This window comes from Bufo bufo, chromosome 5, assembly GCF_905171765.1.
Source record: "Bufo bufo chromosome 5, aBufBuf1.1, whole genome shotgun sequence".
NCBI classification, from domain to species: Eukaryota; Metazoa; Chordata; class Amphibia; order Anura; family Bufonidae; genus Bufo; species Bufo bufo.
In genome coordinates, this window is record NC_053393.1 from 85,798,187 (window position 1) to 85,942,365 (window position 144,179).

The 144,179-nt window shown below is 45.4% G+C and overlaps 1 protein-coding gene across 1 annotated transcript; it reads right to left on the minus strand.

The window, feature by feature from the left end:
- Positions 1 to 15,863: 15,863 nt before the first annotated feature.
- Positions 15,864 to 119,680, minus strand: DECR1 (2,4-dienoyl-CoA reductase 1). Its single transcript, XM_040432576.1, has 10 exons — positions 119,529 to 119,680; positions 81,106 to 81,311; positions 76,810 to 76,867; positions 66,155 to 66,241; positions 48,397 to 48,544; positions 34,800 to 34,899; positions 21,125 to 21,197; positions 20,422 to 20,568; positions 19,927 to 19,989; positions 15,864 to 16,306 (listed from the first exon to the last, which is right to left on the minus strand). Exons 1-10 carry the CDS (start codon positions 119,613 to 119,615, stop codon positions 16,247 to 16,249), a joined length of 1,029 nt encoding a protein of 342 aa, XP_040288510.1. The 5' UTR covers positions 119,616 to 119,680; the 3' UTR covers positions 15,864 to 16,246.
- Between the last annotated feature and the right edge of the window lie 24,499 nt (positions 119,681 to 144,179).

Below are 144,179 nucleotides of genomic sequence, written 5' to 3' on the forward strand. Positions count from 1 at the left end.
GAAGGGGGGGGATCTGTGGAGGACACTGAAGGGGGGATCTGTGGAGAACACTGAAGGGGAGGATCTGTGGAGGACACTGAAGGGGGGATCTGTGGAGGACACTGAAGGGGGGGGGGATCTGTGGAGGACACTGAAGGGGGGGATCTGTGGAGGACACTGAAGGGTGGTGTCGGGCACACTGCGCAAGCATGGCGGTGGAGGATCTGACTGAAGCCTAAAGACCAGACATCAAGGTAGACCTGCAGAAGAAGGTGACAGCGCAGTATGTGATGTATACTGTACATGTGTGTAATGTATGTAGTGCAGTGTGTGATCATCATTACACACATGTATACATCACATGCCCCCTCACAGTAATAATGCCAAGATATGTGCCCTTTTCACAGACTTAATGCTCACACATGCCCCCTCACAGTAGTTATGCCTAGATATGTGCCCCCTCACAGTAATAATGCCAAGATAGGTGCCCTCTTCACAGATGTAATGCTCACACACGTCCCCTCACAGTAGTTATGCCCAGATATGTGCCCCCTCACAGTAGTTATGCCCTGATATGTGCCCTCCTCACAGTAGTTATGCCCTGATATGTGCCCTCCTCACAGTAGTTATGCCCTGATGTGCCCTCCTCACAGTAGTTATGCCCAGATATGTGCCCCCTCACAGTAGTTATGCCAGATATGTGCCCTCTTCACAGTAGTAATGCTCGCACGTGCCCCCTCACAGTAGTTATGCCAGATATGTGCCCTCTTCACAGTAGTAATGCTCACACGTGCCCCCTCACAGCGTTTGCATTTCTTTCTGGCAAAGCTACCTGGTTCCGGCCCGCAAAATTTATACCAAGTCTAGTGCGGCCCTCAGACGAAAAATGGTTGGGCGCCACTGATCTAGACAATGCTATAACGTGACTGAGATGGGAGTGGCGTGATATAAGGACTACGAGTGGCTTGAAATGTGTTTAACATCTGCTTTGTCTGTTAGGCACTTGATAAACGGTCATTTCCATCCATTTACCTGGATAGCATGCTGTCTATTTCCATAACAAGGAAACTCCAACAGACAGACCCTTGTCGTGCTGGAGTGCTCCGAGCCGGACTTTCTGCTTTGCAGCTGCTGAATTCTATGTAAATGGAAATAACAGCCACATACATCACAGAGGACATATCTTATATGGCACAAATGCTGAGAGAAATATGGAGACACAGATCAAGTCGTTACATACGCAGCAGGTTTCAGCTGCATGATACAAGCTGACACCACCCTACAATGGCTGGAATCAAAGCTAACGCCGACCCTACTATACAGACCAGTAAAAGCCACAGTCAATAGCAATTGCGGTATCTAAGGCTACTTTCACACTTGCCGGATCTCAATACCGGAATTTTTTTCCCCGTTTGGTCCTCATGCATTCTGATTGGAAAGAGATCCGTTCAGGATGCAACAGGATGTCTTCCGTTCCGTCAGCATTCAGTTTTGTGACGGACACAAAACCGCTGCAAGTTGCAATTTTGTGTCCAGTCATAAAAACAAAAAGAAACGGATCAGTCACTGAAATGGTGACGGATCCGTTTTTTTAGGAGCCTAAAAAAAAATGATTTATCACCCATTGATTTTCAATGTACTCAGTGACAGATCAGTTTTCCGTTTCGATTTCACACAACCGCATCCTAATGGAACGGATGTGCAAAATCAAAACGGATCCATTTAATTCCCGTATTGAGGTCCTCTGCCGGATCTCAATACCGGAATTAACAATGCAAGTGTTAAAGTAGCCTAAGGAGTTTAATAGAGGGAGGGGTTATCTTCGTTACCCCATGGCTCCCCAGCGATACGATCACGGGCAGCCAATGAGTTGACATAGCAGCTGGTAGCTTAACAGAGGTCCCCATATCGGTCATCTGCAGTGCTATGATATTGATGATCTATCCTCGGGATAAGTCATCAATATCAGATCTTCGGGGGTCCAGCTCTCGGCACACCAGCTTATCTGCATGAAGGAGATGCGGTGCACGAGTGAGCATTGCGTCCTCTTCACTGTTTAACTGAATGCCATATACAGGGTGGGCCATTTATATGGATACACCTTAATAAAATGGGAATGGTTGGTGATATTAACTTCCTGTTTGTGGCACATTAGTATATGTGAGGGGGGAAACTTTTCAAGATGGGTGGTGACCATGGCGGCCATTTTGAAGTCGGCCATTTTGAATACAACTTTAGTTTTTTCAATAGGAAGAGGGTCATGTGACACATCAAACTTATTGGGAATTTCACAAGGAAAACAATGGTGTGCTTGGTTTTAACATAACTTTATTCTTTCATGAGTTATTTACAAGTTTCTGACCACTTATAAAATGTGTTCAATGTGCTGCCCATTGTGTTGGATTGTCAATGCAACCCTCTTCTCCCACTCTTCACACACTGATAGCAACACCTCAGGAGAAATGCTAGCACAGGCTTCCAGTATCCGTAGTTTCAGGTGCTGCACATCTCGTATCTTCACAGCATAGACAATTGCCTTCAGATGACCCCAAAGATAAAAGTCTAAGGGGGTCACTGGATATGCAAAATTGCTACATGATGATGTTTTTCCCTCTTTATGCACTGAAGCTGGCACGCTCCCAAGTTTTTCCAGCAAGATGGTGCACCACCACATTATGGGTGTCAGCTCCGAGCATTCCTAGATGAACAGTTTCCTGGAAAGTGGATTGGTTGTCCTGGGCCAGTTGAATGGCCCCCAAGGTCTCCCAATCTGACCCCCTTAGACTTTTATCTTTGGGGTCATCTGTGCAGCACCTGAAAGTTACAAGCATGCAGTGAAAAAGTGAAGAGGATACAGCACTCACACAAGCGCCTTCACTCCTTTAAACAGCCGATTGGTGGGGGTGTCGGACTCAGATCCCCGCCGTTCTATATTGAAGTAGCGGCAGATGGCCATGTGCAAAGACACATGCAAATACTAGAAACATAAAGAAAAGTAAACTGCATTACTGCTATACTTACTATATGGAAATTAAAAGCTTTCTGCGCACATTTTTGATCAAAATTGTGTTGGGCCCATCTACCAGCCACAAGGTGGCTACTAACAGATGGGAGCTACACTAACAGACTTGCCTCTCCTGGGCTTTTGGCCTACAAAAATTCAAGGCAATGTAGAATTCCTCTATATCACACTCTGAACCCCACCAGAACCCCTTTTTTCATATTGTTTGGAGGTGCTGGTATAACTTTTTTTTTTGCATTGTAAATTTGAGAGAATATCTGCCCCCTTTTTGGACCAAGCTTTTAAACAGAGTGTGATACAGCTGGATTCTACATTGCCTTGAAACTTTGTAAGACAAAACCCCAGGAGAGGCAAGTCTGATCGCGTTCGCACCATCTGCTGAAAGCTATCTTGTCATTGGTACACAATTTTGATAAAAAATGTGCGCAAAGAGCTTCTAATTTTTATATAGCAGTGATGCAGTTTACATTTATCCATGTCTCTAGTGTTTGCATGTGTCTACGATCTACTTTTCTGCTTCCTGTGAACAGCAATGGGTACAGAAAGGAGGTGTTTTTAGTGATTGATAGCATGGTGTGTATAAGTGCGTATACAGAGATAGCCGTGACTGATAACACCTCCCTTCTGTACCGATAGCTGTCCACAGGGAGTGGAAAAAGAAAACTGAACTTTTTCCAACAAAACTATATAATCAATCTGCTCAGCTCCTTCTGCTCTATAACGTGCTGCCTGCATTTTTGGTGACAGGTCTTCTTTAACCACCTCCGGACCGCTGTACGCACAGACGCGTCCTGGAGGTGGTTGATTCATTCCTCCTGGACGCGCCGGCGCGTCCTCTCGCGAGACGCAAGATTTCCTGTGAACGCGCGCACACAGGCGCGCGCGCTCACAGGAACGGAAGGTAAGAGAGTTGATCTCCAGCCTGCCAGCGGCGATCGTTCGCTGGCAGGCTGGAGATGTGTTTTTTTTAACCCCTAACAGGTATATTAGACGCTGTTTTGATAACAGCGTCTAATATACCTGCTACCTGGTCCTCTGGTGGTCCCCTTTGTTTGGATCGACCACCAGAGGACACAGGTAGCTCAGTAAAGTAGCACCAAGCACCACTACACTACACTACACCCCCCCCCCGTCACTTATTAACCCCTTATTAGCCCCTGATCACCCCATATAGACTCCCTGATCACCCCCCTGTCATTGATTACCCCCCTGTCATTGATTACCCCCCTGTAAAGCTCCATTCAGACGTCCGCATGATTTTTACGGATCCACTGATAGATGGATCGGATCCGCAAAACGCATCCGGACGTCTGAATGAAGCCTTACAGGGGCATGATCAATGACTGTGGTGATCACCCCATATAGACTCCCTGATCACCCCCCTGTAAAGCTCCATTCAGATGTCCGCATGATTTTTACGGATGCACTGATAGATGGATCGGATCCGCAAAACGCATCCGGACGTCTGAATGAAGCCTTACAGGGGCATGATCAATGACTGTGGTGATCACCCCATATAGACTCCCTGATCACCCCCCTGTCATTGATTACACCCCTGTCATTGATCACCCCCCTGTAAAGCTCCATTCAGATGTCCACATGATTTTTACGGATCCACTGATAGATGGATCGGATCCGCAAAACGCATCCGGACGTCTGAATGAAGCCTTACAGGGGCGTGATCAATGACTGTGGTGATCACCCCATATAGACTCCCTGATCACCCCCCTGTCATTGATTACCCCCCTGTCATTGATTACCCCCCTGTAAAGCTCCATTCAGACGTCCGCATGATTTTTACGGATCCACTGATAGATGGATCGGATCCGCAAAACGCATCCGGACGTCTGAATGAAGCCTTACAGGGGCATGATCAATGACTGTGGTGATCACCCCATATAGACTCCCTGATCACCCCCCCTGTCATTGATTACCCCCCTGTAAAGCTCCATTCAGATGTCCGCATGATTTTTACGGATGCACTGATAGATGGATCGGATCCGCAAAACGCATCCGGACGTCTGAATGAAGCCTTACACGGGCGTGATCAATGACTGTGGTTATCACCCCATATAGACTCCCTGATCACCCCCCTGTCATTGATCAACCCCCTGTCATTGATCACCCCCCCTGTCATTGATCACCCCCCCTGTCATTGATCACCCCCCCTGTCATTGATCACCCCCCCTGTCATTGATCACCCCTCTGTAAGGCTCCATTCAGACATTTTTTTGGCCCAAGTTAGCGGAATTATTTTTTTTTTTTCTTACAAAGTCTCATATTCCACTAACTTGTGTCAAAAAATAAAATCTCACATGAACTCACCATACCCCTCACGGAATCCAAATGCGTAAAAATTTTTAGACATTTATATTCCAGACTTCTTCTCACGCTTTAGGGCCCCTAGAATGCCAGGGCAGTATAAATACCCCACATGTGACCCCATTTCGGAAAGAAGACACCCCCAGGTATTCCGTGAGGGGCATATTGAGTCCATGAAAGATTGAAATTTTTGTCCCAAGTTAGCGGAACGGGAGACTTTGTGAGAAAAAAATTTAAAATATCAATTTCCGCTAACTTGTGCCAAAAAAAAAAAATTTCTATGAACTCGCCATGCCCCTCATTGAATACCTTGGGGTGTCTTCTTTCCAAAATGGGGTCACATGTGGGGTATTTATACTGCCCTGGCATTCTAGGGGCCCTAAAGCGTGAGAAGAAGTCTGGGATCCAAATGTCTAAAAATGCCCTCCTAAAAGGAATTTGGGCACCTTTGCGCATCTAGGCTGCAAAAAAGTGTCACACATCTGGTATCGCCGTACTCAGGAGAAGTTGGGGAATGTGTTTTGGGGTGTCATTTTACATATACCCATGCTGGGTGAGAGAAATATCTTGGCAAAAGACAACTTTTCCCATTTTTTTATACAAAGTTGGCATTTGACCAAGATATTTATCTCACCCAGCATGGGTATATGTAAAAAGACACCCCAAAACACATTCCTCAACTTCTCCTGAGTACGGAGATACCAGATGTGTGACACTTTTTTGCAGCCTAGGTGGGCAAAGGGGCCCACATTCCAAAGAGCACCTTTCGGATTTCACAGGTCATTTTTTACAGAATTTGATTTCAAACTCCTTACCACACATTTGGGTCCCTAGAATGCCAGGGCAGTATAACTACCCCACAAGTGACCCCATTTTGGAAAGAAGAGACCCCAAGGTATTCGCTGATGGGCATAGTGAGTTCATGGAAGTTTTTATTTTTTGTCACAAGTTAGTGGAATATGAGACTTTGTGAGAAAAAAAAAAAATAATAATAAATCATCATTTTCCACTAACTTGTGACAAAAAATAAAAAATTCTAGGAACTTGCCATGCCCCTCACGGAATACCTTGGGGTGTCTTCTTTCCAAAATGGGGTCACTTGTGGGGTAGTTATACTGCCCTGGCATTCTAGGGGCCCAAATGTGTGGTAAGGAGTTTGAAATCAAATTCTGTAAAAAATGACCTGTGAAATCCGAAAGGTGCTCTTTGGAATATGGGCCCCTTTGCCCACCTAGGCTGCAAAAAAGTGTCACACATCTGGTATCTCCGTACTCAGGAGAAGTTGGGGAATGTGTTTTGGGGTGTCATTTTACATATACCCATGCTGGGTGAGAGAAATATCTTGGCAAAAGACAACTTTTCCCATTTTCTTATACAAAGTTGGCATTTGACCAAGATATTTCTCTCACCCAGCATGGGTATATATAAAATGACACCCCAAAACACATTCCCCACCTTCTCCTGAGTACGGAGATACCAGATGTGTGACACTTTTTTGCAGCCTAGGTGGGCAAAGGGGCCCATATTCCAAAGAGCACCTTTCGGATTTCACAGGTCATTTTTTACAGAATTTGATTTCAAACTCCTTACCACACATTTGGGCCCCTAGAATGCCAGGGCAGTATAACCACCCCACAAGTGACCCCATTTTGGAAAGAAGAGACCCCAAGGTATTTCGTGATGGGCATAGTGAGTTCATAGAAGTTTTTATTTTTTGTCACAAGTTAGTGGAATATGAGACTTTGTAAGAAAAGAAAAAAAAAAAAAAAAATCATCATTTTCCACTAACTTGTGACAAAAAATAAAAAGTTCTATGAACTCACTATGCCCATCAGCGAATACCTTAGGGTGTGTACTTTCCGAAATGGGGTCATTTGTGGGGTGTTTCTACTGTCTGGCCATTGTAGAACCTCAGGAAACATGACAGGTGCTCAGAAAGTCAGAGCTGCTTCAAAAAGCGGAAATTCACATTTTTGTACCATAGTTTGTAAACGCTATAACTTTTATCCAAACCATTTTTTTTTTACCCAAACATTTTTTTTTTATCAAAGACATGTAGAACAATAAATTTAGAGCAAAATTTATATATGGATGTCGTTTTTTTTGCAAAATTTTACAACTGAAAGTGAAAAATGTCATTTTTTTGCAAAAAAAATCGTTAAATTTCGATTAATAACAAAAAAAGTAAAAATGTCATCAGCAATGAAATACCACCAAATGAAAGCTCTATTAGTGAGAATTAAAGGAGGTAAAATTCATTTGGGTGGTAAGTTGCATGACCGAGCAATAAACGGTGAAAGTAGTGTAGGTCAGAAGTGTAAAAAGTGGCCTGGTCTTTCAGGGTGTTTAAAGAGGACCTTTCACCGATTCTTACCCTATGAACTAAGTATACAGACATGTGGAGCGGCGCCCGGGGATCTCACTGCACTTACTATTATCCCCGGGCGCCGCTCCGTTCTCCTGCTATGCCCTCCGGTATCTCCGCTCACTAAGTTATAGTAGGCGGAGATACCAGTCCCTAAGTTATGGTAGGCGGAGTCTGCCCTAGCGCTGGCCAATGGCAGCGCAGAGCTCACAGCCTGGGAGGTTATTTTCTCCCAGGCTGTGAGCTCTGCAATGCGATTGGCCAGCGCTAGGGCAGACTCCGCCTACCATAACTTAGGGAACGGAGATACCGGAGGGCATAGCAGGAGAACGGAGCGGCGCCCGGGGATAATAGTAAGTGCAGTGAGATCCCCGGGCGCCGCTCTACATGTCTGTATACTTAGTTCATAGGGTAAGAATCGGTGAAAGGTCCTCTTTAAGCACTGGGGGCTGAGGTGGTTAAGAAACACCAAATAGATTGCCTGCAACGAGATCCATGACCGGCAACAATACACTGCATTACAGGAGTCAAGTTACTTTTTACATTCTGATTAAATCAATGGTTGACACAAGTGTTTTTTGTATGGAAACATATCTGGCCTACAGATGTTGTTAAGAAAATTCCCATTTCTGCAGTAGCACATCCCATGTTCTGTGATCTCAAGCTTGATCTGTATTTCCATGTAGCGATGATATAATACACACCATCTATATTCTACTTGTGTTTGTAAATCTTTGTCATCACCATTAGCAATTTCAAAGAAAGCTCACATGGGAAAATACATAATGAGAGAAGCTATTTCTTCTGTCTAAATAAAATGGGTATTCATTTTAAATTAATAAAGATATCGGTGTTTTTTTTTTTTTTTCATTTTTCATTTCCGGAGTTTAATTATCACCTCCACCAAAGTGAATATATATTTTGGAATGAGTGTTATAGATGTCTTCAAATCATAACTGATTGCATTATACATTGCATTTTTTTAAAATTAGTCTCAGACCAAGGTTTTATCCACATGGCCATATTACAGCTACCGTACACATAGTGTAAGAGAGATACTGGGTGCTAAAAGCAGAATCTGGTCCAGTCATGGGAAAGCAGGAAAACCTCTAAAAAAAATTATTTTTCTACATTCCCATGACAAGATCCTGATGTGGTGCCAAATTCTCCACTCTTGTAAAACACCTGTGTGAATAAAGCCTGAGGTTAGACTAACATCTAAGACATGGTCCTCACCCTCAAGGATTCTCACAGTTGGAGTCTAACCTGCCCAACAACTTGTACCTCTAGGGACAAGTAGCACCAGTAGTATCCAGCCACCACTTATTTGGTCCCTCATCACCCCCATAAATAACATGCCCAATCATCATCTTCACCTTTACCGCTCTGAAGGTCAGTAGTACAAGAATAATATTTCCTCTCAACGACACTTCTCCTATGACGCCATGTAGTTAGCATAGAACACTGTGTCACTATAACAGTTCAGCTTGACCATTTAGTTGCACCCCCAATGAAGCTTGTCTGTTGGGATCCACTTGGAAGCCCGCTACCCTGGGCATTTACCAATCATTCACTGACCCGCTACAGTCCCGATTGGCTGCCCTCATGTCCCTGTATCAGGACATCAGCCAGGGGCGAATTGGCCATAGACCTTACAGGGAAATTTCCCGGTGGGCCCCTCCTCGTGGCTGGCCAGTGGAAGTTTTTGGGGATATATTTTGTGCTGCTGGCAGTATTTTGGGATGGACAGTGGTATTTGGCGCTGTTGGGGTGGTATAATGTGCCACAATATGGTACTGCTTGGCCCTGCCTTCCATCAATTTGGACCCAACTACAAAACAGGGCCACTTTCAATATTTTTTACAGGGACAGTAAGTTTCCAGTCTGCCCCTGACATCAGCAAAAGCAGCAGGAAGTAGAGAACAGCAGAGTATGCCAGGTTTTATTTATTTTTAGCCTGGACAACCCCTTTAAGGCAAGACATTTCATTGTGAATAAATGTGAGAACCACTAAGATTAACCCTTACTATACAATATGTAGCATCGCCCTCAAGAGAACAGGCGAGTCTGATACTACGGACTGTCAGAACAGTAAAGTTGAAGGATTTAATTATATACAGAGGTGAACTGGACCTTCCTTATACTTACCTGCTCCAGTTTGTGGACTAAGGAAATAAGGTATGTTGTGTAAAAACTCTGACTGTAGCAAACGCAGCCAATTTAAAGGGCATCTGCAAATAAGCATCTAGAAGCAACTGGGGCGTTGCCATTACACCTAGAGGCTCTGCTCTCTCTGCAACTGCCGCAACCTCTGCACTTTGATTGACAGGGCCAGGCAGGTGTGATGACATTTTCACTGTCTGGCCTGGTCAATCAAAGTGGAGAGGGTGCGGCAGTTTGCAGAGAAAGCAGAGCCTCTAGGTGTAACGCCCCCATTGCTCCTAGATGGCTCGTTTGCATATAATAAAAGATTATTCTCAGTAATGTGGGCACATATGAACATGGGACCAACACAGATGCCTTCAGCTGCCAAGTGCACATGTAACAGGTCAGCCAGTGTCATAGGTACAAAACTGCTGACAGATGCCATTTAACAATTTGTTCATTATGAACAGAGGCCTAAATCATTAATCTTTAGCAACGTATTTAAAAAAAACTGGACCCTTCTCTACAGTATCAGGTAGCACAGGTGGCTGCACACTAATGTATATTATATAAACGCAAATAAATACCTACCTGTGAACATAAGGGCCCATGCACACAACTGTTGCCTGTTTTGCAGTCCGCAAATTGTGGATCCGCAAAACACTAATACTGGCCGTGCGCGTTCCATATAATAGAACAGTCCTATCCTTGTCCATAATGTGGACAATAATAGGACATGTTCTATTTTCTTGCGGTACGGCCATGCGGACATGGTTGCACACTGAGTCATTTCTGTTGTTTTGCAGCACCATTGAAGTGAATGGTTCCACATACGGGCTGCAAAAAAACGGTACAGACATGGAAAAAAAATACGTTCATTTACATAAGCCCTAAGGAAGACCAGGAAGCGATGTTAGGAATGGTTAAAGGTGAAGAAACCCTTTAAAGTCTTAACACACATGAATTTTACAAAGGCTCGTCAACAAGATGCCCATAAAATATTAACCTGGTGGGCGCTTGAAAAGTTTAGCATTTTTAACTCACTGTACTTTGTTTATGAACAAAACTGGACAGATGGAGAATAGACATCATAAATCAGTGGTCTCTTGTGGGTAACTGGTGAGGGGAACGCTTATGGAAGACGCTGCATAATGCTCATAGTAAGACCTCATGCACACGACGTTGCTTTTCTGGCCCTCCGTTCCGTTTTTTTTTGCGAATAGGATGGGGACCCATTCATTTCAATGGGTCAGCAAAAAAAATGCTGATAGTTCATCCGTTTGTGTTCCGAGTCCGTTGTCCGTGTTTCCCTTCAGCAAAAAAAAAATACTGCATGTCCTACTTTTTTCACATTTGTGGATAAGGATAGGCATTTATTACAAGGCATCTGTGGAAAAAAACTGATCCTCTAAAAAAAACGGATGCCGCATCCATTTTTTTTTGCGGACGCACAATTTGCGGACGCAAAAAACAACTGTTGTGTGTATGTAGTTTTTAGTCTGTAATATCAAGCTGCACTTCAGGCAGAAAACTCACGTGAAAGGTCAAGACTTTGTCCCTTTGGATGGGTAGTTGTACACATCATCAACGACCTCTGCTGCTTGTAGAACAGATGACCCTAGAAAGACATCCCTTAACTTCAAAAAACATTCATATATTCCACACCTTGTGGATCCAAAATGTTGCTTCTTCCAACTTTAAGTTAAAAGCTACTTTAATCAATTTACCATTATAGATCTAAGGTTGTTTAGACCTTAACGTGTGAACTGTGCTGACATCTGTAATAACTATCTGCCGGGTCTTAAATCTTTCTTTGTAACCCAAGACTTTGTTCTTAAGATTCTCTTCCTCGACAATACGTGGATAATCCCTACTGTCTTTCTTTGATTCTACAAAGACATACATTACCATGGCAACCGTCCTTTTTTGTATTTCCATTCTGTATCACCATTTACCAGTTACCTGTAGCTACAGCTCATCTGCTCAGTTACCTGGGTACATGACGGATCAGAGTCTTGTCTTCTAAATGAAAGCATAACAACGTCTACAGACCTGAGAATGTAGGAGCCGATTGGCTGCTTATATCTTCTTTTCACAAAGCAAAACTTTATATTTAGAGCATCTTACAGATAAATCAAAAGGGATGAAGTCTTCTTATGCACAATAGACCCAGTGTGGAATTCTCTGCTCATCCAGTCATTGTACTTCAGTTAACCCATTACAGTGAACGGCCAGGATACTGGGCCTAAATAAGACGCAAATGCTGCTGTGCTGTGATGCAAGCCCACTTTTCTAAATTTCTGGGAGATATCTATAAGATTTCTTAAGGCTATGTTCACATCTCCGTTTAGGAGATCCGGCTGTCGGCCATACAAACAATTGTTTGGTTTTGGTCCGGCGGAAAACCGGCACATATGCCGGAAATAGGCCAGATCACCGCCAGACCTCATTGCAGTCAGTGGGGATCTGGCGGTGAAGTAGAGGATCCAGCAGGCTGCTCTGTGCTGGAACAGCCTGCTGGATGTCCTAATGGAGATGTGAACGAGGCCTAAGGAAAGTCTGAGATCGACAAACGTATGTTCTACTATTGCTTCATTTTATGAGCATGTAAGAAATCTATAGCGGAAAATAACTACAGTAATTAGTAAACATCCTCATTTACTAAAGAAGTGTAATATACCACACTTTTCGGACAATACAAGGCAATCTTTACGAAGAAAAAATCTTGCCAGCCCCCCCTTCCTACGTACTTTTTCCTTAATGTGGGTCCAGTGCACATACAGGTATGAGGGATTTAGGCCCCTTTCACACAAGCGAGTTTTCCGCGCGGGTGCGATGCGTGAAGTGAACGCATAGCACCCGTGCTGAATCCTGACCCATTCATTTCAATAGGACTGTGTACATGGAGCGTTTTTTCACGCATCAGTTCTGAGTTGTGTAAGAATCGCAGCATGTTCTATATTCTGTGTTTTTTTCACGCAGCCCCATAAAAGTGAATGGGGTTCCAGTGAAAAACGCAAATCGCATCCGGATGTAACTTGTATGCAGTCCGGGTGCAATGCATTTTTCACTGATGATTGCTAGGAGATGTTGTTTGTAAAGCGTCCGTTTTTTTTTTCACGTGCATGAAAAATGCATCAAAACGGATTGCACCCGAGCGGAAAAAAATTAAAACACTGAACGCAGTCGCAGACAAAACTGACTGAGCTTGCTTGCAAATGGTGCGAGTTTCACTGAACGCATCCTGAGTCAATCCGTATTGTTCATGTGAAAGAGGGCTTATTAGGACATGCGTTTCATATGCCAGTGTTAGGGCTCATGCACACGACCGTATTTTCGGTCCACATCTAATCTGCATTTCAATGCAGCCCTGCAAAAAAAAAAAAACAAGTGCGTTTTGCGACATGCGCACAGCCAGGATTTGTGTTTTGCATACCGCAAAATGGTTACGGTCGTGTGCATGAGGCCTTAAATGCAATCTGTCACTACATAACGTTGCATAACGAAATGCTGGGGGTTTAGCAGCATCAGGTTCTTTTTAATCTGAAGTCTCTGAGATACGGTGTTCCAAATGTATTACAGGTGCAGGCCTCTCAATACATTTAGTGCATCTTCTAGCAGAAAAGCAAACCCTCATCAGTCTCTCGAGTCATGGGAGGCCCTGGTCCTTCACTAAGCCCCTAACACTTTCTGCAATTTTCTGCTCTTCGCACCACATTGAGCTCAACTGGAGCATGGTGGGGTGAGTAAACCACTGAATGCCATGTCTCAACCGCAGTAGGGGATGTGCCATTTTTACATTTTGATATGTTTCTAACATTTCCACTGGAAGAGTTCCGGAGAATATACTTTATCTACAGGTTATTAGTAAACCATTGAATACAAGGTATTAGGCTCCATTCACACAACCGTATTTTTGGCTCCGCATCCGTTCCGCAATTTTGCGGAACGGGTGCGGACCTATTCATTTCAATGGGGATCCAAAAGATGCGGACAGCACAAGTTCCGCGGCCCCACAAAAAAGATAGAGCATGTCCTATCCTTGGCCGCAATCGCGGACAAGAATAGGCATTTCTATCATAGGGCCGGCTACATTCACACGGCTGGTATCTGTGTTTTGCGGATCCGCAATTTGCGGACCGCAAAACACATACGGTCGTGTGAATGTAGCCTTAACCTAAGGTTTCGAGTTCAGTCATAGGGGCTCAATACCAGAAAAAAAACGCTTCAGTTTTGTCCTAATGCATTCTGAATGAAAAAATGGATGTCTTCCGTTCCTTTTACGGTATTTGGCCGGAGAAAGCATGCTGCTGTATTTTCTCCGGCTAAAATTCCGGAACACTTGCCGGAATCTGCATTAATTTCCATTGAAATGTATTAATGCCGATACCAAGTGTTCAGGAAATTGCCGCATTGACGGATCCGGTTTTCCAGACCTTTAAAAATGTGAACAAAATAAATACTGGATCCGTTTTTCCAGATGGCATCGGAGAGATGGATCCGGTATTTCAATGCATTTGTCAGCCGGATTCGCAAACAAATGATCTTCGTTTGCACACAGATTTCGGGATGCGGCAGGCACTTTCGGCAACGGAACTGTCTGCCGGAATCAAACAACGCTAGTGTGAAAGTAGCCTAACTACCACAACCCTAAACAACCTGGAGGATAGGCACTTGTCATTACACATCATAGACCACCAGGAAAGAAGGCATTAGCTTTCCTGCTCCATTACCCTAAACCTTTCATGCAAAAAACCCCTTAGTGACAAAAGGTTAGAGCTGATAAACCCTAAAGATCAGTGATAAAGGTTAACAAAATAATCTCACGCCGCTGTCCTAGGCTCTGCTCTAAATCTCTGTCAGCAGCTCCTTCTAATTTGACACAGCGCTAAACTTCCTGTCAATTAGGACCCATGATGGATAATTATTTCTTTTTAAATTACTCTGTGCCACCAACGTACTACGTACCTTACATCCAGTGACGACTCCTCTGATATGAATGTTCTCTTTCCTCATCTTCTCCATTTGGAGCAGATCACCATGATTACTTATTTCAGCCATATCTCTGCAGAATTTGCCACACAGATATCTTAGGTTCCATCCTCCTCCCCACGTTCTGAACACCCTGTCTTGACACCCCTAATACTGTACTGCAGAAACAGATAGTCCCCCTGAAAATACTAGTGCCAATACTAGTGCCTCCTTCAATAATTAATGACACACAGGACCCTCAAAAATAATTGCACCCAGCAAATAGTGCCCCTGACAGTAATAGTGCTGTTAACATAGTGTCCCCAAAAAATAATTGTGCTAAGCTGATACTGTGCCAGGGTGCCCCCCACAGTAAACGTGCTCCCTAAAGTCTCACCAATAGTAAATATTCTCCCCCAGAGTGTCCTTAGTAGTAATAGTGCCCTCCAATAATGTCCTCCAGTGTGCACATACAAGCAATTCGTTCCCCATAGCCCCCAGTAGTAATAAAGCTCACCATAATGCCCCTTGTAGTAATAATTCCCTTGCAAAATTACATTGCAAATTAAGCCTACGATCAAGTGGCATAAGCTTAGACAGTCCACAGAAGCACCAAATGTATCATTCAGTATTGGCTCTGGGATAAATCTGCCAAATGTTTAGATTGTGTAAGGTTACACTGTCAGTATTAGGGGCTGTTCTCATCTAGTACTTGCTTCATGTCCAACGCATACATTGGAATTTAACATTTACAGTAGTTTGACATACTCATGGACTATAATTGGGCAAATGCAGTCCGAAGGTGCATACTTTTCACCAAGTCTGTCCTTGTTTATGTTTCCATACCATTTTTTGAAGGCTACAATAGCATAACACGCCATTCTTCCAGCCAAAAAATGCATACGCAACATATACATTTTAGCATTGTAGTCTATGGGAGACGGATTGAACCGTTTGTTAATCTATATCCTTTAAAAAAAACTGCTCCACTGTATGGAGACACATCCTGTAATAGTACAAGTATGTAACATACTGTATGATATCAAAGCACGCACCGTCCATGGCTTTTCCATAGTATTTTATTACGTGTATTAAGGCACAAAGTGATGTAAACAGCAACAGGTATGACATCATCCATTACAATTCATTACAGATTCTCAATTTTTTTGCTGAATTGTTAAATACCAGTAAATCACAGTTCCCGTTAATAAAGTTTTTGATTTCTTGGGCTAAATTTCTGTTTTTCCAAGTAGAAGAAACAAAAAGATCTCATTACAAGGACAAAACGATGACTGAAAAGTGCTAGTTCTGATGTGGAAACGTATTCAGTGGAAGCTTAGTGGAGCTGATGTTCGATATAGTGTGACTGACTGAATGAAGGGCACTGAAAGGAGAATCCTCCATTATTCCTCCAATCTTCTTTTAAGTGAGAGGTGTCGGGATTAGGAGCCTTTTGTGCCCCGGATTAATTTTTCCATGAGATCCCACTGCTCGTTGGTTACCTATACAAGAAATATACAATGGTAAGTACAATTTGTAAGGTGTATACTGTAGCTTTCTCTCCAAAATGAGCCACTGACTGTCTGCTAGAGATCACTACACCGAGCTCCATTACAGAGCGCCAGCACAGCGATGGTAGTAAACCATCACATACAAGTATTCACTTACTGACAAGGAGGTGGTAAGCTCGGTTTGTGTATTTAAAGGCTGTTTACACCTTCTAAGGCAATTTTTTTCTCATGATTGCATGTTACTCATTTTTGGCTAAAATATTTTTTTTAATTGGCCTTTATTAAAAATATTGAGCCGTTCTGTCACAAAAGGTTTACAGTTTATTTTTTAGCTGTGTGACTGGTACTTTCACTTTGCGCCAGTCATCTAATAAACCTTATCGCTAAACTACTGAGAGGTCATAAACACTAATTTAAGTGGCATTCTTATCACTAAGATAAGAAATGATCAGTCAGTGGCTATCCCTACATTCTAGCTGCTGGAATATTGCAGGCCGTTCTTAGAATGGGTAGGGCATTTGCGCGTTCATAATTGGAATGTATGCATTTTGGCTTCTGGAGTATGGATCTGCCGCTGCTGCCCTCCTTTCTGTCACTGGGGTTTTATCTATCGCCTACACTTGCTGGACAGGGGTACTTATGCAGCGGACTTTCCGCTGATTACCTTGTTTTTGTTAATAAGGTCACCGCTGTAATCTACATGTCGCACATTCTATTTTATATCATACTATACCTATATGATATGTCATGCTTGCTGCTCATCTCAATTAATGTTATGGGGGATGTTGTTGTTACATTTCTCTCTATTGTGTACTTTTCTACTAGAAAATTGGGCGATGGTGCAATGTTTGTATTGTGTGCCCTGCTCATGTACATTGTATAACTCTTTACAATAAAAAATATCTGATAAAAAAAAAAAGATAAGAACTGATCCATGAGTGTTTATAATGTCAGAAAGCAGAGATAAGAAGTCCGTCAACTCCTGGTCTGACGGAAAACACAGGGTGCTACTAGAGCATGTCAGCTCTGCACAGAAAAATAGGACGCCATATTTTTAATAAAGGCCAATTTAAAAAAATATTTTTAGCTCAAAATGAGTACAATGCAATAATAAAATAAATTGCACCCAAAGGTGTACATGGCCTTTAAAGGGGTTGTCTCATAATCAACACTTGTAACCTATTAAGCAAACAACATGGAAACTCAGTTCTCATGGTCGGTGGGGGTCCCAGTGGGCAGACCCACAACAAATCAGACACTTATCCTCTGGACAGGTGATAAGTGGTAATTATGGGAAAAGCCCTTTACAGCATTTCAATCTATCTTTTTAGACACCACTTTTTAAAATTTGATAGAAGGGGCAATGGTTATCAGAAAATTAAAATGGCTCCTTCAGCAGCTTCTAAAACTGTGCCAGTCCAGGGCTGTACTGGAAGTGCACCACAGCCATATTTCAGGTTGGGAGTGGTGCTATGGTCCGTCACGCGAATGTGGCAGTGCTGTAATTCCAGCACAGTGCTAGGTTGGGAGTGGCACTAAAATTTATTGTGACCCCTTCGTTTTAAGTTGAGGTCACATTGGTGTTCGTAATTCTGCCTTTCTGTTCAGTTATAGGGCCATAAAAAAAAACAAGCTCTGACAGATCTGTCCATGACAGACATCACCGGAGCCCGGCATCTTGGTGTCTAACCAGGGACGGATTGGCCATAGACCTTACAGGGAAATTTCACAGTGGACGACTGGGCCCTCCTCACGACCGAACAGTGGAAGTTGTTGGGGGATGTATTTTGTGCTGCTGGCAGTATTTTGTGATGGACTGTGGTATTTGGCTCTGTTGCAGTGGTATAATGTGCCACAAAATGGTATTGCTGGCCCTGCCTTCCATCAATTTGGACCCAACTACAAAACGGGGCCACTTTTAGTATTTTTTCCAGGGCCACTTTAAGTTCCTAGTCCGCCCCTGTGTCCAACAGTTTTGAAGGAAAAAATAGTGCTACATGCTGGGCTACTTTTTCCAGCTAATATGATGAAATCTGTAACAGAGGCTCTAAGGCTGATGTGAACAGAGCCTTCGGCAAGAGTGTCGGTCCCAGTAGCAGTCTAACCCCCAGCAATCAAACATTGATATACTGTATATCTAATCAATATGCCACCAATGACTATGCTTTGAAACCCTTTAATCTGGTATTATGAACTATAAAAGTCCTTTAAAGGATTTGGCCCATCTTGCACATTGGGGCATATCGCTAGGATGTCCAATGTCTTATACAGATGTAGCAGGGTTAGCACTCAAGCTCTTAACTCATCGTGTTATCTTGATACAAAAGCCATTGAAAAGCAATTGAAGGTTTTGCTTAACGCATTTAGTTTAGATAAATCATGAGTGTTAACTCTACTACATCCGTAGTTGCAGGTTCCACACCTATCTTTAGAACGGAGTCTGCAAAATAAAGAAAACGCGCCCTTCATTCATTTCCATGGGAGTGCCGAGAATAGCTGAGTGGCTCGCTCAGCTATTTTCGAAAGTCCCATTAAAATGAATGGGAAGCACATCACACAAGCCTGGCCACCATTTCATTCACTTCTATGGGGCTGATGGAAATAGCCGAGCCAGTGCTTGGCTATTTTCAGAAGTTGTATAGAAATGAATGGAGGGCATTCACGCATGTGCGGTGCACCTCTGCTGCTAAGTTCCCATTGAGTAAACCACAAGCAGCAGAGTAGAGCTTCCCGAATCCACCATTTTGGCATGAGTAGCCAACAACCTGATTTGCTGTGTTCTCCCCACCATCACGTGGTCTGAGGTGAGGCCAGGTGCGATAATCCCTTGGGGATAAAGCAATCCTCAGGGTGTGAGAGGATTAGTTAGGCCCCAGGGAACACACCTGCAGAGGACCTGTGTGGTCCTAGCCAGGAGGACCACAAGGGCTGAGGAAGCCTGAGTTTGAGGAAAGTGAGAAGGAAGCCTGAGTTTGAGGAAATTGAGAAGGAAGCCTGGATAGGCTCTGTGTGGTTCCAGCCAGGAGGGCTGGAAGGCCAGAAGGCTGAGGAAACCTGAGTTTGGGGGGACCCAGCGACGACTGAAGAAGAGAGGTTTCGCACGGTCAGAGAGTCAGGAGGACTGCTGGACCATATCCCCCCAAGGTATTTCCCCTCTTCCACCAAGAGGACTGGTGGGTTGCACTGGTCACAGCTAGGAGGCTGTCTGACCGAAGCCGAATACCGCAGTGTGAACACTGATCTAGAGGTGAGTTCCTCTGGAGACCCCTGTATAGCGAGTGCCTAGCCCGGCAAGCGTTTATTGTTTTGTGTAGATGTAACACGTTGTAAGATAAAGCTGCGACTTCATGGTGCCAAGTGACGCCAAACCTGGAAGTGTAATGTGCTGTGTGACAAATAAAGCACTGTTTGAGCTTGAAAACCCCCCGCTTGATGAGAAGTCTGTCATTGCCGACCCCTGAGAGAGAGCGATCCCTTACATATGATATATCAGCAGTTTTTTTAAAAGCTCAGTGACTCTGTAAGCTGAAAGTAAACTTCAGTAAAGAGATATAGCATCTGCAAACATAACCAAATGGTTGTGTACAGCACAGATACGATTTATACTTTACCTTTCGTAAGCTGTTAAACTCCCCAGCCATTGAAACATATTCACCACCATCCATTCGTATGATCTAGAACAGAAAAACATATCAATCACTCTTCCAAGGCAAAATTAATATTCAGAGATACCTTGAAATTGTTTTAAGTGAATATAAGATCCTGTGTGAGATAAGGCGACTGAGTTCACTGCGAAAAACATCTTCTGTGTGAGAGCATGATTTCCCCATCCTGGACTCTGCTCTTGTAATGGGACCCCTCGGCATTATAATGATTTATAATGCTGTGTTTCTCTGCCCTACACTATCTGTAATGAACTGTACTGACATAATGCAATTAGTACAAAACATTAAGCGGAGGTCGGCCACGGACATACAGCATTATATATCATTATAATGCCATGAGATCCCATTATAAGAGCAGAGTCCAAGATGGGAAATCATGCTTCCACATAGAGCATGTTTTTGGAAGTGAACTCACTCAAACTGGCCAAAGTACACACTTACCGCTCCAGACACCCAGCTTGCATAGTCACTGCATAGATACACTGCAAGATTTGCTATTTCCTCTGGTGTGCCAAGGCGACCACATGGGATCCTCTTGATCATGTCACTTTCAAAGGCTCCTGTGGGGTCTAGACGGCTAAATGCACCCTTAGAAATGCAAAGAAGTGCTCATTAATGCAAAGTTATACTATTTAAAGAGTACCTCCAGTGATCCACTTAAAAGCTTCTTAGAATATGCACCTCAGAGAGTAAATTCAAGTTTAGAATCTAAAATGACAAAACAACGCTCTGAAATGTTTATTAGTGCCACCCACTGCAAAGTAGGAGGAGACATAACTTACTTCAGTCATTTACTTTCTCCCTGCTGGGGTCAGCTGTATGAGTAGACATGTTAATCACTATCAAACTATTTAAAGCATACCTCCAGCAATTTGCTTAAAAACTTCCTAGGGTACATATAGTGTGTAAATTCAAGTTTCTAATCTAAAATGAAAAAATAATGCTCTATACTGTTTATTAGCGCCACTTTATTGCAAAGTAGGAAGAGAAATGACTTACTTCAGTCACTTACTTCCACCCTGCTATGCTCAGCTCTAAGAATATACAGAGAGATTGAGGCAGATGGAGGTGAAATTCATATTTTTTCACAGGAGGTACGCGTTAACTATGCATTTATTTTCTGTATTAAAAAGAGTCAATGTACCTTTGTTCTTATGGGCCCAGGCTGTATAACATTAAACCTCATACCATATCGTCCCCATTCTGCTGCAAGAGATCTACAAAACAAATTATTACACAAAGGAACATTATTTTAGCAGCAAAATTAATTGTATGTTGGAAAAAGAAGCAATTACACAGGTACATGGTAATAAAGACAATGGCAGTATAATGTAGACAGATCAAACTTGGTATTGACAGTGATCTGTGGAAGCAGACATACATCCCGCATCTAGTCTTTAGTCTCCTGATGTGCAGCAGCAACAAATCTGTTCTATTCTTATTCATGTCACCTAGTCTGAAAAAATAACTCCTTAAGGCAAGTGTTACACCGCTACAGAGGTTCCCAGGGAAACAAAAAATTAAATAAAAAAATGTCACAATAGATAAATAAAATGTATAAATACCTTTAATTAGCAAACCATATTTTTTTATGATTTCATTTAATTTATTTCAGTCTAAAAATCATTTTTGCAATTGGCTTTTATACAAATTTCCAGCAGTTTTTGTGAGGGGTTGCATTTCAGTCTATTTGGAGAATGTCACTCTGTTTACTCTGAGTCTTCTCAGATAATGACTCACCTGTAGCTCTAATCTCTGATCTCCTGACCTCATAAGCACTCATTACAGCTAAACTGTTATCAAACTGATAAGAATATAGGAAGTACATATTGTAATGATGCCAGGAGATCAGAGATGAGAGCTATACATGAGCCCTCATCTGATGGGACACAGAGTAAACAGAAAGTCACAGTCTACAAATAGGCTGAAATGTCACCTCTGTATAACAAAAACTGCCGAAAATATGTTAACAAATACCCTCAAAACTTCAAAAATGATTTATAGCCCCAAATCAGTAGAATGCAATAATAAAAATAAAAAGGTGTTTATAGACTTTAAAATGTCCGCCCTCCTTTTTAACAGTCAGAAACCCGCACAAAGAAGTGGGACTGGTGCAAGAAATTTACCAACTTGTAATAAAATAGGAGTTTATTTGAAGCAGTTTAAAACGACATACAGCAAGTGATGATGTGTTTCGGACCTCAAATTGGACTACGACTAACAGTCCAGTTTGAGACCAGAAATGTGTCATCACCTGCTGTATGCTGTTTTAAGGCTACTACTGTTACACTTGCGGCAGAGTGATCCGGCAAGCAGTTCCGTCGCCAGAACTGCCTGCCAGATCCGTGAAAACGTATGCCAACTGATGGCATTTGTAAGACTGATCAGGATCCTGATCAGTCTTACAAATGCATTGAAATGCCAGATCCGTCTTTCCGGTATTGTCCGGAAAAACAGATCCGGCATTTTTTCGCGCACAGACGGGAAGGATGGATCAAGGCTTTGCGGTATTTTGAATCAGAACTGATCAGTTTTATCCCCATGCATTCTGAATGCAGAGTAATCCATTCAGGATGCATCAGGATGTCTTCAGTTCAGTCGTTTTGACTGATCAGGCAAAAGATAAAACCGTAGCATGCTACGGTTTTATCTATGGCGAAAAAAACTTAAGACTTGCCTGAATGCCGGATCCGGCAATTTTCCCCATAGGAACGTATTAGTGCCGGAATGCCGGATTCGTCCTTCCGGCCTGCGCATGCGCAGACCGGTAAAAATACAAGACGGATCCGTCTGTCTGTCTTGCAATGCATTTGTGAGACAGATCCGCATCTGGATCCATCTCACAAATGCTTTCAGTCACAACAAAATCGGCGGATCCGGCCGGCAGTTCCGACGACGGAACTGCCCGCCAGATAACACTGCCGCAAGTGTGAAAGTAGCCTTATCTCCGTCCTGAACAGTCAAAATGACTGAAATGAAGACATCCTGATGCATCCTGAACGGATTACTCTCCATTCAGAATGCATGGGGATAAAACTCATCAGTTCTTTTCCGGTATAGAGCCCCTAGGACGGAAATCAGTGCCGGAAAAGAAAAACGCTAGTTTGAAAGTACCCTAACTTGCTTCAAATAAACTCAGATTTTAATAACAAGTCATGGCGTGGGAAAACAATAATTGCTCTTACCGATAACTGTTTTTCTTGAAACCCATGTGACTAGGACCTCCCATCCAGGACAGGAAACCCGAAGAGATAAAATGGTTCACACCCCCACCACACCTCAGTGATTATAATAAACCGACCTCTGGAGGCGTGCCAACCACCAAGAAAGAAGAGTTGAAAACCCCCCCAGAAAACAACACACAAATGGAAAAGAGGAGAACCGATCCGGTAACTCCTCTAATTTCCCATGGGAAAGAAGCTCTATCAACTATAATTAATTATATATATATATATATATATATATATATATATATATATATATATTTATAATAAAGAATGACACCGCAGCACATTCGTTTGGTGAAGAAAGTGTGACCCTTTATTCACCTATGCGACGTTTCGGTCCGCTTACTGGGACCATTTTCAAGCAATGCTTGAAAATGGTCCCAGTAAGCGGACCGAAACGTCGCATAGGTGAATAAAGGGTCCCACTTTCTTCACCAAACGGATGTGCTGCGGTGTCATTCTTTATTCTATATCGTACACCTTGGTAAGGTGCTTTCACCGCTGGCACCCAAACATCCATTACTAGGAGTGCTGCCTTGAATTTTCATCTCTCTCTCTCTATATTTTATATATATATATATATATATATATATATATATATATATATAAAGAATACATTAGGGAGGGAATTTTTGGGGTGCTGTCATGGGTTTCAAGAAAAAAAAATTAACGGTAAGAGCAATTATTGTTTCCCCCTCACCCATGACGGCACCCATGCGAGACTAAACTATAAGACAAAGAAAATTTAGTGGGGACGGACGGACGGACAACTACAGCTTGTAGCACTTTCTTCCCAAAGGCCGCATCTGAATCAAGATGCAGTCTGTAATATCTAAAAAAAAGTATGGGGAGAGCTCCAAGTAGCGGCTCTTTAAATCTTGGCCAAAGAAGCATCTGCCCTCCCTAGGAGGCAGGCTAAGGGAAGAATTGGCAAGATAAATAGCATTCTTTACCCATCTAGCAACAACACTAGTGGAAACTTTGCAGCCACTACACTTTCACTGAAACTGGATAAGGAGATTTTCATCTATCCTCCAAGGTGACGTGGAATCTAGGTAAAACACTAGACACCTCCTGACAGCTAGGCAATGAAATTTTTATTCTAACATATTGCTAGATCTGGGCAAAAAGAGGGTGGTATCACATCCTGACTTCTGTGAAAATCTGAGACCACCTTGGGTTGGAAAGATGGAATTGGTCTAATATTCACTTTATCCTCCAAAATCCTGGTATAGTGAGGGAAGGCAGAAAAAGCTTGAATCGCAGATACCCGTCTAGCCGAGATTATTGATAGAAGGCCATTTTGAAAGAAAGCATATTGATAGAGATTTCGCTTAATGGTTCAAACGGCTTCTGAGATAGGGCCAAAAGAACAATATTCAAATCCCACGGAGGAGACAATGGTCTTAAGGAATGATGTAACCTGGAGGCTGCTGAAAAGAATCTTTTAATTCATGGATTATCAGCTAACCTATATTCAAAGAAATAACTTCAATCAGTGCCCCCGTTTGTCCGCGCCGGCCGGGAGCTCCTCCTACTGGTAAGTGACAGATCATTAAGCAATGCGCCGCACAGACCTGTCACTTACCAGTAGGAGGAGCTCCCGGCCGGTCACAGCGCAACAGGTAAGTATGATGCTTCTAATGTTGCTAAGTAACCATGGCAACCAGGACTGCAGTATCGTCCTGGTTGCCATGGTTACCGATCGGAGCCCCAGCGATTAAACTGGGACTCCGATCGGAACTTTCTGCTGCCACCAATGATCGGGAGGGGGGGGGGGGGGGGGGGGGGGGGGGGAGGCCGCACACTGGCCACCAATGATAATACAATAGAGGGAGGGAGTGGGGGCCGCACACTGGCCACCAATGATATTCAAACTGGGGAGGGAGGGGGTCTGCCCCCCGGCAGCCCCTGATCTCTTACAGGGGGCTATGATACGCACAATTAACTCCTTCAGGTGCGGCACCTGAGGGGTTAATTGTGCTGATCACAGCCCCCTGTAAGAGATCGGGTGCTGCCAGGCAGCAGGGGGCAGTCATGTACACAGTTCGTAGTATATTCTAACTTGAAGCGTCCCCATCACCATGGGAACGCCTCTGTGTTAGAATATACTGTCGGATCTTCTGAGTTTCACGATCTAACTCAAATCCGATGGTATATTTTAACATAGAGGCGTTCCCATGGTGATGGGGACGCTTCAAGTTAAAATATACCATCGGATTGGAGAAAACTCAGATCCTATGGTATATTAACTCCTGACTTTACATTGAAAGTCAATGGGGGACGGATCTGTTTGCAATTGCACCATATTGTGTCAACGTTAAACGGATCCGTCCACATTGACTTGCATTGTAAGTCAGGACGGATCCGTTTGGCTCCGCCTGGCCAGGCGGACACCAAAACGACTTTTTTTTCATGTCCGTGGATCCTCCAAAAATCAAGGAAGACCCACGGACGAAAAAACGGTCACGGATCACGGACCAACGGAACCCAGTTTTGCGGACCGTGAAAAAATACTGTCGTGTGCATGAGGCCTAAGATAAACGTCTGCTCTTTTATCTAAAGGATCTCCTAAACAGCCTAAGTCCTCAAACGAAAGAGCAGATTTTTGGGCTTTTTTAGCTACAGTGGCATCTACAGAAGGAGCTCTGTCTCTTCAAATGGATATTTTCTCTTAACAGAATTCGGTATAAAAAAAATTCTGTCAGGGTTTTTCCATTCTTTCTTAATCAGTGCTTCTATGTTCTTCTATGGTTCCGACATGTTTCGTGGAGGCTCCAGATCCTGCACAGCACTGTGTGCGTACCAAGGCTGGCTGTCCCCTTCTGCTGCCGACTCATTATGCGTGTCGGCCCCTTTTAACACCAGGCCCAAAAAACGCCTAATCCAGGTGAGCCCTCCCCCTTCCGGTCAGCGCTGCCGGAAACCGCCTCAATGCGCCGGAAGAAGCCGCCCCAGCGCGCATGCGCGGAGCGCATCGGGAGCACACTCAGCCATTTTGGATGTGGGACGCCGGCCACCGCACTACTGTGGACCGGGAGCCGCCTGAACACTGCCACAGCGGCTGCCCAATGAGGCTTGGGAGGAGGCAGGAAGCTCCCCCAGGAGACTTACGCCGCCAGGGATAGGTTCCGGTTGTAGACCCGGACCTTCTCCAGCCCCCCGAGGTAAGAACCAAAAAAATAAAAAAAGAGGGAACTCCTCAGGTACCTCCTATCCGGAGGACAGGAAACCTGAACTGAGGTGTGGTGGGGGTGTGAACCATTTCATCTCTTCAGGTTTCCTGTCCTGGATGGGAGGTCCTAGTCACATGGGTGCAGTCATGGGTGAGGGGAAAAAGTTATTGGACCATTTATGTACTTGTGCCCCTACAGCTTCCATGATGTACAATCCTAATCCAGGTGAGCTGGGACAGAAGCTCATTACACTTTCTACCAGGAGGGGTGCTTTCCCACAATTGGCCGTGGAGGAGAGGCATACCCGTAATACATCACTCCTGTTCAGGCTGACTGGATGTGAACCTTGCGTTCATTCAACTTAAAGAGGTTATCTCATCTCAGACAATGAGGACATATTGCTAGGATATGCCCCATTGTCTTATAGACGCGGGTCCCACCGCTGCAGCGCCCCGAAAGTGGTGGAGGGCGCACTGTGCATTTGCAGCTGTTATCCATTCATTTTAGCCAAGCCATCAAAAGCTGAGTGCTGGCTTGGCTATTTCTGTCAGGCCCATAGAAGTGAATGGAAGCAGTGGCCGGTCATGCGCAGTGCGCTCCCATTCACTTCCATGGGGAAAGCGCTTGGTGGTGGCCGGACCGGAGTCCTCCAGCCATCACTCTGCGGGGCTCCGTTCCCAATATAGGTGAGGGTCCTAGAGATATCCTAGAGCTATGCCCCCACTGTCTCAGATGAGACAACCCCTTTAACAGGATTTTGGAGGCACAGACCATGGCTGCAGCATCAGCAGCTGATTGTTAAACAAACTGAGGAGAAATTCTGTTCAACCACATTCACTATCTTAAGGTGTAGTGGGGCAGTACTGCAACGTTATCTAGTGCCATTACAGGTGGCCGTACAGCAATAGCTTAATCATTGGCAGAACATATCTACCCCAGCTGTTGTGTGTCAGATCCCTTCCCAGCTCTTCTTCACCACTGTCTGGAAGATAGCTTTTCCATTTTTGCTCACTTGATACTAGACATAGTCAGTTATCGAAATTTCTACTACTTTGTCACATTGGTAAGTTAAAAGGGTTATCATAAGCTAATTTAATTATGGTCTGAAAAGCGTTTAAAATAAGAATAAAAAAAAATAAAATAAAAAAGTAGAAATGTACCTAGATACCTCCGCTCTGTCCTAGAGTGTTCTCTTCTGGTCCACTGTGGACTGGAAGTATGACATCCCATCTGTGATTTGGGAGAAATACTGCAGCACTCGATTTCTTCAATACAATTCCTAATTTATTCACCAAGAATGCAGTGTTTCGAGTATTTTTCAAGTATTTTTTCAAGCCACTACTCATTGTAGTCGAAACGCTGCATTCTTGGTGAATAAATTAGGAATTGCATTGAAGACATCAAGTGCTGCAGTATTTCTCCCAAATCCTTGATTGACCCCCTGACGAAGGCACGCCGAAACGCGCGTTGGGGTAGCGCCACCCTGGGTCTCTCTGCACACGGTCCTTCCAGGTGAGCTTTGGTCTCCTATTGCCCCCCGCTGGCTGTGTGGTCATTTTTCGTCCACCTGCACTTTGCTTCCTATGCAACATACTTCCACCTTTATGCGTCTGCATTTGTTGCCAGTGGGGGTGCATGAGTTGACCTTGCTTTACCTGATATTGTATGGTTTCATCATCCATCTACTCATTTCATGGGTTGGGCACTGCACCCAATATTCTCTATTCCCATGCTATATATTATTATACACTATATATTTTTCCATCTTTATATCCGTGTGCTTTTCTTCCCAGGGTGGCGCTCTTTTTGCTCTCCGCTCTCATCACCTTGCTTCACGGCATCTTATGTACTAATCTTACTCCTTTTTTCTGTTATTTTTAACATGCTTCAATAAAATGTATATATTTTTGGTATTATGAGCTCTCTCTCCATTTGTTTCTGCCCTTGATTATCAGGGGCCTAAGACCTAACAGTGCTGGCACCGACACTTCATGGACTGTTCAATTTGGACCTAACGGTAGTGCTGCTTGATTTTGGATATCCCATCTGTGATCACATGCACTGCTGAAGCCACTCAATGACATGTCCCCTAATGGCACATGACCATAGAGGCTGATCGGTTATACACGGCTTGTGAATGGACGCAGCGGTGCATGTGGCCACAGACAGGACATCTCACTTCTGGTTTTAAGCACCGTTATTCAGCACCCTGCTGACCTGACAAAGAAGACCGATGGGGTAACAGTACAAATAGTGGTAGTGTTGTACAAAATGGTGGACTTTGAAGCTGGACAAATCTTGGTCTCCATGAAATCTGCTGTTGTGGGATATTCAGGGCACATCTCCCAACTTTCTGCATGGTCATAGATGTGCTCTTATACCTCACTGCATGAAAGATACATTTATATAGCATATCTATATGCTTCAATAGTTTCTCATTAATTTATACAGTAACACAGAAATCATCAGAATATAGACATGATTAGGGTCCAAATTACATGAACTTTATGAAAGTTGGGGGTCTAATACGCAAGTACAAAGCAGACATGTTCCGGAGCGATATACTGGAGTTGATATTTTAATTCAAACATATCGATCAGGTCAAAAAGAAAGCACATTAGGGATCAAAGTGAGACAGCAGGATGTGGACACCTCCCAGGAACACTTGTGAGGCGTTGTTCACATTAGATCATTATGTTTTGCTGACTTTGATCTGTGTATGGCCAGCTTTAGTGAATGTGCTAGCGCAGACTGCAGCGGCACCTTATGGCTTAAGCTAGTTTCACACTAACGTTAGTGAGATTCGGCATGCTGTGCGCAGCGGTTTTGGTCCAGCCGATCCTCTGCCGGTCCACATTATAGTTAACTAGCAGAAGGACCCGGCTTCACATGGGTATATTTTATTTAATGTTTATGTGTGTCGTTAAAAGATATCGACAGTATCCACTATAACAGTGACATCTACAGCACCCCGCCCCTTTAACAGTGACCTCCACAGCGGCCTGCCCCCTTAACAGTAACATCCACAACGCCCTCCCCTTTAACAGTGACCTCCACAGAGGCCGCCCCTTTATTAGTGACCTCCACAGTACCCTGTCTCGTTAACAGTGATTTCCACAATAACCCGTCCCCTTAACAGTGACCTCCACAGAGCTCCGTTCCCTTACAATGTGACCTCCACAACATCGCGCCCCCTTAACAGTAACCCCTACAGCACCCCATCCCTTAACACTGACCTCCATAGCGGACCGTCCCCTTAACTGTGACCTCCACCGTTCCCTGCCCCCATAACAGAAACCTCCACAGTGCCCGCCCATTTAACAGTGACCTCCACAGCATCCCGCCCCTTTTTTAGTGACCTCCACAGTACCCCATCTCCTTAACAGTAATTTCCATAACACCTCGTCCCCTTAACAGTGGCCTCTACAGCAATCTGCCCCTTAACACTGACCTCAATAGCGGACCGTCCCCTTAACTGTGACCTCCACAGCAGCCTGCCCCTAGGGTGGCTAGAGGTCCGGTTTTGGGCCGGACAGTCCGGCTTTCAGACTCCCTGTCCTTCGTCCGATGCAAGGCCTGGACGGACACAGGGATGTCCTTTTGAGCAGCTCACTCTCAGACAGCAGCACTGTGCTGTCTGAGCGTGAGCTGCAGGGAGAAAGTCACCGTCCCTCCCACCCCTGCAGCTGACAGAAGTTGATTTTTACCTTCATTTTTTCAATCCCCGTCAGCTGCGGAGTTGTAGAGGCGTGGCCTAACCGCATTGAGGGCTTAGCAGGACCTGGGGGCGGGGTTTTTAAGTCCACCTTTTAAGGGTGGTCTGAATGGCCACCCTACCTGCCCCTGAACTGTGACCTCCACAGCACTCCGCTCCCTTAACAGTGTCATTCACAGCGCCCTGCCCCTCTAAAGCTGACCTACAGCAGTGAAGAAAAATGGCTCGGTTGTTATAGAAACCTGGTTTAAAACTGTGTGTATGTGGAGACTAAGGGCCTGCGAGCTTCTATTGGCTGATAAGGGTCACGTAACTAGGCTTCTATTGGCTAATGCAGTTTTTGGGAATATCCCAGGAACTGTATGTGCTAGAGAGACGAGACCCGGTCTAAAACCTTCCCGGACACCTGATATACCTGTGTGCCAAATTTCATGATTGTAAATGCGACGGTGCGGATTCCCTTAGCGGACACACATACACCCATCTTTATATATTAGATGGGGCCGGACGGCAATCATGTAGTTTTCGGCAATGCTGGATCCAGAAAGAATTGTCAGGCTGTTCCCTGCCAGATCTCTCAAAAACGCTAGTGTGAAACTAACCTTGGAAATAATAGATTGGTGGTTGGCTCACACTCAGGTGATTATGGGCAGATGCTACTAACTCGCAACTTGGGTGCCCGGACCCAAAAAGATTTGTGAGTAATAGAAAAAGAAGGAGTGAGCACTCACACGATCTGGACCATAGGATATATTTAATAAATGATATGCAATAAATCAATCACATCAACACTCAAATACAATAAAATTTCATAAAATGGTGGTTGGTACCAACATAAAATAACACTGACGAATGATAGTTGTGCAATCCTTGCGTAATTAATATTTGAAAGTTAGCACTTGATACCGCGTAAGGAACCACTCTGATAGTGGTAAAACCGCAAACCGCGGTCGGCAGTTCTAATATCCCGGTGAGAAGTCCATATAATACCAGATTAGTATTCAAATGTCCTCGTGCATATAGATGTGTCCTTCAATATGACAGTCTCTCCACACTAGACAGGGCTATAGGTATATAGTTCAGGTTCCTACCTTATTCCAAATTGCTCCAAATTGTTCCACGCTGAGCCGTCTTACCACGAGGAGCGAGTGATGCCGGCTGCTTTGGCGTCTCACGTCGCAAATCTCGGGCCGCTGACGTCACGGTATCGCGGGATCACAGAGTTCGGCTGGTAGAAATAATAGATCGTTGGTAGCACCTGTAGTTATCTCCTGTATCCTAGAGTAGTATTTGTGTTATTCGTATTATTGGAATTCCTTATCGCATGGCCATGCAATGTCTTTCATCAGGATCCAGTGGGTTAGGTGGGCGCTTCTCTTCCAGTCACCAACTGGACTGGTGACTGGAAGAGAAGCGCCCACCTAACCCACTGGATCCTGATGAAAGACATTGCACTGGACTGGTGACTGGAAGAGAAGCGCCCACCTAACCCACTGGATCCTGATGAAAGACATTGCATGGCCATGCGATAAGGAATTCCAATAATACGAATAACACAAATACTACTCTAGGATACAGGAGATAACTACAGGTGCTACCAACGATCTATTATTTCTACCAGCCGAACTCTGTGATCCCGCGATACCGTGACGTCAGCAGCCCGAGATTTGCGACGTGAGACGCCGAAGCAGCCGGCATCACTCGCTCCTCGTGGTAAGACGGCTCAGCGTGGAACAATTTGGAGCAATTTGGAATAAGGTAGGAACCTGAACTATATACCTATAGCCCTGTCTAGTGTGGAGAGACTGTCATATTAAAGGACACATCTATATGCACGAGGACATTTGAATACTAATCTGGTATTATATGGACTTCTCACCGGGATATTAGAACTGCCGACCGCGGTTTCCTTACGCGGTATCAAGTGCTCTGAAACTAACCTTATAAGCATCATAGTGAGGGTTCCCCCAGCTTTAAGGAGCCTGCATGGAGCAGGTCTTCTTGAAGAGGACCCATCACCTCTCCTGCCATGTTTGTTTTGCTGAATACTTGCATTCCCATTAAAAAAAAAAACCAACCTGGAGCTCCTTTTCCTAGAGATCTGAGTTGTGCTATTTCTCGCTTATTCCTCCAGGAAAACTATGAATACATTGATAATTAGTGGTTTCTATTACTCTTGTCAATGGGTGCTTTGCTGGACTGTGTAAGGTCAAAACCTATTTATAACAGAAAAAAATATGGAGCCATTTTCTCTGTACAGAGCTGAGATGATCTAGTGCAGGGATGGCCAACCTGGGGCTCTCCAGCTGTTGCCAAACTACAACTCCCAGCATGCCTAGAGTGCCTACAACTATCAGTATACAGCAGGGCATGGTGGGAGTTGTAGTTTTACAACAGCTGGAGAGCCGCAGGTAGGCTATCCCTGCTCTAGTAGCAGGATCTGAATTTTATCTCTCTTCCGTCAGCGGGGAGCTTAAATAAGCGTTTATGACCTCTTCGTAATTTAGAGATAAGGGTTATTAGGGTGGGTTCACACTAGCATTAGGGATTGCTAACATGGTTATAACGGAATCCATAAGGCGGAAGGACAGATCCGTTCTAATAGAAGTCTATTGGAATCAAAATGGATCCGTCTGTGTCCCATTATGCAAGATGGAAAACAAAGTCCTGTCGACAGGACTTTGTTTCCGTCTTGCATAACAGGACCGAGACGGATCCGTTATGCTTTCTCGTAGACTTCTATTAGGACGGAGCAAAACGGAATGCCTTTTAAAGAGGACCTTTCACCTGGATATCATTAATCTAATTATTATCCTACCTTATAGTGCGGCCCCCACTGATGCCATGGCACTTTTTTTTTTTTGTAAAGAACCTCCCATTCGTCCGCTGTGGTCCCCGTATCTTTATGCTAATGAGGCGACTCTGTTATACTAGGCGTGGACTTGTAGTTCTCCTGGGCACGGTTATCTTCTCCCTGGCTGCGAGCGCATCCGATCAGAGCGCCCCGCTCTTAGCCAGGGAGAAGGAGCTCAAGTTCTCGCGAGAATTGCAGCTCCTTCTCCCGCAAAATCATGTTATAACAGAAAGCCATAACGGAATCCCTAACGCTAGTGTGAACCCACTCTTAGATGACTGCAGAAAGTGAAAGTAGGATTTAACCCTTTGTGACAGAATGGGTCAATATTTTAAATAAAGACCAAATGAAAAATTTATGTTTAGCCCAAAATGAGTAAAATTCCATCTTAAAAAATTGCCCCTGAAGGTGTATTTTGGCAGCTGTAGAATTTCACAGAAGTCAGATGTTAATCTATAAGAAACAAGGTTTCATTTTACAAATTCCACTCAACCAAATGTGGGAATTTATGATGCGACCTGTGCTTGTTTTCTAGTGTAGAAAACATGCTACTTTTTTCTAATTTATTCTGCCCTCTCTCACTTTTTAAAAACGTTGGTGGGGCTTAGCAGGAGGGGTGCAGTCTGTTGCGGCCCAGAAGATTTACTATGATTCACAACAGAAACCAATACATTTTGCTTATCTTCTAGACTAGGTCTGTGCACCAGAAAAGATGGCCGCTGTATTTTCTGCCAAAGGGAGTCTGTCAGCAGTTTTGACCATGCTAAACTGCTGACAGTGGCAGGCAGGGGCTTGAGAGAGCTGGACTTTTAACATCGGGGTAGTGTGAATATGAAGATTTATTTTGCCAGATTCAGCAAGTGCACCGGGGGAGAAGGAATGAGGGGGGGGGTCGAGCTTCTGTATTGAGCTGCTTCACGGCCAAAAGGAAAATTTTCACTGCTCTCCCTAGCACCTGTCTAGTGCTGTCAGTAGTTTAGCATAGTCAAAACTGCTGACAGATTCCCTTTAAGTGGCCTTCCCATCTTAATAAATTGAGCGCATTTTACTGCAGCACCCTTCTCATCAAACCAGTGTCCACAGACTATGTGGATTTTACAGCACTGCCTGTCCTGCACAACTTCTCACAGATTTTGAGGTCAAACTATGTCAGTCCAGACAATTGCACCATATTTGATACTATGTTTGGTCAGTAAATGACTGGCATATCACACTTGGAGTCAGACAGTAGTGTGGGCATTATGTATTTGAAGAGAGTCTGCCACCATCAATTCAAACATTTATGTTCATTTGTTGATATTCTCAACCTCTGTAAAATTTCTTTTAAATCAAATGCACTTCAGCTGAAAAGAGCCCAAGGGGCGGTCCTCCCATCTCTAATGGTGCCCAGCCAATGAATCGAGCCCTGCTCCTCCTCTTGGCGCAAGCCACTGGTTGAAATCTCATGCAGGCGGCTGGTGCTCACAGCGCTGCGTACCCTTGCTCACCTGATGATGCTGCTTCCTACAGAAGGGTGCCGACTGTGCAGGTGTGAACAGATCCAAGCTGTGCGCCAGCGCAAGATTTCAACCAGCGGCTCCAACATGTTGGGATTAGAAGGAGGCAGAGATAAGGTACCAAGGGGAGAAGTGGGGTTCAATTCAGATGAAAGTGCATGGGGACCGTTAGCAATGGAGATCACCCCTTTGACTCTTTTCAACTAATTTGCATAAGAATAATAAGACTTTTTCGAGGGCTCAGAATATCAACAACGGACCTAAAAGGTATATTTGGGATACTGTATATGTCAACTCCAGGGCACCAGGAATTGTTGAATTTGTATTGCGACTCCTTTAATGCATACTCACGTGCATAGAGCCTCCACTCCCGCCTTAGCAGAAGCGCTGGGAACAACAAATCCGGATCCACTCTCTGCATATATCGTTGTAATAGCCAGAAATGCCGCACCTGGAATTAGATAACACAACATATAATAAAGTGCAGTAAACAAAAAGGGGGAGTCACACAAGCCAAACTATACTGGAGCGTGGGCATTATCAGCAGTCAGGTCACAGTGGCCTAAACCTTCTGGAATTCTGATTACAGAGTCTCATCCATTATTAACGTCAGCAGGTGGTAAGTTTTCAAGAAAGAAAAACGTTCACATAAAAAACGTCCCACGACATGGATTTAATTTCCATTAAACAGATCTAGCTGCAACAAAAAAAGAAAACATACATTTTGACAGCAAATATGGAGCTCTGATGCTCCTTCCTATTGAAGAGATTGCTACAAGTTGACTTTTTCATGTTTTTGGAAAATGTTCCCATATGGGCATTTACCACTGGCGGCGAGTTTTCAGTGGTTCTTCCTCGGTTCTTATGTTTTACCACTTGAGCTAAAAATCAACCACTTACATTGAGTTGAACCACTCAAGGTGAACAGAGTCCATATAGTCCATAACCGTGCTGGATGCATAAATTTGGACTGCACCTGTAGTTCAATAGTTAAAATCAGTCCACTACAAAAAGTCACAGTGTAGCCAAGGCCTTATGAAGAGAACAAAAGCTGGCTCTCTGGTGCCACCTACTTGATGACTACCCTGTAAGTCAATATATGCACCTTTAAACAGGCTAATGGAACGATGACTTGGAATATAAGCCAGAACCAGAATCTTTTGCAAAAGAAGAAGACACCTTTCTCCAAGGCTGCTGTTTCGAAGTTTTTGCTACTCGTCAATGCAGAGGAGGGTGGTGTGTGGAGACCAAACCAGTGCCCTGTATGGGGAAAAACTTAATTTCCCCAGACTCAAGTCAAAGGCCTCTCACCCATATAAACCAGTACTCTGCCCTACACTGATGATGATGAAAAACCCAGAAACAGCTACCTGCATCTAATTCTTATGGAAAAAATTCTTATAGTCACTGTTCCAAGGCCTGTTTAAAGGACCAGATGTTGACTTACAGCATAGCCATCCATTAGGTGCTACTAGAGAGACAACTTTGTCCTCCTTATTTCCATGCATGCTGATCATCTTCAGGTTTCTATTGCTTCAGTGGTCAGGAAGAGATTATACAATATGGTGATAAGTACAAATTCTAAATTTAAGGGGTTGTTCTGCCATATATATATGTTGATGAATCATCAGGATAGGTCATCGATATCTGATTGGTGGGGGTTCGACACCCGTAAAGCCCACCGATCAGCTGTTTGAAGAGGAGGAGGCACTCCATGCAAGCATTGCTTCCTCTTCATTACACTGCCTGTCGTCTCGGAAGTGCAGTGTAATGGAGCGGGTACTTGTAATTGCAGTACGCCGCCGCTCCACAGGAGACAATGCGTAGGTAAAGACAAGGAAGCAGCACTAGTATGGAGCGTGGCCTCCTCTTCAAACAGCTGACCGGCAGGGTCACCCTCGGTGATCAGATATTGATGACCTATCCTGACGATAGGTCATCAATATATATGGCAGGACAACCCTGTACTTGGAGGCATAGTGCCACAAGAAAATTTGAACAAATAACGGTATGGACCAGTTTTTGTCCGTCTGAAACCCGGCACTCATGCTGGAAGCTGGATGGAACCCATTATAGTCAACAGCGTCTATGAACGGCAGGCTGTTTATGCAGATAAACCCAAGTGTGAAACCAGCCTTACTATAATTCAAGAATGAACTCATCGCCAAGGTATTAATGTGTTGAGATGTAATAAGGTAAGTTAAAATGATAATAGGTAGGGTTTTTATAAAACAGGATGATTGCATAATAATGGCAACCATGTAGAGGACCACGTGGCACATGAGATGGCACCACCAGAAATACCTGTCGTGTATAAGGCAATAGTCCAAGTACTGCTCTGGCTAGGTAAACAAGACTGGCACATTTGTATTCGGCATCCAAGGTATGGTTAAATTATTAATGGCTTAATAAAAGGAAAAGTTAGCAAAACAATTCTAATTAAACCATTCCCGCCTAAAGGATATCCATACAAAATTTAATACCGCTGTGAAAACAGGAAATCTGACTCAGCTAATCAAATTTTATAGTGGGGAATGATGCTTCAATCGGAGTACAATAAATTGAGTCATGAACTATGTACACATTTACAAGGCATGCCCGGGGACATCACAATGACTAAAATGAGTTTCAGATCGTATCCGCCAATATTTCACACACTGGACCAAACAGCTGATAAATCAAAATGTGGATGAGGGCACAAAAACCACAAGAAAGTTTCAGAGAGCGGACCTATTAACGCAGGCCAGGCTGGAACACTCATCTTCAACACAAACATTAATGAGTAATTAAACCCAAAAGCCATGTTCATTAGGCGCAGTTCTGATGGATCTAAAATGAGCAGTCAAGTCTTTTTTATATACTTCTCAGCATCTACTCTTGATTTTGAAACAAGTGCAAAATCTGCTCCAAAGGGTTTACGAGGACTTAAATATTTAATGTAGGCCATCAATATTAGATCGGTGGTGGTTTGACTTTCATCAACGCCAACGATCAGCAGGATGAAAGGTTCGATGCACTCATATTTCACTTGCATCGGGCTGAGCAGCAGTACTGTGCACAGCCATAACTGCAAGTATGGCACTGTGCCTGTGTAATCAATGGTCTCAGGATTTGGGCCTCCACCGATTCAATATTGATAGCCTATCCTAATGGTAGGCCAGTAATATTAAGGTCCTGGGAAACCTCCTCAAAGAGGTTGTCCAGGATTAGAAAAAACATGGCTGTTTGATTCCAAAAACAGCTCCACACCCATGGAGGAAAGCAGGCATCTTTTTCTAGTCTTGGACAACACTTTTAACCACTTGATGACAAAACAAATTTTGAGTTTTTACTCTTTGTCTTCCATTACCTATAAGTTTCTTTTTCCATCGATATAGCTGAATGAGGGCTTGTTTTTTAGTGGGATGAGTTGTATATTTTAGTTGAGCCATTAGAAGTACTGTAAAACGTATTATAAAATGGTTAAAAATAAATATTAGTCAGGTGGAATGAAAAAAACGCACATCTGCTACAGGCATTCATGGTGCCACGTAATTTTACTCTGCGGGTCAGTAAAATTACATCAATAATAAATGTATATATTTTCAGTATGAAAAATTCTGAACTTTTAGAAAAAAAATTTTTTGTGTGTAACCCTATTCTGAGTTTTTTTTTTTTTTTAAGGGTGAGCTGTAGTTTTTATTGTTACAATGTTGAGATACAAACAACTTTTTGATCATTTTTATTCAAATTCTTTGGGAATGTCAGGTGGAAAAGATGGCAATTCTAGGATATGGGATTTTTTCCCCTTAGAATGTTCATTTAGAAGATTTGCATACATTTGATTGCTTGTGCTATCCACTGCAATATAGCGATTTTGCTATCCACTGCAATATAGCGATTTTGCTATCCACTGCAATATAGCGATTTTGGAAAGTTTCAGCTTGGACAGTAAAGGCCCAAAACACTGCAGGAGCAAGCTTTTCGCACATCACATCCACAGTGTGTCATTTATTTCCGTGGATTTCACCATTTGTATAACAAGCAGATTTTGCCACAAATATGCAATAGAATTTTTTTCATCACACATCGATGTTCCCTAAAGGGGAATCTACACAAGTCAGATTTGCAAATTCGCAAATACAATCTGCAGCAGATTACAGTACCAGGTAAGTGGATGAGATTTTACAAATCTTATTCACATGCTATGGACAATTTCCGCACAGAAAAGGAGGCAAGCTGTGGATCTTCATGTTCATTTTGTTGCAGGAATACCATACACAGATTTACCAGATTTTCACCATAGATTTAACCACAACGTAGCAGCGGTGAAACATGTAAATTTTGCTTCAGAACTGCACCAGATTTGTAGACGTGCCATAGAAGGACAATGCCTTTTTGTTAGAAGGGTGCCCTTAAAAACAGCTGATCATAAGCTGTCCTGCTGAGACTGCCATTAATTACCTGTGATCTGTGGTGCCACCACATGGTAAATAAAGCAATACGTGTGCCCATTAAATTTAAGGGGTTGACCATGTACAGTTGCAAGAAAAAGTATGTGAACCCTTTGGAATGATATGGATTTCTGCACAAATTGGTCATAAAAAGTGATCTGATCTTCATCCAAGTCACAACAATAGACAATCACAGTCTGCTTAAACTAATAACACACAAAGAATTAAATGTTACCATGTTTTTATTGAACACACCATGTAAACATTCACAGTGCAGGTGGAAAAAGTAATAACTGGTTGAACCTCCTTTGGCAGCAATAACTTCAACCAAACGTTTCCTATAGTTGCAGATCAGACGTGCACAACGGTCAGGAGTAATTCTTGACCATTCCTCTTTACAGAACTGTTTCAGTTCAGTTATATTCTTGGGATGTCTGGTGTGAATCGCTTTCTTGAGGTCATGCCACAGCATCTCAATCGGGTTGAGGTCAGGACTCTGACTGGGCCACTCCAGAAGGCGTATTTTCTTCTGTTTAAGCCATTCTGTTGTTGATTTACTTCTATGCTTTGGGTCGCTGTCCTGTTGCAACACCCATCTTCTGTTGAGCTTCAGCTGGTGGACAGATGGCCTTAAGTTCTCCTGCAAAATGTCTTGATAAACTTGGGAATTCATTTTTCCTTCGATGATAGCAATCTGTCCAGGCCCTGACGCAGCAAAGCAGCCCTAAAGCATGATGCCCCCACCACCATACTTCACAGTTGGGATGAGGTTTTGATGTTGGTCTGCTGTGCCTCTTTTTCTCCACATATAGTGTTGTGCGTTTCTTCCAAACAACTCAACTTTGGTTTCATCTGTCCACAGAATATTTTGCCATTACTGCTGTGGAACATCCAGGTGCTCTTGTGCAAACTGTGAAGTGTGGCAATGTTTTTTTTGGACAGCAGTGGCTTCCTCTGTGGTATCCTCTCATGAAATCCATTCTTGTTTAGTGTTTTACGTATCATAGATTCGCTAACAGGGATATTAGCATATGCCAGAGACTTTTATAAGTCTTTAGCTGACACTCTAGGATTCTTCTTCACCTCATTGAGCAGTCTGTGCTGTGCTCTTGCAGTCATATTTACAGGACGGCCACTTCTAGGGAGAGTAGCAGCAGTGAAGAACTTTCTCCATTTACAGACAATTTGTCTTACCGTGGACTGATGAACAGCAAGGCTTTTGGAGATACTTTTATAACCCTTTCCAGCTTTATGCAAGTCATCAATTCTTAATCGTAGGTCTTCTGAGAGCTCTTTTGTGCGAGGCATCATTCACATCAGGCAATGCTTCTTGTGAAAAGCAAACCCAGAACTGGTGTGTGTTTTTTTATAGGGCAGGACATCTGTAACCAACACCTCCAATCTCATCTCATTGATTGGACTCCAGTTGGCTGACACCTCACTCCAATTAGCTCTTGGAGATGTCATTAGTCTAGGGGTTCACATACTTTTTCCACCTGCACTGTGAATATTTACATGGTGTATTCAATAAAAACATGGTAACATTTAATTATTTGTGTGTTATTAGTTTAAGCAGACTGTGATTGTCTATTGTTGTGACTTAAAATGTGATCTGATCTTCATCTATGACCAATTTGTGCAGAAATCCATATCATTCCAAAGGGTTCACATACTTTTTCTTGCAACTGTATATTACACCAGCAGAATGAGTCCTATAGAATGACAGACTTCCAAAAGGGTTTGTGAAAATACAGACAAACCTTTAGAAGTGCAGCTTTCTGTCCTGAATGGATTCTGAGTTAAAGGAGTTTTGTAGGAATTAAAGGGTTTTCCAACATATGAGCAGACAACCCTTGTGGTCAGAAAGTATATCCCATTCCCCCCAAAAAAATAAAAACACTCACCCACCCGCAGTACTGCCATTCCAGTGCTTCAGCAGGAAATGGCCAAGAAGGGGGCGGCAGCTCTTGAACAGAGGGACTGCGGATAGATGTTTTTTTTGTTCTTTAATTGGCACATCTTCTCGTCACTGGGGCTGAACAACCCCTTTAAAAAGCACCTGTCACCATGATCAACCCTCCTAAACCAGACATACTGCCTGGTAGGGTTTTAATCATGATGACTAAAACGAGCCCTTTTTCTGTGCAATCGGAATTACCGTTGCAGAAAAATTCTTAAAATTTATTTAAATGCAAATGAGGTGTTCAGAGTACTCAGGGGCTGGCCTAGGCCTGAAATGTGCAGTGATGATGTCATGTGGTCATTCCTGCTGAAATGTTTACTGTGCGTGCACAAGCTTTCAGGAGCATTGGAGCAGTGACGATGCCTGGCTCTGTCAATGTCAACAAGGAGAAGTAGAGGTAAAGTGGTGCTCCGGGAGGCTAGAACAGTCTCCTGGAGCCCCCAACACCTTATTTGCATATAACTACAAATAAAAAAAATAATTTCTCTATAATGGTAATGCCAATTGCAGAGAGAAAGGGCTCATTTCACTCACCATGATCAACCCTACCAGACAGTATGCCAGATTTACTAGAGTTGATCACGTGACAGAGGCCCTTTAAATAATGACCTATCCTCACCTCCCTGCCAATCAGCTATATGAAGAATCGCAGCACTACAGTACTGTACATTCATTTGAATGAGACAGACCTGCACACCGGCCATATAACCAATGGAGACATCACAGGTCAAGAAAGAGGTTGCATTGCTCCCTGGAACGCTACAGCCCCTTCCAACAGCTGTTTGGCAGGGGGACCAGAGGTTGGATATTGTTGGCATATCCCGAGGATAGATCATACGTGCTTAAAAACCCCTTTAACCACCTAACTGTTCTGCCCAAACTCAGCTCTAGCTGTGGGAACAGTACCTAACTGTTCTGCCCGAACTGACTCGGACAGAAGTGGAAGGGGGAGGGCTGCTTTAACTGCTGCTATCTCCTGAATGGTAGCAGCTAGAAGCATGAAACTTGTTTGAAAGCTGGCATTCCAGGCTTTCATACAAGACCAAAATGACAGCATTGGTCTAAGCTAAACAGGAGACATCACTGTTATAAATCAGGAATAATCGCGGATAAAACCTGCTTTTACTTTCAGCTGCATTCACTGTATCCAGATTTCTATCAGTGATATCTTCCCAAGTACAGAAAATATTGCTGTCAATCTGGCATTGTTTGAAAGCTTGGAATGCCCAATTTCAAACAACATATCTCTAGCTACCAAAGCAGAGATATGAGCAGCCCCCACCCCTTACCTGTCAGTCTGGGGGAGAATGAGGTAGCAGTTGCAGAGCTGACAGGATGCCGAAGGAAAGGAAAAATTGTAAAAAAAAATTAATAAATTATAGAAATGTGACATTATCACCATTGTAGTCACCCAGATAATAAAATTATGTTCTTTTTACCACACAATGAACACCGTAAATTAATTCCACAAAATAATGTAAAAACTGCTGTTTTTTCATCTTTCCCCTAAAATAAAATAAGTTATTTAATTCACTATATATACCCCAAAATGGTTCCTAAAAAACCCTACAACTAATCCCGCAAAAAAAAAAAAAAATTTTAAGAAAAAAAAATTAAAGAAGTTATGACTGCTAGAACACAAAGGGGATAAGGGGTTAATAATGCAATAGTTTTACTGCAGACACACATTAAAAATCTACCATAAAAAAGTGACATTTTTGGGAGGGTTTTTCCAGTTTTAACGTGACTAACTTATTATCTTTCAGTGTCCTGTCTGGGTTTTTTTGCGGACCGTATACGGAACCATTCATTTCAATGGGTCCGCAAAAAAATGGAAGGTACTCCGTATCTCCGTTCCACAAAAAAAATAGAAAATGTCCTATTATTGTCCACATTACGGACCAGGATAGGACTGTTCTATTAGGGGCCAGCTGCTCCGTTCCGCAAAATACAGAATGCAAACGGACGTCATCCGAGTAGAAGTATAATATAAAAAAAATTCCCTCACCACAATAAAGACAAAGAGCAACAAACCCTGCAGTAATGGAGGTTACGTACAGAATGTGGCTCCTCTCATCTCTCATTCAGAATATGAGATGTTCTCAGAAGATTACAACAAGATCCTCACACCTTAATCCGATTGTTCTTTTACAGGATTTGTCAAATTCTGGCAGCTCCTGCAAACTGCATCTGTCACCCACGACTCTAATCACTGAATCGTCCGCCGCTGTCTGCCATTTTCTCTATATATCTGAGTTTAACCACATTTGATTTGATCAGTTTCTATAACATAGATCTATCCTGATAAGCAGCGCTGGTACCCAGAACTATTTTAAAAGGGCAATTCATTAATCTTCAGTACAATTTTTTTTTTCCGTTAGTAAGGGTTTTATTATGGCCAATGTGCTGCAGAAAACATCTTATCAGATCAAAACGTTTCCTGCTGTAAAAGCTATGAGCCTTCGCTCGGTTATTGCATTGTCATCTGAAATAAATGATAGTTTTCATGGTTTAGCGACCCTGATACATTATGTTGTGGCAGATCTTTGCTGAAAAGCCAATTCCTGTGTGGGTGCATGTATCTGCGATGACCAGATTAGATTGCAAGACCATGGGAGCTGATGTGTGTGATTTTGATCTCGATACAGGGCAGCAGAATATAAAAGCAAAAGCACTCTGCAAACATCAAATGTATGGACTGTTAATCTGTAATCTCTTATATATATATATATGAATTTCTGTCTGTCTGTTCTTTATGCACGGCCAAACAGCTGGACCGATCTGAGCCAAATTTGGCACACAGGTGCATCAGGTGTCCGGGAAGGTTTTAAAGAGGACCTTGCATCTGTTTAGCCCTAGTCTAATTAGGGTCTTACCTTATAGGGCGGCCCCCACGGATGAGCTCCTCGCGGGCTATGAGCGGTGCGCTCTGATTGGATGCGCCCACAGCCAGGGAGAAGAGAACCGCTACAGTCTCCGCCTAGTATAACCAAGTCGGCTAATTAGAATATAAGGCACCGAAATCAACGGGGACAACAGCGGACGAAAGGGGAAGGGAGGTCTTTAAAAATTTTTTAAATAAGTGCGATGACATCAGTGGGGGCCGCCCTATAAGGTAAGACCCTAATTAGACTAGGGCTAAACAGACGAAAGATCCTCTTTAAACTGGGTCTCAGCTCTCTAGGAGGCACCGTTCCCGAGATATTCCCAAAAAACATATTAGCCAATAGGAGCTCGCAGCTTCACTCACATTCTAACTGCCATTCACACAGTCACATGACCCTTATTATCCAATAGAAACTTGCAGGTCTTGACATACATAGTTAAACCATGTTTCCATAACAACTCAGCCATTTTTCTCTGTTAGGAGGCAGGGTGCTGTGGAAGTCTTATATTAAGTGGGCGTGGCACAGTGGGAGAGACACTCAAAGGGGAGGGGCCGTGTGCACGTCAATGTTAAAGGGCATGGGCTGCTGTGCAGGGCACTGTGGAGGGGGTGGGGGCCCTGTGGAGGTTACTGTTAAGGGGTAGATCGCTGTGGAGGGTCTCTAAAGGATGCGGGCCACTGTAAAGGTCAGTGTTAAGTAAGGGGGAGAGGTGCTGTAGAGGTTACTGTTAAGGGGGTGGGCTCTGTGAAGGTCACTGTTAAAGGATAACCGTCATATTTTCTTTTTATTTGGTAGTTTATTAGAGCTGGGCATGTATACCTGAGTTAGTCTGTCAATGATTGTCAAAAGATCTGTAATTACCTTATAATAACAGCTTTCATTAATGTCCCCTGTCCCTTTCCACTGCTCCCTTACAAGACAGTTGCTATGGCTCATCTGTCTCCAACTAAGAAGACAGAGGGACGGTCCTTCACACTTCATGCCTGCATTAGGCTTCAGAGTGAGGAGGCGTGTCTCTCAGTAATCCAATCTGATTGGCTGGCAGGAAGCTGTTGGCTACAGCAAGTTTGTATGTGACCTGAGGGAATGCAGTTTTGGCCTCAGAGAACTAGCAGAGGAGCCATCTTGAGAAGATCCTCATAATGTAGGATTCAAAACAGCCGTAACTAAGGGGAAAACTCAAGGAAAACAGTGGTAAGTGAAGAAACTAAAGATTGTTTTATGCATAATGCTGCTGCAGCAGTAACATATGCAAGAAAAAAAATTTGGATGAAAATATGACAGTTATCCTTTAAGGGGATGGGCTCTGTGCAGGTCACTGTTAAGAGGGCGGGTTGCTGTGGAGGGTCAGTTTTAAGGGGACAAGACCTGTGGAGAACATTGTTATGGGGGAGGTCACAGTTAATGGGGTGGGGCACTGTGGAGGACACTGTTAAAGGGGTGGACTGCTGTGGCGGTCACCATTAAGGGGGAGGGGTGCTGTAGTGGTCACTGTTATAGTGGACATTGTGGATATCTTTTAACCTCACACACAAATATTATATGAAATAGTGGAAATAAACCCATGTGAAGCCGGGTCATCCTGCTCGTCTCACAAAATATATAAAAATGAATTTCTGTCTGTTGCCTGTCTGTCTGTTCTTTATGCACAGCCAAACGACTGGACAGATCTGCTCCAAATTTGGCACACAGGTACATCAGGTGTCCGGGAAGGTGTTAGACTGGGTCTCAGCTCTCTAGGATGCAATGTACCCGAGATATTCCCCAAGAAAATTATTAGCCAGTAATAGAATTCTCACATTATAACTGCCATTCAAACAGTCACATGACCCTTATTATCCAATAGAAACTCGCAGGTCCTTCAGTCTTGACATACACAGTTACACCAGATTTCCATAACAACTCACTGTTAGAGGTCACTGTTAAAAGGGCATGGTGCTATGGAGGTCACATATTGAGGGGACGGGGTGCTGTGGGGGTCTTATATTAAGGGGGCGTGGCACAGTTACTCTTTTTTGTAGCTTTTTGAATGCTGAATTTATTGGTCACATATCATAAGTGACGCGTTTCAGCACTGAGCGTGCCTTCATCAGACTATGCATACATAATAACAAAACATTCCTTTAAATAAAACCGCCAAAATACAAAGGAACTGACTTCATTTAAGAAAAAAAACAAAAAACTTCCCAAGTGAAACAATAGAAAACAATTGCATGGATACATACATAAAGAGATGCACGCAGAACTAATAGGTAGACAATATAAATCGGCTGGATAAAGTCCATGTATTCATAGTAATATTGTGTTTCAACCTTGCTAAAAGAGAAGCATATAGAGCAATGTTAGGCACTTGATTCATAGGAAACCACATACATCGTTTGCAACCTGTGGATCCAATAACGTAATTGTGCTATAGCATGTTTCTGCTGGTGAAAATGGTATGGTATGGGGAGTCTCACTACCTCGCCAGGGAGGTGACAGAAATAAAATGTTATTGAAAAGAGAGGCTTATTGGATCCACCGGTTGCAAACGAGGAAACCAAGAGGCCTCAACCGTCATTACGATGTATGTGGTTTCCCATGAATCAAGTGCCTAACATTGCTCTAAATGTTTCTCTTTTAGCGGAGTTGAAACACAATATTACTATGAATACATGGACTTTATCCAGCCGATTTATAATGTCTACAAACAAAAAATGTGGGTGATTGAGTCAGCACAACCCTGTATGTGGTGCACATCACTATGGCGAAATACATATACAAACGCAAAACACAAATGCAATAGCACTCTGCAACCAGCACTCTGCCCTGCCTCTATGCTGGATGAGGCATTGGTGTACATTTTGGCCAAAGCGTAATAAGCCACTCACCACGTCAAGGTTGCCTCATGAGTGGTCCCTAACACTAGTTCCTACCTGTTCATGGGCCATGACAGCCACACAAAGTCCAGGGAATGCAGGTGCAGCATGCACGCCAAGCACACTCTGCTTTTAACCCCGTCCGGTGCCATTACAGCTTTCATCGGATCCAGGGATGCAAGTACCAACATGCATGCTGAGCCCACTATATACTTCTCCTGGAGCCAAATGGCTACTGGTAGGTGCGATATAAGCAGACTCAGTTTTATACTGACTTTAAAACCAGCCTCCAGGACAGATTGACTGGTCAGGTGTGCATGACTGCATGGAGATCGCCACGCCTCCAATATCTACTACAAAGAAAAATGTGGGTGATTGAGTCAGCACAACCCTGTATATAGGTGCACATCACTATGGCGAAATACATATACAAACGCAAAATACAAATGTGATAGCACTCTGCAACCAGCACTAATGGCACCGGACGGGGTTAAAAGCAGAGTGTGCTTGGCGTGCATGCTGCCCCTGCATTCCCTGGACTTTGTGTGGCTGTCATGGCCCATAAACAGGTAGGAACTAGTGTTAGGGACCACTCCATAGAGGCGACCTTGACGTGGTGAGTGGCTTATTACGCTTTGGCCAAAATGTACACCAATGCCTCATCCAGCATAGAGGCAGGGCAGAATGCTGGATATAGAGTGCGATCACATTTGTATTTTGAATTTATATTGTCTACCTATTAGTTCTGCGTGCATCTCTTTATGTATGTATCCATGCAATTATTTTCTATTGTTTCACTTGGGGAAAGGGGTTTCTTCTATGACATCAATTCCTTTGTATTTTGGCAGTCTATTTAAAGGAATGTATCGTTAATATGTATGTATAGTCTGATGAAGGCACGCTCAGTGCCGAAACGTGTCACTTATGATATGTGACCAATAAATTCAGCATTGAAAAGCTACTACGGGTGAGTGCCGGTCCTTTTATATTGCTATCCTCATGATAGGTCATCAATATCAGATCGGCGAGGGTCCGACAGCTGGCACCCCCCCGATCAGTTATGAGGAGACGGTGCACGAAGTGTGCATGTGCCGCCTCCCGTCTCTCTTCCTGTTCACTGCTGCTTTGCCATAGACAGCAGCGGTGAGCAGGGAGAGACGGCATGTGAGCACTGCGTGCGCCGTCTCCTCATACAGCTGATCGGCGGGGGTGCTGGGTGTCGGACCCCCACCGATCTGTAATTGATGACCTATCCTAAGGATATTAATATTAAAAGCCTGGACAACCCCTTTAGGGGAGGGCTGCTGTGGAGGTCACTGTTAAGGGTATAGAATGCTGTGGAGGTCAATGTTAAGGGGGCAGGGCCCTGTGAAGGTCACTGTTAAGGGGTAGATCGCTGTGGAGGGTCACTGTAAATGGTACGAGCCACTGTGCAGATCAGTGCTAAGGGTGCGGGGTACTGTGGAGGTCAATGTTAAACGGGTGTTAAAACTTACTTATAAACCTCAAACACACCATTCAACATGCAAACAGCAGTACGTTTTATCTGTAATGCGCTCCATTATTTTTATACCTTATGAATTGCCATTATCCTCTACACAATCCTCTATGTCAATTAATTTCTGATGAGCAAAAAAAAAAATCCTAAACAAATTAATGAGTTCTTAAGAGAACAACGTAATGGGTGCAATATAACATCCGCAATGTAAAGCTAAGAGCAGATGAGAAAAATGTTGGGGCTGGAAGTGTCGAGATCTTTCACAGCAGGTAAAGGTCAAGTCAAATCAAGGTCGACATGTGGCTTACCTTTTCCTGCTTTAATTAGCTCTTTCCCGACCTCAAGCGTTACGTAAGCTGTGCCATTAAGAACGATGTCAGTGATGGTTCTCCAGGCATTGGGAGAAAGTCTTTCGGAAGGAGAGATAAAGTTCCCGGCTGCATTGTTAATTACAACCTGACAAGAGAGAACATAAAGAAGAACCTCAGCACAAATCAAACTTCAATAAGTTTATAAAAAAAATTAAATAAATGTATTAATTCTGCTCCAAGTAAATGAGAATTCATGGTGGTAACTGCTGTTATCAAAGTACCCACAGAAACACCACAAGGTACATTATAGGAGCAACTTCATGATCCACATGAAACATATCAGGACTCTATGTAAAGAACACAGCCCTTACCAGAGGGACTGTTACCCCCCCACCAGTAATAGTCCATGTGATGCCAAAAGACTATTATACGTCATGGCTCCCCTGTTCTCCTACTTCACCTTTCTACCATCACAACCTACCACATCTTCTCAACAAGACTAGGTTTCAGTATGAAATTGTACAATTTCCCCTCAAGGCCTGTTTTGATATTCTGCTCCTATCCATCCTCTGCACACTGATATTTTTCACATTTCTTTATTGTACTTTGGTATGTGCCACGGTCATTTACTGGTCCACGCATTCTTCTCAGAACCTTTATTTCAATGGTTACTAGTTTTCCTTCATCTATAGTCCATGCCTCACATCCATAAGACCGGCTGCTTCAGGAATGTCCATCTTTCAACCACATTTTATGTACATTATCGATGCAAAAAATACAGTGAATAAGTACTGATCCTGAGGCCTGTCTTAGGCCAAGCTCACACTTCATAACTGTTGCACACGATTGGTACGCAATTCAGAAGTGAAAATCAGAAACAACATATAGAACAAGGCAGAAAACCCATTTACATACTGGTGGAAAGCAATGCACATTTATATGCTGTGGATTTTCCAATCTCTATATATGGTGGATTTGTGGATTTACAGATGCGAATTCTGCCACAAAATGGAGTCAAAATCATGGTGGAAAATTTCCAACAAGTGTGACAGCCTTAAAGGGGTTGTCCCACGAAACATATTCCAGTTTTCTAACTAGAACTTGGATCTGAATACTTTTGTAATTGTATGTAATTAAAAATTGAGGGGGTCACTTATCAATCTGAAATATGCCTAAATTAGGTGTATTTGTATTTCAGGCGCAGATGGCGGCGCAGCAGTTCTGCGACTTCACCCCCCGCTCTCACCAGGTCTAAAATTTGGGGTGGGAAAGGGTTAGCAGGCCCATCTCATTCATCATTCTCTATGCCTGGTTTAGGCGTAGAAAATGTCTAAATAAAGACAGCTTGGAAGCGGTCTTACATTTAGTACTGGAGCTGGATGCGCCGAAGTTATGGAGACGCCAGCGCCTCTTCATACCTTCCGTGGATCCACCGCCAGCACAGGGCCTTTATTAAGACTGGCGTCTAAAACGCTTGTCTTAATAAATGTGCCCCTTAATGTAGCCACTGAGTTAATTAATTACCTCTATCTGTATAGCGCCACCTGCTGTTTGCTCTTTTTCTAATTTCTCTGTCCTGCTCACTGAGATGGAAGCACATGCTCAGTTCCATCCTTCAACAGCCACCAGCTGCACCAGAAAGGGCACAACCCTTGAGCGGACAGCTTGAAATAAATCTAGTAGAACAATTGGAGCAATGCATGTGGACATCTCTGGATCCATGTGAGGTACAGGGCTGGTTCTAGCTTTATAAGAAAGAGGTTGTCATGTACTATATGATGTCTGATTTCCATTTTGCACATTATTCATGGTATAACCTGTTTAAAGTCTAGATGTGGGCAAACAATTCCTCCAATAAATGTGCACGTTAGTTCTCCTCCATGTTCCCCCTGATGAGTGGTTCACTAGGTGGTTGGGCTACAAGGGCAGGTACGGGTTACAACATAAACCTGGGACATTTTCGGCTATGTAGAAAACCTTCACTTTTCCTTACACACCGTCTAAATGCAGAAGCAGACCGTGACAGCGGGAGCGCTGCCTGGCGAAGCCGCATCTTCTGGGTAAAGTGATTTATTCTCTTTACGATCGATATAAAGTAGTGTTCCCAGCTTACAGATATACACATCCAGAAACTAAGTTACGATCTAATATGCTATAATGAAATGTGCCTAGAATGAGTTTAAGGTCCCAGTGGGCTGGAGGGCTTTTTAATTCTAATGATCTTCGGAAAAGCCTGGGGGATCTCCGCTAGATTGGATGCCCAATATAGTTCACAGTGTGTTGTGACCCATTTACAAAACTTAATGAAATTTTATGAAGCCTTACCATGTCAAAACAATTAGAAGCGCTCATATACGTGCCACTGTAGTCCATGTACAGAACCACATCACAGTATGGATGCTTTCAGGTGGCTATATATGGGTACATGGCCGTAATGCAGTTCTGGTGGCCTGGAGTTGGATCACCCAACACCCCATTCCTAGTGGTCAGACCCCCATCAATCTAACAATGTGTTCTTACTGGAATACCCCTCTAAGTTCTGATACCGGAAAAAGGCAACAATGCCCAAAAGGCGTTACGTGATTTCAGTTAAAAATAGTTTAAAGGGCATCTGTCAGCAGATCTGTCCCTATGACACTGGCTGACCTGTTACATGTGCGCTTGGCAGCTGAAGACATCTGTGTTGGTCCCATCTTCATATGTGCCCGCATTGCTGAGTAAAAAAACGTTTTTATATATGCAAATGAGCCTCTAGGAGCAACGGGGGCGTTACCATTACACTTAGAGGCTCTGCTCTCTCTGTACTGCTGAGACCTCTCCACTTTGATTGACAGGGCCAGGCAGTGAGAATGTGATTACGCTTACCTGGCCTTGTCAGAGTGCAGAGGGTACTGCAGTTGCAGAGAGAGCAGAGCTTCTAGGTGTAATGTCAACGCCCCCGTTGCTCCTAGAGGCTGATTTGCATATATTAAAACATCATTATTCTTAGCAATGCAGGTACAAATGAACATGGGACCGAACACAGATGCCTTCAGCAGCCAGTTTCATAGGTACAAAACTGCTGACAGATGCCCTTTAAACATATGCATGTTGGACACAAGTTAATTCTGCATGAATTGCATTGCAAACTGCCCACAGATGGAGTACATGGCAGGAAATGCATTTATGACGTGCTGTTGGCACATTTTACTCTTACCTTGACACTTCTGAAAGTGTAGAGAGTAAGGTGTATGAGTTGGAGGAGTCATTAAATGCACAATTTTTGGCAGATAAGGAAAAGAAGTGGATCATTCCTAGTGAGTTGCACCAAATGTATTACCACATGTGCCATTCTAATAAGTTTGGCCCAATTTGTGACCCGTACATTTATCCAGCCTATAACACTATAAATAAATCTCCCACATGGTCTCAAAATGGGCAACCCTACTGGGGCTATGCACAACTGGCACACCATTATATGACCGCACTACCGTACTTTATTACAGGAATGGAAATATCCCACGCTAGAATCCACTGCCACGATGACACTTGAGTCCTTGAGAAGTTCTATTCAGCCTGAGGCCACATGCACACAACCGTTCCATTTTTTGCGGTCCGCAAATTGCGGATCCGCAAAACACAGAAGGCCCGTGTGCCTTCCACAATTTGCGGAACGGAACAGGCGGGCCATGGTAGAAATGCCTATTCTTGTCTGCAAAACGGAGAAGAATAGGACAGGTTATATATTTTTTTGAAGGCCACGGAACGGAGCAACGGATAGCACATGGAGTGCTGTCCGCATCTTTTGCGGGCCCATTGAAGTGAATGGCTCAGATGAGGACCAGAACAACGGTCGTGCCCGTGTATTGTGGGTCCGCTGTTTGCAGGCCGCAATATGGCCACGGCCGGGTGCATGAGCCCTAAGCATGTGTTTTGCTAATAAGTTTCTGGCTTCATACAGAATGTGTCGTAAAGCAGGTTTCACATAGTCGTCCGCAGCTACATCATCCACCGAACCCAAACCAGAGGGGAAAGAGGGAGCCCAATTCTGTAAACTAAAAAAAAAGTGAGTTAAAAGACTAGACCTGACCTTATCTAGGCCAGCGCATGACCAGAATATATGAATGGTACCTTCAGGTTCAATGTTAGTGAATAAAATGGGAATCCACACGGACCCCAATTTTATGTAGAATCAGCAGAGTTTTAGAAACCCGATGAAGCAAATACAGCTGCGAAAGCAATGATGACCCTTTAAAAAAAAATAAAAAATTTACCAGCTGGACAACAGGAAAGCTAAGTAACAGCCACTGTGGAAGCAATATTGGAGTCAATACCAGGGGCAGACTGGGAACTGAAAGGGTGCAATGTAAAAAATCGGAAGGTGGCCCCAAGTTGTAGACGAGTTCAAATTTACAGAAGGCGGGTAATACAAGCAGACATGACCAACACAATGGACAACAGAAGTAGGCGGAGGCCAGCAATGCCATAGAGCGGCACAAAATACTGCCCCAGCAGCACCAGATACCACATTGCAGCATAAAATACTGCCCCAGCAGAACCAAACACTACAGAGGACAACAAAATACAGTACTGCCCCAGAAGAATCAAATACCACAGTGCAGCATAAAATACTGCCCCAGCAAAACCAGATACCACAGTGCAGCATAAAATACTGCCCCAGCAGAACCAGATACCACATTGCAGCATAAAATACTGCCCGAGCAGAACCAAATACCACAGAGCAGCATAAAATACTGCCCCAGAAGAATCAAATACCACAGTGCAGCATACAATACTGCCCCAGCAGAACCAGATACCACAGTGCAGCATAAAATACTGCCCCAGCAGAACCAAATACCACAGTGCAGCATAAAATACTGCCCCAGCAGAACCAGATACCACAGTGCAGCATAAAATACTGCCCCAGCAGAACCAGATACCACAGTGCAGCATAACATACTGCCCCAGCAGAACCAAATACCACAGAGCAGCATAAAATACTGCCCCAGAAGAATCAAATAACACAGTGCAGCATACAATACTGCCCCAGCAGAACCAGATACCACAGTGCAGCATAAAATACTGCCCCAGCAGAACCAAATACCACAGTGCAGCATAAAATACTGCCCCAGCAGAACCAGATACCACAGTGCAGCATAAAATACTGCCCCAGCAGAACCAGATACCACAGTGCAGCATAACATACTGCCCCAGCAGAACCAAATACCACAGAGCAGCATAAAATACTGCCCCAGAAGAATCAAATAACACAGTGCAGCATACAATACTGCCCCAGCAGAACCACATACCACAGTGCAGCATAAAATTCTGCCCGAGCAGAACCAAATACCACAGAGCAGCATAAAATACTGCCCCAGAAGAATCAAATACCACAGTGCAGCATACAATACTGCCCCAGCAGAACCAGATACCACAGTGCAGCATAAAATACTGCCCCAGCAGAACCAAATACCACAGTGCAGCATAAAATACTGCCCCAGCAGAACCAGATACCACAGTGCAGCATAAAATACTGCCCCAGCAGAACCAGATACCACAGTGCAGCATAACATACTGACCAAGCAGAAACAAATACCACAGAGCACCACAAAATACAGTACTGCCCCAGCAGAACCAGATACCACAGTGCAGCATAACATACTGCCCCAGCAGAACCAAATACCACAGAGCAGCATAAAATACTGCCCCAGAAGAATCAAATACCACAGTGCAGCATACAATACTGCCCCAGCAGAACCAGATACCACAGTGCAGCATAAAATACTGCCCCAGCAGAACCAGATACCACAGTGCAGCATAACATACTGACCAAGCAGAACCAAATACCACAGAGCACCACAAAATACAGTACTGCCCCAGAAGAATCAAATACCACAGAGCAGCATAAAATTCTGCCCCAACAGAACCAAATACCGCAGTGCAGCATAAAATACTGCCCCAGCAGAACCAGATACCACAGTGCAGCATAAAATACTGCCCGAGCAGAACCAGATACCACAGTGCAGCATAACATACTGCCCCAGCAGAACCAGATACCACAGTGCAGCATAAAATACTGCCCCAGCAGAACCAGATACCACAGTGCAGCATAAAATATTGCCCCAGCAGAACCAGATACCACAGTGCAGCATAACATACTGACCAAGCAGAACCAAATACCGCAGTGCAGCATAACATACTGACCAAGCAGAACCAAATACCACAGTGCAGCATAAAATACTGCCCCAGCAGAACCAGATACCACAGTGCAGCATAAAATACTTCCCCAGCAGAACCAAATACCACAGAGCAGCATAAAATTCTGCCCCAGCAGAACCAAATACCACAGTGCAGCATAAAATACTGCCCCAGCAGAACCAAATACCACAGTGCAGCATAACATACTGCCCCAGCAGAACCAAATACTACAGCGCAGCAAAAAATTGAGGATGTTGATACAGTTGAATTCAGGAGGTCACCTGCGGCTGCTGGCCATAAGTCCCTTATGCTCCTAGCTGAGAGCATCAGATAATTATGTACTGTACCTGGCCAGCGGCCATGAGGAGGGTTTGGGCGGCCCCTTGGGCATATGGAAAGTCCGCCCATGGTCAACACTGGCTGTTGTCCAGCTTTGTGACAATTTATAAATGGCAGAATATATTAGAATAGGGATTTACCATGGCTCTTGTTCAACGGTCTCATGGTAAGGTATGGATCAGCCTGAACTGTATAACGTGAAAAGTGTTCCCATACACAGAATACGGGATAAAATACAGAACATGAGCAGGTATAGCCATTCCTTCTTTACATACTGACCGGGCAGGTGCTGCACAATCAGTATGCAAATCTCAAATTGTTATTTTGCCCTGTTTCGGTGACAGGAGCTGCGGTACTCGTTGAATGAGCAGACTGATGGTCGGTTGTATCAGAGTTTTCTCGCCTACTCTGCATTTCAGTGTATTAGAACTGCATGAGATAAGTCACCGTGTCAGGACTTCCGTTATAAATGGACACCATGATGCGAATGTGAACAGAAGCTTGTAGGTCACTCCATTGGGCTTCCAAGCAGTAAGACCCAGCAGCCCCCACCCCCCAACTGGATTTGTGGAGGAAAGCATTACTTCCCTGCTCCTCACCGCTGGGTTCAGCTTTTTTGGTCCACAGTGCTCCAGTCTAGGGTTGTTGCAATACCAAAATTTTGATTTGCTTTAGATACCATAAAAGTATTGTGATGCTCGATACCATGCAAAGAAAATAAAACACCAAAAAAGCAGCGTGCATTCTGCATTTTATGGAAAGTCCGGCCCATAATCGAACAATAATACCCCAAAAATTTTGGGGGGGACAATGAGACAAAAAAATGGCAAATCGCGCAGTTTTTTTTTTTTTTCTGTTACGGCATTGACCGCATAGGAGATACTTTTTTATATTTTTAAAGTTTGCACTTTTTTGGGCGAGGCTATATGTAATATGTTTATTTATTTATTGTTCATACATTTTATATAAAATTGGGAAAGGAGGTGATTTAAACTTAATATATTTTTTTTTAACTTTTTTATTTAATAACTATTTCCCCCCCTTAGGGACTAGAACCTGGGATATTTTCATCCCTTGTCATATTCACCCTAATAGATCTCTATCAGGGTGAATAGGATTCACACGCTCCCTGTTGCCCTGTGCATAGTACACACAGCAGCAGGGAGGTTACCATGGCAGCCAGTACTTCAGTAGCATCCTGGCTGCCATGATGGTAACTGATCGGAGCCCCAGGATTACACTGCTGGGGCTCCGATCAGAAGCTGCCACTGCACCCCCAATGAGGAGGAGGGGACCCTGTGGCCACTGCCACCAAGGATTATAATACTGGGGGGGCGCACTGCGCCACCAATGTTTTTAGTGCTGGGGGAAGGGGGCGCACTGCGCCACCAATGAAGATAAGTAACCTTTTAATACAAATACAGGAGGCGGGTGCCAGCGGCAGAATCACATAGCCGGCACCCAACCTCTATGACAGGACGCTGCGATCCGTGGCAGTTAACCCCTAAGGTGCCGCTTGTCAACTTCCGTGATGGATAGGGATCATATGCGCTGCTGCAGCCAATGACTGGCCTGCTGTGGTCACGTGTCACCCTAGTGACAAGTCAGACCGAGCAGAGGGGAGCAGGTAAGTATGATTCCCTCCACAGATACAGCTGGCGATGGGGCTGCCCAAAAGTGTTTGAAAGCTGGAGAACCCCTTAAAAAGACATCTGTCAGCAGATTTGTACCTATGACACTGGCTGACCTGTTATATGTGCGCTTGGCAGCTGAAGGCATCTGTGTTGGCCCCATGATCATATCTGCCCGCATTGCTGGGAAAAATAATGTTTTAATGTATGCAAATTAGAGTCTAGGAGCAACAGGGGCGTTGTTGTTACACTTAGAGGTTCTGCTCTCCCTGCAACTGCCGCGTCCTCTCGACTTTGACTGACAAGACCAAGTGTGATGACGTTTTCACTGCCTGGCACTGTCAATAAAAGTGTGGAAGAGAGAGAGCAGAGCCTTTAGGTGTAACGGCAAAGCCCCCATTGCTCCTGAAGCTATTTGCATATACAAAAACTTCATATTTCTCAGCAATGCGGGCACATATGAACATGGGGCCAACACAGATGCCTTCAGCTGCCAAGTGCACATGTAACAGGTCAGCCAGTGTCATAAATACAAATCTGCTGACAGATGCCATTTAAGATATAGATAAGCAAATAACCCAGGCTATATATATATATATATATATATATATATATATATATAATTAGGGGTGGGCGATATAGACGATATGCAATATAAACTATATAAATTTGGCCAACGATAGAGATTTAGTTTATATCGCAGTAGAACATGGCATGCGCCGCTCTCAACTGGCACCATATTCTCCTGAGCCGGCACAGTGGAGAAGGAGGGAGTCCCTCCCTCCCCACTGTGTGCGGCTGCCGCTGACCACCAATGAGAACAGACTAGGAGGAGGAGGGGAGGGACTGTGGCCACTCCGCCACCAATGAGAACAGAGTAGGAGGAGGAGGGACTGTGGCCACTGCGCCACCAATGAATATAGTTAATATGCCTGAATACAAACGTAGCCTGCATATGCCGGCTATATTCCATACCTGGCCTCTATTACTGCACGCCGTGATCCGCCGCAATTAACCCCTCAGGACCTGAGGGGTTAATTGCGGCGGATCACAGCGCGCAATAATAGAGGCCAGGTATGGGATATGGCCGGCACATGCAGGCTACGTTTGTATTCAGGCATATTAACTATATTCATTGGTGGCGCAGTGGCCACAGACCCTCCCTTCTACTCGCCCTCTTCTAAGTATTACATTAATTGCGGGCCCACCCCTCCACACGATTAAATCATTGGTGGCAGTGGCCCCAGGGTGGCAGCTTCTGATCGGAGCCCCAGCAGTGTAACCGCAGGGCTCCGATCGGTTACCATGACAGCCAGGACGCTACTCAAGCCCTAGCTGCCATAGTCAGCTCCCTGCTCCTGTGTGCACTATGCACAGGGCAGCAGGGAGAGTGTGAGGTCCTATTCACCCTAATAGGACAAGAGTTCTAGCCACTATGGAGGCTAATAGTTATTAAATAAAAAGTAAAAAAAAAAAGTTTAACCCCCCCCCGAAATATAGAATATATTGCGATATAGATTTTAGGCCATATCGCCCATATATATACATTATATATATATATAGTGAGAAACAGAAGTATTTGAACACCCTGCAATCTTGCAAGTTCTCCCAATTAGAAATCATGGAGGGGGTCTGAAATTCACATTTTAGGTGCATCCCCACTCAGAGACAGAATTAAAAAATAAATAAAATCATGTCTTGCACTGCTGAACATAAATATTTGGACACCTGAGAAACGGCAAGAATTCTGGCTCTCAAAGACCTGTTACTGCGCCTTTAAAAAGTCCACCTCTACTCCACTCATTAATCTAACTTAGTAGCACCTGTCTGAGCTCTTTAAAGAAACCTGTCCACCCCACAGTCAGTCAGACGCCAACTACTACCATGGGCAAAACCAAAGAGCTATCAAAAAACACCAGAGACAAAATTGTGGACCTCCATAAGGCTGGAAAGGGCTACAGGGCAATTGCCAAGCAGCTTGGTGAAAATAGATCAACTGTTGGAGCAATTGTTAGAAAATGGAAGAGGCTAAAGACGACTGTCAGTCTCCCTCGGACTGGGGCTCCATGCAAGATCTCACCTCGTGGGGCATCACTGATGATAAGAAAGGTGAGGAATCAGCCCAGAAGTACAAGGGAGGAGCTGGTCAATGACATGAAGAGAGCTGGGACCACAGTTTGAAAGGTCACTGTTGGTAGAACACTACGCTGTCATGCTTTCAAATCATGCATTGCATGGAAGGTTCCCCTGCTCAAATCATCACATGTCCAGGCCCATCTGAAGTTTTCCAATGACCATCTGGATGATCCAGAGGAGGCATGGGAGAAAGTCATGTGGTCAGATGAGACCAAAGTAGAACTTTTTTGGTCTAAACTTCACTCGTCGTGTTTGGAGAAAAAAATAAGGATGAGTTGCATCCCAAGAACACCATCCCTGCTGTGAACCATGGGGGTGGTAACATCATGCTTTGGGGGTGGTTTTCTGCGAAGGGGACAGGACGACTGCACTGTATTAAGGAGGATGAAGGGGGCCTTTTATTGTGAGAGTTTTGAGCAACAACCTCCTTCCCTCAGTCAGAGCATTGAAGATGGGTCGTAGCTGCGTCTTCCAACATGACAACGACCCGAAGCACACAGCCAGGATAACCAAGGAGTGGCTCCGTAAGAAGCATATCAAGGTTCTGGAGTGGCCTAGCCAGTCTCCAGACCTTAATCCAATAGAACATCTTTGGAGGGAGCTGAAACTCCATGTTGCTCAGCGACAGCCCCGAAACCTGACAGATCTAGAGAATATCTGGGGGGTGGGCCAAAATCCCTGTTGCAGTGTGTGCAAACCTGGTCAAGAACTACAGGAAACGTTTGACCTCTGTAATTGCAAACAAAGGCTTCTGTACCAAACATTAACACTGATTTTCTCAGGTGTTCAAATACTTATTTTCAGCAGTGCAAGACAAATAAATTCTTTAAAAATTATTACAATGTGATTTCCAGAATTTTTTTTATTTTATTCTGTCTCTCAGAGTGGGAATGCACCTACAATGTACAATGCACCTACACTTTCCTCTCATCCTTGCATGTCGGTTCCCACCCGCCTGATAAGCTCAGGTTCCCCACCCCCGCCTGATTTGTCGGGGGTCTTTCACTCGTCTTGCTCCAGGTACGCCCTGGATTCCCTCCTTTCCATGTGCCGTTTCCTTTGTCTCTATTCACGGGGGTTCTGTCCCTCTCTCTTTTTCCTTCTCCTCGGGTCACGCAACCCATGTCTTTCCACGCTTGGTGCTCCCCGCACCACGCATTCTCACACTAACCAGGTCCGCCCTGGTCTCCATCCTGCTAGGTGTCACGCTCTTCTTCCATGTTCATTTTTCTGCCTCCTGGCCTGGTACGCTCAGGCCTCGCGTCTCCCAAGGCAGTCATCCTCACCAGGTACGCCCTGGACCGTTCCTTGTCCTTTTCTACATGTCTCCTGCCCCGGTCATTCCCAGGTCACTCAGGATCGCCCTGGTACACGTTTTACTCAGCAGACCCCTTGTTGCTAGTATTTCCGTCATAATGGTTCATGGTCGCCGTGCACCATTACCCCGTTGATTCTGCCGGTTCCGCCCGTTCCCCATACCGAGCCCGCTTCCGCAGCTATCAATACGTTTCGTTCCTGGCACCAGTACTGTCATATCCCACGAACATCTGGTCGCTTTCCAGTCACGGTTGATGAAGTCAACATGTACGGTCTTGTTCTTTTAGGTGCTAAGCTAACCCGCGGGTACCCGTTAGAGTTTAATCATCTTCTTCCAGGTAAGAAGCCATAGCCAATCGTGGCAACATATACCGTTCTTTTCAGGTAAAGTCCCTTTAATCTTGGCGCAAGCAGCTCCGGTGAATTCAGGTAAGTTGACAGTCGCACGCCTAGCAGGGGGACCAACGCGTCCTTAGGTCACCAGCTAGGTCAAGACCCTGGACCTCGCTACGAGCACTTTCTCCGGCAGCACCGCCCGCGCCCATCCTACAATTATCCCCCACCAGCTTCCATTATGTCCCTTTCATTTTTCAGCTCAACATGTCTCACGTTTCCGACCTCGAGGACGCTTTATCAACTGTATAGTCTGTGGTTTCGGAGCGAGCAAGCCTTTCATCCTACCGGACTTGGACAATCCCCAAGATGATTGCCGACCTAAAGAAGCGAGGGATACGACATTCGGCCACAGCCCGTAAGGCCGAACTGCATCGCCTGTTTCCAGAGCAGTCTACAGCGTCCACGGAGCAAGTCTCTATGTCTACCATCCAGTTGTCCCTAACGCAACTACACGCCACCATTAACAACCTGTCCAGTTCCATCTGCGACATCAACACCAGACTCCAGGCAGTCGAAAGTAGGGACGCGTCACCTCCAGCTCCCATCAATCCCACTCCAGGTCCTTCCACTTCCCGGCCTTCTTCCCCAGGTAGGTTTTCCGGGGCTCCCGAGATTGCTCCCTCCTTTTTCGTTCCAGAGAACTTGCGCAAAGATATACTGGCAGGCAAGAATGTCAACTTAGCGGCGGTCCTCATTTCTACCCATGACACCGTGGAAAACAGGACCATCGCATGCGGCGATGTGTCTGTGGTACTGAAGTCCAAAGACACTCGCCTTAACAAAAAACTCTCTATCCCAGAGTTCGTGCTTGCGTCTAGCCTGGTTCGGGACATCATCTGTTCGGCGCAGCCAACCAGAAGGGAGGAGCTCGACGCATACCTGTACAGGGTCACGGAGCTCGGGTATAAATACGGAGGATTCGCCTACTACGACTACCATAGGTCATTCTCGGCGAAAGCAGCCGCCGCCCTCGCCCAGTTTCAGCATATTACCAACTGGGCATCCTTAGATATGGAGCTTTTCTGTAGACATTTTGCCTGACTTAGATCCCCGTATTGCTCCAACTGCCAGTCAGTACTGCACGCTTCCGACTGGTGCCCCAACTCACACGTCACTTCCCAGGCCAAACAGCAGCGCAGCACTTCAGCTTCCCAAAAGCCAGGTCCGCTCCTGGACAAATTAGGTCGGCCCATAGTATTCCTGGGGAAAAATCAGTTTCAGCAATAATTATAATTCCACTTTCTGCAATTACAACAAGTGTAAGGCGCTCCATATTTGTTCCAACTGCTTTCGGGCCCATCCTCAATCCTTCTGCTCCCAACGCGCTGCGAAAAGCTGACTAGCCGACATCAATGTTCCCCTTTTGGTCTCCCTCCTGAAAACTCACCACAACCCCGGTTTCGTACAATTCCTGCAGTCCAGGTTTTCCGTAGGCTTCCATACTGGTCTCGTCACCTTGCCCCAAGGTTCATGGGAAACACCTAACGTGGTGTCAGCCACGGAGGACCCGGCCTCGGTGGATTCTCTCCTGCAGGCCGAACTGCGAAAGGGATTCATCATAGGCCCCTTTTCCCAACCTCCTTTCCATGTCTATAGAGTAAGCCCCATCGGTCTGGTCATAAAAAAAAAACACCAATAAAAAGCGTTTGATTTACGATTTGTCAGCACCTCATGCCTCCAGCGTTCCAAGTCTCAACTCATTGATCCCGTTCAAAGAGTATTCGATGCAATACTCTTCCCTGGATGAAGCAATACAACTGATATTACAAGTGGGGGCGGGCGCTTGGCTATCGAAGGCGGACATCTCAGACGCTTTCAAGCTGTTGCCAGTCCAACCTCACCTTTGGAGGTTTCACAGAATCAAATGGAGGGACCAGTACTTTTTTGCCACCCGCCTCACGTTCGGGTCAAAGAGCAGCCCCTGGCTCTTTGATCAGTTCGCCCAGGCCCTCCATTGGATTCTGGTAAACCACGGCAATTGTCCCAGAGTAATCCATTACCTGGATGACTTCTTACTGATCGAAAACCCCAACCACGTGCCCGACAGGTTGGAAAGTCTCCTCAGCATTTTCACCACATTACGGGTCCCAGTGGCACCATCAAAGGTCGATGGCCCTTCCATGGTCATCACTTTCTTAGGCATCCCCTTAGACACTCTCAGAATGGAGGCCAGACTCCCAGAGGACAAATTAGTCAGGATCCAAACGTCCATTTCCACTCACGTGGGATCCAGGACCATGTTGAAGGGAGACTTACAGTCGTTGTTGGGCTCTCTCAATTTCACCACCCGTATCATGCCGCAGGGTCGCTCCTTCACATCAAGACTCCTCCAATTGTTGCCTACGGCCACGACGCAAGACTCACTTATTCAGCTGGAGCGGGAAGCCCTGGCCGACCTAGCCATGTGGAGGGTCTTCCTATCAGAATGGAATGGCATCTCCCTGTTCGTCCCGCACTGGAGTGACACCTGTCTGACCGTGTATTCCGATGCGGCCGCATCCGTCGGGTTCGGTGCCTTATTCGGTCGCCAATGGTTCGCGGACTCCTGGCCTCCCCAAATTTACTCGGACCCTCAGGCCATTCAGTCTTCCACCCTCCTAGAATTATATCCCATCTTGGCGGCCGCGCAAGTCTGGGGCAAAGAATGGACCAACATGCCGGTATCCTTCATCACTGACAACCACACGGTAGTTGACATCCTCAGCAAAGGCAGGTCCAGCTCGCCCAAGGTCATGCGCTTCCTGCGCAAACTCACTTGGCTAGCTCCAAAACATAATTTCCACATCTCTTGTGCCCACATCCAGGGCATCATCAAGAACGTTGCAGCAGACGCCTTGTCCCGCCTAAATCTTAACCTTTTCTTCCAGGTCATGCCACAAGCCGAAAGAGTCGGGATAACCCCCCAAATTTCGAATCCCTGATCTTGGACTAGACAGGCACATATCAGTGGCACAGTCTCTCATCCGCAAGTCCCTGTCTGAGAACTCCACCAGAAACTACCAATCAGGTTGGAAGGCATTTAAGGTTTTTTCTCACTTTCATCCTAGGGGCAACATGAGCGAAGTCACGTTTCTCATGGCTTTCCTGGCATACTAAACCATAAACCAGCAGAGGGCAGTAATCTGATGCACGGGTAGAGCGCCGACGATCACATGTAACACTCTGACAGTTATGTAATACACCAACAGAGTGAATTTTAATAGTTTGAAATAAAGAAGCAATGGTTTTGTTTCTGAGTGCTGGACAACTTTTTGCAACTACAGCGTAGGTACAGTACTTCCAAGAAGACTGTGGTGGTGGAAAATGCAACACGTGTCTCATTACTGGTTCAGGATGCTGCTCTCCCCTGCAAATTAGCTGCAGATAGGCTCACCAGGCAGACAGATGTCAATCACAAAGGACAGAATAATTACAAACTACCAATCCACCAACGAGAGAGAAGATTATCAGGTAAGTTCCACATATATATGGCAGCAAGTAGGCCTTAGTAAGGAGGAGCCTGGAGGATTGCTTTACTTGCTCCAGCGGTGATTGATTTTAGAATATAGGCTCCAATATCAGTGTTCACATATTGTTGCGGCACATTAACATGAACACGATATTTCAGTGAAATTAACTTATAATTATCTAAACACGCCATATTTAGTGCAAATTACACCGTGCGTGAAATGTGTCTGTACTTGAAAAGAAGATTGGTCACGGGGGTCACAATCTGAGAGACCAGTGATATGCAATAGATCTGAGCCATTTAGCCAGGCTCCTTCCTAAATAGCGCTCATCACACTTCAAACAGAACATCTTAATGAGAGAGTTGTCCATTTGCTTTCATCAGTCATCCAGCCAAGCCACTAATAGGCCTGTGTAAATGCGCAGGGTGCTGTCACACAGGGATCTACTGAAAGAGGAGGCCATGTCAGGAAGACAAAGGCAGAAAGGAGATTGGGGAGTGAGAAGATAGAGCTGCTATTAATTCAGCTCCAGTGGATGATAAAGTGACTGCATGAGTTCAGAGGACGGCATGTGGAGACCTCGCCGCGGAGCTTAATACACAAGGTCAGGTAGTCTTCATGGTCTTCCCAAAAACAGAATACTAAGCTGAAAAAAAATAATCCTGCAGCAAAGGTCTATTAAATGTGTAGAACTACAACTTCCAGAAAATCTAACCACAACAAGAGATTGCTGACCCCCGGCACCCCAGCCAATGAGCTGTATGAGGAGACTGTGCGCGCAGTGTGCACGTGCCGTCTTTCTTCCTGCTCTCCACAGTATGTGTATGGGACAGTAGCAGCGGACAGGGAGAGAGAAGGGAGACGGCATGCTCGCACTGCGCGCACAGTCTCCTCATACAGCTGATCGGCAGGGGTGCCAGGTGTCGGACCCCCGCCAATCTGATATTGATGACCTATCCCCAGGATAGGCCATCGAAAGAAAAAGCCCGGACAAGCCCTTTAAGAAACGTTCTATTTTATGCCATAATAATACAAACTTTTTCACAGGGCCCTCCATCTCATACCAACAACTGATGCTTAGTAGGTAAGAGGGCCTAATCCTCTTTATGGTGATGAATCAGGAACAAAAAAGACTTTTTTAAGGTTTTAAATTTTGCGCCATTCTCCAGGACATAAATAAGTTCCCTTTATTCTGTAAGTTTGTGTGCTAAGGTTTATCTTTAGTGGTTCTTTTTAATTATTCCCTTTACTTAGTACCCTTTTAATCCAAATAGTTAGTAATCACATACAGGCCCCTATAGTTCTACAGTTATCAGGACTGATACCTGATACCAGGCCGCATTCTTAAGGTCTGAGGTAACGGTACATGAGTACTGCACACTGAAGACCTTTAGGAGGAGCCAGGAAGCTAGAAAGTATAAACCTCAATGTATGTAACAAAGAGCTCAGCTCCTCTGAAGTCATCAGTTGGGTAAGAGGTCTTGTAACTCTCTATCACATGGGTGTCGGCCATATGCCATGTTGGGAACTGGTCGATGCACCTAAGCCTTGCCAAATCTTATTCCTGGATCTCATAATTCAGGGTAAAACAAAGTTCTAAATATGTTTTATTCCGTAAGTTAAAATGGACATTTTACGTTTATATGAAAAATGTCGATATGATGACGAAGACATCAAATTTTTAAAGTTTTCTTGTGTTTTCTGTTTTGCACAATTTGAGTTTCTTATTCTTAATATTTTTTTTTGTCGCCAAAACGTTATTTTTTGTTGACAAAGCTGTGTGAGGGCTTGTGTTTTGTGGGGCGAGCTGTATTATTATTTTTTTCTTCTTGAAGTACATACGATTTTGATGACATTTTATTCTGTTTTCTGCAAAGGATGAAGGAGCAAACATGGCAACTTACTGCATTCAGTGCATGGGTTAAATAATCGCAACAATATGAATGCGGCAATACCAATTTCGCTTTTTTTTTGTTTGTCCACAGTGTAGCATTTTTTTCTACTGTAAAAATAGATATTTTTTTTAAATACATTTTTATGTTTTATACTACTGTGTTCTAGGAGTACGAATAAAAAAAATTGAAAAACACAAAATGAAACAGTGAACGCTCCCTGCTCTTTGCCTGTAAGAAGACTTTCTTTACCGGTGCCCATGACAGCATTTCTTTTGCTTCTCTTCTTTCTGTCCAGAGTTATCACATCCCTTTAAAGGGTACTGAACTCATTATTACTGTGTACCGGGACATCTATGTACAAAGGGGTAAAAGGCCAAACGGACCTGAATGGTCCCAGTTTTCAAAGTATACTCACACTTGGATGTCCAGCCACGTGAATGACTTCTGTTACCGCTTTCTTAACAGACTCTGGGTCTCTGACATCACACTGCACAGCATGAACCTACGACAGATTAGGAGATTGCAGAATAATGTAACGTTGTATATGCCTGAAGTTACTGTATTCTCAGCTTCAGTCACCAAACATGTGCAATACTTTACATTCTGATGTAACATACACCGGGCTGGAGGTAGATGAGCAGAACTGAACATCTAGAAGCTTTCACTGCAATGTGGACAAAATCATGCTGCATGTCTGTATGGCCTCTACATAACTTTGGCACTTGGTTCTGCCGGCCGTGTGCGACATGCTTTAAACTTCACAAGCCCCCTTGCTGGCATAATTTAAGACCATTTTCCATACCATAATCTGGCGTAGAAAATGGTAAATGAGATTGGCCGACCCGCCCACGCCACGCCCTCTTTTCCCGCCCACGCCAAGCCCTCTGTTCCCGCCACCTTGTAAAATTGGCATGAGCGGGGAAAAGTCACAGATTTTGCCACAAACCCCTTTGCGGCATAGTCTGCCCCTTAAATACGCCAAAAAGTGGCGTATATTTCATAATACGTGAACCCCCCCAGGTACTTATGTGAAATCATCCAGATAAGAAGTCAAGTGGTTTCTAGACAACCTGAAGTATATAAAATGCACAAAACAAGAGCTGCAAATAAAATATGGGACATAGATTGTGCAGTATTGAGGAACTAGGCTACCCTCAAACCAGACACCATGTATATGAGGCAATAGGAAAAGTGGCAATATGAATGTCAATGTAAATGTCATGGTGCCATCTGTGGTCATTCTGTACATTATTAACTGGTACTAATGATCTAACAGAGGATATAAGCTTTTACTATGACACTTATCAGACATCCAGCTGCATCTATTCCACCAGATCCAGTCAATGTAAAATAAGAGATGAGAAGTGTGAAGGATCTGATGGAGAGGGGAGCAGATACTTGTATTTTACTAAATTATTACAACTACACAATATAGGGCGAACAACAATGATTGTGTTTTGAGCTACATGAAAGCAGGATGTATGTTCCTTGTAGTTAAAAAAATATAAATAAAAGTGGACATACAGTACATTCAGAAAGTCTTCAGATCCCTTCACTTTTTTCGCATTTTGTTATGTTGCGGTCTTGTGCTAAAATAATAAAAAAAAAATTGCCCCATCAATCTGCACTCAATCCCCCTTAAAGGGGTTGTCCGCTTTATTTATATTGATGACCTATCCTCAGGATAGGTCATCAGAATCAGATAGTCAGGGTTCAGACTCCCGACACTCCTGTCGATTAGTTGTTTGAAGAGAAGGCCATGCTCCTGCGATTTCGCTCTTCTGTCGCAACTGCAGCAGTGGGCAGTGTAGTTACATCTCAGCCGTCCCATTCACTTTAATGGCACAGCTAATTCCTATTCAAGTGTATAGGAAGGAGCCGTCCCATAGAGGTGAATGGGACGGCTTAATTACACCTGCTCACCACTGCAGTCAAGATGGGGAGCATATAAACAATGAAGGGAAAGCAACGCTCACAGGGGCGCGGCCTTCTCTTCAAACAGCTGATTGGCGGGGTGCCAGGAGTCTGACCCCAATCTGATATTGATGACCTATCCTGAGGATAGGTTATCAATATTAAAAAGGAAAAAAAAAAGAAAAAAAAAAGGACAACCCCTTGCATGGGCATAAGTATTTAGACCATTTTCTATGACACTTCAAATTTAGCTCTGAGGGCCTCCATTTCTCTTGATCATCTTTGGGATGTTTCTACACCTCGATTGGAGTCATCTATGGTAAATTCAGTTGATTGGACATGGTTTGGAAAGACACAGCCCTGTCTATATAAGGTCTCTGTCATAGCTGACAATGCATGAGTAACCGCACCCCCTGATGGTGGTCTGGCTGGGAAAGGACGTCTTGGGGTGCAATTTACAACCAGGTTGAGGTTTGAGGTTCAAAACTTCATTAAAAAAAAACTTGTTTTGGAGTTTGACTACTGTTTTTTTTTTAAGTCAAGATGATAAAAAAAGAACTAAAAGCATGAGTAGTGGGGAAAATTGGCTTCTACCTAACATTTTTTTTTTGGCCTTCCTATGGATCAACTTGAAGGTAACAAGACAACTATGTTACTAATAAATATGGAGACTGCATTAAGACTCATCAAATCTATCCATTTTGGCATGCACAGATTTTTAAGATAAGATTTTTGTGGACTAACCTGTAAAATCTCTTTCTCGTTGAGTTCATTGGGTGACACAGGACCGGGGGTATAGCTGCTGCTGCCGCTAGGAGGCGACACTAGGCTAAAAAGTGTTAGCTCCTCCCGCCGTCTATATCCCCTCCAGCCTTGAGAGAGCATATCAGTTTGTGAACAAACAGTAGGAGGAAAAGAAATCAGAAATGAAATAACATAACAATAACCAGTGGGTCAGAACCCAAAACGGAGGACTCTACCAGTTAATCAAATGCCGTCACCTGCTGCAAAATTGGAATAAAAAACAACGGGTGAGAGCTGTGTCCCTCAATGAACCCAGCGAGAAAGACTTTACAGGCGAGGTCACATAAATCTCGTTTTCTCGCTCGTAACTACATTCGGAAGAAAGGAAGGCACAGGCACTTCCTTATCTTGGTGCAGAGTAAGAAAGGGCTCCCTACAGGAGAGCACCGCCAATTCCAACATGCGCCTGATGGAGGTGACCGCCACCAGAAAGGCCACTTTCTATGAAAGAATGAGGAGAGAAACCGTGTCAAGAGGCTCGAAGGGAGCTGATTGGAGAGAACCAAGCACAAAGTTCAAATCCCAAGAGGGTAAAAGGGGGCGATAAGGAGGGACAGTGTGAGCCATCCCCTGGAGAAAGGTCTTAACTGGGGACTTTCAAGCCAGAGGTTGCTGGAAAAAGATTGCAAGTGCCGACATCTGCCCCTTTAGGGAACTAAGACTCAAATCCAGCCCCATTTGCAAAAAAGAAAGGATTTTGGGAAGGGAGAAACAGAGCTGAGGGAGGCGACGGTCTGCACAGAAGCGCAGGAAAGACTTCAAAGTCCTGTGATATATCTTGGACGATGTCGGCTTGCGGGCCCAAATCATGGTGCGAACGACTCCATCAGAGAAACCCTGCCTCTTCAGAATGGCTGTTTCAATAGCCACGCCGTCAAACGTAGCGACTCTAAATGCTGGTGGAAGACTGTTCCCTGAGAGAGAAGGTCATCCTTGAGCTGAAGCGACCACGGAGCGTCTCCTAGGAGAAGGATGAGATTGGTGTACCAGGCTCAGCGGCCAATCCGTGGATGCCCTCCCTCTTGATCCTGTGAAGGACCCGGGGTAGGAGAGGGAGAGAAGACGTACAGGAGGGAAAAGCCGTCCCATGGGGCCACCAGTGCGTCTACTGCGCATGTCCAGGTATCTCTTGTCCGCGAGATGAAGGTGGGAAGCTTGTGGTTGATCCGGGATGTCATCAGATCCACATCCGGACGACCCCAACAGAGACAGATGGAGTCAAACACCACTGGGTGCAGAGACCACTTGCCCGTGTTTACGAGGAAGTACGCTGTCCAATTCTCCACTCCTGGAATGTAGACTGCCGATAGCACTGGTACATGTTCCTCTGCCCACTTTAGAATTTTGTCCGACTCCGCCATCACCGCCCGACTGCGGGTTCAGCACTGGTGGTTGATGTACGCCACCACTGTGGCATTGTCCCGACTGGATCCGGAACGGCAGTTCCCTCAGGAGTGGAGTCCAATGAAGCAGGGACAAATAAATGGCCCAAAGTTCCCAAAGGATATTGATGGGCAGTCTGGATTCCAACAGAGACTATTTGCCTTGAACTGTCCGAGGTGAAAAGATTCCGCCCCATCTGAGGAGGCTGGCATCGGCGGTGATAACCGATCATGAAACTGGGAGAAAGGATTTGCCGGAAACCAAGGTTTGAGTCGAGAGCCACCACCTGAGGTCCGACCGCACCTGTGGAGGAAGGGCGATGGTATGGTCGAGGAACTCAGTGTCTTGTCCCAGGACGACAAGATCGCCCGCTGGAGAGGACGAGTGTGAAATTGCACAAACGAAAGCGCCTTGAAGGAAGAGACCATCGTTTCCAACATTCGCATGCAAAACTGGATCGCCGGACGTCTGCGCTGGAGGAGAAGACAAACCCTGAAGGGATAACCGCTTGTCCGAGGTGAAGCAGACTGTCACCGCGGCCGTGTCGAGGCTCATGCAGAGGAACGTAATCTGCCAGCTGGGATGCAGTGCTGACTTCTGGAAACGTGCCGAAACGTGCCACGGTGAGGAGTAAACTGTCCTTGTTCTGATCGAAGGTCGCAACATTGACGAGGATGTCATCCAGATAGGGGATCAGGGTGATGACCCTGTAACGGAGAAGGGCGAGGAGAGGTGCTGGTGCTAGGCCGAAGGGTAGAGCCACGAATTGATAGTATTGAGACTCCACTGCAAAGCAAAGAAAACGCTGGTGCGCGAGAGCAATGGGAATGTGAAGGTACGCGTCCTGAATGTACACCGAGGAAAGGAACTCGCCCCATTCCAGAGAGGCAACCACGGAGCGGAGAGACTTCATCCTGAAGTGCTGGACCCTAACAAACCGGTTCAGCAAGTTGAGGTCTAGCACCGGGCGAGCGGATCCTTCTTTCTTGGGTATAACAAACAGGTTTGAATAAAAACCTGTGAACTGCTCTGAAAGCGGAACCGGGGAGATCACTCCCCGGGCGAGAAGGGACTGTAATGCCTGAAAAAAGGCAGCGGACCGAACTGGGTCTCTGGGCGACTGGGAAAGGAAGAAACGGTCCGGCGGGGTGGAGGTCAACTCGATCTTGTAACCCGAGGTTACTATCTCGAATGCCGATTCATCGGAAACGTGGGACCGCCAAACTTCCTCAAAAAGGAGGAGCCAACCCCCCACCAGAGAGGGCGGGGGCGCCCCTTCATAATAAAGATTGTCTATTGGCCTGGGCGCGGGCAGGTTGTGCCCGCAGGCGACAGGCTGGTTGGGGTTTGAAGGACGGGTTAAAAACCCTGGGTGGCACCCGACGGGCATGTGTCGGAGAAATGGCGAGAGGAGCGCAAACGGGATTTTAAGGGCCTAGAGCGAACCGGACGCTTGGCCTTGCCTTGCGGGAAGTGGGTACTATTACCGCCCGTAGCTTTAGAGATGATCTCGTCCATACGAGTACCCGAAAAGGGAAGCCCCGTAATAGAATGCTTTGACGAGGAGTCTGCAGCCCAGACTTTAAGCCACACCTCGCGCCGTAAGGCGACCGTGAGAGCGGATAAGCGGGCAACAAGAGCACCTGCGTCCAAAGAGGCCTCGCAGAGGTACTTCCCCGCCTGAGACATCTGCAAGGCCAAAGACTGGAGGTCCCTTCAGACAGTGTCTTGCCTGGGAGGGAGGACATGTCCGAGCGTGGCCTTGGGGGAGGTGGAGACACCGAGGCGTCAGAAGAGGAAAAGTGTCCTGTTTTGGGCCGCTTGAGAGAAGGTCTTCCCCTAGGTTGGTCACCCGAGGACAATCGACCTATGAGAGAAAGGGTGGATAGGGAAACTTTTGATAGGTCCTCTACTGTCCGGGTCAGGGCGCAGGCCCAATCCTGTTCCACACGGTTATAGGGGCAGTGCGGCTGCTCGGGAGGGATGGCTAGGGCCGGTCTGGGCGCACAACACAGGGAGTCCGACTGGCCTGGAAACTTGAGCTTGCATTTTGCGCAAGTGTAGTAGGTGGGGGCTGAAGGCGGGCGGGCACCAAACGTGGGTTCGTACATGGCTCTAAGAGCTGGTCCCAGGGCTGGAGGGATATAGGGTTGTCCTAACAGAAAAAGTGCAGGTGGAACCAGGTCCTGATGTCCCCCTTTGAATCTTCCTGCCGACCGAGGTGAAGAGGGAGAGGAATGCTTCTCCCAGGGCCAGCTGGGGAAAAAGAGGCAATCCCGCCCTCCTAGGAGTGTCCAGTGGCTGAGGGCCCCGCAAACGTAGGGGCAGGGTCCAGAGAAAATGAGGCCTAGTAGGCACCGAGACTGGGTGCTAAATTAGTTGCGGCGGCCGGCCGTGATACACTTCCGGTTGGTGAAAAAACTGAAACGGAACGGGAGGAGCGGAGGCTGCCCGGAAGAAAGGGCGTACGCCAGAGACCCCACCAGGAGAAGAGGAAGCGAGCCCAAGGCACGTGGTGGGTAGCCAGGTCGGCCACAGACCGGGGTAGGCCGCAAAAAAAACAATAGGCAAAACGGGAGGAGCGGGGGCTGCCCGGGAGAAAGGGCACACACCGGAGACCAGCCAGAGGAGAAGGGAAAAACGGCCCAAGGCACGTGGGAACTGGGAAGGCCGCCGACCGGGGTAGGCCCAAATAGGGAATGGGACCTAAATTAGAGGGGAGGGCGGCCGGAACAACACTTCCAGGCGGCCACCAGAAGGAGATGCTACCACAAGACCCCATGAGCCAGGGCCAGCCAAGGGAGGAGGACATTCGGACCCCAGGGGGAGAAGGAAATGGGGAATAAGGGGAAAATACTCACCCAATCTGGCCTACTCACCCCATCTTCCTCCTCTTTTGTTCACCCTCTCTCGTGGGTCCAGGAGGGTCACCTCTTCAGCTGCTGGCACCGAAGTGGCAAGAAGCTAGAAAGGAAGGAGGGCTGGATCCAGGTGACCCCTTGGCTGGCGGGAAGCAGGGGAGCGAGGCTGCCCTGGTCCTCTTTTTCTTCTTGGGGGAGCTGGACTGGGAGGGAAGCCGAAAAGGAAACGAAATGAACATAAAAAAAAAAAAAAAAAAAAATTGCAGAATTGACCCTGCAGAGCAGGGAGGTCTGCCTCCTACAAGACAGAGCTAAAAACAGATATGCTCTCTCCAAGCTGAAGGGGATATAGCCAGTGGGAGGAGCTAACACTTTTTAACCTAGTGTCGCCTCCTAGCAGCAGCTTCGCCCACGATCCTATGTCCCCCCCAACGATACGAGCAAGAAATAAGTGTTATCACAAGTATATTAGCCCCATTCCTTCGTGTGTAAGGAGTGACGAGTCTTAATGTAGTCTCCTTATGTGTTTATGCGTTTAGGTCTTAACTTACATAGTTACATAGTTAATACGGTTGAAAAAAGACAAACGTCTATCAAGTTCAACCAAGGGATAGGTGGGGACGCGAATCCCAGAACTTGAAAAAGGAGTAGTCATACTCTGAAACCAGTTGTTTAATAAAATACAATAAAGATTTGACCCTTCACCTGCTTGTGAATTGCGCCCCAAGACGTCCATTCTCAGGCAGACCAGCCTCAGGTTACTACGCCTTCAGTTACTCATTCCAATTCTCCTCTAGATGTTTGGCACACTATAAGGTGATCGGTAGCACCGACCACTGTCTAACCACCTAAAGTATCACATTAGTGTTGTGCCTAACTTGGTCATTCTGGCTGAGCTCCAAAGATACTGTGTGCAGATGGGCCAAACTTCTAAAAGGTCAACATCACTGCAGCATCCGACCAATGGCTTTATGGCAGAAACAAGATTCTCTGTCCTAAATTCTAAGCCTCATGTCTGGTGGAAACCAGGCACTGGTGCTCGTCACCTGCCAAGTACAATCACTACAGTGAAGCATGGTGATGGCAGCATCATGCTGTGGGGGTGCTTTTCTGTGGCTGGGGCAGGGAGACTGGTCAGGCTTTAGGGAAAGCTGAGTGGAAAAAAGTACAGAGATTTTATTCAATTTAAAAAAAAATTTTTATTAAGAGTCAAACTAAATTTTCCATACAAGTTCTTATCCAACTCATTATTACTTATACAGTGGGGGAAATAATTATTTGACCCCTCACTGATTTTGTAAGTTTGTCCAATGACAAAGAAATGAAAAGTCTCAGAACAGTATCATTTCAATGGTAGGTTTATTGTAACAGTGGCAGATAGCACATCAAAAGGAAAATCGAAAAAATAACTTTAAATAAAAGATAGCAACTGATTTGCATTTCATTGAGTGAAATAAGTATTTGAACCCTCTAACAAAAAAAGACTTAATACTTGGTGGAAAAACCCTTGTTTGCAAGCACAGAGGTCAAACGTTTCTTGTAATTGATGACCAAGTTTGCGCACATTTTAGGAGGAATGTTGGTCCACTCCTCTTTGCAGATCATCTCTAAATCCCTAAGGTTTCGAGGCTGTCTCTGTGCAACTCTGAGCTTGAGCTCCCTCCATAGGTTTTCGATTGGATTAAGGTCCGGAGACTGACTAGGCCACTCCATGACCTTAATGTGCTTCTTCTTGAGCCACTCCTTTGTTGCCTTTGCTGTATGTTTTGGGTCATTGTCGTGCTGGAACACCCATCCACGACCCATTTTCAGTTTCCTGGCAGAGGGAAGGAGGTTGTCGCTCAGGATTTCACGATACATGGCTCCGTCCATTTTCCCGTTTATGCGAAAAGGTTGTCCTGTGCCCTTAGCAGAAAAACACCCCCAAAGCAAAATGTTTCCACCCCCATGCTTGACGGTGGGGACGGTGTTTTGGGGGTCATAGGCAGCATTTTTCTTCCTCCAAACACAGCGAGTTGAGTTAATGCCAAAGAGCTCTATTTTGGTCTCATCAGACCACAGCACCTTCTCCCAGTCACTCTCTGAATCATTCAGGTGTTCATTGGCAAACTTCAGACGGGCCTGCACATGTGCCTTCCTGAGCAGGGGGACCTTGCGAGCCCTGCAGGATTTTAATCCATTGCGGTGTAATGTGTTTCCAATGGTTTTCTTGGTGACTGTGGTCCCTGCTAATTTGAGGTCATTAACTAACTCCTCCCGTGTAGTTCTAGGATGCTTTTTCACCTTTCTCAGAACCATTGACACCCCACGAGGTGAGATCTTGCGTGGAGCCCCAGAGCGAGGTCGATTGATGGTCATTTTGTGCTCCTTCCATTTTCGAACAATCGCACCAACAGTTGTCACCTTCTCTCCCAGCTTCTTGCTAATGGTTTTGTAGCCCATTCCAGCCTTGTGCAGGTCTACAATTTTGTCTCTGACATCCTTGGACAGCTCTTTGGTCTTTCCCATGTTGGAGAGTTTGGAGTCTGCTTGATTGATTGATTCTGTGGACAGGTGTCTTTTATACAGGTGACTAGTTAAGACAGGTGTCCTTAATGAGGGTGACTAATTGAGTAGAAGTGTCTAACCACTCTGTGGGAGCCAGAACTCTTAATGGTTGGTAGGGGTTCAAATACTTATTTCACTCAATGAAATGCAAATCAGTTGCTATCTTTTATTTAAAGTTATTTTTTCGATTTTCCTTTTGATGTGCCATCTGCCACTGTTACAATAAACCTACCATTGAAATGATACTGTTCTGAGACTTTTCATTTCTTTGTCATTGGACAAACTTACAAAATCAGTGAGGGGTCAAATAATTATTTCCCCCACTGTATTTATTTTTAACCCCACCCTTTAGTACCCTCTCTCCCACTGCGGTGCGTCTCTCAGTACAGAGTACAGAGATATTCTTAATGAGAACTTGATCCAGAGTGCTCTGGACCTCAAACTGGACCACAAAGGTTCACCTTCCAACAAGACAATGACCCTAAGCACACAGCCAAGGCAACACAGGAGTGGCTTAGGAATAACTCCGTGAATGTCCTTGCATGGCCCAGCCAAAGCCCTGACTTGGAACATCTCTGGAGAGACCTGAAAAAATAGCTGTCCAATGACGGTTCTCATCCAACCTGACAGAGCTAGAGAGGATCCACAGAGAAGAATGGCAGAAAATCCCCAAATCCAGGTGTGCAAACCTTGTGGCATCATACTTAAGATACTGGAGGCTGTAATCCCTGCCAAAGGTGCTAGTCCTAACTAGTCCTAGTCCTAAGTAAAGGGTCTGAATACTTACGCATGTCCATGCAAGATTTAACTTTTCTTTTTTTTTTTTATAAATTAGCAAAGATTTCAAGCATTCTGTTTTCATTTTGTCACTATGGGGTACTGAATGTAGAATGATGGGAAAAATACAAAAAAACTAGATTTTAAATTTTAGTACAAGGCCGCAACATAACTGAAGACTTTCTGAATGTACTGTACACATAGCAACAAACCCGATGCATCCATATGAAAAGCAGCAACATGGCAAGACAAAGGGATCGCTGACCTTATATACAACACATGTACAACTAAAGGCTACTTTCACACTCGCGTTTTGGGCGGATCCGTCATGGATCTGCAAAAACGGCTCCGTTACAATAATACAACCGCATGCATCTGTCATGAACGGATCCGTTTGTATTATCTGTAACATAGCCAAGACTAATCCGTCATGAACTCCATTGAAAGTCAATGGGAGACGGATCAGTTTTTCTATTGTGCCAGAAAAAAACGGATCCGTCCCCATTGACTTACATTGTGTGTCAAGACAGATCCGTTTGGCTCAGTTTCGCTGCAGGCAGCATTTTGGTGTCCGCCTCCAGAGCGATATAGTGACTGATCAGAGGCAAACTGATGTATTCTGAGCGGATCCTTATCCATTCAGAATGCATTAGGGCAAAACGGATCCGTTTTGGACCGCTTGTGAGAGCCCTGAACGGGTCTCACAAACGGAAAGCCAAAACGCCAGTGTGAAAGTAGCCTTAGGAAGCTTGCTGCAATTTTAAGTGCATAGTCTTAAAATTACCTTATTTCCAGTTTCTGATGCAATTTCAGCCGCGGTTGCTTTCAGAACATCCAATTTCCCTAAAAAAAAAAAAAAAAAAAAACTGAATAGAAAGTTGTAAAATGGTCATTCAGAGGCAACAAAGCACATATTCCTACTGCAGCTGGAAAGGCGATGGCTCCAGCGCACAGCAAAAAGAATATAAACCTCACCAGGAGACTTTAGTGGAAGACCCTTCGTCCTTTCCTATACATACCTGCTTACAGCTTTAGGCCTCATGCACACGACCGTTGTTTTATTCCGTGTCCGTTGTGCCGTTTTTCGCGATTTTCTGCGGACCCATTGACTTTCAATGGGTCAGTTGAAAACTCGGCTAATGAGCCGTTTGTCATCCACGTCCGTGATCCGTGGTTCCAGTCCGTCCAAAAAATATAACCTGTCCAATTATTTTCGCGGAAAACGGTTCGCGGACCTATTAAAGTCAATGGGACCGCTAATAAACACGGAGGCACACAAGATTGTCGCCCGCGTCCGTTTTTTTCCTATCATTTGCATGGCAAACCTGTCTTAGATTTTTTTTTTACTTTTCTTCACGTCTGGTGATCCTCCAAAAATAAAGGAAGACACACGGAAACAAAAACGGAAACGGATCACGGAACAACGGAACCCCATTTTGCGGAACGGAACACAACAACGGTCGTGTGCATGAGGCCTTAGTATATTGGTATATTTTAACAATAATTTCATCAATAAATGTTGCAATAATTTCAACAAACGAAAATCAGTTCCATTTATCTGAATGTGGTTGTTTCAGCAGCATGAATTTCTGCAAGACCTATTAAGATACGTGGCATCACAAAATTTCTGCAACAAATCTTCCCCCTGTGAATATACCCATATATAAACAGATCCACAGAATCCCCATTCTACATGCCATCCTTGGTGGCAAATGAAAGTGCGAGCATTTCAACATGCCCAATCCTTTTGCTCTCAAGGTTGCCAGAGTTATACGGCAGTGGCTTACTCCCCTCTTCCTATTCAGAATGCATACATGCTTGACTGAGTGTGCATGTCTATGGGGGGGGGGGGAGAGAAATACCTCTTGAAAGAATGAACAAGCGTTTGACATGTGCATCTCTAGCTTTAGCCACAACTCTGTGAACCATGTTACCACCATAGTCAAAGGCTACATCTCCATGAGACCACACACAAATAGGCATTTCCATATGGAGGAAGGAAAATACCAGCCCACACGAGAGCTAGGATAGCAAACACCTACTAGCAAGAGGTCCCCTCATTTGCATCGGGGGCAATCAGGTACACCCTATGAGACAGTATGGTAAGTAATGCACTAAGGTGCACCACAGTAAATTTCTCTAAGAATTACGCAATTAACCCCTTAAGGACCCTTGCCGTACATGTACGTCACCGCTGGATGTGACTTAAAGGGGTTCTGCAGTTTTTTTAAACTGATGATCTATCCTCTGGATAGATCACCCCCATCTGATCGGTGGGGGTCCGACACCCGGGACCCCTGCCGATCAGCTGTTTGAGAAGGGGCCTTCTTGCTGTTTACCGCAGGCCCAGTGACATCACGACTAGTATCAACTTGCCTGGGCGTGGCTAATGTCTGTTCACTTGAATGGAGCTTAGCCGCGCCCAGCGCCGCTGCCTTCTCAAACAGCTGGTCGTCAGGGGGTCCCGGGTGTTTCTGCCTTATGTCAGACACCTGTTTGCTGAAAAGTACCCTTTCCACCACTTAAAATGTTCGTACGGGGGTTCCCTTTCCAAAATGGGGTCACTTCTTGGGGTTTTTAAATTTCTGGGGACCTCAGGAATTTCTTTATGCGACATGGCACCTAAAATCAATGTCTGCCAATTCAGGTCAGCAAAATCCATATTTCATAAAATCCCTATTGACTCTAGAGCCCTGCTGTGCGCCCATACATAATTTTTTGAGCATATATGGGGAGTTGCCGTATTCGGGGGGGAAATGGAAAACAAAATGTGGGTTGCATTTTGTTCTGTTAACTTTTCGGAAAGTGAAAAATGTGGGTGTAAAGCAACTTTTTTTTGAAAAAAATTTAATTTTTCCTTTTCACTGCCAAGTGTTTCCTAATTCTAGGAAACACCTTTGAGGTCAAAGTGCTTACTACACACCTTAAAAGATTCCTTGAGGGGTGTAGTTTCTAAAATGGGGTCACTTTTTGGGGGGTTTCCACTGTAGGGCTACCATTCCAGCTAAATCCGCTCTCCAAAAGTCATATGGTGCTCCTTCCACTCTGAAGCCTGCTGTGTGCCCACACACCAGTTTTTGAGCACACATGGGGTGTTTCTGTAAACTCCAGATTCAGGATAATAGATTTTGAGTTTTGTTTGGCTGTTATCCCTTGATGTGTTGCAGAAAAATAGATAAAAAATTTAAATCTGCTAAAAATAAAATGAAATTTTTAAATTTCATTCCCATTTTCCTTTAATTCTCGTGGGACACCTAAAGGGTTAACAAAGTTTGTAAAATCGGTTTTGAATGGTTTGAGGGGTGTCGTTTCTAAAATAATTTATGTGTGGTTTCTAATATGTGAGCCCCACAAAGTGACTTCATAACTGAACTGGTCCTTAAAAAATTGGGTTTTACTTCTAAGCCTTCTAATGTCCCCAAAAAATAAAATGTCTTTTTCAAAATGATCCAAACATGAAGTAGACATATGGAAAATGTAAAGAAATAACTATTTTTGGAGTTATTACTATCTATTTTAAATGTAGAGAAATTGAAATTTGTTAATTTTTCACAATTTTTTGTAAATATCGTATTTGTTTTATAAATAAAAATGAAATATTTTGACTCAAATTTATTGAAGTACAATATGTGGCTATGAGCTGAGCGCTGCGATTGGCCAGCGCTACAGCATAGGAGAAAGAGACGCCGGCAGGTTCCCCTGGGTGGAGCCTAACTACGAACATACCGGAGGCTATAATCGGAGAACGGAGCGGCGCCCGGGGATAGCAGTAAGTGCAGGGGGATCCCTGGGCGCCGCTCTACACGTCTGTATAGTTAGTTTAGATACTTTCTTCTGGTGAAAGGTCCTCTTTAATGTGAAAAATAGCAGGGTCCTGAAGGGGATAAACTCTCATCAATGGGAATCGGCCATGACTAAAGGAAAATCTGGAACACTGGAATAGGGAACTGCCAATTTCTTATCGCAGTACAAACAGGAAACAAGTTGGATGTATATTATTGGTTTTCTATTAAAGAGGTTGCTCTGGGTTAGCCTAAGGCCTCTTTCACACGGGCGTTGCGGGTGACGTGCGGGAAAAGATGAGGGTGCGTTGCGGGAAAATGCGCGATTTTTCCCCGCGAGTGCAAAGCGTTTTAAAAAAAGATGCATGGTTATAAGGGAAAATAATAGCATTCTTAATACAGAATGCTAAGTAAATAAGGGATGGAGGGGTTAAAATAAAATAATAAAAAATTTAACTCACCTCATCCACATGTTCGCGCAGCCCGGCTTCTCTTCTTTCTTCTTCTTTGATGACCTGGGAGGAAAAGGACCTTTGGTGACATCACTGCACTCATTACATGATCCGTCACATGGTCCATCACCATGGTGATGGACCATGTGATGTGCGCAGTGACGTCAAAGGTCCTTTTCCTCCCAGGTCATCAAAGAAGAAGAAAGAAGAGAAGCCGGGCTGCGCGAACATGTGGATGAGGTGAGTTAAATTTTTTATTATTTTTTTTAACCCCTCCATCCCTTATTTACTTAGCATTCTGTATTAATAATGCTATTATTTTCCCTTATAACCATGTTATAAGGAAAATTAATAAAGATCGGGTCTCCATCCCGATCGTCTCCTAGCAACCATGCGTGAAAATCGCACCGCATCCGCACTTGCTTGCGATTTTCACGCAGCCCCATTCACTTCTATGGGGCCTGCGTTGCGTGAAAAACGCACAATATAGAGCTTGCTGTGATTTTCACGCAACGCACAAGTGATGCGTGAAAATCACTGCTCATGTGCACAGCCCCATAGAAATGAATGGGTCCAGATTCAGTGCGGGTGCAATGCGTTCACCTCATGCATTGCACCGGTGCGGAAAACTCCCCTGCCTAAAAGCAGGGAAAAAAAATAATAAAAAAAATAACCATTAATCACCCTGAAGCTCCAGCACCAATGAAAACCCCTTTAAAACAGTTGAGTAATGGTTATTTTTTTTTATCACATTGCCTGCTGTAAGACTATGACTAGTGATTAAGAACAACACCACATCACAAAGTATTACACAAGTGAAAAGATGCTCCACATTACAAAGCTTACCTACTGGATATGACACATTCTGCTCCCAACCTGGACAGGGCTGTCGTCATCCCTTTCCCCAGGCCGGTACCACCTCCTGTGATAAAGGCCACCTTTCCTTTGAATGTATCAGGAGGGAGCATCACATTCTGAAATGGGGGGTAGAACTTGGCTTGAGGGGCCTCCTTGTTCTCGCTTGATAACACTGCTGTTCCATGGCTGAATACCTGAAAGCACAAAAACGTCAAACGATTAGTACGGAGCGCACGCGAGAATCCCTGGTGGTCATGAAATAATAGGGGGCTTTAAACATCTTCACCATAAAGTGATAACATTGTCTCAGAATTAATGTAAAGCCAGCTCTGAGTGAGCGCCATCTCTTTGTCATTCTGGGAGCATTTAGAGTAGTTTTTTTCTGTAATGTTGCATTTTGCCTTTTTTTCAACTATTTTGTGTCAGGGATTATAAATTGTGATCATCTGCTTGGAAAAAAAAAAAACAGCAAGTGGGAGAGGAGTATATATTTTACATGATCACAATGGACTCCATCACACAAGTCATAAATCTACTTTTCACACTTGAATGCTAGAGTTTTGAGTTTTCAAACCTTAATTCAAAAGTATTTTTATTTTATTTTAATTGAAAATGCAAAGTAGATGCTACATCACACAAGCTTAGAATAACAGGTGCATATAAGTAAAAAGGCCACCCAAAAAATATGCAAAAACTTTACATATTGGCTTTCATTCCACAAAAACACCCCCTCTCCCTTCCCCCCGAGGGAAATTAATGACCACACTGATCCTATAGCTTCCTATTTTCCTATTTGCATCCAGTAACATCTGCTTTCATATCTGACATCTTCCCAACATTGCAATTCAGGTGCACAAAGTGAATTGTACAGAGTCCAGCTTAAACAAAAAAAATATTACCTGTTATTAATATCATATAACTGATTTATTAATTTTCATAGGAATTTTAAAAAGTTTAGAAATATCAATCAAACATATTTTATATTCTTTCAATCTAATGCCCTTATTTATCAAAATCAGTGATATGCAGAATGTTCTAGTAGCGATATATAATCAGTTCTCACCTCTCCTGTGTTCTCTCCTATCCTTATACTATAAACTGTGATAAGCAGGGTGTTCTAGTGGTGATAAATAATCAGCTCTCCCCTCTCCTGTGTTCTCTCCTATCCTTATACTATAAACTGTGATAAGCAGGGTGTTCTAGTGGTGATAAATAATCAGCTCTCCCCTCTCCTGTGTTCTCTCCTATCCTTATACTATAAACTGTGATAAGCAGGGTGTTCTAGTGGTGATATATATAATCAGTTCTCACCTCTCCTGTCCTTATACTATAATCAGTGATACGCAGGATGTCCTAGTGGTGATAGATAATCAGTTCTCACCTGTCCTGTATTCTCTGCTGTCCCTTATACTATAAATACAGTGATAAGCAGAGTGTTCTAGTGGTGATAATCCATTCTTATCTCTCCTGTCCTTGTACTATAAACAGTTCTAAGCAGGGTGTTCTAGTGGTGATAGATAATCAGTTCTCACCTCTCATGTTCTCTGCTGTCCCTTATACTATAAATACAGTGATAAGCAGAGTGTTCTAGTGGGGATATATAATCAGTTCTCATCTCTCTTGAGTTCTCTCCTGTCCCTTATACTAGGCATCTTCATGAAGCTTAAAGACCCTTAGTTAAAGTGCCTGAAACTGTGCTGCACATGCTTAGTAGTTAAAGGGCTCATCTCACTTCAGCAAATGGCAATTTTCGTGTAGATAAAGTGAATACAAGGCCCTTACTAATGTATTGTGATTGTCCAAAATTGCCTCCTTTGCTGGCTAGATTCATTTTTAAAAAAGTTTATTCATTTCCACCGACGTCTGCTTTTAATAAAAATAAAAAAAAAATTAAATAAATAAAATCAGCCTATTAATGAAATTGAAAACGGAAAATCCAAAATCGTATTCATTCACTGCCTTCAAAAGGCAAAAATGAACATCCGATTCCACACACATAAAAAAAAAGCAATTAAAGGGGTTATGGCATGATGTAAAAATTGAACATCAGACATCATATCGTACATCACAATCTCTTTAGAACAAAGAAGCCCTGTACCTGACATGGGTCCAGAGATCTCACCATTCATTGCTCCAATTGTTCTGCTAGATTTACTTCTGACTTGCAGCTCAGGTGCTTTCTCAGGGGGAGTGTCCTCCCTGCTGTAGCTGTTTCCCTGTAACTGCCACAGCTTCTAACAGAAGATATGGCTGGTGACAGCTGAAGATTTAAACTGAGCGCGTGCGACCATAGAAATAGGGCAGATGCATTTTAATAGTTCAGTGGCTATACTAAATTACATGCAATTACAAAAGTATTCAGATCCAAGTGCTGGCATGAAAAATGTAGAATATGTTCCACGGCACAACCCCTTTAAGTCAGACATGGTAGGAATTTTTTTTGCAACCATCGAGATGCACGTGTCTCCGCAAGTAATCTTGGTCTCAAAGGTTCAGACATGTAAAAAAAAAAAAAAAAACTTGAATAGGAACCACACGTAAAGCGAGGGAGAAATGTTGTAGATAAATACTTTATCTTGAATTACTGTATATACTATTAACCCGCACCGTCGATGATATACTGTATTATGTCACTCATGTGCTATGAAATCAAGGAAGAGAAAGTTTCTGTAATTATGCCAAGCACTGCTTCCCTCAAGAAATATGTATTGGCCTCCAAGTTAATTTACAGCTTGAAAAAGTATTTATACCCCTTGATTTGAAGCTGTGTCACACTCCTATTTAAAATGATAGATTGAACAGTGCTCCATAAGATGTTCAGAGCTTGGAATATTTTTTATTTGTTATAACCTAACAAGTGCTTTACACTTCTTCACAACTTTATCCCTGACCTGTATGGTGTGTTCCTTGGTTTTCATGATGCTGTTCGATCACTAATGTTCACTAGGAAATTAGTCACACTAGATTTTATTAAGGGGTATCAGAGTACAGGGGGCTGAATACAAATGCAGACCACACTTTTTACATTTTGATTTATTAAAATCTTGAAAACCACTTATTTTATTTTCACTTCATACATACTGTCTACTTCTTGTTGGTTTGTCAGACAAAATCCCAATAAAATAAATGTAAGTTTGTGGGTGTAATGTGAAAAAATGTGGAAAAGTTCAAGGGGTATGAATACATTTTCAAGGCACTGTACTTCTTCTGTGTCGCATGGAGCAACACAGAGACACAATGTATAGAGAAAGATGAACTATCCCCAGCCAAAGTACCCAAGCCGCTGACCGTGGACAGAAGACACAACAGCAAGGTGAATTTCTGAACGGCGGCGAGGTGATGAAGCGTTTAATTAAAATCTTACTTTTACCTTAAGGACATGTTTGTTAATAATTGGATGTCCTTGAAATGATAATGGCATGCACAGTGAAATAATGCTGAAGCACCAGTCTCCTGCATAGCAAGATAGCACCAGCAAAGCGTCCGAAGGCAAATCGGACTGCACACGGCACGTCCCCCATTCAAAGTTTTTTGGGTGGTCTTACACCTACTGTACATATTATGTGACTGTATATAGCAATTCCCTATCGCGTCATATTGGACACCTGAATATACAGTAATCCACCATATCTGTATTATTCTTGCTCATGTCAGGGTTATGTTGACTTTTGCAATAAATGTTTATTGTTTTCAAAAAATTAAATGGTCGGAACGTGTGCTCTAAGAAAAAAAAAAAGAACAACTCACTTGTTAACAGCCTCGCTGTTCCAGCGTTGCATCTCCCGTCCTTGCGGTTTCAGGTGGAGAGATCCTGTAACCACTGCTGCCAATGACTATTCCCAGACGTCCCATGAGAAATGCCATTTTAGTACATGTGACCACTGGGGCCAGTGGTCATGGAACCTCATCAGTCCTAATCCAGAAACTTGACTGAACAGGTGAATGGCGTTTTTCCTTAGGGCACACATTTCACACGCCCGCATCCGTTCCGCAATTTTGTGGAACGGGTGCGGACCCATTCATTTTCAATAGGGCCGCAAAATATGCGGAAAGCACACAGTGTGCTGTCCGCATCCGCACTTCCGTTCCACGGCCCCGCCAAAAAATAGAACATGTCCTATTCTTGTCCGCAGACAGACAAGAAAAGGCACGCACATGGCCAGTGTCCGTGTTTTGCAGATCCGCAATTTGTGGACCACAAAACAGTTGCGGACGTGCGAATGGATCCTTAGACCTCTTTCACACGAGCGAGTTTTCCGTCCGGGTGCGAACTGTGAAGCAGACACAAAGCATCCGGACTGAACCCTGACCCATTTATCTAAATAAGTCTGTGCACATGAGCGTTGTTTTTCACACATCTTTGTATTCAGGAAAAATCACAGCACGTTGTACATTGTGCGTTTTTTACTCAGCTCTGACCCCATAGACGTGAATAGGGCTTGTGTGAAAAACCGAAGGCATCCGGATGCAATGACTTTTTCACAGATGGTTGCTAGGAAATGTAGATTGTTATTCTTTAGGTTTTTTTTCACGCACGTGAAAAACACATGCAATCCGGACCAAAAAAAACATACAATGAACACAAAGAAAAGTATTCAGCAGAAGAAAAAAAAAGTTATTCAACTTGGGTTTAAAACCATCAGTCTTTCCCTGAACAGATCTAGACAGAAGCCATCTTGCTTGTGTGAATAAGGCCGCTTTCAGACGAGCGAGCTCCCGTCCTGAACTTCCAACACTGCCGGGGTCGCATAGCATTATATTGATTTATGATGCTATGTAACCCTTAGAGGTCTGGAATATATTGGATAACACTGACATAATACTGTCAGTGTTAGGCCTCATGCACACGACCGTTGTTGTGTTCCGTTCCGCAAAATGGGGTTCTGTTGTTCCGTGATCCGTTTTCGTGTGTCTTCCTTTATTGTTGGAGGACCACCAGACAAAGGAAGGTAAAAAAAAAAAGGTCTAAGACAGGTTTGTCATGCAAATGATAGGAATAAAACGGACGCGCGGACGACAACCGTGTGTGCCTCCACGTTTTTTAGCGGTCCCATTGACTTGAATGGGTCCGCGAATTGTCTTCCGCGGACAAGAATAGGACAGGTTATATTTTTTGGTCGGACTGGAACCACGGACGCGGATGGCAAACGGTGCACTATCCGCATTTTCAAAGGCTCCATAGATTCAGACCTTCAGAAACGCCCTGGGCACCTTATCTACAAGATTGACAGGTTAGATAAAAGGTATTTTTATCAAAACGAGACGGCGAATTTATGTTATAACAACACCTTTGTAATCACAAGGGCGCCATGGAGAGAACAATACTTTTAAAAGGGGGGGTTAGAAAGTGGTGACAGAGTCCCTTTAACTACTAAAAACTACCTTAGATGTATTCACTTACTGGTGTGACAGATGGTTACCTCATAATATACACACAAAGATGCTGCATGCTAATGAGCTGATTTGAGTCCAGCGTGATGTCAGTGAGTCCAGCGTTTTTTTAAATTCAGAGCTATAGCCACTCCCCTGCCGCTGATTCATATGGAAAATAACTGTCAATCAGCAGCAGGTAGGCGGGGAGAGTCAGGAGCTCATGAATATTCAGGACTCATCATTATCAGCTGGAGCTTTTCAATACAAGATGTTGGCAGATTGACTGGGTCAATTAAAGAAAGTGACCCAGCATTGTGCTAAGAGAATCAGTCACTTATTTATGTTGCCCTTAGTTAGGACACCATAAAACTGGTGACAGGTTCCCTTCAAAGGTAGGCAGACAATGTCATAGAGCATATTTTTTGTAATCTGCACTTTGGGATTTTTTATCACCTATATTATATATAGAATATGAAATAATCATGTAGATGTTGTGCACCCTTATTAATATGTACTTTTAGATCCTTATTATATATGTTGAATATGTGAATATATGAAATGTGAGATAACTATGCGAATATAGTGACATCATATATTGCTGCCTATGTATAGCAGCGGATCGATCAAAGTCTCCGATATATGGTATCTAGGAATTATGGATACCTTCTAAATATATGGTACAAATAGACTAATATGAAACTTAATACATACATTCAGTCCATATGTGATGTAATTCATACCCCTCCGTATATGCTAGAAAGTACATTGAGATTTCAGAGCGCGTCATGGATTGCGGATGAGAGGACTTTCACCGTCCCGTCAGGCAAAGATCCTGGTGACGTCAGACGCATTCTGCCCTCACCTGGATCGCGCAGACGGAAGGGCGGAAGTCCCATTAGAATTCTCTATCTAGCCATCGCATGACGCGCCACGTAAGAAATCAACGTCAGTGGAGTCACATGACACCAATAGACCGTGCCATTGGTCAACAACCGCATTTAAAGACCTTACCATTCATTAGAAAACTAGCCCCTCCTGATGAAGCAATAAAGCGAAACGTGCGTCGAGGAGCACGCCAAACAGAGCCAATCCTCATCTTCACACTATCGAATACAGGGTAAGAAAAAGAGACTTTGACCGGCTTGCTTGCACAGATATGGTAGCACCTGCTGATGCACCTTATAAGTTATTTAATGTCGGCCGCAGTATTTTAATGTCATCTATACCTGTATTTTATTTATGCTAGATGCACTTTAGGCTAAGATAGCTGTGAGCACATCCAGAGCCAGCTCCTATATTTGCATGCTGACCTGGGCGTCTTCACACAGCTTTCATATATAGCATGATAACTTATTATTTAGCAGAAATTTCTAGTGATGCCTATGAGGATTGTCTTTTATGGCACTCTGTATGGTCTCTGCATTCATGTTTTTGTAAATGTTTTTTTATGTATATGTCTTTTATGTCATTCAATAAAAAAAAAAAACTATTTTAATGGATATTATATAGTACCGATTCTCCTTTAGTTGATATATAATGTCATAGAGCAGCAGGAAATGCTAGCAGAATGCTTGGGTGTATAGTAGGGCTGCACGATATATCGAAAAAATAATCGAATCGCGATAATCGCCAAATGCGATATGGCGATTTGGCCGACCCGAAAATGCCGCGATTATATATGAAGGGGCCCCTATTGATAAAATGGCCAGCCTCTGTACTCACTTTCACGATGAATGAGCGGCAGCGAGCGAGCCGACCGCTCGCTACCGTGCATTCATAGTGAAAGTGAGTACAGAGGCTGGCCATTTTATCAATAGGAGAGTTATGTGCGCAGTTTAGGACACATGAGGGGACACATAGGGCCATGAGGGGGACCAGCATAAGATGCTATATGTGTGCCTTATGCTGGCCCCCCTCATGGCCCTATGTGTCATAGCACACATCCCCTATAACAGTGCCATCCACAGATCCACCCCCATAACAGAGTCATCCACAGATCCCCCACATAACAGCGTCATCCACAGATCCCCCACATAACAGCGTCATCCACAGATCCCCCATAACAGTGCATCATCCACAGATCCCCCATAACCATGTCATACCCAGCCGCGTCAGCGACTCATATGGGAAAATCCAAGCAAATAGACCTCTAGCACAATTCCCTTAAAATATTGCATCGTATATCGTTATCGCAATTTTTAGGGCCCTAATCGCAATCGCACAAAATTCCCATATCGTGCAGCCCTAGTGTATAGGGAGAGGCATTACGAGTAGAAAGAGGGAGGTGCTCATGCCGCTCTACAGAGCACTAGTGAGACCTCATTTGGAGTATTGTGCTCAGTACTGGAGACCATATCTCCAGAAGGATATTGATACTTTGGAGAGAGTTCAGAGAAGAGCTACTAAACTGGTACATGGATTGCAGGATAAAACTTACCAGGAAAGGTTAAAGGACCTTAACATGTATAGCTTGGAAGAAAGACGAGACAGAGGGGATATGATAGAAACTTTTAAATACATAAAGGGAATCAACAAGGTAAAAGAGGAGAGAACATTTAAAAGAAGAAAAACTGTTACAAGAGGACATAGTTTTAAATTAGAGGGGCAAAGGTTTAAAAGTAATATCAGGAAGTATTACTTTACTGAGAGAGTAGTGGATGCATGGAATAGCCTTCCTGCAGAAGTGGTAGCTGCAAATACAGTGAAGTAGTTTAAGCATGCATGGGATAGGCATAAGGCCATCCTTCATATAAGATAGGGCCACGGGCTATCCATAGTATTTAGTATACTGGGCAGACTGGATGGGCCAAATGGTTCTTATCTGCCGACACATTCTATGTTTCTATGTGTGTAATTTTTTTGGTAAATAAATTCCATTAATCCATTCACAATGTTCAGAGGTTTTTGTAAGATTATTGGGCAGTTTCTCTGCCTACAAGATATTATCACAGATGCTTGGTTTACTTTTGCAGTTCTCAAAACTGAATTTGACTCAGCAGAGATCACATGCCTCTTCTTCACAGCAAAAATGTTATAACATGAACAGAGTTGAGAAAAATACCTTAATCCTAACTTCTACAAACCTATGAATGCAGAATCAACCTAATCAAACTAATATGAAAAGTTGTTATTCTAAAAATCTTCATCTACTTGCCTATTATAAGTTATACCAGCAAGAATTAGTCTTTATGTAGAAAACTATGATTTAAATCAAGACTTACTGACTAGTCATTTAAATCAAATCCACCCTGCCCCTTAAAGCAGTGGTCCCCAACCTTTTTTGCACCAAGGACCGGTTTCATGCAAGACAATTTTCCCAGGGACCGGGGGGTGGGGGGTTGGGGGGGCGAATGGTTGTGGTTTAGTCGGCACTGACTGATTCACGCGCATAACAAAACACAAGGTGCATATTAAAATATATAGCCTTATGTATGAGGCGGCTGGGGCCAAATGGTGACATTATACTGCATGGTGTGGGCCAAATGGTGACATTATACTGCATGAGGTGGGCCAAATGGTGACATTATACTGCATGTGGTGGGCCAAATGGGACATTATACTGCATGTGGTGGGCCAAATGGTGACATTATACTGCATAGGGTGGGCCAAATGGGACATTATACTGCATGTGGTGGGCCAAATGGTGACATTATACTGCATAGGGTGGGCCAAATGGTGACATTATACTGCATGTGGTGGGCCAAATGGTGACATTATACTGCATGAGGTGGGCCAAATGGTGACATTATACTGCATGTGGTGGGCCAAATGGTGACATTATACTGCATAGGGTGGGCCAAATGGTGACATTATACTGCATGTGGTGGGCCAAATGGTGACATTATACTGCATAGGGTGGGCCAAATGGTGACATTATACTGCATAGGGTGGGCCAAATGGTGACATTATACTGCATAGGGTGGGCCAAATGGTGACATTATACTGCATAGGGTGGGCCAAATGGTGACATTATACTGCATAGGGTGGGCCAAATGGTGACATTATACTGCATAGGGTGGGCCAAATGGGACATTATACTGCATAGGGTGGGCCAAATGGTGACATTATACTGCATGGGGTGGGCCAAATGGGACATTATACTGCATAGGGTGGGCAAAATGGTGACATTATACTGCATGTGGTGGGCCAAATGGTGACATTATACTGCATGTGGTGGGCCAAATGGTGACATTATACTGCATAGGGTGGGCCAAATGGTGACATTATACTGCATGTGGTGAGCCAAATGGTGACATTATACTGCATGAGGTGGGCCAAATGGTGACATTATACTGCATGTGGTGGGCCAAATGGTGACATTATACTGCATGAGGTGGGCCAAATGGTGACATTATACTGCATAGGGTGGGCCAAATGGTGACATTATACTGCATGAGGTGGGCCAAATGGTGACATTATACTGCATGAGGTGGGCCAAATGGTGACATTATACTGCATGGTGTGGGCCAAATGGTGACATTATACTGCATGGGGTGGGCCAAATGGTGACATTATACTGCATAGGGTGGGCCAAATGGTGACATTATACTGCATGAGGTGGGCCAAATGGTGACATTATACTGCATGAGGTGGGCCAAATGGTGACATTATACTGCATGGTGTGGGCCAAATGGTGACATTATACTGCATGTGGTGAGCCAAATGGTGACATTATACTGCATGAGGTGGGCCAAATGGTGACATTATACTGCATGAGGTGAGCCAAATGGTGACATTATACTGCATGGGGCAACAATTCCCCCCCCCCCCCCCCCCCCCACCATACAATATCTATTCAGTGTCTGCATGGCATAAATAGCTGAGTGCTTGCTGGGCTTTGTAGTGCACTTAAAGCCATAGGTTGCTTTTTTAACCAACTTATTGTATGATGCAAACACAAAGCATCACCTACCTCAGGCAGTACCAGTGACAACCCCATGACAGCAGCTAGGGCCCACACAGCACACAGGGTCATGCACTGCAGGTAGTCACCAGCCCAAGTAATGTACAGCAAGCCACACTAACCTGAAAACACTACACCTCCGACTGCACTAAGCCCCGCCCCCAATCCATTTATAGCCAATCAGCATTTGTCTTACCACTAACCAATCAGCGGCCCTGTTATAGCTGCTCTCACATCAGGTGTACATGAAAGAAGGACTGGGATTGGCTGGGAGCAGCTGCCTGAGGAATTGTCATACTGGTATGGAGATTGCCGGCTCCTGCATTTCTCCTTGTCTGTATTGCCGCGGCCCGGCAAACAATCATCCAGGGCCCGGTCCTGGGCCGCGGACCGGTGGTTGGGGATCACTGCCTTAAAGGACCCTGCCATTTTTCACCTTAAGGACCAGGCCATTTTTATCAAATCTGACATGTGTCACTTTATGTGGCGATAACTTTAAAATGCTTTTACTTATCCAGGCCACTCTGAGAATGTTTTCTCGTCACATATTGTACTTCAGGACAGTGGTAAAATTGAGTCAAAATTTTTTAGTTTTATTTATTAAAAAAATACCAAATTTATCAAAAATTTTGGAAAATTAGCAAATTTCAATTTCTCTACTTTTATAATAGATAGTACCGGTAATACCTCCAAAAATAGTTATTACTTTACATTCCTCATATGTCTACTTCATGTTTGGATCACTTTGAAAATGACATTTTATTTTTTTGGGGACGTTAGAAGGCTTAGAAGTTTAGAAGCAAATCTAAAAAATTTTAAACACCATTTCCAAACCCCAACTTTTTCAGGACCAGTTCAGTTATGAAGTCACTTTCTGGGGCTTACATATTAGAAACCACCCATAAATCACCCCATTTTAGAAACTACACCCCTCAAGGTATTCAAAGATGATTTTACAAACTTTGTTAACCCTTTAGGTGTTCCACAAGAATTAAAAGAAAAAATGGGAATGAAATTTCTGCGCTCTCTGTGTTCCCTCAGCAGCACAGGGGAGAAGAAAGCGGTGTCTCCTCCCCCTGTGCTGCCGCCAATGAGAGGAGAGAGAACAAAAGAAGGGGAGGGGCTGTGGCCACCGCTCCACCAATGAATTTAAGTTTTTCATTAATTCATATACAGGAGGCGGGAGCTGGCTGCAGAATCACATAGCTGTCTCCCGACCTCTATGAGCGGTAGCTGCGATCTGCGGTAGTTAACCCCTTAGGTCAGGGGTGGCCAACCTTACATACACAGAGAGCCAAAAAACAACAACGTATGACTACCAGGAGCCACAAGCTATACATTTACACACGAGTCACCGTATTTTTCACCCTACAAGATGCACCTAGGTTTTAACAAATAAAAATAAGATAAAAAAATATTTTTCATCCGATCTGAGGTCTGCTAAAAATATATTTTTCTTATTTTTCATTAGCAGAGAAAAAAAGAAAATATATATTTTTCATGAGACCTCAGATCAGACTCCTAAATCATATCCCTAATCCTCATCTGACCTACAATAAGATACCCAAACCTCATCAGACCCCCAAAATAAGACCCCCAATGCTCGGATCAGACAACACAAAAAAGACTCCCAGTGTCAGACCCTCAGTGCTCAGATCCCCCCCCCCCCCCATGCTCAGACCTGACCAACCCATTCTCAAACAAGCCCCCATGCTCAAATCTAAACCCTCATGCTCAGATCTTCCCACTCATGCTCAGATCAGACCCCCATGCTCAGATCAGACCCTCCCATGCTCAGATCAGAACTCCCATGCTAAGATCAGACCGCCATGCTCAGTTCTATAATTTAAAAAAAATCTCTTCCCTGTCCTGATCAGGCACTGGGCTCTTGCTCGGGCACCTGCTACTCTGCAGGTCTGACACGCTCTCCACTGTGACCTGATGAGCACAATGTCAGGTCATAGTGCGTGTCTCCACGTACTACGTTCTCACACTGTGTGCATCAGGACGTAGTGGAGAGTGAGATGGAGCTGCAAAATAGTGCCCAATCAGGAAAAGAGATCTGAGCATGGGGTGGAGAGTGAGCCGGCCTGACTGCTTCCCGGCTCCACAGCTAGAGCCGCACTTGAAGAAGCAAAGAGCCGCATGTGGCTCAAGAGCCACAGGTTGGCCACCCCTGCCTTAGGTGCTGCGGATCGCAGCTACAGCTCATAGAGGTTGGGAGCCGGCTATGTGATTCTGCAGCCAGCTCCCGCCTCCTGTATATGAATAAATGAAAGACTCATCTTCATTGGTGGCGCAGTGCGCCCCCCCAAGCCCCCCAGTATTAATCATTGGTGGCGCAGTGCGCCCCCCCACCCAAGCCCCCCTCCAGTATTAATCATTGGTGGCAGTGGCCACAGGGTCCCCTCTCTCCTGCTCCTCCGATCAGTTACCATGGCAGCCAGGACGCTACTGAAGCCCTGGCTGCCATGTTCAGCTCCCTGCTGCTGTGTGCACAAAGCACAGAGCAGCAGGGACAGTGTGAGGTCCTATTCACCCTGATAGATCTCTATCAGGGTGAATAGGACAAGTTCTAGTCCCTAAGGGGGCTAAAAGTTAGTAAAACAAAAAACAAAACAAAAATATTAAGTATAAATGAAAAAGAAAGATTTACAAAAAAAATTTAAAAAAAATACACGTTAATAAACATTAATTTTCAGCAGATTTGTGTAGGAAATTTATTTTTTTCAAAAATGAAAATTCCCAGAATAATCGGTATAAATTATCGGCTATCGGCCTGAAAGTTCACAAATTATCGGTATCAGTATCGGCCCTAAAAAAATCAATATCGGTCGATCCCTAGTGGAAACCACCAAAAAGTGACCCCATTCCGGAAACTACACCCCTCAAGGAATATTTCAAGGTGTGTAGTGAGCACTTTGACCCATCAGGCGTTTCACAGAATTAGGAAACGATTGCCTGTGAAAATGAAAAAAATATATTTATTTTTTTCGAAAAAAGCTGCTTTACACCAACATTTTTCACTTTCACAAGGGGAAACAGGACAAAATGCACCCCACATTTTGTTCCCCATTTCCCCCCGAGAACACCAACACCCTATATGTACTCAAAAAATGATGTATGGATGCATGGCAGTGTTCAAAAGGGAAGTAGCGCCATAGGGTTTATGGAGGACAGATTTTGCAGGATTGGCTTTTGGGAGCTATGTCGCATATGAAGACACCCTGAAGTACCCCTAGACTGGAAATCCCCAAAAGTTACCCCATTCTGGAAACTACACCCCCCAAGGAATATTTCAAGATTTGTAGAGAGAACTTTGTCCTCAAAAGGTGATTCATGGAATTGGCTGTGAAAATTAAAAATTAAAATTTTTTGCCAGAAAAAGTTGCTTTACACCCACATTTTTCACATTCACAAGGGGTAACAGGACAAAATGCACCCCACATTTTGTTACCCATTTCCCCCCGAATACGCCAACACCCTGTATGTGCTCAAAAACTGACGTATGGGCGCACAGCAGGCTTCAGAGTGGAAGGAGCACTGTATGGCGTTTGGAAAACGGATTTAGCTAGAATGGTAATTGGGAGCTATGTCACATGTGAAGACCCTGAGGTAGCGCTACAGTGGAAACCCCAAAAAAGTGACCCCATTACGGAAACTACACCCCTCAAAGAATCTTTCAAAGTTTGTAGTGAGCACTTTGACCCATCGGGTGTTTCACAGAATTAGGAAAAGCTTGGCTGTGAAAATGAAAAATGTAAATTCTTTTCAGAAAAAGTTGCTTTACACCCACATTTTTCACTTTCACAAGGGGTAACAGGGCAAAATGCACCCCACATTTTGTTCCCCATTTCCCCCCGAATACGCCAACACCCCATATGTGCTCAAAAAAATGATGTATGGGCGCATGGCAGGGCTCTAGAGTCAAACAGCTAAATATGGATTTTGCTGACCTGAATTGGCAGACATGTATTTTAGGTGCCATGTCGCATTCAATAAATTCCTGAGGTCCCTAGAAATGAAAAACCCCAACAAATGACCCCATTTCGGAAAGAGCACCCTTGTACGAACATTTTAAGTGGTAGAAAGGGTACTTTTCAGCAAACAGGTGTTTCACAGAAGGCAGAAATACTAGAGAAAGGATTTCAAAGCACACATTTGTAAAAATGAAAAATTACTAGCAGACCCCAATTTTTCACTTTCACAAAGGGTTAAAGGAGAAAATGGACCCCAGTATATGTTCCCCATTTTCTCTGCTTTTTGAAAACATCCCATATGCTCCTGCACCGAAGGAAGGAAGCCAGCAGCAGGAGTGTGTCCTTCACTCACTGCGCCTGCGCTGATTACTAAACTGGACGGCGCAGGATTTATGGGACACTGAGGAGAACTCGAAAGTCAATCAACTGGACCTGGGCGTGCCAAAGGGTGCGTAGACCGAGCCTCTAGGTGCTGAAGCAACGCCTTAATAGCACCTAGATTCTCATTAGCATATTTTAAAAGTCTTTATTTTAAGAGAACTGCGGCAGGCAGGGAGTTATAAAGCATACTGTTATGTACTGCTGACATCAGCACATCGCTAATGTCAGTCAGCTACATAATGTTATTTCTCATGACAGAAATCCTTTAAAGGGAGTCTGTCACCACATTTGGGCATATTAGACTGATCAAATAGTGTTATATGTGCCACCCAGAACTTAAAAACAGTACCTTTGTTGTAGAAAACGGACCTTTCTTTTAGCCGAAAATCAACTTTTAACATTATGTTAATGAGCCCTCTCAAGTGCCCAGGGCGGCGTGCGTCTCAATCCTCGGAGCCCCAGGCAGCACCTCCTCAACGGCTCATAACCCCGCCCTCCGTGTGCCTCTGCCCGCCCGTTTACTCCCCTCCTCTGTCCTTTTCCACTGCAGCTGCGCGGTCAAATTCGTAGCGGGCGCATGCGCAGTAGGTATTGCGATGCCCTGCCAGGAGCGGGCATCGCATTGCGCATGCGCCCGCTACGAATTTGACCGCGCAGCTGCAGTGGAAAAGGACAGAGGAGGGGAGTAAACGGGCGGGCAGAGGCACACGGAGGGCGAGGTTATGAGCCGTTGAGGAGGTGCTGCCTGGGGCTCGGAGGATTGAGACGCACGCCGCCCTGGGCACTTGAGAGGGCTCATTAACATAATGTTAAAAGTTGATTTTCAGCTAAAAGAAAGGTCCGTTTTCTACAACAAAGGTACTGTTTTTAAGTTCTGGGTGGCACATATAACACTATTTGATCAGTCTAATATGCCCAAATGTGGTGACAGACTCCCTTTAAATTAATACTCCATGGATGAGTGGTAGATTCTGAAGCACTCCTGCATGCACAGGCCAAGTTTTTCAGGGCAGGTTTCGCAGTGGTAAATTGTGTCTTTCCTTATCCCCCTTTAGGAACACACCCTGCATCTGTTTTGGGTCCTTTCCTTCCTTGCTGTCTGGGGGACTTGACCTGGAAAATGTTGCCCTGGTACAACATGGGCCTGGCTTTGAAAAATTAGGGCCTTGATAACCACCTCTTGGAACTGAAGAAAAGTTCCTCTGTGGCTTGAAGAATGAAATAGCACGTACGCATTGCACATTGCCATCTGTACAATGTGTACGGGCAACTTTTTGTACCACACTTTTGTTTCTTCATGTGGCACTGTAGGGCTTCATAAGTTGATCTGTAAGATCCACCCCTCCCATGTGCCTTTTGTAGTCCAGGATACATACTAGTTTGGGGTAGTGGTTCTGGTACCTCGTACAGGAGCAGGGGAGCTAGAGTTAGTGTGAATGTTGGTCAGTACAAGGACATCCCTCTTGTCCTTGTACTTAACCACCAGCATGTTCTCATGGAGGAGAGCCCTGCTTTCACCCATTCTCAGTGGTTGCCCTACCAGGAATCTAGGGAGGCCTCTCTGATTTTTGCGCACTGTGCCACAAGCCACAGTACTTCTGGCAGTTAGGGACCTGAATAGGGGTATGCTGGTATAATAGTTATCCACATAGCTGTGGTAACCCTTATCCAGCAGTGGGTGCAGTAATTCCCACACAATCTTCCCACTAACTCCTAGGACGAGGGGGCATTCTGGGGGTTCTATCCTGGAATCTTTCCCTTCATAAATGCGGAATTTGTGGGTGTACCCCAAGCTACTCTCACAGAGTTTGTATATTTTTATGCCATTCCTTGCCCGTTTGTTAGGCAGGTACTGGCGGAATCTAACCCTCCCTTTGAACAGTAACAGGGACTCATCTACACTGACATTTTTCTCTGGGTTGTACACCTCAGCAAACATGGTGTTAAAGTGGTCAATGTTGGGTCATTTTGGGGTGGGCACTAGGGGTGGGCGATATGGCCTAAAATCTATATTGCGATATAATTTTAAGCATGTGCGATATGCGATATATATTGCGATATATTGTTTTCTATATTTGGGGGGGCGTGTTTAAACTTTTTTTTACTTTTTATTTAATAACTATTAGTCTCCTTAAGGGCTAGAACGTAGAACCCTTGTCATATTCACCCTAACAGAGCTCTATTAGGGTGAATAGGACTTTACACTCTCCATGCTGCCCTGTGCTTTGTGCACACAACAGCAGGGAGCTGATCCCCCTCCCCAGATCCCCCCCCTCCCCTAAACGGTGCCATCCCCAGATCCCCCCCTCCCCTAAACGGTGCCATCCACAGATCCACCCCCCCTCCCCTAAACGGTGCCATCCACAGATCCACCCACCCTCCCCTAAACGGTGCCATCCACAGATCCACCCCCCCTCCCCTAAACGGTGCCATCCACAGATCCACCCCCCCTCCTCTAAACGGTGCCACCCACAGATCCCCCCCCCTCCCCTAAACGGTGCCATCCACAGATCCCCCCCTCCCCTAAACGGTGCCATCCACAGATCCCCCCCCCCCTCCCCTAAACGGTGCCATCCACAGATCCCCCCCCTCCCCTAAACTGTGCCATCCACAGATCCCCCCCCCTCCCCTAAACGGTGCCATCCACAGATCCCCCCCCTCCCCTAAACGGTGCCATCCACAGATCCCCCCCCTCCCCTAAACGGTGCCATCCACAGATCCCCCCCCCCTCCCCTAAACGGTGCCATCCACAGATCCCCCCCCCTCCCCTAAACGGTGCCATCCACAGACCCCCCCCCTCCCCTAAACGGTGCCATCCACAGATCCCCCCCCTCCCCTAAACGGTGCCATCCACAGATCCCCTAAACGGTGCCATCCACAGATCCCCTAAACGGTGCCATCCACAGATCCCCCCCCTCCCCTAAACGGTGCCATCCACAGATCCCCCCCCCTCCCCTAAACGGTGCCATCCACAGATTCTCCCCCCCCCCCCCCTAAACGGTGCCATCCACAGATCCCCCCCCTCCCCTAAACGGTGCCATCCACAGATCCCACAAATCAAATTGGCTTCTCAGGAGATATATATGTTAAAGGCATCTCATTCAGTAGTACTGCCTATATATGCCTTTAACATATATATCTCCTGAGAAGCCAATTTGATTCTAAAGGGTTAATTTAATTCATCCTGTAATCTAAACTCTGTCATCTGTCCCTTCTCTTATCTCTCTGCTCCTTATCACTGCTGCAACAAGAGCGACAGCCTCAGTGTAACCTGTTCTACAGTCTGACAGCCTCAGTGTAACCTGCTCTACAGTCTGACATCCTCAGTGTAACCTGTTCTACAGTCTGACAGCCTCAGTGTAACCTGTTCTACAGTCTGACAGCCTCAGTGTAACCTGTTCTACAGTCTGACAGCCTCAGTGTAACCTGCTCTACAGTCTGACATCCTCAGTGTAACCTGTTCTACAGTCTGACTCGCGGCTCTTCTAACTCAATGAATCGAATGAGTCACTGACTGAGTCGGATCTTTAGATTCTTGTGACTCATTCGATTCCTTTAGACTCCCTGACCCTGCACTACTCCGAGGACTCGCGTCAGAGCTGCTACTGTGCTGTGTTGGCCTCGCCCCCTCAGCTCTGGTCGGTGATTGGTTGGTGGGTGGGGAGGGGTGGGGCTGGCAGAAGCATCTCTTCCACTCTAAGATCATATTACTGACTCCTCCCAGTCCCTCCCTCAGGCTCCTGCTGCCAGCGTGAGGTGGTGAGCTGAGCGTCTCTGTCTGCAGTGTCTGTGTGCTGGGACTGTGTGAGCCGATTCAAACAGATCGGATCAATCGACTCCTCCGGTTCACTGAACTGAATCGATTCAAATGAACGATTCGTTCATGAACCGGACATCACTAGTTACCGGAGCTAAGACCTAGTAAGGTATACAGTAAAGAGATCACCAATTAATAAAGTTAAAGTTACTGATTAGTTTTTAAATGTTCTACTGTCAGCGGCGTGGCCCTGTATGTTCTAACCCCCAGGCAAGCGTCCCTGTCACCATGGGAACGCCTGGGTGTTAGAATATACCATCGGATTTGAGTTTTCACGCGCTCACTGAGATCGTGAAAACTCAATGATTTACTGTCAGTCCCTCCCCTCCTCCTCTTTTGTCATTGGTGGTCAGCGGCAGCCGCGCACAGTGGGGAGGGAGGGACTCTCTCCTTCTCCACTGTGCCGGCTAAGGATCATATCGCGGTCCGGCGATATAGGCGATATGCTCAAAATCCATATCGTGGCACAAATTTATATCGCATATCGCCTATATCGCCCACCCCTAGTGGGCACTGTGAATTGTCATTGTAGTGTAGGAATTTCCTAATGGACTCAAATTGCCTCCGGGTCATGGTCTGACTGTAAATTGGAGTCTGGCAGAAAATGTCCGAACTCCAATATTGCCCAACGTTTTTTTTTTTTACTACGCCCATATGCAGCACGAGTCCCCAAAACTTCATAATCTCTGCTGCATCTACTGGGGTCCAACCTAGGGGTCTAGCATATGGCGATGTAGGGTTCTGGGAAATAAATTGTTGGGCGTATAAATTAGTTTGGGCCACCATTAAATTTACAAAATCTTCAAAGAAAAAGATTTTAAAAAAATCTAGTTCTGTATTCCGGACCTGCCCTCAAAATTCGGAATTTGGGGCTGATAATCGTCAGGGGGTGGGGTCCATATGGGGTCACTCTGCGGGGCTGCCTCTGCTGCTACCCTGGGGCGCCTTCTAGAGGGTTCCTCATAAGCGGATGATGATGATGATGATGATGATGAGGGGTAGAGGAAAGTGGCATCCTCTTCTCCCTCACTGGCCGACTCAGTATCAGAGGCAAGATAGGCGTATGCCTCTTCAGCTGAGTACACTCGGGATGGACGGGCCATTTTTATTTTATTGGGATGTGATGTGTGAAACGTGTAAACCAGGGCTCGACAAATCCCAGGCGCCAGGTCGCCATGGCGACCAGGAATTTAGTCCTGGCGCTTGGGTATTTGTCAGCCCGTTTTCAAAGGTGCCCGGGCGATGGGTGCGGAGCTGCCGTTCTGTCCGGAGGCAGCACCGTTTGAAACAGCTCCGTCACAGCACACAATAGCAGAGACGCTGGCAGCAGGGAGGGGAGGGGCTCGGGAGGAGTGTAATCTGATCCTAGAGTGGAAGCTGCTTCTGCCAGCCCCTCCCCGCCCACCAACCAATCAGAGCTGAGGCAAGGCAAGCACTAGCAGCTCTGAGTCGTCTGAGTAGTGCAGGGAGTCTAAGAATAGAAATGAATCGAATGAGTCTCAGGTTAAGAATCTAAAGATCCGATTAGTTAGTGACTCATTCGATTCTTTGAGTTAAAAGAACAGTCAGTCAAACTGTAGAACAGGTTACACTGAGGCTGTCGGCTGATGCTTTTGCAGCAGTGATAAGATTAAGGGACAGGAGCAGAGATAAAAGAAGGGACAGGACACAGAGTTTAGATTACAGTTTGAATTAACCCTTTAGGATCAAATTGGCTTCTCAAGGAGATCTATATGTTAAAGGCATCCCTTCTTCTGTCTCATTCAGTAGCTATAGAACTAAGGCTACTTTCACACTTGCGGCAGGATGGATCTGGCAGGCTGTTCACCCTGTCGGATCCGTCCTTCCGCTGTTTCGCCGGACCGCAGCTCTGTCCCCATTGACTATAATGGGGGCAGAGCTCTGGCGCAGCACGGCAGAGCATGGTGAAAGTACTGCATGTCCAACTTTTTAGTCCGGCGGCCTCTCACCCCGAACTGCCATGCTGCGCCGGAGCTCCACCCCTGTCCCCATTATAGTCAATAGGGTCCGGGGACGGAGCGGCGGTATATGTAACATGGTATACAGCATTATTGGGGGCTCTATGGAAAAGTGGGGGGGGGGGCACTATGGGGGCACCTACTAGGGGCTTTATGACGCGGCTCCGCCTGACTCCTAACTTTTTTAGCTGGCTCCTAGATTCCAAGGAAATTTGTCAAGCCCTGGTGTAAACCTTTATTTAGTGTGGGGTGTGTATGTAGTGTTTTCACACGTGAAGGGGCTTGTAATAAATTTGAAATATAGAGAAATGGAGTAGAGAAAAAAAGTTGTAAAAAAAAAAGTTTTCTGCAAAAAGTCTTTGCTGCACAAAAAAAAAACTTGCAGTGCAAACTGAGCAGACGCGCTCAGTAATGGACACTACTGATCGGTACTCAGTGGTTGTAAAATGCACGTACGCAGATGGTGCATTCGTGCAAAACCTAAAAAAGAAAAAAAAAACATTTTAAAATAAATAAATAAAAATGTAAAAATGTGCAGATGCTACTGAGCACACTACTAATCTGCAGTATGAAAGAGAAGACTGCCGATTATCGCTGATGCCGGCAGTCTTCTCTTCCGTGTGTAGTGCGACGTAATCGGCGCAGGCGCACTGAGGAAGGAGCTGGCAAGCGCACGTCCTTCACTCAGTACGCCTGCGCCGATCGAGGAACGTTACGGCACAGGCGCGGGAATTCAGCTGCAGACGGGGCCAGCGGGAGGAGGAGAGCGCTCGCTGGCCCTGTCTATCAAGAGGAGATGGAGCGTGTCTAGAAGAGGCAGATGCGGCGGCAAGTACACGCCCAAGAAATTAGCATATGATAAAAGTATGATCTTTACAAGAAATAAGCCACAGACAAAAGGTAGGACATGTATGATTGCAAATAGCTAATGTCTGAAATGAAAATTGCACAATGGGGGGTGACAGAAGCCTTTTTAAGGGGTTAAAGTGCATGTGCAAATATATAAACAAGTCATTCCCTCATATATAATGACCAACAAGTGTTATATACCCATTAAAGGGGAATGTATACATGAGGGAAACACATAATTGACAGAGGCGCCCCCAGAGGAAGGCATCGCCGAAACACGTGTCGGGGTGTGCGGCTCTCCTGAAGTGAATCTCCCTACAATAGGTGTGTGATACTTATGTGTTACGCTATATGAGGGAACAATTTAGCTATAGGTCTATATACAGTATGTACTTTAACATCATGCCAGGTACTTTGTACTCACTCTCTCCCATATATGAATTCATACGATGTAACTAGCTACTCATGTATACATTCCCTTTAAGGGGTGTATAACACTTGTTGGTCATTATATATGAGGGAATGACTTGTTTATATATTTGCACATGCACTTTAATATTACTATCATGTTAGGGATTATGTATTCATGCTTTTCTGATATATGAACTCATATGAATTTATTACTTTATCAATCATGGTTTTTTATTGGGATAGAGCCTTTCTATGATCCCTGGCATTTCCCCAATATATGTATTTAGATATTATCTCCTCAGGGGTAGACCGCACTTTGTCTCTTTTTATTTATGTCACATTGTGTATTTAATAAAGTATATATTTTTATTTGTAACCTGTTTTTTTTTTTGTAGGTATATTCAACAGGACAAGGCCAAGCTGCATGTTAGTCGTGCTACTGTGAGCAGCCTCCGTGGCCTAAATGTACTACCAGGGTGTGCACTTGTCTCCCGTCTAGCACTTCTGGGACATCATTGTTCGGCAATAGCAAAGGGAGCTGTCAGCAGCAGATCTTGATGATTTGCGTGCCCGAGTGCATTCAGCGTGGCAGGACATTCCTCAGACAACCATTAATAACCTCACTGATAGCACTTCAAGGCGTGCGAGTGTGTGCATTTCTGCACGTGCTTTGAATATCTTGTTCTTTTTTTATCAGTAACATGTCTATTCATCCTGTGGTAATTAATAATCCCATGACTTTTTCTTCTTGGTCTTGCAGTTACAATACTGACAAGTGCATTTTCATCTTTCTGACCGTCATCCTTTGTCGGCCTGTACATGCAGATTACATATACTCCGGTGTGTATTCTCATTGAACTTGGCGGCGAAACCCACAGCAAAATCCGGATGTTTGACAGCTGGATTCTGTTGCAGGTTTTGATGAGGATTTCCCTGTGCACGGCAACGTTCTCTCTGGATCGTGTAGATGTATTTTGCTTCTACTATAAAGCACTATAGATTTTCCGGCAGCAAATACGGATGGAAAAATGGTATTACTTACCGGTAATTTGATTTTACAGAGCCCATGACAGCACCACCGGAGAGAGGAGGATCCGCCCCACAGAGACAGGAAACCTGCAGAATAAAACGGGCGGGCCTACTCCTCCTCTTCAGTGAGTTTTCCAAGTATCGGAGGAAGGCCGCCACATGAATTAGACATGCAATTTGTATACAGGGAACATATATTATATACCGTATTTATCGGCGTATAACACGCACTGGCGTATAACACGCACCCTTCATTTTAAGGGAAATTTCAGGAAAAAAAAATAAATTTCAAATTGTACTGCTATGGGGTGGGGGGATCTGTGGATGGAACTGTTATGGGGGGGGATCTGTGGATGACACTGCTATATGTCATCCACAGATCCCCCTCATAACAGTGTCCCCCAATACACCGGGCCCCGCCGCTCACCGAAGTATTTATAAACGTGAATCCTTATCCTGTTATTAGGCTGCCCTCTCCCATGTCCCCCCTGTATCCCCACAGCACTTACGATTCACACGCTTCCATAGCAGGCAGAGCGGACGGCACCAGTAACGTCACTCACTGACGTCGCGCGTCTGCTCCGCCTGCTTCATTCATAAAGGGGGCGGAGCAGGCGCTCGACGTCAGTGAGTGACGTTACTGCTGCCGTCTGCTCTGCCTGCTATTGAAGCTTAAGTAAGTGCTGTGGGGATACAGGGGGGACATGGGAACATGGGAGAGGGCAGCTTAATAACAGGATAAGGATTCACGTTTATAAATACTTTGAGCGGCGGGGCCCGGTGTAAGAGTACAGTGACTGCACCGGGCCCCGCCCCTAGTTACGGACTCCAGCCCCTCCTCTCTCCCGGCTCATACAGCGCAGTGAATATCGGCGTATAACACGCATACATGATTTGCCCCCTATTTTCAGGGGGAAAAAGTGCGTGTTATACGCCGATAAATACGGTATATATTTTTTTTTTTTTTTTTAACACCCGTGTAATAAAGAAGAACCACCAGGGAGGGAAACCCAGGGTGCTGTCATGGGCTCTGTAAAATCAAATTACCGGTAAGTAATACCATTTTTTCCTATCGCCCATGACAGCACCACCGGAGATTTACTAGAGTAATCCATAAGGGTGGGAAGTAGAAAGAAGAATCCCTTTACCAAGGAAGGATCACCAGAAGAGTTCACGTCCAACCTATAGTGCCTAAAAAAGGTCAAAAGGGGAAGACCAGGTTGCTGCCACACAAATTTTCTCTATTGGAACAGAAGACCTCTCAGCTCAGGAGGCAGCCACCGCCCTGGTCGAGTGGGCCCTTCGGCCCCCCGGGGGAGACAACCCCGATGAAAGGTAGGATAAGGAGATGGCTGACACGACCCACCGAGATATGGAACTCTTTGAGGCAGCAGAACCTTTGTATCTCCCTTGAAACTGTAAGAAGAGTGAGGAAGATTTCCGCCAGGAAGAGGTAGAGGACAGATAGGCCAAAGAGCTCTCTTGACATCCAGACAGTGCAGAGATTCTTCTTCCTCAGAGGAAGGATTTTGACAGAGAGTGGGAAGAACAATCTCCTGAGAGCGGTGGAGTTTGGTGGCGACTTTTGGAAGAAAAGCCGGGTCAGGACGGATGATAACTTTGTCTTCTAAATCAAGGTATACGGAGGGTTGATGGAGATGGCCTGGATCTCACCAATCCTCCGAGCAGAAGTCAAGGCTATCAGAACGGATAGCTTTAAGGTAAGGTGTTTAATTGAAATAGAATCAATGGGCTCAAAGGGGGGCCCAGACAAAGCTTTTAATACCACCTCCAGACTCCAGGGGGGGGGGGGCTTTTGGAACTACCACCAAGGAAGACCTCTCCACAGCTCTAAAAAACCTGGCAACCCAAGGGCTACTAGCTATGTTCTGATAAAAAAGAATCGACAGGGCAGAGACCTGAACTCTCAGGGTACTGACTGATAGACCCATCTCTAGACCTTTCTGGAGAAACTCAAGAATAGAAAGCAAGGGATCAACCCTAGGTAGGCTCCTTAACTGGATCTGGGCAAAATTTAAGAACCTGTGCCAGACTCTGCTATAGATCTTTATAGTAACTTCCTTTTACTTTTTAGCAGGGTAGAAACCAAGGCATTAGAAAACCCTTCCTTTTCTAATAACCACCTTTCAAAATCCAGGCCGTTAAATGTAGGCTGTCTACAGCTGGATGTCTCACAGGTCCCTGGCCCAGAAGGCCCCGGACCGTCGGAAGCACCCAGGGATCGGCAATCGACATGGTTCGGAGTCCCGAGAACCAGGACCTCCCGGGCCAGAAGGGCGCAATCAGGATTACTGCGGCCCGCTCCTCCCTGATTCTCCGTAAAACTCAGGGAATCAGGGGGAAGAGGGGGAAGGCATAAGCTAGGCGGAAATTCCACTCCTGAGACCGGGCGTCTATCCCACAGGGGGATCCCGCTCTGCTTAGGGAATAGAATTTAGCCACCTTCTTCTTAGAATACGTGGCAATAAGTCGATTTCGGAAAACCCCCAAAGATCTACTATCCTCTGGAAAACCATGGGGTCTAGGGACCATTCCCCCTGGGACAGGGTATGACGGCTCAGAAAATCCACCTGTCTGTTCTCCACCCTTCTGATGTGGACCGCTGAAATCGAGGTACATACCCTTTCTGCCAGACTCAGAGTGACATAAGCTTCCTCCATAAGAGCCCTGCATCTTGTCCCTCCCTGCCTGTTCAAATAGGAGACTACAGTCCTGTTGTCCGAAAGGATCCTTAGGTCCTTCCCTTTTATGAAGGGAGGCCCTCATCGCAAGGCCGACTGCCATCAATTCTTTCAGGTTGGAGGACTCTACTTTTTTGTAGGGGGTCCCAACGACCCTGGAAGGAAGTTCCTTGAATGTGGGTACCCCACCCCCAAGGGCTTGCATCTGTAGTCAGGCACACTAATTAAGGTTTGGACTGAGACCTCCATTTTTGCATTTAAGGACCGGCTTTCCTTCTAAGCAGACAGGATTTCCCACTGTAAAGCTCTGGAGTGCAGCTGAGCCCACCTTACTCCCGGAATACAGGATGTGAGGGAGCCGAGGACCGACATTGCTGTCCTTACTGAAGTAACCGGTCTCCGGGTTAGATTTCGGATCTTGTTCTGGACAACTACTACCTTGCTTGTAGGTAAGAAGGTTTTCTGGAGAGAAGAGTCCAGTATTAGGCCTAAGAAGGTCTGCCTCCTCGATGGACGGGGTCTTGACTTCTCCTCGTTTATTATCCACCCTAACCTGTTCAGGATAACCCGGGTCTCTGATACTGCCCAGATTTTTTTTTTTTTTTTTTAAATAATTTTTTTTTTTTTTTATTTATTTATATTTTTATTTTATTTTGTATTTAATTTTTTAAATTTTTATTTTTATTTTGGCTCTGCATCTCGTTTCTCCTTGTTTGTTTAAATAGGATACTACCGTCCTGATGTCTGAAAGAATTCTTAAATTCCTTCCTTTTATTTTTGAAAGTGAATTCCTCATAGCTAAGCCTACCGCCATCAGCCCCCAAGGACTTGCGTCCGTAGTCAGGCAACCAAATTTTTGATCTTCCGCGGGGCCCCCTTTGTGAGATTTTCTTTTTCTAACCACCAGGCTAGTTCCTGGATAGTCTGGGAAGAGACTTCCAACTGGCGTCCAGTGATTTGCTCTTCTCCCAACTGGCCAGAATCTCCCACTGTAAGCCCTGGAATGAAATTGTGCCCACCTTACTGCTGGAATACAGGACGTGAGGGAGCCCAGGACTGACATTGCCTTCCTTATGGAGGTCACCGGTCTTTGGGTTAGACTTGTAATCTTGCTTTGAACGGTTTGTATCTCCTCTATAGGCCAAAAAACATCTCTGGAGAGAAGAGTCCAAAATTAAGCCCATTTATAAAGGTTCTCCAGGAACTTTTTTTTTTTTTTGACCAGAAAAAGCGGTGAATAGAACCCTTTTCCTCCTCTTTTTCCCTAATGGATCTTCCTTGTATGGTAAGAATCTGGCAGGAGGAGACTGAAGGAATTCCAGATAAAGGCCTCTGGATATGGTATCGAGCACCCAAGGGCTCAAGGAATCTTCCTCCATTCTAATGCGCAATCCTTCAGTCTGCCCCCTACCGGAGTGCTGGCGTCATTGTTGGCCTGACTTCTTTTTATCCGAGGAGGGCTGGCTAAAGAATAAATTCCTGCTCTACCTTTGACCCCTAAACCGGTCTTCTCTAGATTTTCTATCTTGTTCCTGGTTTCCCTTAAAGGGACGAAAGGAGCGACTAAACCTGCTTTTACTGGGGAAAGAACTCTGAAATCCGGGAAACTTTCTCTTTTGACAGCTGCCTTATGCAGGAGGTCATCTAACTAGGACCAAAGAGGTACTCCCCCTCACACGGAACTCCGCAGAGCTTTGTCTTGGAGGCAGAATCGCCACTCCAATTTTTTATCCACAGTGCTCACCGAGCCGAATTGGATAGGGCTGCTGACTTAGCGGCTAGTCTGACCGAGTCAGTAGACGCATCCGCCAAAAAGTCAGCTGCTTTTTTTATTTTTTTTTAGCTGAGTTTCTAATTCAGACAGCCAAACAATTAAGGAACGGGCAGTACAGGTGGAGGCTATACTGGGCCTAAAAGATGAAGTTGATGCCTCCCTTTATAGTAGAACGAAAGGCCTTTTAAAAGCTTCTCCGTATTTTCCACAGGGAAACACGGTCTCCGCCCCTGGCCTTCTTCCTCATTACTGAAGAAGGAAAATAGTCCTCTTCTTCTGAAAAAATTGGATTTCGCCGGGTCTCTTTACGAATAGGCCTCTGCTCCTTTTTAGCGGTTTTAAGGAGGAGTTAACCTCTGACCGAACCACAGCCTGTAGACATTTATAAAAGGAAGGAGATTCTTCTTCCACCATTTTGTCTATACAGGTCTGGCCCATTTTCTCCCGCCGGAGGGAAACCCCACTTTATACAACACACATCTATTTTCTTTTGGCCACCACTTTCCTAGGCTTAACCTGTAAATAAACAGTAATGCCTATCAGTATAAAAGTATCTAGGTCATAAGACCCACACTCACCCCTTCAGAGGTACCGGAGCAGGAGGGACAGCAGGCTCCTCAGAGGGCTTGTCTTCCTCCATTGCAGGCAGCCAGCCCGGTTGTAAACAGACACCGGCAACGACAATCGCACTCCTTTCCCTAGGGCGCAGGCAGATTACGTCACCGCCGACGCTTACGCCGGTCACATGACTACAGGAGCGCTATCCGGCACTCACTGCCAAAGCCGCTCCTCTTCCTCCCCCTGGTGGCCGGCGTTCAATCTTCGCGGCACCTCCATGGAGGTGCCGGCTTTCCCCCAGCTCCAGCACACTGAGTACCCCCTCCGGAGTCAGCTGTGCCTCTGCTCGGCCCCCAGCGCACCTCGATGCCGCCAACTTCCAGGGACCGCAGGTCAGTAGCGGAGCGCCACCAGAGAGAGGGCTTGTTGCATCCATGCTGCAGGCTTCCCACCAGAGACAGGAAACCACACTGAAGAGGAGGAGTAGGCCCGCCCGTTTTATTCTGCAGGTTTCCTGTCTCTGTGGGGCGGATCCTCCTCTCTCCGGTGGTGCTGTCATGGGCGATAGGAAAAATCTGTTTTGTGTGTACATACGGGAAAAGATACCCCAAAATCATTCACAGAGTGGCTGTAAGATCATTACTTTATAGGTCTACGTGACATCAAGAATCAACGCCCAATTCCAATGCACATATGTTTTATAGTATACAGTGATCCCACAAGATACAACGGCCGCAGGATACAATACTGTCCACATACAATGGCCTTTTCTGACCCATCGTCAGTAGAAACCAGACTCAACACACAATGTCTCAGATCCAACCAATCCAGGTCACGTCTCTGGTAATAGCTGGATTAGGTGCTATTAGCAGCTATTCCTGACGGTTATATGTGAGGACTGGTTTTATCTGCTTATTTTTCTAAAATCTTCATTTTCTCTGATCTTGGATGACATTTTGGGGCTTTGGAACCAATTACTCAACTTACAATGGTCGTCCTGGAACTGATTAATATTGTAACTTGAGGGACCGCTGTACTAAAATAAATCGGAAGTAAGAACATGCAGTTCTCTTAGCGACGCAGGTACAGGCAGGAGCCCGCTCCGCTCATCCTGGCGTAGCACATTGTTACAGGGTACCCATGTGCTATGCCAGGAGTTAGTAAACCATCGGGGGGCACAGGCAGGAGCAGCATAATGCGCTCTGCCCGTACTCACTGCGCTGCGGCCCCAGTAATACAAATGACAACTCTGTACACTGCTGAGCACACTTGGATACGTAGAACTACAGGTAACAGCACTCTGCTAGTCAATTGCGCAAAGATATAAGCAAACACTAAAAGAATAAATGCTTGGGGGTCATACTTACTGCAAATGCAGCTAGAAGCTTTTTGCGAATATAATTGATCATAAATATTTCGGGCCCATCTACCGGTCGTCAAGGTCGCTTCTAATCAGATGGGTCCTACTCTGACATGCCTCTCCTGGGCTTACAGCCTACAATCTGGGCAAAGTAGTACCAAGCTGCATCCTACACATGCCTCTCCCAGGTTGTGAGCCTGCAGTATGGGCTGGGTAGAATACAGCTGTACAAGCTATCTAATTAAAAGCACATGGTAAATGGGCTGGTGGTGCACGGTTCAATCTCACCACCAGGGGGAGCCACTCCCCTAGTGGCAGTGACAATGGGGAAAAAATAAACGAACCAGCACCTCCACAATAAGTGAATATAAGAACGCAGGTGCACGCTGAGCAGTCAGCGGAGTACAGGGACGAAGATTTTAAACACACAGCGAAACGTGTGCTTTAGGTAGGGAAAAGTGTAATAAAAATACATTAATAAAGTACATTGCAAAAAGTCTTATTAGGGCATTAGGGACAAGTTAACAAATATTTATACAAAAGTTTAGTTACTCTTTAACCACTTTCCTACCGCCGCGGCGGTAGGCTCTTATCTGTAGCCCGACGTATAAAAGCGTCGGGTTACATCACGATCTGCTGGCGGCCCGTGCCGCCGCAGATCGATGTGACTGCGATGTCATTAGACAGCTGCGGTCACAGGGAGATGTGCCGTGGCCAGCTGGAGCGGTCAGGCAGTAATACACGCTTGTAGCACTCTGCTACAAGCGTGTCTTAGGCTCTTTCACACAAGCGGATGCCGTGCGTGACATCCGCTGCATGTATGAGAGCCAAGCCCCGTTCCGGACAGCAGAGACACGGAGAACTAACATGATTGATAATGCTCCGTGCCTCTTTGTGATCTTTTTACTACAAAATCATAATGAGATGAAGTTGTCATCATGATTTTGTAGTAAAAAGATCACAAAGAGGCACGGAGCATTATCAGTCATGTTAGTGCTCCGTGTCTCTGCTGTCCGGAGCGGGGCTCGGCTCTCATACATGCAGCGGATGTCACGCACAGCATCCGCTCGTGTGAAAGAGCCCTAACATCGAGGAAGTTGAAAGCCGGCAGGGAGTGCTTTTTCTGGCTCTAAAATTAAATGACAGCCTGCAGACTGGGAATTAAGCTCTTCCTGCCTTGACTGTGTCAGAAAGGGGTTAAGTCACTTTTAAAAAAAAACTAAATAATTTTTTTTTTTTTTTAAATGTATAAAAAAAGAAAAACAAAAAAATTCAAAAGATATAGCAATAGTTACTAGTAGTAACAATAGTAATTAGACTACGTACACACCCATACAAACATCCTGCCCCTTTTTCGCTCATAAAAAATAAATAAAAAAATATTTATATATATTTATTAGTTTTAGCAATAGTATAGTGGAATTTGTATGTGTAAAATATACAAACATACAACACATTTGTTTATTTTAAAGGGATTCTGTCACCTCGTTTTAGCTTATAGAGATGCGGACATGCACGGCTAGATCGGCGCTAGCATGTCCGCAATATACCTGTCCTATAGCGCTGTGTCCTTTTATTGTGTTTAAAAAATGATTTTAGAGATATGTAAATGAGCCTGGTAAGGAGCCCAAGGGGCTGTACTAATCTTCCTGGAGCCCAGCACCGCCTGCGTCCTCCGAATCTCCTCCTTTCTTCACAGTTTGATCGCCGTAATCTCGCGCATGCGCAGTGCCGGTATAGTGTTCTATCCCTGTGCTGGCATCTGCCTCAGGGAAGGAACTGCACATGCGCGAGCTCACGCATCGCGATATTACGGCAATCTAACTGTTAAGAAAGGAGGAGATTCGGAGGACGCAGGCGGTGCTGGGCTCCTTCACAGGGGGGGCCTTGCTGGGCTCCAAGAAGGTTAGTACAGCCCCTTGGGCACCTTACCAGGCTCATTTGCTAAAGGAGGTGACAGAATCCCTTTAAAAATCGAGGTATTTGTTTTAGCTATATTTTGTATAGCAGGGCTTTTTTTTCTGCGTAAAATATACAAACGCATGTAAAAAAGGCAAAAAAAAAATAAAAAAAATTTAAAAATGTCCAAATTTCCCCAAGATGAATACCATAATAAAAGTCACTTTCAAGGGGCTTGTAGGGTTTTAGCGCTGTACAAAATTTTTCTGGCAGTATGGTGCTATAGAACCGGCTCCAGTCTTTTGAAGTCTTGCGTTGGGCCCAGCCAGTAGATAAATTACATAAATAGCGCTTATTTTCAGAGTACAACAGTACGGTAATGGTTTTAAAAATGTTTTGTCTTGAAACCTTTTGTAATAGTTAGAAAATATTTATTTTTTTCATAATTTTCAGTTTTTGCTTAATTCTTTTTATTTTTTAATATTATATCCATCATCTAATGGCACAAAAAAAAGGTCTAAGGTGTCCCGAGAAAAATAATATCAAATACATGTAGGCTGGCTTAGAAATTACCGTATTTTTCGTTTTAGAAGACGCGCTTTTTTCCCTCCAAAGTGGAGGTAAAAAGTCACTGCGTCTTATAAAATAAATGCGACGCAAATTAGGTGGCTCAGGAGCTCTCACTAACAGCTCCTGAGCCTGACATTAAACTATTGGGCGGGCGGGCTGGCAGCTACACTGAAGGATTCTGCCTTCAGCCTGTGCTTCCTTAACAAGACCGCGTCCAGTGCGCACCCGGGACCGGAACCCGCAGCTCCAGTAAGTGAAAACTTCTCCCCCCTGCCCCCTGACCTGAGCTCCAGGGTCCTGTGTGCACTTCACACTCCTCTGTCATTGTGCCTGCCAGCCCTGCTACTCTCTGCTCATACACCACCCATGTACTGCAGTGTATGAGTGGATTCCTATGGATGAGGGGGGTTATATTTAATATAAACACATGCCAATTACAGAACAGTCCCTGGACAGTGTTTATATTTAATCTGACTATAACTCCCCTCCTTGAGAATACACCAGTGTACAGTACATCAGTGTATTCTTTAAGATGATGGGGGTTATAATCACATAAGTGTCATCCACAGATCCCCCCCATGACAGTGTCATCCACAGATCCCCCCCATGACAGTGTCATCCACAGATCCCCCCCATGACAGTGTCATCCACAGATCCCCCCCATGACAGTGTCATCCACAGATCCCCCCCCATGACAGTGTCATCCACAGATCCCCCCCCATGACAGTGTCATCCACAGATCCCCCCCCCATGACAGTGTCATCCACAGATCCCCCCCCATGACAGTGTTATCCACAGTTCCCCCCCATGACAGTGTTATCCACAGTTCCCCCCCCATGACAGTGTCATCCACAGATCCCCCCCCATGACAGTGTCATCCACAGATCCCCCCCCATGACAGTGTCATCCACAGATCCCCCCCCATGACAGTGTCATCCACAGATCCCCCCCCCATGACAGTGTTATCCACAGTTCCCCCCCATGACAGTGTTATCCACAGTTCCCCCCCCATGACAGTGTTATCCACAGTTCCCCCCCCATGACAGTGTCATCCACAGATCCCCCCCCATGACAGTGTTATCCACAGTTCCCCCCCCATGACAGTGTCATCCACAGATCCCCCCCCATGACAGTGTCATCCACAGATCCCCCCCCATGACAGTGTCATCCACAGATCCCCCCCCATGACAGTGTCATCCACAGATCCCCCCCCATGACAGTGTCATCCACAGATCCCCCCCCATGACAGTGTCATCCACAGAACCCCCCCCATGACAGTGTCATCCACAGATCCCCCCCCATGACAGTGTCATCCACAGATCCCCCCCATGACAGTGTCATCCACAGATCCCCCCCATGACAGTGTCATCCACAGATCCCCCCCATGACAGTGTCATCCACAGATCCCCCCCATGACAGTGTCATCCACAGATCCCCCCCATAACAATGCATCATCCACAGATCCCCCATAACAGCGTCATCCACAGACCACCATTAGTTCAAAACCCACCAAAAGCACACCGTCAAAATATTTTTTTAATTTATTTTCCTCCTCAAAAACCTCCGTCTTATCAGGTGCGTCTTACATACGGTAATCAGTTATTTGCAGTTAGGCTACTTTCACACTGGCGTTTTGGCTTTCTGTTTGTGAGATCCGTTCAGGGCTCTCACAAGGAGTCCAAAATGGATCAGTTTTTCCCTTAATGCATTCTGAATGGAAAAGGATCCGCTTAGAATAGGGTTGTTGTGATACCAAAATTTTAATTCGATTTCGATACCATAAAAAAGTATTGTAATACCCGATACCATTCGATACCACGTGAAAAAAAATAAAACACCAAAAAAGCCACGTGCGTTCCGCATTTTTTTAAAAATGGCGAATCGCGCAGTTATTTATTTATTTATTTCTTCTGTTCCGGCGTTCAGCGCATAGATTTTTTTTATAATTTAATAGTTTGGACTTTTCGGAGGTGGTGATATCTAATATGTTTATTTATTGTTTATATATTTTATATGTAAAATTGGGAAAGGGGGTGATTTATACTTAATATTTGGTGTTTTTTTTACTTTTTATTTAATAACTATTTCCCCTCTTAGGGGCTAGAACCTGGGATCTTTTCATCCCTTGTCCTATTCACCCTAATAGGATTACATTGCTGGGGCTCCGATCAGAAGCTCACTGCACCACCAATGAGAAGGGGAGGGGACCCCTATCGGAGCAATGGGGAGGAGACATCAGCTTCTCTCCTGGGTGTTCCTTCTCCCTGGCTGTGACTGGACAGTGCTACAGCCAGGGAGAAGGAACGCACAGGAGAGAAGCTGATGTCTCCTCCCCATTGCTCCGATATTAGTAATTAGCATACGGAGCAGGAGATGGTAATGGGGGCCACAGCGGGCGAACGGAGCGGCGCCCAGGATTAATAGGAAGTGCAGGGAGATCCCTGGGCGCCGCTCTATGTTGCCTGCTACTTAACAAAGTCCAGACCCATGAAAGGTCCTCCTATCATTTGTGGCGCAGTGCACCTGCCCCTCTCTCTTTATTGGCAGCGCAGCACAGGGGGAAGGGACTAGGGAGAGACTGTTTCCTTCCCCCCTGTGCTGCTGAAGGAACATGTCAGCGCACTCACTGAGATACTAGACTAGACTGCGCAGCAGCGCAGCCCAGTATTGAAAAAAAATGGAAATCCTGGTATTGTATCGATACCGGGCAAAAGTATTGCTTGGGTATCGAAATTTCGATACCCGCAACAACCCTAGCTCAGAATGCATCAGTTTAGCTCTGTTCTGCCTCCATTCTATCCATCTACTTTTTTCACATTTGCGGACAAGGATAGGCATTACAAGGGATCTGTGGGGAAAAAAACTGATCCTCCAAAAAAAAACAGATGCCGCATCCGTTTTTTTTTGAGGACACACAATTTGAGGACGCAAAAAACAAGTGTCGTGTGCATGAGGCCTTAGTCAATGGGGACGGATCCGTTTTCACTGACACAATATGGCACAATAGAAAACTGATCCGTCCCCCATTGACTTTCAATGGTGTTCAAGACGGATCCGTTTTTGGCTATGTTAAAGATAATACAAACGGATCCGTTCTGAACGGATTCGTTTGTGCAGATCCATGACGGATCCGCACCAAACGCAAGTGTGAAAGCAGCCTTAGATAGATACATTGCTACAACTGAAAAACTGTCCTGGTAAGCAAGGGGTATAAACACTCTGGTAATGAAGTGGTTAAATAAATGATATACATATCACAACAAATTAAAAGATTCTTAAACCATTATTTAGCCAGACACCATAACCACTAGACTAAAGTCTGGGACGAGACACACATTACCTAATAAAAAAAATTATAAGTCAGGAATATCAGCAAAACAATGCTGCCATCTAGTGGACTTATTTGGAATGCAAACAAAATACACCGGCTCAAATTTACTAACCTGATTGCACCTAGACTTTGTCATAAAATGTGCCTAAGGATCCACAAAACACGGATACCGGCCGTGTGTGTTCCGCATTTTGCACAATGGAACGTCCTGCCCTCTATAGAACAGGCTTCTACTTGTCCATAATACGGCCAAGAATAGGACACGTTCTATATTTATTTTTGCGGGAGCCGCAGAATGGACATATGGATGTGGACAGCACAGGGTCCGCATTAAAGTGAATGGGTCTGCATCTGACCCACAAAAAACGCGGATCGGATGCAGGGGGAAAAAAAAAAACTGTTGTGTGTATGAGCCCTAACTTTGACGCAAATTGGCACATTTAGTCATAAGTCTAATTTTGGGCCTATAAAAGAAAACTATGCTGGCCCTGATGGTTGGAGGCACTTTCAATAAAATCCAGAGAAAATCCTCTTACTAACAGCATTGGGCTCTGTGGCTCAGTGCACATAAAGACCTGAATTTAAGACCCTAGTAGAGAAACAGAATAAAAGTTAAATATACTGGGGTATTCCCAAGCATATTGAGGGGACACCCACAGCATCAGCGCCCCAAGGATGTGAAGCCTGTTGAATACAATAGTGGAGCGGGGGGCCATCAGCTTCCTGCTCCACCATTCACCCTGTGACGGATGGTTTGGCACAGGCAGGTGTGATGCAGTGACGTCACCATATCTGCTGTGCCTATCCGGCAGGTCTTCATTTAGAGGTCTGCTCAGGTCTGTCTGGTGGCTAGGCCGAGCCAATGTGATGACGTCACCGCATCGCTCATGGCTGCGCTAAACCATCAGTTTTAGGGTGAATGGTGGAACGGGAGGCTGATGCCCCCCGCTGCACTATTGTATTCAACGTTGTGGGAACGTGGACTAGGTGAAGATTCACTTTGAGGGCACATAATAGGGCATTACACTGCGCAAGGGGCACGCAAGGGGGCATTACACTGTGTGAGGGGTACATAATAGGGCATCATACTTTGTGGGGGCACATAATGAGGCATTATACCATGTGAGGGTATAGCAGGTTTGGATTCCTGGCGGCTGTCATGTCACACAAACGGCAGTTCGCCAGTCACAGCGTAATGGCTTTCATTACAATTAGGAGCGATGTGCGACATTCAGACGGCCATGACGGAATCGCCACAGAGCCCTGTGCAACCTGGAATAATTCCGACAACACTGCAGTAATAAATGACTAATCAGTTGTCCGACTTAGGCCTCCTTCACGGACGTTCTCTACGGACAGCACACATACCCATTGATTTTAATGTTTTATCTATCATGGGTCAGTTAAAACAAACACGGAGCCATCCGCTACGTTGGTTCATGATGCGACCAAACATGACCATTGACGTCTATGGGTCTGTGAAAACTACTGACAACGCAGACGCCATTCGTTTTTAGTCAGTGATTTGCACGAACCCCTGGTAGGTGATGATCCGGAAACTAGTTTTCAGCCTGGCGGTGTACGTGGAATATGGGGGACACACGAAGAGCAAAAAACTGACATACGGACCAAACGCGGATCCTTCAGGGATGAACCACTGACCAGCTCATCATGGACGTGTGAAGGAGGCCTTACTTCAAAATCTCCCCAGAGCCACTAAATGTGATAAGACAAACCAGTCACCACATAATCCCTCGCAGTTTTTGCGGCGATGCCCCTCACGCTCCAGGTTTACAGGCTGCACCGCTGACGCCGCGTATATACGGCACGTGACTGCTGCAGCACCAGGGTTGCCAACAAGAGTTTTTCTTTTTTTTCTGGACAATTTATCCCGATCTCGTGGACAGCCGACATATTTTATGGACAAATTGGAAAACCATAATGAAGGATAAAGATTAGAAGTATCCACATCTACAGCTCAATACACTGGTAAGAGCTCATTACCAGCATTTACTGGGAGCTGGAAAATGGTGAGAATTACCACCAAAATAATCCAGTCAAGAACCACCAGCTGTTCAGAAATTTCGGGATGGTTGGCAATCCTGTGCGATACTGGTGTCAGCACCCCTGGAGTCAGTGGGAGAGGGGATTACGGGGTTAGTAGATGGACTTTCATTATTCTGTCACATTTAGTTGTAGTTTTTTTTTTTTTTTTTTTAAATAAGTTGGATAGTTCTGATAAGAAAATATTGATTTAATGCAGCAAGGAGGAATGACCGCGCTGCACCGGAATCTATGGACTACGGGCCGCACAATGTATATGGACTACGGGCCGCACAATGTATATGGACTACGGGCCGCACAATGTATATGGACTACGGGCCGCACAATGTATATGGACTACGGGCCGCACAATGTATATGGACTACAGGCTGCACAATGTATATGGACTACAGGCTGCACAATGTATGGACTACAGGCTGCACAATGTATATGGACTACAGGCTGCACAATGTATATGGACTACAGGCTGCACAATGTATATGGACTACAGGCTGCACAATGTATATGGACTACAGGCTGCACAATGTATATGGACTACAGGCTGCACAATGTATATGGACTACAGGCTGCACAATGTATATGGACTACAGGCTGCACAATGTATGGACTACAGGCTGCACAATGTATATGGACTACAGGCTGCACAATGTATATGGACTACAGGCTGCACAATGTATATGGACTACAGGCTGCACAATGTATATGGACTACAGGCTGCACAATGTATATGGACTACAGGCTGCACAATGTATATGGACTACAGGCTGCACAATGTATATGGACTACAGGCCGCACAATGTATATGGACTACAGGCCGCACAATGTATATGGACTACGGGCCGCACAATGTATATGGACTACGGGCCGCACAATGTATATGGACTACGGGCCGCACAATGTATATGGACTACGGGCCGCACAATGTATATGGACTACGGGCCGCACAATGTATATGGACTACGGGCCGCACAATGTATATGGACTACGGGCCGCACAATGTATATGGACTACAGGCCGCACAATGTATGGACTACAGGCTGCACAATGTATATGGACTACAGGCTGCACAATGTATATGGACTACAGGCTGCACAATGTATATGGACTACAGGCTGCACAATGTATATGGACTACAGGCTGCACAATGTATATGGACTACAGGCTGCACAATGTATATGGACTACAGGCTGCACAATGTATGGACTACAGGCTGCACGGAAGACATTCTGCACGGTTTATTTGTTTTTTGCACAAGGAACTCATCAGGAAAAAAAACAAAAACACATGTTGCCCACAGCAAAGATGGCCGCTTTCCGATTCCAGCCTATGCAACCCGCGCTACAACCCGAACACTCGGCAGTTTTCGGCTTTATTAGCGGCCTTTTCGTTGACCGGTAAGTGTCGCAGGCCGAGGGCAAACTAGAAGCTTACCCGGATCCCACTCGGAGCGGCTCTAGCACTCAGGACAGCACGGCGCCCGACAGCCGAGACCAAGGCCGCCATTTTCATTATCAACATTCAGATGATGTCAAAGCGTACAACCCAGGAGCACTTCACAGACACCGGCGAATCACGTGACCCGCCAGCACCTTGGACTATGAGCTGCCGGGGTCGCCCTCCTAGTGATCGACACCTCCCGCCAGCCCATACACTCTAGTATAACTGTGTGCTGTGGCCCAGCGTGACTATATATATATATATATATATATATATATATATATATAACACACACAATATATATATATATCTTTATTATTAACATCAATTCCCCCAAATGTGCATTCAGCAGGGCGGGTCGCTGGGCAAAACAAGGTGGAGAGGGACATGAAAGAGATGGCGCTACATTAAAGGGGTTTTCCGAGATTTTAGTACTGATTTATCTTCTGTATAGGTCATCAGTAGAGATTAGCGAATTTCATATTTTGAAATTCATTCACACTTCATTTTTTGTTTAAAGGTGAATTGCGTTATGGATTTAGTTACCACGGACCATAACGCAATTCTATGACGGAATGCGGCATTCCGTTATAATAGAATCTGTGGGCTGCAAAACGGATCCGTCCTGTTTCCATTATGCAGGGGAGTCCGACATCTGTGTTTTGCGGACCACAAAGATACCAACGGTGGTGTGCATGAGCCCTTACAGTGAGGATATCAGGAGCTTAGCGCGTATGTAGTGATCACTTACACTTCCAAGAAAAAGTATGTGAACCCTTTGGAATGATATAGATTTCTGCACAAAATGGTCATAAAATGTGATCTGATCTTCATCTAAGTCACAACAATAGACAATCACAGTCTGCTTAACCACCTCCGCCCCCAGTGCTTAAACACCCTGAAAGACCAGGCCACTTTTTACACTTCTGACCTACACTACTTTCACCGTTTATTGCTCGGTCATGCAACTTACCACCCAAATGAATTTTACCTCCTTTTCTTCTCACTAATAGAGCTTTCATTTGGTGGTATTTCATTGCTGCTGACATTTTTACTTTTTTTGTTATTAATCGAAATTTAACGATTTTTTTGCAAAAAAATGACATTTTTCACTTTCAGTTGTAAAATTTTGCAAAAAAAACGAGATCCATATAGAAATTTTGCTCTAAATTTATAGTTCTACATGTCTTTGATAAAAAAAAAATGTTTGGGTAAAAAAAAAAAATGGTTTGGGTAAAAGTTATAGCGTTTACAAACTATGGTACAAAAATGTGAATTTCCGCTTTTTGAAGCAGCTCTGACTTTCTGAGCACCTGTCATGTTTCCTGAGGTTCTACAATGCCCAGACAGTACAAACACCCCACAAATGACCCCATTTCGGAAAGTACACACCCTAAGGTATTCGCTGATGGGCATAGTGAGTTCATAGAACTTTAAATTTTTTGTCACAAGTTAGCGGAAAATGATGATTTTTTTTTTTTTTTTTTTTTTTTCTTACAAAGTCTCATATTCCACTAACTTGTGACAAAAAATAAAAACTTCTATGAACTCACTATGCCCATAACGAAATACCTTGGGGTCTCTTCTTTCCAAAATGGGGTCACTTGTGGGGTAGTTATACTGCCCTGGCATTCTAGGGGCCCAAATGTGTGGTAAGTAGTTTGAAATCAAATTCTGAAAAAAATGACCTGTCAAATCCGAAAGGTGCTCTTTGGAATATGGGCCCCTTTGCCCACCTAGGCTGCAAAAAAGTGTCACACATCTGGTATCTCCGTACTCAGGAGAAGGTGGGGAATGTGTTTTGGGGTGTCATTTTATATATACCCATGCTGGGTGAGAGAAATATCTTGGCAAAAGACAACTTTTCCCATTTTTTTATACAAAGTTGGCATTTCACCAAGATATTTATCTCACCCAGCATGGGTATATATAAAATGACACCCCAAAACACATTCCCCACCTTCTCCTGAGTACGGAGATACCAGATGTGTGACACTTTTTTGCAGCCTAGGTGGGCAAAGGGGCCCATATTCCAAAGAGCACCTTTCGGATTTGACAGGTCATTTTTTTCAGAATTTGATTTCAAACTCCTTACCACACATTTGGGCCCCTAGAATGCCAGGGCAGTATAACTACCCCACAAGTGACCCCATTTTGGAAAGAAGACACCCCAAGGTATTCCGTGAGGGGCATGGCGAGTTCCTAGAATTTTTTATTTTTTGTCACAAGTTAGTGGAAAATTATGATTTTTTTTTTTTTTTTTTCATACAAAGTCTCATATTCCACTAACTTGTGACAAAAAATAAAAACTTCCATGAACTCACTATGCCCATCAGCGAATACCTTGGGGTCTCTTCTTTCCAAAATGGGGTCACTTGTGGGGTAGTTATACTGCCCTGGCATTCTAGGGGCCCAAATGTGTGGTAAGGAGTTTGAAATCAAATTCAGTAAAAAATGACCTATGAAATCCAAAAGGTGCTCTTTGGAATGTGGGCCCCTTTGCCCACCTAGGCTGCAAAAAAGTGTCACACATCTGGTATCCCCGTACTCAGGAGAAGTTGAGGAATGTGTTTTGGGGTGTCTTTTTACATATACCCATGCTGGGTGAGATAAATATCTTGGTCAAATGCCAACTTTGTATAAAAAAATGGGAAAAGTTGTCTTTTGCCAAGATATTTCTCTCACCCAGCATGGGTATATGTAAAATGACACCCCAAAACACATTCCCCACCTTCTCCTGAGTACGGAGATACCAGATGTGTGACACTTTTTTGCAGCCTAGGTGGGCAAAGGGGCCCATATTCCAAAGAGCACCTTTCGGATTTGACAGGTCATTTTTTTCAGAATTTGATTTCAAACTCCTTACCACACATTTGGGCCCCTAGAATGCCAGGGCAGTATAACTACCCCACAAGTGACCCCATTTTGGAAAGAAGACACCCCAAGGTATTCGCTGATGGGCATAGTGAGTTCATGGAAATTTTTATTTTTTGTCACAAGTTAGTGGAATATGAGACTTTGTATGAAAAAAAAATCAAAAAAAAAAATCATTATTTTCCACTAACTTGTGACAAAAAATAAAAAATTCTAGGAACTTGCCATGCCCCTCACGGAATACCTTGGGGTCTCTTCTTTCCAAAATGGGGTCACTTGTGGGGTAGTTATACTGCCCTGGCATTCTAGGGGCCCAAATGTGTGGTAAGGAGTTTGAAATCAAATTCTGAAAAAAATGACCTGTCAAATCCGAAAGGTGCTCTTTGGAATATGGGCCCCTTTGCCCACCTAGGCTGCAAAAAAGTGTCACACATCTGGTATCTCCGTACTCAGGAGAAGGTGGGGAATGTGTTTTGGGGTGTCATTTTACATATACCCATGCTGGGTGAGAGAAATATCTTGGCAAAAGACAACTTTTCCCATTTTTTTATACAAAGTTGGCATTTGACCAAGATATTTATCTCACCCAGCATGGGTATATGTAAAAAGACACCCCAAAACACATTCCTCAACTTCTCCTGAGTACGGGGATACCAGATGTGTGACACTTTTTTGCAGCCTAGGTGGGCAAAGGGGCCCACATTCCAAAGAGCACCTTTTGGATTTCATAGGTCATTTTTTACTGAATTTGATTTCAAACTCCTTACCACACATTTGGGCCCCTAGAATGCCAGGGCAGTATAACTACCCCACAAGTGACCCCATTTTGGAAAGAAGAGACCCCAAGGTATTCGCTGATAGGCATAGTGAGTTCATGGAAATTTTTATTTTTTGTCACAAGTTAGTGGAATATGAGACTTTGTATGAAAAAAAAAAAAAAAAAAAATCATCATTTTCCACTAACTTGTGACAAAAAATAAAAAATTCTAGGAACTTGCCATGCCCCTCACGGAATACCTTGGGGTGTCTTCTTTCCAAAATGGGGTCACTTGTGGGGTAGTTATACTGCCCTGGCATTTTCCAGGGGCCCTAATGTCTGGTAAGTAGGTAAATGACCTGTGAAATCCGAAAGGTGCTCTTTGGAATGTGGGCCCCTTTGCCCACCTAGGCTGCAAAAAAGTGTCACACATCTGGTATCTCCGTACTCAGGAGAAGGTGGGGAATGTGTTTTGGGGTGTCTTTTTACATATACCCATGCTGGGTGAGAGAAATATCTTGGCAAAAGACAACTTTTCCCATTTTTTTTATACAAAGTTGGCATTTGACCAAGATATTTATCTCACCCAGCATGGGTATATGTAAAATGACACCCCAAAACATATTCCCCAACTTCTGCTGAATACGGAGATACCACATGTGTGACACTTTTTTGCAGCCTAGGTGGGCAAAGGTGCCCAAATTCCTTTTAGGAGGGCATTTTTAGACATTTGGATACCAGACTTCTTCTCACGCTTTGGGGCCCCTAAAATGCCAGGGCAGTATAAATACCCCACATGTGACCCCATTTTGGAAAGAAGACACCCCAAGGTATTCAATGAGGGGCATGGCGAGTTCATTGAAAAAAAAAAAATTTGGCACAAGTTAGCGGAAATTGATTTTTTTGATTTTGTTCTCACAAAGTCTCCCTTTCCGCTAACTTGGGACAAAAATTTCAATCTTTCATGGACTCAATATGCCCCTCAGCGAATACCTTGGGGTGTCTTCTTTCCAAAATGGTGTTATTTGTGGGGTGTTTGTACTGCCCTGGCATTTGAGGGTCTCCGCAATCATTACATGTATGCCCAGCATTAGGAGTTTCTGCTATTCTCCTTATATTGAGCATACGGGTAATGAGATTTTTTTTTTCCGTTCAGCCTCTGGGCTGAAAGAAAAAAATGAACGGCACAGATTTCTTCATTCGCATCGATCAATGTGGATGAAAAAATCTCTGCCAAAAAAAGAAAAAGGAGGGGAAAGGCGTCTGCCAGGACATAGGAGCTCCGCCCAACATCCATACCCACTTCAGCTCGTATGCCCTGGCAAACCAGATTTCTCCATTCACATCAATCGATGTGGATGAATAAATCATTGCCGGGATTTTTTTTTTTATATATACAAAGTGTTTGCCAAAGTATATGAACACCGCCACCTCCTCAGCTCATATGCCTCGGCAAACGTATCTTTTACTGCAGAGGAGAAATCTCGTCTTGCAGCGCCGCATACACCGACTTGCGTGTAATCTGACAGCAGCGCAATGCTTCTGTCCGAATGCACATCAGTGCTGCAGCTAGTCGATCGGTTGGTCCACCTGAAAGGTAAAAAAAACAAAACAAAAAAGAAAAAACCAGGCCGCAAAGCAATAACTTTATTAACTGTTGAACAGAACATAGAAACTTTTTTTAAACTTTTTTAACTGAACATTTAACTTTTTTACTTACCGGTATTTTTTTTTTTGTTTAGTTTTTTTTACCTTTTATAGAACAAACCTCTCCTTCCCCATGGGACAATGTGCAAAGCGCAAATCGCCCAAAGATGTGGCGAAGTACATTATGCACTTTATCCCAGGTGAAAGGAGAGGTTTGCAGCAGCTGTGAGTGAATGGGCCCTAATAGCCCTGTGTGCCTGTCCTGTGAGATGCAATCCCTATGCTAAGTGTACCTGTGTGTGGTACTTCCGGAAACACTCTCCATAGCATAGGGCAGGGTGGTCAGCACAGTCAGGACAGAAATAGCGGGTGTCACGCCTTATTCCACTCCTGCTACAGACACGACATCTTTTTCGGGGTGACGGTTGGGTTGAGGTACCAGGAACGACACTGGGGAAATGTCGCTCGTGTAGACGGCTAACTACACTGGTGGATGGGGCCACGGAACCTCCTGGGTAAAGGAGGTTCTCGATGATCTCTTCCTGGAATTTGAGGAAGGATCCTGTTCTCCCAGCCTTACTGTAGAGAACAAAACTATTGTAGAGCGCCAATTGAATTAAATATACAGACACCTTCTTATACCAGCGTCTGGTTCTGCGGGAAACTAAATACGGAGACAACATCTGGTCATTGAAGTCCACCCCTCCCATGAGCGCATTATAGTCGTGGACACAGAGGGGCTTTTCAATGACACGGGTTGCTCGCTCAATTTGGATTGTCGTGTCTGCGTGAATGGAGGAGAGCATGTAAACGTCACGCTTGTCTCTCCATTTCACCGCGAGCAGTTCTTCGTTACACAAGGCAGCCCTCTGCCCCCTTGCAAGACGGGTGGTTACAAGCCGTTGGGGGAAGCCCACGCGACTAGTTCGCATGGTGCCACAGGCGCAAATCCGTTCTAGAAACAAATGCCTAAAGAGGGCCACACTTGTGTAGAAATTGTCCACATAAAGATGGTACCCCTTGCCGAATAAGGGTGACACCAAGTCCCAGACTGTCTTCCCACTGCTCCCCAGGTAGTCAGGGCAACCGACCGGCTCCAGGGTCTGATCTTTTCCCTCATAGATCCGAAATTTGTGGGTATAGCCTGTGGCCCTTTCACAGAGCTTATACAATTTGACCCCATACCGGGCACGCTTGCTTGGGATGTATTGTTTGAAGCCAAGGCGCCCGGTAAAATGTATTAGGGACTCGTCTACGCAGATGTTTTGCTCAGGGGTATACAAATCTGCAAATTTCAGGTTGAAATGGTCTATGAGGGGCCGAATTTTGTGGAGCCGGTCAAAAGCAGGGTGGCCTCTGGGACGGGAGGTGGTATTGTCGCTAAAATGCAGAAAACGTAGGATGGTCTCAAATCGTGTCCTGGACATAGCAGCAGAGAACATGGGCATGTGATGAATTGGGTGCGTTGACCAATATGACCGCAATTCATGCTTTTTTGTCAGGCCCATGTTGAGGAGAAGGCCCAAAAAAATTTTAAGCTCGGAAACTTGGACTGGTTTCCACCGGAAAGGCTGGGCATAATAGCTTCCCGGGTTAGCGGTTATAAATTGTGTGGCATACTGGTTGGTCTCTGCCACGACTAAGTCCAAGAGCTCCGCAGTCAAGAACAGCTCAAAAAATCCCAGGGCCGAACCGATTTGAGCCGTCTCAACCCGAACTCCAGACTGGGCGGTGAAAGGGGGAACTACTGGTGCGGCTGAAGTTGGTGACTGCCAATCAGGATTTGCCAGCACCTCAGGGACTCTAGGGGCTCTACGGGCCCGTCTTTGCGGTGGCTGCGACGGGGTAACTATTGCACGTGCCACCGTACCAGCTTCAACTGCCCTTCTGGTGCTCGCTACTTCACCAGGTTGTACGGCAGTGCTGGTACTAGGTCCAGGAAGGGCTGCGCTGCTGGTGTATGCCTCACCACGTGATCCGGCAGCGACAGCCCCACTCTGCTGCTCTTGAAGCGGATCCTGCGTAACCTGTGGTCTAGCGACATGGGGCCGGGTACGCCTGGTGCTGCCAGGGACCTCCACCTCCTCGTCCGAACTTTGGGTCAGAGAGCCACTGCTTTCCACAGGTTCATATTCTGACCCGCTAGATTCGTCAGATGAGGGTTCCCACTCCTCATCCGACTGGGTCAGAATCCTGTAGGCCTCTTCAGAAGAATACCCCCTGTTTGACATTTTGGACTACTAAATTTAGGGGTATTCCCTGAGACTACCCAAGAAAAAAAGCAAACCTGTCTTACAAAGGGGAGGCTAGCGAAGTACCGGAGGCTGCTGCGGTTGATAAAAAATATCAAAACTGATTTTTTTATCGCCGCAGTGCGTGTAAAATGAATGTGCAGTGATCAAAAAATAATAATTTTTTGTCACTGCGGTGGGGCGGGCGTGGGTGAACGCACGTGTGGGCGACCGATCAGGCCTGATCGGGCAAACACTGCGTTTTGGGTGGAGGGCGAGCTAAGGTGACACTAATACTATTATAGATCTGACCGTGATCAGTTTTGATCACTTACAGATACTATAAAAGTACAAATGCTGATTAGCGATACGCTAAACAGCGAATAAAAGTGACTGCGGTGCGGTGGGGTGGGCGCTAACTGACGCTAACTACCTAACCAAGGGGCCTAAACTATCCCTAAAACCTAACAGCCAATACCAGTGAAAAAAAAAAAGTGACAGTTTACACTGATCACTTTTTTTCCTTTCACTAGTGATTGACAGGGGCGATCAAAGGGGTGATCAAAGGGTTAATTGGGGTGCAGGTGGGTGATCTGGGGCTAAGGTGTAGTGTTTGGTGTACTCACAGTTCAGTCTGCTCCTGTGCTGGATCCAACCGACGAAAAGGACCAGCACAGGAGCAGACAAGCCATATAACAGATCATATTTACTAATATGATCTGTTATATGACTTTGGATTGGATTTTTTGAAAATCGCCAGCCTGCCAGCCAATGATCGTTGCTGGCAGGCTGGTGACGAACTTGTTCTTTGAATTTTGCCGGCCCGCGATGCGCATGCGCGGGCCGGCTTGGAGCGAAATCTCGCGTCTCGCGAGATGACGCGTATATGCGTGACTCTGCGCAGCGCTGCCACCTCCGGAACGCAATCCTGCGTTAGGCGGTCCGGAGGTGGTTAAAGGGCTTCTGTCACCCCACTAAACAGTTTTTTTTTTTGTTACTTATAATGCCTATACTGCGATTCATGCATACATACTGTAATTAATCATTTTGGTTCAGCAGATTCTGTTAAAAACTTACTTTTAAAATATGCAAATTTTCTTGCTACCAGCAAGTAGGGCGGCTACTTGCTGGTAGCAGCCGCATCCTCCTATCCTAAAGACGCCCCCTCCGCATGCTGATTGACAGGGCCAGCGGACAGGATCTTTCTCTGCTGGCCCTGTTTGCATTCAAAATCTGGCGCCTGCGCCGTACCTGTCTTCAATCGGCGCAGGCGCACTGAGAGGAGGACGCTTGCTCGGTCGCTCCATCCTCAATGCGCCTGCGCCGATGACGTCACATCTACACCCGGCGCAGGCGCATTGAGGAAGGAGCGACCGAGCAAGCGTCCTCCTCTCAGTGCGCCTGCGCCGATTGAAGACAGGTACGGCGCAGGCGCCAGATTTTGAATGCAAACAGGGCCAGCAGAGAAAGATCCTGTCCTCTGGCCCTGTCAATCAACATGCGGAGGGGGCGTCTTTAGGATAGGAGGATGCGGCTGCTACCAGCAAGTAGCCGCCCTACTTGCTGGTAGCAAGAAAATTTGCATATTTTAAAAGTAAGTTTTTAACAGAATCTGGTGAACCAAAATGATTAATTACAGTATGTATGCATGAATCGCAGTATAGGCATTATAAGTAACAAAAAATAAATAAAAAAATGTTTAGTGGGGTGACAGAAGCCCTTTAAACTAATAACACACAAAGAATTAAATGTTACCATGTTTTTATTGAACACACCATGTAAACATTCACATTGCAGATGGAAAAAGTATGTGAACCCTTGGATTTAATAACAGGTTGAACCTCCTTTGGCAGCAATAACTTCAACCAAACGTTTCCTGTAGTTGCAGATCAGACGTGCACAACGGTCAGGAGTAATTCTTGACCATTCCTCTTTACAGAACTGTTTCAGTTCAGCAATATTCTTGGGATGTCTGGTGTGAATCGCTTTCTTGAGGTCAAGCCACAGCATCTCAATCGGGTTGAGGTCAGGACTCTGACTGGGCCACTCCAGAAGGCGTATTTTCTTCTGTTTAAGCCATTCTGTTGTTGATTTACTTCTATGCTTTGGGTCGTTGTCCTGTTGCAACACCCATCTTCTGTTGAGCTTCAGCTGGTGGACAGATGGCCTTAAGTTCTCCTGCAAAATGTCTTGATAAACTTGGGAATTCATTTTTCCTTCGATGATAGCAATCCGTCCAGGCCCTGACGCAGCAAAGCAGCCCCAAACCATGATGCCCCCACCACCATACTTCACAGTTGGGATGAGGTTTTGATGTTGGTGTGCTGTGCCTCTTTTTCTCCACATATAGTGTTGTGTGTTTCTTCCAAACAAATCAACTTTGGTTTCATCTGTCCACAGAATATTTTGCCAGTGCTGCTGTGGAACATCCAGGTGCTCTTGTGCAAACTGTAAACGTGCAGCAATGTTTTTTTTGGGCAGCAGTGGCTTCCTCTGTGGTATCCTCCCATGAAATTCATTCTTGTTTAGTGTTTTACGTATCGTAGATTCGCTAACAGGGATGTTAGCATATGCCAGAGACTTTTGTAAGTCTTTAGCTGACACTCTAGGATTCTTCTTCACCTCATTGAGCAGTCTGCGCTGTGCTCTTGCAGTCATCTTTACAAAACGGCCACTCCTAGGGAGAGTAGAAGCAGAGCTGAACTTTCTCCATTTATAGACAATTTGTCTTACCGTGGACTGATATACAGCAAGGCTTTTGGAGATACTTTTATAACCCTTTCCAGCTTTATGCAAGTCAACAATTCTTAATCATAGGTCTTCTGATAGCTCTTTTGTGCGAGGCATCATTCACATCAGGCAATGCTTCTTGTGAAAAGCAAACCCAGAACTGGTGTGTGTTTTTATAGGGCAGGACATCTGTAACCAACACCTCCATTCTCATCTCATTGAGTGGACTCCAGTTGGCTGACACCTCACTCCAATAAGCTCTTGGAGATGTCATTAGTCTAGGGCAGGGGTACTCAACTGGCGGACCACGGTCCAAATACGGACCGCGGCCGCCAGTCGTCCGGACCCCGGCCATCCTTCAGAGCGCTCCTCCTCCTGCACACTGTACCGTGCAGGAGGAGGAGATTACCGGCGCACTTCCTCCTGTCCCACAGCGCAGTGAGACAGGGCTTCCTGCACATGTAGCGCTCCTCCTCCTGCACACTGTGCCGTGCAGGAGGAGGAGCTTACCGGCGCACTTCCTCCTGTCCCACAGCGCAGTGAGACAGGGCTTCCTGCACATGTAGCGCTCCTCCTCCTGCACACTCTGGTACGTGCAGGAGGCGGAGCTTACCGGCGCACTTCTTCCTGCCCCAGGGGCACAGTGAGAGACGGCTCCCTCCACATGCAGGCACCAGCGCTTTCATCCGACACCTGCACGTGGAGGGAGCTTTCTCCCTCAGTGCGCTCACAGGTCCCTCCTCCCCTGCAGCAGCGGCAGCACGTAAGGGAGCTTCAAGCTCCAAATGACACTTACGTGCTGCTGCTGCAGGGGAGGGACATCACCACTGCCACCAATGAAATAAATGTCACATTTGGGAAGGAGGGGGGGGGGGGCGTGGAGAGGGCTACAGAGAGGCGGGAACACGTCACTGACTGCAGGAAAGGACTCCAGTCAGTGTCATGTTCCCATCTCCCCTGGGCCATCTTCTTTAGGTAACCTGATTAAATAAAGTGATAAAGCCCCATCAAACCATGATAGTTTTGTTCCGCATCCAATTCCCATTATTGGGGGATTGGATGCGGCCCCTTAATTACAATGGGGCCACAAGAGATGCAGACAGCACACTGTGTGTGCAGTGTACTCAAGTTGTGCAGTAGGTGTTTCTGGGTGTAGTAGTGCAATATACACTAACCTGGTACAGCTGACTCTCTGCAAGGGCAGGTATAGGTAGGGAATAGTTCGTGACGCCAGTGCCAAGTAAACGGTGGCACGCCGTTTGCGGATGCAGGAATAAATTGAGGAAACGTAGTCTTAAACAGAACTTCAACTTTAGTAGTTTGCAGGCAGAGACAATATTGGAAACGCAGTTCCTCAGCATACAGTCGATTTGGCAATTCGGTCGATGCAGGCAATACAGTACAGCAGGGTTATTACAGAGTGTTGAACACAGGATTTGCAGCAAAGGAGCTTGCACTCTAACTCTGTCTGATCCTGGAATGTAGCAATCCTCCACCAAGGCCCATTAACCTAAGTCTGGCTTTATATCCTTGATTTGGGCTTAGATAAGTACCTCCTCTGTCTTTCTTAGTACCTCTGGCTCCTCTGATCTTTGCCTCAGTCTCTCCTAGCTTCTGAATGGTTCCTCAGGCCCTTAGGCTAAGATGTTCCTGCTTCTGCATATGGGTATTCAGGAGGGAATCTTCTCCTGAACAGCAGGCCTCAGGCCTGGACTTGTCTCAGACATAGTCTAAACTCCAACTGTAGGTTACAGATACTAGACTCCGTCTGCCTTGCACTTCCCTGACTGGGCTTTATATAACCTAGGGCTCCCTAGCTCCCTCTATGGACTAGAAGTAGGAATGACACCCCTAGCAGGCCTGTAAGTGCAAGTTTCAGTGACAGGAAAATACACACATTACATTACATTTTATAAAACTGGCATACAACAATTTCCCAATATTAAGGAGGGACGACAGCACACCAAGTGACACTTTGGTAGTAACGGGTATTACAACTCCCGTATACTACATACCCCACTGCTTTAAGCTGAGTACGACCTCGTACTCCATCATGGATCTCCCAACTGGAATCTCTACCTGAAATAGAAAATAGAGACATGCAGGCATACATACATGTAATTCATCTGCATTTACATTTACATCAGGTCCAATTGGCAAAGGTGAAGGGTAGTGACAAGGGGCGTCGTTCTCTTCTCTCAGGATAGTGAATGGAACGGGGGCGCTGACCTGGCACAGCGTAACATTAGAACCAGGATAGTCCATGACAATGAATAAGTCCATGATAGAACAGCAAAATGGATAAAACAGTATAAAAGTTCTTGGAGGCTCAAAGAACAAACATGAGTCCGTACCCAGGTTATTTCTTATTAATCACAGAGGCTCTCATGCGGTGGAGTCCATCTCTGGGCACATTACTTTTAAAAGAATAAGAATCTCAGAGGCTCAGGTACTTTTGAGTCTGTCTCCGGGCACGGTTCCTTGGTAACAGGTTGCACAATAAAATGGACAGCAAAGACAAGTGCTGTAACACCCCTGATCAACCTGAAAAGGGGGTGAAGGGTAAAAGGTGCAACAAAGGAACAGGCACAACTTGGTGTGGGGTAACAAAAGCAGGCAGGAGGTCCTGGAAACAAACGCGGCCTTGCTGACTTTGTGACTTCAGTGGTCAACACCTACCACTGAGCCGTGGACAAACTGGCAGCTGCAACAAAGGACCAGCAACATAGGACTCCTGTCCTGGAAGGGTTAACATCACCTTCTGAAGAAATAAATCAAAGGCCTAGCAGGCTGATCACAGTGGCATATTGTAGCTACTTGGCTCTGCTGGCAGGTATCGTCTGTAGTAGTCCTCTACAGGAGGATGTGCCCACATAACAGTATCAGGGGGCAGCTGCAGGGTAAAGGGGCCCCTAATAGGTATTGGCCCCATAGGCCTAGGGGTGAACCCTCTGGTGGGCCGTGCCGGCCCTGGCATAATCACTGCAGGGTGTGACATGCTTGGCGCCGCCGCAGCAAGCGGTCCGGTGCTCTGGGTGCAGCAATTCACGGCAATCGCGGGTCCGGTCTGGGGCACTGACGGAGCGGTGACAACAGAAGGCGGTCGGCGGGTGGTGACAGGCACCCTTACCTCATCCTTCCCCGGCGGTGTCTGGATCCTGGCGGTGTAGGTCTTACGCAACTCCCGCAACTTCTCCTCCAGCCGGACGATCTGCTCACCGATACTCTCTGTGTCAGAGTCGCTGTTCTCTGTTGGCGCCGCCGGCGCAGGTACAGTCACCGATGACGCAGACTCGGCCTCTTCAGGTTCTGGACTTGCATCTGGTCTCCGTCCCATCCGGATGTTCTCAAAGGTAGCACTAAGTCCTTTTAACTGTTCCAGCTCAGATATTGTCTTCTCCCGACGAGGCAGCTCGGGGGAAGGATAGGGGCTCACCCATTTCTCCAACACGGTTGGCTGCCAGAAGACGTTCGGCCCGATGAAGGAGCTCCGCTCCTGAAAGGCATGATGGGCCGGCTCTGGAGAGCGTTCCGGTTCTCGCTCGCAGCCAGAGTAGTCTTCTCCTTCTTCTGCCTCCCAATCCTCAGGTCCTCGCTTCGGACGGGTCACAGCAGTCGCATATGGGCCTCGCAGGCCCTCGGCAGGGGTGTACTCCACTTCCTCTCCCTCGCGGAGGCTGTGCTGGTACGAAGGGAGGTAGTCTCTTTTGACAGACCTTCGATTGACATAGAGGTCTCTGCCAGTAAGATAGTCCTGAATAAACCCGTAGCCACGGGGTTTGTCAAACGACAGCACCACTCCCTTTCTCCTTTCCAGGCGGGGTTGGGTGTGTGTATGCTTCTCGTGAATGGTCTTGGTCAATTCCTCATACACGATCTTAGTCTTGGTATTTCGCTTGATAGCGGCCTCTCGAATCTCCGCCATCAGGGAAGACCATTTGAACGATGGCTGAAAAAAGTCCCTCCATGAGCCATAGTAGGGCTCGGGTTCTTTCTCCCTGGTGCGGCAGGCGGGTTGCTCCGGTCCCGGAGCGTAGGCCGGTGGAGCCTCCTCTGGCTCTACACCGGTGTCGGTCATCTTTTCAATTACAGGTGCGGACGCTGCAGCAACACTCTGCTCACAATCCAACATGCTCGATCCTTCTGAGGAGAGCGATAGGGTCGCGTCAATTAGAGTAGCCAGCTCCTCCCACTGCACTGGGGAGCCGCCCCCCAGGTATTCCAGTATATGGAAGGCGGTGTCCATGCTGGCAGACATGCAAATGTCCAGATAAGCCGTGGCGCCTGCCCTTGACCTTCTTCCCGCTTTTTCCTCAGAAAGGCGCCAATTTTTCCCGCCTTTTCGGGATGAAGGTGACGCAGCAGTAAATTCAGCAAGCCCAGCGGCCATCTTTAGGTACAAACGCTGTCTATTCACTGACGGCAAGCAGGAATGTTTAAAGTCCACAAAACCACACTCCAATGCGGCGATTTTCTTCCTCTGTGCAGCGCAATACTGTACAGCGCTTTTTAGAAGTTTTTTGACACACTTTGGGTATGATTTTTAATCCACAAAGTCCACTTGAATAAAACAGGAAAATTGTCACTTTGGTCACAGGGCAACTGTATAAGGCACAAAGTTCACGCTTCTTGCACTAGAAAGCGTGCGTATCCTGTTCGTGGAACGCCAAAAGAGAGGTGCAGTGTACTCAAGTTGTGCAGTAGGTGTTTCTGGGTGTAGTAGTGCAATATACACTAACCTGGTACAGCTGACTCTCTGCAAGGGCAGGTATAGGTAGGGAATAGTTCGTGACGCCAGTGCCAAGTAAACGGTGGCACGCCGTTTGCGGAGGCAGGAATAAATTAAGGAAACGCAGTCTTAAACAGAACTTCAACTTTAGTAGTTTGCAGGCAGAGACAATATTGGAAACGCAGTTCCTCAGCATACAGTCGATTTGGCAATTCGGTCGATGCAGGCAATACAGTACAGCAGGGTTATTACAGAGTGTTGAACACAGGATTTGCAGCAAAGGAGCTTGCACTCTAACTCTGTCTGATCCTGGAATGTAGCAATCCTCCACCAAGGCCCATTAACCTAAGTCTGGCTTTATATCCTTGATTTGGGCTTAGATAAGTACCTCCTCTGTCTTTCTTAGTACCTCTGGCTCCTCTGATCTTTGCCTCAGTCTCTCCTAGCTTCTGAATGGTTCCTCAGGCCCTTAGGCTAAGATGTTCCTGCTTCTGCATATGGGTATTCAGGAGGGAATCTTCTCCTGAACAGCAGGCCTCAGGCCTGGACTTGTCTCAGACATAGTCTAAACTCCAACTGTAGATTACAGACACTAGACTCCGTCTGCCTTGCACTTCCCTGACTGGGCTTTATATAACCTAGGGCTCCCTAGCTCCCTCTATGGACTAGAAGTAGGAATGACACCCCTAGCAGGCCTGTAAGTGCAAGTTTCAGTGACAGGAAAATACACACATTACATTACATTTTATAAAACTGGCATACAACAATTTCCCAATATTAAGGAGGGACGACAGCACACCAAGTGACACTTTGGTAGTAACGGGTATTACAACTCCCGTATACTACATGTGCTGTCTGCATCTCTTGTGGCCCCATTGTAATTAAGGGGCCGCATTCAATCCCCCAATAATGGGAATTGGATGCGGAACAAAACTATCATATGTCTGTTCTGTGGCTTGGGTTGCCACCCGGCCAGGAGTTCGCCAGCAAGGCTGGTATTTTAGTTCCCTTGCCGGTGCCAGAATTTTCCTGTAAGGACTGTTAGGGTACTTTCACACTTGCGGCAGGACGGATCCGACAGGCTGTTCACCCTGTCAGATCCGTCCTGCCGCTATTTCGCCGTGCCGTCGGACTGCCACTCCCCATTGACTATAGCAGGAATGGAGCTACGGCGCAGCATGGCAGTGCACGGCGTGAGGCCGCCAGATGAAAAAGTCGGACATGTAGTACTTTTAGTCTGGCGGCCTCTCACCGTAGCCTCTGCGCCGTAGCTCTGCCCCCATCCCCATTATAGTCGGCACGGCGAAGTAGTGGCAAGATGGATCTGACAGGGTGAGCAGCCTGTCGGATCCGTTCTGCTGCAAGTGTGCAAGTACTTAGTACCCTTACTAATGAGCGCTTCCATCATGGAACGCCCATTAGTACAGCCTTTACCTCCACCGCTACTTGTGCTAGTAAAAAAAAATAAAAAATTACGGCACCTCCACCTCCATTTGCTCACGCTGTGGAGAACACTCCCTGCTGACTAGAAGCTCAGGACAGGACCTACAAGACGTCATCACGTTGGAGCACCGGTCCTGAGCTTGCAGTCAGCAGCGAATGTTCACCGCAGCCAGGTGAATGCTAATTTTTTTTTATTTTTTTTGCAAAAGCAGAGAAGGGGGGCACTAATGGGGGCATTACTCTTACTGGGGGCACTAATGGGGACATTACTAATTCTGGGGTGCTCCACTATAACGTCAGAGCGCCCCACGCGCATGTATCACATGATCGCATGGCATCTTTACTGTTGGCGTTCAGTTCGGACCTTCACCTGACTGCAGACCCAGGTATGGGGACCTTTAATAAAACTAGTTGAGTACCCCTGGTCTAGGGGTTCACATACTTTTTCCACCTGCACTGTGAATGTTTACATGGTGTGTTCAATAAAAACATGGTAACATTTAATTCTTTGTGTGTTATTAGTTTAAGCAGACTGTGATTGTCTATTGTTGTGACTTAGATGAAGATCAGATCACATTTTATGACCAATTTGTGCAGAAATCCATATAATTCCAAAGGGTTCACATAATTTTTCTTGCAACTGTATATAAATCCTGTTTAACATGTTCCCTGAGAATTTCTGTAAGGCCTCATGAACGTGTGCGCCCCGTGGCCGTGCTGCACACCGACCGTGGGGCAGCCGCAGCGGACGCAGACCCATTCATTTTAATGGGTCCGCGATCCGCCCGTTCCGCAAAAAGATAGAATATGTCCTATCTTTTTGCGGAACGGAAGTACGGGACGAAACCCCACAGAAGCGCTTCGTAGTGCTTCCATAGGGTTCCGTTCCATACCATTCTGGATTTGCGGACCAATTGAAGTGAATGGGTCCGCATCCATGATGCGGAATGCCCATGGAACGGCGCCCGTGTATTGCGGATCTGCATATGCGGTCCGCAGCACTGGACACCTACGGTCGTGTGCAATAGGCCTAAAGCCTATCAATTACACTGAAGATCTCCACTTCTACAAATAAAGTTAGTGTGGGGACCCATCTAAATAAAGACGCAGATGGTGTGAAGGATATGAGCTCCTATCTAAGTCTACTTTCACACTGGCGTTTTGGCTTTCTGTTTGTGAGATCCGTTCAGGGATCTCACAATCGGTCCAAAACAGATCAGTTTTGCCCTAAAGCATTCTGAATGGAAAAGGATCCGATCAGAATGCATCAGTTTCCCTCCGATCAGTCACCATATCGCTCTGGAGGCGGACACCAAAACGCTGCCTGCTTGACGAAACCCAGCCAAACGGATCCGTCCTGGCACACAATGTAAGTCAATGGAGACGGATCCGTTTTCTATGACATAATCTGGCACAATAGAAAACGGATCCGTCCTCCATTGACTTTCAATGGTGTTCATGACGGATCCGTCTTGGCTATGTTAAAGATAATACAAACGGATCCGTTCAGAACAGATGCAGGCGGTTGTATTATCTGAACGGATCAGTTTTTGCAGATCCATGACGGATCCGCCCAAAACGCGAGTGTGAAAGTAGCCTTACTGTGGGACAAGAGAGAGTGTAATTGGAATGCTTCAGCCATTGTACTCTGATCTTGTTCTGTACGGTCACCGCACAGCGATACTGGTTTATTCATTATGTAATGATATATCTGACATTTGTGCAATGAGCTCTCTATTGTAGATACTAAAGGGAAAACCTCCTCCAACTTAGAATTGAAATAATATTCAAAGTTCAAAATTCTGTGCTCTTTAGTTTTATAATATATGTTTAGAGGCTCAACCACTAGGAGAGAATTAAAGGGGTCCTCTCACTTCAGGAAATGGCATTTATCATGTAGACAAAGGTAATACAAGGCACTTACTAATGTATAATGGATTCATTTTTCCATCCCATTATACTCTGCTCGTTTCTAGGTGTTACGGGTTTTCAGCTCAGATACAACAGGCCCTCTTTTGCCATGAGGCGAGATGAGAATCTCACCTCAGGTGGCATCTTGTGATTTGAAGGGGGCGGCATCGGCGCAGCCTGTGGCCAATGCCCCCCTTGCCCTTGGTGCTGTGTATTTCCCTTTATAAGATTCAGTGCATCTTATAAAGGGAATACCAGTGAGCACTTCCATTATGGAAGACAACCTTTCTTTCAGCCATCTCTTCTCTCTGCAGAGTTTAACAGACATCTTAGTTTCCTACTTTTCAATCATCCTCTCTCCTTCTGAACACACCATCCTGCCACCCCAATACTGTGCCCACTGTGTCCCCCAATACTATCCTGCAGAAACAGTTCCCCTGAAAATACTGGTACCACACAGATAGTGCACCAGTACAAAAAATACCCCCCCTACCTTTCAGATCAGACCCCCATATCAAACCTCAGACCAGACCCGCATAGACCTCTATGTCAGAAACCCCCCATCTCAGACCAAACCCCCATATCAGACCTCAGACCCCCATTAGACCTCCATACCCCTATATCAGACCAGACCCCCATACCCCTATATCAGACCCACATTAGACTTCCAGACCCCCATATCAGACCTCAGACCAGACCTTCAGACCCCCAATAGACATCCAGAACCCCATATCAGATCCCCATTACAAAACCCCATTAGACCTCCAGGCCCCCATTAAACTTACAGACCCCATATCAGACCTCCACACTCTTGTATCAGTCCCCCATTAGACTTACAAACCCTCATATCAGACCCCCATTAGACCTCCAGGCCCCCATATCAGACCTCCATTAGACTTACAAACCCCCCATTTCAGACCTCAGATCTCCCATATCAGACCTCCAGACCCCTCATATCAGACCTCAGACCCCCCACATCAGACCTCAGATCAGACTTAAAAATAAAGAAATTAACTTACCTCTCCTGCTTCACTGCCACTCTCCCGGTCTGGCGGTCTCCCTGCTCTCTTCTCTTCTCAGGGCCCACGCTGCAGTTACCTGATGTTCTGCAGCGTCAGGTCACAGTGCGCTCTGTATGTCCTGACGCTGCAGGCAGCCAGGACACAGCAGCGTGGGCCCTGAGAAGAGCGAGCAGGAGGAGGGGTAAGTACAGCGCTTCTCTCCCTGCCTCCTGATGAGGAAAGAGAATATCTACATCAGAGGTGACGTCACTGGATGTAAGAGGTACATATGTGGGGCTGTATTACCCTGTATGTTCTCTAGGGCTGTATGTAATGTTTTCCAAGTATGTCTTTAAAGGGGTTGTCTGTTTTATTTTATTTTTTCGTACACTGCCTTCTCTGCTCTGTTTACCTGCTCACCACTGCAAGTGCTACGGCGAGCAGGTGAACAGAGCAGAGAAAGCAGCTCTTATAGCACTGCCTACTCTTCAAACAGCTGAACGGCAGGGGTGCCGGTCCCCTGCTGAACTGGAGGGAATGGGTTAGGTTGAGAATTTGGCATGTGGGCGCCACTTCATTTTTTGCCTCAGGCAGCAGAAAAGCTAGAACCAGCCCTCAGATATGGGGTGACTGAGACAGAAGCTGCTGCGCATGTGTACTTATGCACAGGGCCAGCGCTTTTTCCTATAGAGTGCAAAGACGACCACCACTGCTGGATTGCAGCAGTGGACGTAACCCCTGGAAATGAGCAGCGTATAATGTGATCGAAAAATGAATCAAGTCAGCAAAGGAGGCAATATGGACAATTACATAGTGGGTCATCTATTGTGTCCAAGGCCCAGTGGCGGGGTCCTCCACCAATTCCCAGGTCCAGCAGCGGGATTATCCACTGGGTCCAAGGTCCACTTCACGGGTCCGAAGTCCAGCAGCAGGGTCCTCAACCAAGTCCAAGGTACAGCTGTGAGTTTTCAACTGGGTTCAAGGTCCAGTGTCAGTGAATTCATCCACAGAGTGCAAGGTTCAGCAATGGGGTCGTCCACCAGATCCCAGGTTAGTCTACCTTCACACTCGCGTTTGGTGTGGATCCGTCATGGATCTGCACAGACGGATCCGTTCAGATAATACAACCGTCTGCATCCGTTTAGAACGGATCAGTTTTTTTATTATCTTTAACATAGCCAAGACGGATCCGTCTTGAACACCATTGAAAGTCAATAGAGGACGGATCCGTTTTCTATTGTGTCAGATTGTGTCATAGAAAACGGATCCGTCCCCAGTGACTTACATTGTGTGTCAGAACGGATCAATTTGGCTCAGTTTCGTCAGACGTTTTGGTGTCCGCATCCAAAGCGGAATGGAGACGGAAAGGAGGCAAACTGATGCATTCTGAGCGGATCTCACAAACGGAAAGCCAAAACGCCAGTGTGAAAGTAGCCTAAAGCGTTGAGGTTCTCAACCTGGTTCAAGGTAATGGGTCCAGGAGTAGGGTCTTCCTGCAGATTCAAGGTCCAGCGGTGCAGTCCTCCACCTTGTCCAAAGTCCAGCAGTGGATTCCTCCATTGGGTCCAAGGTCAAACTGTGGAATCCTCCACTTCTAAGTCAAGCACTGGAGTCATCCACCGAGTCCAAGATTCATCAAAGTTCCAGAGGTGGTGTTTTCCACCAGATCCAAGGTTCATTGGTGGGGTCCTTTCCTCTGTCCAAGGTCTAAAGACAGGGTCCTCTGCTGGGTCCAAGGTCTATCTTCTAATGTCCATTTGTAGGGTCCTCCACCATATTCAAGGTACAGTAGTGCAGTCCTCCACCTTGTCCAAAGTCCAGCAGCAGGTTCCTCCACTTGATCAAAGGTCCAGCAACGGGTTCCTCTACTGGGTCCAAGGTCCAGCAGCAAGGTCATTCAGTGGGTATAAAGTCCAGCAGCTGTGTGTCTTCCACCAGGTCCAAGGTCCAGCTGTGGGATTCCTTCACCGAGTCTAAGGTTCATTGGCACTGTCATCCACCATGTGCAAGTCCAGCGGTGGGGTCCTCCATCAGGTCCAGCAGCAGGGTCTAAAGTCCAGCAGTTATTCAGTGGTGTCTTCTAACAGGTCCAGCGGTGGGGTCCTCCACCGGGTCCAACGTTCATTGGCACTGTCATCCACCGGTTGCAAGGTACTCCACTGGTTCCAGGGTCCAACGGTGTGGTCATCCACCAGGTCTAAAGTCCAGCTGCTGGATCCTCAACCGGGTCCAAGGTCCAGCAGCAAGGTCATTCAGTGGGTATAAAGTCCAGCAGCTGTGTATCTTCCACCAAGTCCAAGGTCCAGCTGTGGGATTCCTTCACCGAGTCTAAGGTTCATTGGCACTGTCATCCACCAGGTCTAAAGTCCAGCTGCTGGATCCTCAATCGGGTCCAAGATCCAGCAGCAAGGTCCTCCACTGGGTCCAAGGTCCAGCAGCAGGGTTCTCCACTGGCTGCAAGGTCCATTGGTGCTGTCCTCCACAAGGTGCAAGGTCCTCCACGGAGTCCTGGGTCCAGTAGCATTGTCTTCAGTTCTGTTAAAGCTTTAGCAGTGTTATTTTCCACCGGACCATTTTGACTGGGTCCTTCCCTCTGTCCAAGGTTCAGTGGTAGGGTCCTCCACTGGATTTAATGTCCAGCAGCAGTGGGGGTACTCCACCAGGTCCAAAGTCCACCGAAAGGGTCCTTCATCGTGCCAAGATCGACCATTTGGGTCCATGGTCCAGTGGCAAGTGCCTTCAAGGGGTCCAAGTCTCTTTGTTCACGGGATCCAAGGTTCACCAGCAGTTTGATCCACAGGGTCCAACGTCTAGCAGAAGGTTCCTCCACCAGGTCCAAGATCCAGTGGTGGGGTCCTCCACTGGGTCCAAGGTCCAACATTTCTCAGGAGCAGGCAGAGTACCTTCATAATCCCAAAAAGGATGACATTATACGCTTGACAGTGCGGCACGATACTACAATAAACATCTTATACAACACTCATATAACATCCATCATTATATACAACACATATAATATCCATCGTCATATAGAACACTATATGTACTATGTTACCCTTATATAATACCATTCATTATATAGAATGCCTAATGATATATAATGAAAGGAAGTGTTTATAAGTTCAGGAGATCAGAGACATGGCTTCACATGAGCAGTCGGCTGACAGAACTCAGGAGGGACAGTCAACTGATTTTTAATCGCTTGTATCACAATAAAATAAAAATCACGAAAATTTTTAATAAAGACCAATTGAAAAAATAATCTTAAGCCAAAAATGAGTAAAATGCAATCATAAAATAAAAATTGCACTGAAGTTGCCCATAGCCTTTAACCTGTTGGGGACAAATGACGTACCGGTTTGCTGCGTTTCCGGGTTATTCGGGTCTCTGGTGAACCGATAACCCGGAACAAGATATTGATCGGTGGTGTGATAATACACCACAAATCACCATCCTGCGATCCTGAGAGGTGATGATGACATCACCAATCAGGATCGCTTCTGATTGACTGCAGGTCGGGCGGGAGGTTTAAGTTATTGCAGCTCTCCTCCTTTCTGTGTCCGGGAGAACCTCCATCTGTGCCTAGCACCCCCCTTCTGACCCTCCACAGTGCCAGATGGCACAAAAAAGGTACTTAGGGAAAGGTTAGGCAGGGATATTTAGGGAAAAAACTAAAAAGTTTGATTGTTGCATCTCCCTGATCGGGTGTCTGGGGTCCACAGCACAGGGCATTTTTTCTTTTTCTGCATACGCTTACTGTGGCCGGCACTCTTAGCGTCCGGCCACTGTTAGCGCATCGCACACACCACTGCTGATCAGCTTTGGACGGCTGATCAGCGAGTTTGAATATTTATATATTTTTTTTTACATTTTTGGGGCTTTTTTTATTTCTTTTTTTTTTTTTTAGGTTTAGAGATAAGTACACGAACACCCGTCCCCCACACACATGCACACTAAATAAAGATTTCCGCACACACACACTCCCCTATGGCCCGCCGGATGTTCTCGGCTGAGGAGGCATACGCCCAGCTTGCCTTTGACTCCGAGAGCCCCAGTGAGGACGAGGATGACCCCACTTTCCTTTTGTCATCCGAGTCCTCTTCATCATCTAGCGATGATAATGAGCCCCCAAGGCGGCGGAGGCGCCGCCAGGCGGAGCAAGGGGACCGCCATGTCAGGGACCCTGTGGTCCACACTAGTACGAGCAGCTCTGGGGCTCGTACTAGTTTTCCAGCCCACCAGATAAGTCCACCGGAGCCCCCTGCCGGTGAACTTGCATGGTGTACCCCAGAGGATTTTGAGCCTGTGATTCCTGATTTTGTTGGTCAACCAGGAATCGAGATTCCCACAGTGGGCTTCACTGAATATGACTATTTTAGTCTTTATTTCAGTGACCACTTTGTGAATCTGATGGTGGAGCAAACGAACCTGTACGCCCAACAGTTCATTGCTCAACACCCTGGCTCCTTTTTGGCTAGGGCCGGTGGCTGGACTCCGGTCAGTGCAGCCGAGATGAGGACATTTTGGGGCCTCGTGCTGCACATGGGCCTAGTAAAAAAAAACAGTGTCAGGCATTACTGGAGTGGGAACATCCTCTACCAGACCCCCCTTTACAGTACGGCCATGACACGCACACACGGTTTGAGGCCATCCGGAAATGCCTGCATTATGCAGCATGTCCCCCCCAAGGTGATCCTGCCTATGACCGCCTGTACAAAATAAGGCCGGTCATTGATCACTTTGGGGCCAAATTTTTGGAGGCCTATGTACCTGGAAGGGAGGTCGCGGTTGATGAGTCTCTCATTGTTCCCTCTAAGCGGGCAAGGTATGGCGTGAAGCTGTACCTCAGGGTACACTTACAAGTTTCGTGTGTACGAGGGGCGAGAATCCCGTATTCAACCCCCAGAATGTCCCCCCACTCTGGGTGTTAGCGGGAGACTTGTGTGGGACCTTATGCACCCACTGCTAGATAAGGGTTACCACCTGTACGTGGATAACTTTTATACTAGTATCCCCTTGTTCCAGTCCCTCGCTGCCAGATCCACGTCCACTTGTGGGACCGTGCAGAAAAATCAATGCGGCCTCCCTACCCACCCCCTCCAGGTACCTATCCCCAGGGGGGAGACCCGTGCCCTTACCAGTGGAAACCTGTTGCTGGTCAGATATAAGGACAAGAGGGATGTCTGTCACGGATCAGAGTGGGGGTAACTCTAATCCGTGGGATGTCAATATGAAAGATATACAAAATAGATATATCACCCGTAGGGGATATGGGACATAGGCGCTAGTATACACAATCAGAAACAGCTAGTCCTTTAAGTT

Coding starts and splice junctions, on each gene's coding strand:
- DECR1 (XM_040432576.1), bottom strand. CDS start 119,615: ATGTTGATAATGAAAATGGCGGCCTTGGTCTCGGCTGTCGGGCGCCGT. Junction 76,868..81,105: donor GAATGTGTCATATCCAGTAG/GTAAGCTTTGTA, acceptor TTTTTTTTTAGG/GAAATTGGATGTTCTGAAAG. Junction 66,242..76,809: donor CATCAGAAACTGGAAATAAG/GTAATTTTAAGA, acceptor AATCTGTCGTAG/GTTCATGCTGTGCAGTGTGA.